The sequence below is a fragment of the Lutjanus erythropterus genome, chromosome 8, assembly GCF_056507025.1.
Source record: "Lutjanus erythropterus isolate fLutEry1 chromosome 8, fLutEry1.hap2, whole genome shotgun sequence".
Taxonomy (NCBI): Eukaryota; Metazoa; Chordata; class Actinopteri; order Lutjaniformes; family Lutjanidae; genus Lutjanus; species Lutjanus erythropterus.
In genome coordinates, this window is record NC_139324.1 from 23,384,548 (window position 1) to 23,528,726 (window position 144,179).

General features: G+C 38.9%; 4 protein-coding genes across 4 annotated transcripts; 1 reads left to right on the top strand and 3 right to left on the bottom strand.

The window, feature by feature from the left end:
• Positions 1–312: 312 nt before the first annotated feature.
• Positions 313–3,106, top strand: LOC146322846 (C-type lectin domain family 4 member E-like). The gene is made up of 3 exons (XM_084725534.1): positions 313–493; positions 1,876–2,018; positions 2,841–3,106. The coding sequence occupies exons 1-3, from the start codon at positions 451–453 to the stop codon at positions 2,946–2,948; spliced, it is 294 nt and encodes a 97-aa protein (XP_084581660.1). The 5' UTR covers positions 313–450; the 3' UTR covers positions 2,949–3,106.
• Positions 3,107–7,286: 4,180 nt separating this feature from the next.
• LOC146322847 (C-type lectin domain family 4 member E-like) lies at positions 7,287–12,554 on the bottom strand. Its single transcript, XM_084724957.1, has 6 exons — positions 12,392–12,554; positions 12,201–12,302; positions 10,965–11,132; positions 9,398–9,540; positions 8,569–8,669; positions 7,287–8,452 (listed from the first exon to the last, which is right to left on the bottom strand). The coding sequence occupies exons 1-6, from the start codon at positions 12,465–12,467 to the stop codon at positions 8,296–8,298; spliced, it is 747 nt and encodes a 248-aa protein (XP_084581083.1). The 5' UTR covers positions 12,468–12,554; the 3' UTR covers positions 7,287–8,295.
• A 4,098-nt stretch (positions 12,555–16,652) lies between these two features.
• On the bottom strand, positions 16,653–21,309 carry LOC146322848 (C-type lectin domain family 4 member E-like). Its single transcript, XM_084724958.1, has 6 exons — positions 21,191–21,309; positions 21,000–21,101; positions 20,526–20,693; positions 18,674–18,816; positions 17,134–17,237; positions 16,653–16,837 (listed from the first exon to the last, which is right to left on the bottom strand). The coding sequence occupies exons 1-6, from the start codon at positions 21,264–21,266 to the stop codon at positions 16,681–16,683; spliced, it is 750 nt and encodes a 249-aa protein (XP_084581084.1). The 5' UTR covers positions 21,267–21,309; the 3' UTR covers positions 16,653–16,680.
• Positions 21,310–26,068: 4,759 nt separating this feature from the next.
• On the bottom strand, positions 26,069–53,518 carry parp4 (poly (ADP-ribose) polymerase family, member 4). Its single transcript, XM_084725535.1, has 36 exons — positions 53,408–53,518; positions 51,901–52,028; positions 50,772–51,000; positions 49,217–49,340; positions 48,194–48,272; positions 47,994–48,098; positions 47,287–47,445; positions 46,159–46,296; positions 45,790–45,954; positions 44,826–44,977; positions 44,427–44,558; positions 44,117–44,215; positions 43,328–43,511; positions 42,705–42,846; positions 41,578–41,720; positions 41,303–41,434; positions 40,809–40,895; positions 39,851–40,015; positions 39,235–39,281; positions 38,696–38,777; positions 37,877–38,014; positions 37,577–37,766; positions 37,308–37,378; positions 36,599–36,786; positions 35,764–35,863; positions 35,086–35,256; positions 34,889–34,969; positions 34,663–34,743; positions 34,487–34,582; positions 34,192–34,314; positions 33,388–33,504; positions 31,222–31,793; positions 30,258–30,318; positions 29,816–29,918; positions 27,147–27,279; positions 26,069–26,884 (listed from the first exon to the last, which is right to left on the bottom strand). Exons 2-36 carry the CDS (start codon positions 52,024–52,026, stop codon positions 26,677–26,679), a joined length of 4,923 nt encoding a protein of 1,640 aa, XP_084581661.1. The 5' UTR covers positions 52,027–52,028; positions 53,408–53,518; the 3' UTR covers positions 26,069–26,676.
• Positions 53,519–144,179: the final 90,661 nt, after the last annotated feature.

The window sequence follows — 144,179 nt, forward strand, 5'->3', positions numbered from 1 at the left end:
TATACAGTATGTGACACTGTTTTTTCACTTTTCATACAGGTTCTGATTTGTTTGTTTGATTTACTATCTTGTCTCAATTTTCTAATTGACATAAATACAGCATTTGCGTTTTCAGTATTTTATGAGAAAATCAAACCCAAACAGCCAAATCAACAAAATTTAAAAATTAAAATTGGTGCAGATCAACATTTGCTTAAAAAAAATAGCAATATCATTTTGAAAACACAACAGAGACATCTGTATATCTGAAAGCTACACTTACTTCAGTCATTTTCCGTACAACTACATTAGGTACCTTGCGTTTCAGAGAAGTATCTCTTGATTATTCCAGACCATGTTTCCATTCAACGTTCAGCTGCAGAGCTCTCCACACTCAAAGCCAACCTGACTGAGCATCTCCAGGTCAGTGACAAGCTGTCTTCCCTGACTGAAAAGAGCAACCTTACTGAAATGATTGAAGAACTGGAAAGGATTCGCAATTTGTCCAAACAGGGTAAGTCATTCCATATGCTATTTTGATTTACTTGCTGTGCATCATTAAAAATAAGTCAACATAAACATTACTCAGATATTCAATGATTAAGTCACCCTTTACAATCAGTAAATTTGCAGTTAGAGTGACCTGGCGTCCCATTTTAAGTGGGACTACACAGGATTTTTATCCTTTGTCCTACATCCCAGACATATTGAGACCGTGTTCCACATTCTGATTGACTTTTCAAAAGTCAAACCACTGCGGGACAGACGCTTTTCTAAAATCTGGAATTTATCAGATGGTTGTGAAGGCAGCAGGGGACGGCTGTTGTCACAGGGCTCTGTTTAATGTCAAACTAACTGCTCGGGTCAAGTGTGGATTTGTCGCCATCATAGCTAACAAAGAATATCACAACCTATGCAGATTTAGGTGGACTGAGATAGAAACAACCTCAAAGAAAAGGGAAGTCAGCTACAGCAAAAACGGGGAAACTATAGTCTACTGCAGGTCTATACAATAACTTTTTCCTTGACCATGTCTGAAAAACTGTAAAGTGCCAAGGGCCCAGACATCCATCACAGCCAGCCGTCCTATTATTTGGGAATTTAAATGTGTAAAATGCACCTTTGTATTGTATAACATTTTTTAGTTCAGTACAAAAAAACATCTTTGTAATCCTTCAAAAGCCTCTTAGCATTAGTAGGGACGATGCTGCATTTAACATCTTTTTTGATTTAGGCTGACTCTCCTAAGTTTCCTTTGCTTAAGAGTTAAACATGACAACAAATATGCATCCCCCTCTTCTCTCTCTACCTTCTTTCCTGTCTACTCTTCAGCTGTCCTTAAAGTCCTATCAAATAAAGGCAAAAGCCAAACAAAAAAAATCTTTAAAAACAAACATGACAACAAATATATGTATAAACATAACCAATGAATAAATTAGCGTATAACATGATCATCTTAAACACCTTTATAATTAGATGTGGCTTATTTTTTCATGTTTTTAAACGATCAAAGGGCTGGATTGAGGTTGTTAAAGGACTGGATTCAACCCATGATTCACCAGTTGAATAGGCCTGGTTTATTATAAACTACTGAATCAACCACAGGGCAAAACACAGAGATGTTATGAGCTAATGGGAAGAATAGAAATTTTTATTTTTTAATATCAAAATTTTAAACTACCTGTGCCCCACATTGTTCCATGCAAACAAACTCTTTGTCCTACATTTGGTTTGTCTGGATCTGGTCGCCCTCTTTAGAGTCAAGATTCAAACTATCCAGCAGGGTTACATGGGGGTATTAAAGGGACATTCACTGAAAAAGTTTACAGAGCTAACTTCAATACACTGATATAAGTGTTCATCTGTAACGTCTCCTGTATGTTTCTTATCTTACAGTGAAAACCTGTCCTGCAGGATGGCAGATGTTTGGTTGTTCCTGTTATCTCCTCTCTGATGAGTCTGGTACCTGGGATAAAGGCAGGGAGGACTGCAAAAACAGAGGAGCAGATCTGGTGGTGATAGACAGCCATAAAGAGGAGGTACAGTGTGTCTGTGTGTGTTTATGTGGGTACTATTTTACAACGAGGCTTGGTTTTTGGTGCCATTCGTTTGTCAGCAGGATAACTGAATAAAGTACTGGCCAAATTTTCATGAAAATTAGTGGAAGGCTGTCGTATGGACCGAAGAAGAGCCCATTCCATTTTCACTATCGTTAACAACGGCCTTGAAAGGATAAATACTACACATTTTAAAGTCTAGTACGGCCATTCCTGAGCTTAAGAATGCCACGGCCCAAATATAAATCTAAAAACCTTCTAACTTTCTTTTTTCTCAAACTAATGTGTTATTATGCAACTAATATTTCCCTCACTCCAATCCAAATGTGAACTGGCCACAATAAAGTCCACTAGAGACATTAAGGGTTTTTTTTGTTTTGTTTTTTAAATTTAAGCAATACTTTGACCATGAAGTTTGTGCTTGCAGAGTGGAATGCCATAGAAGAGTGCACGGGTGCCCTTCTAGATATAGATATATTTATATTTTGTTAATATTGAAATTCATGACCCTCTATATATTTTACATACATTGCTTTACCCAATTTTCTAAACAAAACATTATCTCAATAGATAGATCATTAAAGAAGAAAAACTTCAAGACTTCAACAGACAATAAAAAGGTTTTTTTGTTTGTTTGTTTTTTTTTCTTCATCTAGGTAAAATCTTATTATAATGAATAGGTTACAATAGTCATTTAGAATTATTTAATGATTAAGCTTTAATTTTATTTTCTACTCCACAAATAAATGCTCATGTCATGTGGTTAAAACCAAAATGTAATTTTGGTTTCTTTATGTTGAACAGATCTTCCTCTCTGAGTTCACCAGGAAAAGGGCCTGGATTGGTCTGACTGACAGAGAAAAGGAGGGGACCTGGAAATGGGTCGATGAAACTCCACTGACTCTGACGTAAGACTTCACTTTGGTTACATATAGACATTAACTTATACAAATATCATTTTACATGAGCAGAATTTGTTTTTTGTTTTTTCAGCTGGCTTTATTTGCATGACTGCATAAAATATGAGGTTTCAAAAGCATATCAATACAAACTTTCAGACTGAAATGGACATAAACAAAATAAACAATAAGAAAACCAACACAAATTAATTCAACAATAAATAACAATAATTATTGTGTGTGTGTGTGTGTGTGTGTGAGTGTGTGTGTGTGTGTGTGTGTGTGTGATCAATGGACCTGCACTGGTCCGCAGCTAATCTCAAATACTGCTGGACCAAACAGCCTAATTTTTTTGTGCACATTCATGAATGTCTGCTGACAGACCTCTGTGATTCAGAATTCTTCAAAAACCAAACTTGGCTCAAATGTTCACTTGGACTCAAAGGTCAAAATTCTTCACTTATTTTTGGCCATAACTCAAGATTTAATACGCTAAACATCAGAAAAATTACACACAAATATATAATAGGATAAAATTATGCAGTGATGACATTTTATACCCAAAAGGTCAAAGGTTAAATTCACTGTGACATCATGACGGTAAAGAGACCTAGGCTCTGTTGCACATTTTAGATGACAACATGAGAACATTTTGTTAAATTTGGTGTATAGGCCACACATTTTTACAATTTGAGAATGTATGAATGACTTTATGTCTATAACAATACTGAATGAAAATAAAACATTACAAGAGAATTATATATTAAAAATTAACCGTTAATCATTGTAAAGAGTCAAAAGAGCCACAGGTTGCTAACCCTTTTCCCACACGCTTGAAAGGGGAGCGTGAAACAAGGTGTTTTGCGATCTGAAAGCTCACCGATGGATGTCCCTAAATTGTACACACTGGTCTTTTAAGCATGTGGCTCTCGAAAGGTGTGCACTCAAACTGCAAATCACACATGTTGTCCAGTCTTTGCCACCTTTGTCTCCAAAGAAATCAAGGCAAAACCCTGTATCAGAGCACAGACTTTGCAGAAAACCATTTCCTGAAGCCATGTGTATAACACATTGCATTAATTCCTAACATAGACTCGAAGAATACTGGCCCTCTATTATTATTCTTCCCATAAACCTCTATTTAGATTGAGTGTCATTTGTCACTGAGGAGGTGCATGTTCATGAGATGTGATCATCTTGCTAATATCGCTGTATAAAGCAACCTATTCCACTCCATTTGTGGGCAAGTTTCACTAAACTTATTTCACAGTGATTTGTAACACAAGCATTACTATGTTAGACACTTCGATGTGTCTTTTTATAGTGCATGGACAAACAACATATTTTGTATTTTAATTTGGGGGACTAATCAACCAGTGTGATGTTTCGTTGACCCATCTTCCACCCTGATATCCTCCATTTGCAGGCTTTGTAGCTTTACCATTAATGAGCCATTTTAAATATGTATAAAAAAAATCCTAATCTTTATGATGATACTGAACAAATGTTTCTGTGTTCCTGTCAGGGATAAACTGTGTCACCATTCTCTCATTTACCTGCTAGGTATTGGAGAACACTTCAGCCGGATAATGGTGGTGGAGACCCACACTGGGGTGAAGAGGACTGTGTAGAATTCAGAGGTTTCTCTTCAGACCATACTGACTGGAATGATCTGTCATGTGGAGCCTCTCTGCAATGGATCTGCGAGAAAATAGCTTAACATTGCTGTATAATTTGTAAAAGCTTTAACAAGTTATGATTTTACAAAACTTTGTATGTGCTTGCTTGTATTGAAGACTAATGTCTGTTTAAACACCTTCTCCAAATCTGTAGTTAAATGTCTAACTGTAGCCTTGAAGTGCATCTAAAAATGAAAAAAGAAGAAGCTTTTTTCCCCTTGCCAAACTTTGCACTTTTCTGAGTAAAATAAAACATTCATTCAACATAAAAACAGCTCTGCCTGATCATTATCAAAACACACCCACAGATGGTGGTATTCAGAGCTGGAAGGATTACTTTAACAACATATTCCAATACAATGTCTAATCACTTGTTAAAAAAAAATGTATTCAATAGTTAGCATTTGGTCCGTATAGCTAACATTAGCAGTTGTAATGTTAGTGGTTGGTCTTTGTAGCTAAAGGTGGCAGTTGGTCTGTGAAGATGTTGTTCGGTTTGTGTGGCTAACATTAGCAGTTGGTATATCATTGCAAAAAAAAGCTCAGTTGTGTGTTCCTTGATCAACAATTCCCTGCTGATATAACAGGCGTCTGATGAGCAGGGCTGTGCGCTGTGCACGGGCACCAAGTGTAAGGAGGAGGGGGAGTCAAGACAGCCTCTCACAGTTCTGCATGAATAATAAACTCTGCAGGGACACAGCTGTCCGAGATTACTGACTTTCAGGGACTATAGCAAGATCCGTTTTGAAGGTAGAGAGACTAATCAACTAGAAAACCTAATGAATCAATTGGTACCGACCAAGGCATATCAAAAAAAAACCTCATTCTGAAAGAAATCTCCAAATGCCAGAAGTTCTTTAAACCAAATCACAGCATGAATTTTTCTGTGGTGTTCCTCAAGTTCTCAATGTCTTGATGTGGTATTTTGGGCCATTTTGGTATTAACTTACAACTCATGAGACATGATAAAACATGGGAATGGCCATCATAGATTTCTGTCATTGTGTTCTAAGCCCCATAATTTAAATAGGTGCATAAAGAAAAAATAATTTTTATTCCAGATGTTATGAGTTTGGAGGGGGTGACCTACAAAGCAATTACACACCCAAAGCCAGTGGCAGCTCAGTGCCTGATGCTGTGAGACAAAAAAAAGTATTTTCATAAGTATGGCAATATTAGCAATTTTGTTATAATATAATATATAATTTAGTGCTGGATTTAAATATTAGTTGCACGGTCACCCCTCCACTCCACCCAGAAAACTCACTATCTCCCGCAGCGACCTGCAGGCGCAGTGTGTGTACCAAGCTATGTCTCTCTATCTCAATCATGACTCCTGCGGATGTGGTGGCGGATGACAAGTACAAACCCACAGACAGCTCAGTCCATCAGTTACAGCCCACTCACCAAATACAATACAAAAGTTTCACACACACAAACACACACACACACACACACACACACACACACATGCACACACCCTGTGACACAATGTTTCTCAGATGTCGAACTTTCAATGTGAAGATGTCAACTGTATTATCATCACCATCATCATCTTGTTGCTTCTGTTGACATTCAACTTAATGCAAATTCAAAAAAATGCATTACAGGATTGTATTTATTTAGCTTTATATTTGTATCCTATTCCATTCTGAATTTAATTTTCAGTATATTAGTTGTATTTCGTGTGTAGTATGAAAGAACTACAACTCTAATTTTGTAGTACAACCTGATGTTGTATAATGATTGACGAATAAATGTCCTCGATTCCTTGAATACAGTTTTGAGGTTCTTGCACTTTACAGGAGTACTTCCAATTTCTGCTACCAATACTTTATTCCTCTACATTTGTTTGATAACTGTACTTACTATATTCCTTTGCAGCCTTTACACATTATTAATATAAAATGACACAGCAGTATATAAAGTAATTAAAATGTGACCCACCTTTAGCAGCTGCAACATTAAAATGACGTACACATCAACACATGTAATCATCAATAATTAAAATCCAATAACATAATATATATGTTAATTTGAAACTAATGTAAACTTTAACTTGTAACAGAGCGTTTCTACACTACTTCTACTGAGAACCTCTTCCATCACTGGTCACACCTTACATACCACACGACTAGAATGATTGGACATCTACATGAAAAGTGCAGAATTTTCACTTTAACCTTATGAATAGCCACATCTTCCAGGAGGAAATGCAGACTCTATTCTATGGAGTATATATATTTTATATTATATATATATATATATTTCACCTTTTGAGTTTCTCAAAATGTAGATTTCTATATCTATTATATTGTTATAAAGCTGCGTTGTTGCTTGTAATGTTCTATATAAAAAACAAAATGTTTTGGTGGCTAGGTAGCTCAGTCAGAAGAGTGTGCGCCCCATGTACTGAGGTTGTGAGTCCTCTGCAGGGGCCACGAGTTCGACTGCCGCCTATGGGCCTTCACCCCCAAGTCTTTCTCTCCCAAAATCTTAAAAATCAAAAACAATGTGTGAGATGTTGGAACTTATTATCACATTTATTGCTTCCTTATCAAGTTCATACAGTTGAACCCAGGATGCTTGGTTACAATGCCATTACACTATTGTATGCATCTTAAAGAAAAGTGTAAAAAAAACTGTACAAAAATATTTTATTCAAACCTTTGCAAATCTTCATTGGATGTATCTGGCAGTTGCGGTGGAATTGCAGTAGATCAGTGTTTCTCAACTCTGGTCCTCAAGGCACACTGCCCTGCATGTTTTAGATGTTTCCCTGCTCCAACACACGTGATTCAAATGATCAGGGCCCCGTTTCCCAGAGCCTTCGTAGCGCTACGTGCGTCGTAAGTTGTATTTTAAGGTCTCCCTTAAGGTTGTCCCAACTCTGGGAAACAGCCCGTAACCTTAAGGGAGACCTTAAAATACAACTTACGACGCACGTAGCGCTACGAAGGCTCTGGGAAACGGGGCCAAGGTTGTGATCAGGCTTCTGCAGAGGCTTGATGACGAGCTGATCATTTGAATCTCTTAAAAGTCTTCATAACATACATTATATTAATCAGGACAGACATGGATGTAAACTACAACTTAAGTGTTTGGAGGAGGCATAAAATTGCTAGACAGTAATTCTATTTTTTGACTGCTGTGTTTTATACAACCATTGACAGCTGACTTCTCTCTCTTCTTAACTGGCCAAAGTTGTTGCAGGTGGTCAACGACTGCTTCAGCTAGAAACCTTGTTTCAGTTAGGGACAACATATGTAGGGGTCATGTTAACGTTGGCAGAAATATCTGCTGATTGCATCTGGCTGTTGTGGTGGTATTGCAGTACATGCTTTATGATCTGTTGCTTGGCGGGGATCTGAACTCTTTTTGTAGTATATATTCAGTATAAAACAGGACAAAAAAACAACTGCAGTAACATTAAAACATTAATTTTCCCAGTTAAATGTGGATAATTATTAAAAAAAAAAAAAAAAACACACACACACACACACACTCTCAGATCTTGATTCCTGACTTCCACCCCTTTACATTTGGATGTACATACTCTCTCTTGCTCTTTGTATTTGTAACACATAAAATAATACTATTTAAAGCCTTTTATATAAGCATAACATCGACTGTGCTGTAACAGTACTTAGAAATGTATTATTTCAAAACTCATTAAACTGCTTAGCCATTTTTTTCACAGATCCAGTGCAGAGCATCATCACACCTGCGATCATTCCAGTTTTCTTCAGTTTTGATGCCAGTTATGATTTCCACACAGTCCTCTTCACCCCACTGTGGATTTCCACCACCATTATTAGGGTTCCCACCCTCCCAGTACCTAAGAAGTTATAAGGCAAATTAATTTTCACAGCATTTTACACCTCCCCCAAGGTAATGCAGCTTTTAAAAAAAAATCGTATATGTGTTTATATTGAAATGAGATGTAGGCCTTACGCCACAGTCAGTGGAGTTTCATCAGTCCATTTCCAGGTGCCCTCATTTTCTCTGTCGTTCAAACCAATCCAAGCTTGTTGATTGATGTTAGTGACAAATTCCTGTTCAAGGTAAAGGAAAGAAAGCCCTTATTTCTATTTTACTTTTTACCATATTATATATACAATTTACAGGACTCTTTTACTTGCACAGAAAAATAGATAAAATAGATAACCTAATCATTATAGCTGATAAACAGTAAATATTATTTCTATCACTTCAACTTTATCTCCTCATCGTATTACCTAAATATACACGAAACATATACAGTAAAAAATTCATTATAAAAGGTGAGGTTCTGCTAGGTTGGCACAGAAACATCTGGTAGAAACATCCTGAGGAGGTCGCCGTTTGTACTTTGAGAACATTTTAGGTTTAGAGTCTGTACATTTTCCCTTTTACTTGATTCAAGAACTTGAATTGGTACTTCTCAGTGTGTACTTTTGTCACCTCTGATGATAATTCAGTCACTGTTGTTGGTTCACACAGAAACATCCTCTGGAAATTATAGGATATGTTCTATAAAGCCAGGCAGGTGCTGTGTGCTGCATCCCACCATTGTATTTTCAGTAAATAACACTTTTACTTAATAGCTTTTATTCGTTTTTATTAAATATATTGAATGTCAGCAGCATGAGTTGACTTCACTGATCCATGAAATAATCCCTGTTCACTAAGATGTTTATTTGACCTTTTTTGGTTTATTGCTTTTTGTGGAAAGTTGAGCAAAAACCCTCAGTATGTCTACATAAAGTGTTTGGGAAGGTAAGAAGGCAAAACTCTGCACTACCTGTTCTTCATAACTTTCTATGATCACCAGATCTGCTCCTCTTTCTCTGCAGTCTTGTCTGCCTTTTTCCCAAGAACCAGACTCAGTGGAGACAAAATAATAGCTACATCCGAACATCCTCCATCCTGCAGGACAGGTTTTCTCTGTGAAATGCATCAAACAAGACACATTAAAGATCAGACAGTGATGAAATATGTATTCAAATTGTATTCAAAGTTATGATGGATAATAAATCAAACAGCCCTAACCCTGACTATAACAACATAACTATCATAAAAAAAAACAACTGTATTTCTAAAACTGATTCATTTTGTTCATCCCCCGCCACCCCGTCCCACTTCTTCAAATGACTCCTCATACTTTACTATCAGTCCAATTACTTATTAGATCAAATGACTAATTACTTACGGCATTGTTTCAAACAACTCACATGACGTACATCAGAACAAAAGCAATATTAAAAAAAAAAAGAATACAAACAGTGAAAATAGTGTAGCTTGAAAATTAGGAGGGGTGGAAGTAACTAATTACAAAATTTTCAAATTACTGTAATTATGTATTTTTTGGGGTACTTGTACGTTTATAAGTAGATTTTTATGTTTGTACTTTTACTCGTACTTAAGTATGCATTACAAGATGTGATCTGCAGGCTGCAGTAACGCACATTTGGAGCAAGAATATTGATGATTAATCATTCCTCGATCAACCGCCATTAAGAATTTAACCAACTAAAAATGTATTCTCGAATATTTATATTATATTTTGACATTTTGTCTGGCATAGCCATTTGTTGAATAAGGAAAATTAAACTTGGATTTAAAATTAGAAAAAATTACAAAAGAAAAAAGAAAAAAATAGAAAAATGGGACTAAACATGTTTTGTATCTTTTAATGAAATACTAATGATGATGATTACTCAGATGTTGGCATTTTCAACTACTAGTTCAGGAAAACAAACAAAATTCGCAACCCTACTTTGGAGAGGTGACAGTGACATCAACCGTTAAAAATAACTAATACTCTGAGTGTTTTTTGAGATGAATACTTTTATTTAAGTATGTTTCTAACACCAGTACTTTTACTTCTGATGGAGTATTATTTTAGCAGTGTAACAGTCCTTGTACTTGAGTACAGATTTTCAGTACTCTTTCCACCACTGAAAATCACCATGTGAAGAAGTGGCATTATCATTAAATAGATCACCATAATATGGAAGTCCAATTCTGCCAATGTGGTGAAAAAAAGATCCTGTAAGTCCCTATAATGAGAGACTATCGAAAAAAATGACTTAAAATATTCTCAAAATATCTACTTATTATTGCAAAATAATGAGAAGCTTTATTGCAATAATGACTTAGTGTTTCAGGTGGCCTCTACATAACAAAATGATCCTTGAATACACTGAGAGACTGAAATAAAGTTATTGGAACAAAGAAATTAACTGTGAATACAGTTTGCAGAACTGAGAGGTGGATATAAGTGTCATTCTTGTGGTGTGAGCGTGTGGTTGGTGTCGATCTTTGTGTTAAGAGACAGCTGTGCACAGCTCACAGAGGAAGGCACTCACTCTGTTTAGACAAACACTGAAGCCTGTCCAGCTCTTTAGTCTTTTCAGTGAGGCTGGCATTCAGCAGGTCTCTCTCTTCAGAAATGGAAGACAGCTTGTCATAACTGGCCTGGAGGTTGGCTTTGATAGTGGACAGTTCTGCAGCCGAATGACGCGTGACATCATGATCTGAAATCAATCAAGATGCATTTATCTAAACAGAAAATACCCCATGCATTCATACTGATACTGATGTTTGTAAGTTTATGTTTTAGTCAAAAGCCAAAATATTTTCTCATTTTTCTGTAAGGCTATGAAAGATGTTGATACTGCTTAAATATCTCAACACAAAGGATGACGTGAAACTGTTCTGACTTTAGTTTTATAGAACATCAGTGGAACAAGTCATTGCAGCAGTCATCATTATAAAGCCATGATGAATCCAAACAGTACTGTAGTGTCTGTATAATAATATTCCCTCATTTCCCCCTTTTATGATAATGTTAGGATAACGTTCACTTATCACTGACTATGAGGTGTAGTAGCCATCCTGGTTTTTGATCCTGGCATTTTGGATGGGAATATTTTCTGGTCTCTGTCTTGGGAGACACTGACCCACATCTTTCACCATGTTCTGATATTTTATAGACCAAACCACTACTCAGTTGTTCAAGAGCATGATCAACAGATTAGTCAATAATTGAAATAATCTTTAGTTGCAGCTTAAAAATGCAATGAAGTATACAATCCAGAATTGTTTTTTTTTTTTATTGTAGTTTGATTTTGTTCTGTTTTTTTTTTTTGTTTTTTTTTCTCTTTTTTCCTGCTCTTAGTTTTGTTGTCTCCTCCTGTATACCCAGTGAAAATTGTGTGAATTGGGTGTATTCATTTTTCTCTACCAATTCTTTTGTACACTTAACTTAGGATGCACGAAATTACTCTAACCTTATATATGCAGCATGGGTTATGGACATGAATTCTATTACAATCATGGGAAAAAAAGGGGGAAAGAACAGGGAGAGGTGAAACATTTCTAATAATCATTATCATTGTTCACTGTTATGCCAATCTCTAATAAAAATAATTAGCAAAAAAAAAAAAAAAGACAACAAAAGAAATTGTAGACAGACGTTAAGTATGAAGACATCACAGAAAAGCCAGGAAGGCAAGTAGACATTTCGGTAAAACACGTGCACCTTTCAGAGCAGAATAATGCTCAAGTTCAAACTGACGTTAACTCATGAAAACCAGACTCACAAGTGACACCGAGGCCGATGAGTCCAGCCAGCAGGAAAACACTCAACACTCCCAGAGAGACAACAACAGCTCCATGAAACCTCCTCTCTGAGCTCCTGGGACCTGAGCACAGAGAGAAAAGGGTGAAGTAAACGCTATTATTAATGACAGATGATAACAAACATCCTCTCTGACTGGATGAACGTTCTTACCTGTCTGATTCTGATTCGTTGAAGGCCTCGGGCCGACAGGCTTGTCGTAATCAACGTTGGCATAGATCTCCTCCATTGCTCAGAAAGTTACCAACTATTTCCAAGAGAGCCACCTCTGCAGCACGAACTATAACACATGTTGGTTTCAGTTTCTTTTCTATTTTGAGAAGGTACAAAAATCATTCACCACTAAAACCACAGATGAAAAAAACAATCGACATCTGTGTAAAGGTTGCCACATGAACAACTATACAGCCTTTAAGTAAAGTTTCCATTTCAAAGTTTTCAATTTACAGTTTCTATAAACTTTGCTGAAATAGATACAGGGTGTAGTATGGTGCAAGTTCCTCGGGTAAATTACAAACTATACATGCCAGACATCTGTCCGTTCAGCATTACTTTCTCCATATCTAGATTATTCAGAGCAGTGTTGCTCAAACTTTTTTTTCTAGTGGTCAACATTTTAAAAATGACAAATCATTGCGATCCAGTTTGCAATCAGCCATTTAAAAGGTGAGTAAAGTCATATTTCCCTCATGTGAAAATTGCAAGCTAATTCCACCTAATTGGTTCTAACAACTAATGAGAAAAGCTTGAACACATCCAACAAAGGCCGTGCCTAAAGAGTCAGCCAGAGATCTTGCTCTCACCTTAGCTCTCTCAAAAATCTTTCTCGAAATGTGTCTGATCTTCTTCTGAGTTGCAACACATTTTGGCCGAAACTGAAAATACATCATATCAGATCATGTTAAATTAAAGCACAGCAACCCTGTAAGACGATGACCTTATAAGGAAGCTACGTCCTGTTTTATGAGATCTTGCCAAGCAGCACATTTTTTTTCTGAGCGTTTGTTTAATGTCCTGTTCTGCTTTTTGTTAACAGATAAGAACAGTTAGTATGATTTGTGAACTCTGGGGATCACACATTCAGCACCGTGTCAAAATACAAAGATGATTCATGTGCATCATTTAAGGAACAGCTGTCAGGTCCTTTAAGTCTGAATTAATTCTTTCTATGTCGTCCTCTCCTTGTTAGCCTTCTCATATCAGTAACTTGGACAAAATTCAACAACTGACCTTTGCTCTTTGAATTTTGTCGTGTTCTTGTTTCACTTTAGACGCTGAGATTAGCTTCAAGTGTTTTTTTTCACTTTCCAACCCATTTAATCTGTCCCTATCCACTTATCAACTTCCTTCTATTTGGAAATGTGTCAGAATTATTCCCTTCATTGATACCTGATAAGGAGACTCATCGGGTATCTATAATTATAGACCAATTTCAATAATTTGCATTAGCGTTAAGATATTTTAGAAGTTAATTTTTAATCAGTTATCACAATGCGTTATGTAAATGTCTTATTCCTATTCTGGTTTTTGTTCCAGTGGTCAGAAGGTCAGTTCAGTGGTGCAAATTTTATTGATAAGGCTTTTGACTTGGTTGATTTTGTTAGTTGACTTGCAACAGGACTTACAGTACAGGAGCACTCTAAACCATGAGCACAGTGAATTAATTTATTAACAACACAAGATTTACAGTGCAGGTACACTGAACCAGCAATAATCACCTAAAAATAACAGTCCTTGTGTTTCACTTGAAAGGGGAGGGTGAGGCCAGTCCTAATCCTAGCCAAGTGTCTTTTGTCCCTAAACCTACTCAGGTCTTAACCCCAGTGTTGTAAAATTATAAAAACATAATTTGTTATGAGGAGAACAAAGAGGAAATGACCCACAAGACTTTTGCATTGCACAACATCATCAAAAAGTGACTAATGGCCCTAACAGTATAGGGAACCTATTGACAAATCAGATGGGCTATTATAAGGCCCCCACTGCAGTATATGCAGTGGGTCTAAGTGGGGACATGATCCAACTTGACCTTCAAAGGGGGGGGGGGGGCGAATGGTCTGTTGCTTAGTTATCAAAAGGAAGGGGAAGAGTCAGCGTCCTACTCGCTGAAGAGAGGGGGAGAAAAGGCCAAAGTCAACTGTGCTGCAGGTCGGTTGCTTTCACAGTTGTAACTTTGTTGTCAAACTTTTAAACACCATTTGTTGACACACTTCTCTGAGCTGTTGCCATAGACTAGGTCAGCATCACACTTCAGCCTTCTGGAAGCCCAACTTTACCTTAGAGCTGTGGCCTGCTGAGTGGACACTTGGCCTGCAAACAGAAACAAAACTTTAATTTTAAAGGTGTTTTTTGGGGGGGGCGGTGGGGGGAGGTGTTTTGGGTAGGGTAGGGTTTAACAATGATATGTAATTTTGACACTTACAGGTTTAATAAGAGTCCTAACAGGATGACAGTGTTGTGAAAAAGAGATCATCTTCAAACCAGTATGTCTTTAACCAAAAAACTAAACCCTCCACCTGCAGCAGCCCTGCTGTGTTGGAAGAAGGCAAAAGACAACAGAATCAATTTAATATAACGATAAACAGTTAAGTTAAGGCACTGAAAACATTTAAAAAATGTAATTCTCTTCATGATTACATACACACACAGGAAATCAACAGACCAAATCTGCAGTGTGTAATTCACTTTTTGTAATTTCCTTCAAAACATGTATTTTCTAAAGAGACTACTGATCATCAAAGTAATGTATCAAATGTTCTGTCAGTTGCTTATTATAAATGCACAACATAACATTATGTAAACATAATATTTTCAAAACTAAAATGAAAAAAGAGAAGTAGTAAGGCAGTCTTAGTAACTCAATTTATTCAGGTTCCTTCAGATAAATCTTGTCAAAGCACATCCACAGCACACACAATATTTTCCAGGTGTTTATCTTGCTTTTCTTTCGGATGTTTGAAACAATTTGTTTGCAGCCCATGCCAAAATGCCAAGGCCAATAAAAACCCAAGAAACTTTGTGATAAATGACCTGCCATTGTGTGTCCAAGTTACATCTTACTTGATTGGGATCAATATGTACATAATTAATGGAAGCACTTGTCATTGGTGTCACTGTTGCCTCAGTTTAACACAAGCTAGATGCTAAAATATGCAGTGACAGACAGAGAGAGATTGTGTAGATTCAAAATGATGTATGTCCTCTAAGTGATCACCTATAAGGTCTTTTATATTTATTGCCTAAACATGGCCCAAAATCAGCACTAGCCACCAGAAAGAAGAAAAATGACCAGCAACCCTGAACAACAACGACTACACATGAAAGATAGTGACGTGCAGCAACAGCGCTGCTTCAACTTATCGAAAACAAAAAGTGATGCACTGTCGGGTTGTGGGTCAACCTGGTTCCAGGTTCAGGCTGACTTTGGAGAAAATACCACAAGTCCTCCTTTCACCTTCCTCTCTCGCTCTCTCTCTCTCTCTCTCTCTCTCTCTCTCTCTCTCTCTCTCTCACACACACACACACACACACACACACACGTTGGCTGCAGCAGTGCACACAGCAGTGAAACTGCTGACAGCTCTCTGTTCTGAACTGAAGGATCGTGCTGCGCACAGCGTGACCCAGTCAATTGTACTATAATGTCTGAAGTTAGTTTGATTTGCAGGTCAGGTTGGGTGCGGGTCGTTGATAAATGCATATTTTTCAGGTAGGAGAAATCACTTTGACCCTTTTGCCTTACTTTCCAGGCTTAGGCAACCTGCTACCCTGGCAGTGATTTCTTGGTCAATAGATTTTGCAGCAGAAGAAAAATATGGCATGTACTAATGAATTTATTGATTAAATGGACTATATTTACTATTAGCAATGATTGGACACCGACGTGAAAAGTGCAGAGTTTCCTTTTAACCTTATGAATAGCCACATCTTCCACTAGGACATGCAGGCTATTTAAAATTTCAGCTTTTGTGAGTTTGTCCAAAAATGTAGATTTCTAATACATGTTATAAAGCTTCCTGGCTGCTTGTAATATTCTAAATAAATAAAATGCTTTAAATAAATAAAATGTTTTAAATCAAAAACAACATGTGAGATGTTTGGACTTATTGTCACATTTATTGTTTCCTTATCAAGTTTATACAGTTATGTGAACCCAGGATGCTTGGTTACACTATACTGTTACACTGGTTGCATCTGGCAGTTGTGGTGGCATTACAATGGGAACTTTACCATCTGTAGCCTGCCTCCTCTAATGATAGTATATATTCAGTATAACATTAGTTACAACAATTTTGACAGTGTTAAAATAGCTTTGTTTCATTGCATATGGTAGTCATCAGCAGAGGCTGTACACCTACATACTTAAAAAAAAACCTACTTTCCTGCATTAATTTTCCCAGTCAAAAATTGCTGTAAAATTATGTATAAATGTATTATTATTGTTAAGCCACTTTTTCACAGATCCAGTTCATGGTGTCATCACACCTGCGATCATTCCAGTTTTCTTTAGTTTGTTCACCAGTCAGGATTTGCACACAGTCCTCTTCACCCCACTGTGGATCTCCACCACCATTATCAGGCTTCCCTCTCCACCAGTACCTAAGAGATTCATAAGCAAGTGAATTTTTCACAGCATTCCACTTCCCCTAAGTGTCCAGCAAACAAATTAATGCAGCTTTAAGTTTTTCGGATGAATTAATTTGTGGAGAGAAAAGAAAAATATTTTTGGCTCCACCAATGAGTTCATATCTCCATGTGAAGCAGCTATGCTTGGACGAAATATTGAAATTAAGTTTGGTCTCAGTCTGACAACCTGCAGTCATAGAAAATTAAATCTACAAACATAGAGAAATAGTAGAAAATGTGTTTATACTGAAATGAGATGTAGGCCTTACGCCTGAGTCAGTGGAGTTCCATCAGTCCATTTCCAGGTGCCCTCATTTTCTCTGTCGTTCAAACCAATCCAAGCTGTTTGCTTGATGATTTTAGTGACAAATTCCTGTTCAAGGTAAAGGAAAGAAAGCATTTATTTCTATTTTATTATTATTATTATTTCTATTTTCTATTTTTACAGCTGATACACTGTAAATGTTATTTCAGATCCTGCTCTCATCTGTATTTCTTAAATGTACAGTAACGTATTTTGATCAGAGTTGGGAAGCAACAAAGTAGAAATACTTTGTTCATGTACATAAGTAGAATTTTCAGGCATCTTTACTATCTATGATTCTACGATCTGTGACAGTGTTATGAGTGTCAAGTAAACAGGAAAAACAAAGGATGGACCCAAAAAAGCAGACTGAAACTAAGCAGGCAGCATTCAAAGCAATTTAGTAACAAACAAAAAGTAACTGAGGCAGAGGATTACATGGATGATGGGGTAGTCCAAAACACAAAACTAAAGCTGGCAAAATATAAAATAAGGTAAAAGTCCAAGCAACTAATCAGACACAAGTGGAACTAATCAGACAGGTGAAACAAATGGCAATCGAAAAGGGCGGGAAAAGGACAAAGACAGGAAGTAAAATCAAGAAATGTGAGGGAAAACCAGGACTACAAAATAAAACAGGAAGTGAACAGTGAAAAACCCCAAACAGTCCACTTTGCTATTTAAACAGTGCATAATCTGGGCACAATGTAAAGTGCAAAGAGGCTGTATTTGATCTCTTAATTAATCATAGGTGTGTTTTGGGTGTTAAATAAATCAAACCACTTAGAATAGCTGTCTGCAACCTTTATGATCAAAAGAGCCATTTTTGGCCAAAAAAGAACTACAACAATTAAATTCTCTCTTTTCTTTTAAGATTTTTGATTTGGCATAAATTTTTAGCTCATGGAGAATCAAAAAGACTGATCACCATCAAAATTTAGAGGAAAAGGCTATGATGCACATGTTAGTTGACAAAATATTTTTTGATGTATAGGCTACATTTTTTTTTACAGTTGGAAAATGTAAGAATAAAAGTACACTGTAAAAAATGTTTGAGACAATTCAACATTTCTAGTCCATGTACTGCAATAGTCTTTAACTTTGAAAACAAACTTCAAACTTAGATTTAGATCTGAAGGAAATCACACCAGAGCTCATTTTAAGACCAACAAATCCATGGGTGCTCAGATGGACGCAAGTACATTTGCAGCAAACACACTGTGGGCGCTGGGTGAGAAAATGACAGCGGAGGTCAGAAAATAGCAATGACAGCTGCACTGTGCTGTGTGCTGCTTTGTGCCAGGTGGAAGATAGAGCCCTATGAGTTGACTTGATCCATCAAATAATGTCCTTTTTCCTTGTGTTCTGTTCATGTTTCAATAATTTCTTCATTTGTGCTTGTTAGAAGGTCTTATTATACTTCTCATGGTGAAAAGCTGGGCAGAAGCCCACAGTATATGTACAGAAAGCTTTTAGGAAGGTAAGAAAACAAAACTCCACGCTACCTGTTCTTCTAAAGTGTCTATGATCACCAGATCTGCTCCTCTTTCTCTGCAGTATTGTCTGCCTTTTTCCCAAGAAGCAGACTCAGTGGAGACAAAATAACAGCTACATCCGATCATCCCCCATCCTGCAGGACAGGTTTTCTCTGTGAAATGCATCAAACAAGACACATTAAAGATCGGACAGTGATGAAGCTTGTATTCAAAGATATGATGGATAATAAATCAAAGAGCCCTAACCCAGAGTATAACAACATAACTATCATCAAAACCAGAACTGTATTTTTAAAACTGATTCATTTTGTTCACCTCTCCCCTTCTTCCTATAACTCCTCATATATTTCTGTCAGTTGCTTATCAGATCAAACGATTGATTACTGACAGCAACATTTCTAACTAACGTGACGCACATCAGAACAACAAAGAAAGGTGATATTTAAAAAAAGAATATGGAGAGTGAAAATAGCGTGGCTTGAAAATCGCCATATGAAGAAGTGGCATTATTATTAAAAAGATCACCATAATATGGAAGCCCAAAAAAAAGATCCTGTAAGTCCCTATAATGAGAGACTCTTGAAAAAACGACTACTTTTTTCATCACAGCGGCAGAAATCAGCTTCCACGTCATAAAGAAGTGTTTCAGATGTAGAACTGAGTATCAGGTTCACACGGAGGCAGTGTCCACGTTTAAGACATAACATCAGAAAACTGTGAATGTAGTTTGCAGAACTGAGAGGTGGATATATTAAGTGCAGTGGTGGACAGTAGTGAAGTACATTTACTTGAGTACTGTACTTAAGTACATTTTTTGAGTATCTGTACTTTACTTGAGTATTTGTTTTTTTGGAAACTTCTGACTTTCACTCCACTACATTTCAAAGACAAATATTGTACTTTTGACTCCACTACATTTGTAGGAAGGTTGTTGTTACTTTTTGACTGAGCTTTGAAGTCAGCTGTTGCTGTTTTTTTTCTTTTCTAAAATGCAGTTGGTCACATGCTGTGTTCCTCACAAAAGAAAACCAATCACAGTAGCTCCTCTCAAATGGGATTGATGTAAAAGTGGAAATACATCATCCAGGCGCTCTCTGTAACAAGAACAAGCAAGCTCTCCCTCTTTCATTCAAACAAAAAGCAGTAATGTTGACGGCAGGAGAAAGACTAAATTAAATCTCAAGATGTTATTATAATTATTAATTATTCCAGGCAGCTTTTAAAGTTGGATCGTTTTTATTGGGGTGAAAAATACCACATAATTCATGTATATACTGCCTCTGAAGCCAGAAAGAAATCTGTTATTTAACAGACTTGTTGAACTCCTTACAGTCGGCTTCAATCAAATGTTATGCAGTGATTTTAATACAGTTACATCAGAAAATGACAATAACTGTCCTTTTTGGTTTTGATTGTATTTCTATGTTAAAGTTTTTATAGGTGTTTCTATAGACTTTGTGTAGCAGAGTGGTTCTACAAGCAGGTCAGTGCATCATTAGATGGTTTCAGAGAGTTACAACGTCTGTAAATGCATCATGAAAACAATACAGCGTGTATTGATATTAGAAAATGTACTTTGTAATTTGTACTTTTGAATACTTAAGTATTTTTAAAAACATGTACTTTTGAATAGTTAAGTATTTTTAGAACCAAGTACTCTAGTACTTTAACTCAAGTAAAATTTTTGACTGAGCAACTTTCACTTGTAGTTGAGTAATATTTGACCAGGAGTATCTATACTTTGACTCAAGTACTGGGGTTGAGTACTTTGTCCACCACTGATTAAGTGTCATTCGTGTGGTTGGTGTCGATCTTTGTGTTAAGAGACAGCTGTGCACAGCTCACACAGGAAGGCACTCACTCTGTTTGGACAAACTCTGAAGCCTGTCCAGCTCTTTAGTCTTTTCAGCGAGGCTGGCATTCAGCAGGTCTCTCTCTTCAGAAATGGAGGACAGCTTGTCATAACTGGCCTGGAGGTTGTCTTTGATAGTGGACAGTTCTGCAGCCGAATGACGCGTGACATCATGATCTGAAATCAATCAAGATGCATTTATCTAAACAGAAAATACCTCATGCATTCATACTGATACTGATGTTTGTAAGTTTATGTTTTAGTCAAAAACCAAAATATTTTCTCATTTTTCTGTAAGGCTATTAAAGACGCTAATACTGCTTGAATATCTCAACACAAAGGTGTGATGTGTGATGTGAAACTGTTCTGACATCCCAGAAAAGCCAGGAAGGCAAGTAGACATTTCTGTAAAACACGTGCACCTTTCAGAGCAGAATAATGCTCAAGTTCAAACTGACGTTAACTCATGAAAACCAGACTCACAAATGACACCGAGGCCGATGAGTCCAGCCAGCAGGAAAACACTCAACACTCCCAGAGAGACAACAACAGCTCCATGAAACCTCTTCTCTGAGCTGCTGGGACCTGAGCACAGAGAGAAAAGGGTGAAATAAACACTCTTATTAATGACAGATGATAACAAGCATCCTCTCTGACTGGATGAACGTTCTTACCTGTCTGATTCTGATTCGTTGAAGGCCTCGGGCCGACAGGCTTGTCGTAATCAACGTTGACATAGATCTCCTCCATCGCTCAGAAGGTTACTAACTATTTCCAAGAGAGCCAGCTCTGCAGCACGAACTATAACAAATGTTGGTTTCAATTCCTTTTCTATTTTTGAAAAAGTATGTACAAAGATCATTCACCACTGAAACCACAGATTAAAAAAAAAAAAATAGACATCTGTGTAAAGGTTGCCACATGAACAACTATACAGCCTTCAAGTAAAGTTTCTATTTCAAAGTTTTCAATTTACAGTTTCTATAAACTTTGCTGAAATAGATACAGGGTGCAGTATGGTGAAAGTTCCTCGGGTAAATTACAAACTATACATGCCAGACATCTGTCCGTTCAGCATTACTTTCTTCATATCTAGATTATTCAGAGCAGTGTTGCTCAAACTTTTTTTCTAGTGGTCAACATTTTAAAAATGACAAATCATTGCGATCCAGTTTGCAATCAGCCATTTCCACATCACCTTATATTATCTTGATGCACGTTTATTGTAAACACAGGTATGTAAAATATTTATAAATGAGACATAAATTAATTTAGGCTGAGTTAACAGTCTGTCTCTTTGCTTTTATTTTCTCTCCTTAGGAAAACAACATAGGACTACTTTATAAATAAAACAACATACATACATTTAGGAGAATTAATAAGCTATTTTTTCCCCTCTCATCAAGAAAACATAAATTTTGAGGTATTCTGAGACACATTTTGACTTTAACAAACATTGTGCATTCTGCAATATTCCATTTTTGCAAAACATTCAGTAAATTGTTCAGCCTTAGATTAAACCACCACCAACTGACCACTGAGGACATGGGTCACTAATAATAAAAAAACTGTGCTATTTTTCCCTGTTTACTTCTCCTGAAGAAAAGAAAAGATTTTATTTAGCAAAATTAAATGTAAGCCACAATGATGATAAAAGTTGAGTAAAGTCATATTTCTCTCATGTGAAAATTGCAAGCTAATTCCCCCTAATTGGTTCTAACAACTAATGAGAAAAGCTTGAACACATCCAACAAAGGCCGTGCCTAAAGAATCAGCCAGAAATCTTGCTCTCACCTTCGGTCTCTCAAAAATCTTTCTCGAAATGTGTCTGATCCTCTTCTGAGTTGCAACACATTTTAGCTGAAACTCAAAATACATCATATCAGATCATGTCAAATTAAAGCACACCAACCCTGTAAGACGATGACCTTATAAGGAAGCTACGTCCTGTTTTATGAGATCGTGCCAAGCAGCACATTTTTTTTCTGAGCGTTTGTTTAATGTCCTGTTCTGCTTTTTGTTAACAGATAAGAATGGCTAGTATGAGGTGTGAACTGTGGGCATCACACATTCAGCATCGTGTCAAAATACAAAGATGGTTCATGTGCATCATTTAAGGAACAGCTGTCAGGTCCTTTAAGTCTGAATTAATTCTTTCTATGTCGTCCTCTCGTTAGCCTTCTCATATCGGTAACTTGGACAAAATTCAACAACTGACCTTTGCTCTTTGTCAGCACCTTCTTCTTGCCAGCATCACACTTCAGCCTTCTGGAGGCCCAACTTTATCTCAGAGGCCTGCGGTGTAGACACTTGGCCTTCAAACGGAAACAGAAGGTAGGGTGCAGACCTGCCGTATTTATATGAAGTTAAATCTTACATGCACACAGAAGTACTGAGAGTCCTTTCACTAGTCAGACATTCCCTTGATAACATACCTGCAGACAGAAACACAAGAGAGGATGATAGAACTGACCTTTTTATTGAGCCATTGCACAAACCACTGTTGTGCAATGATGTGCTTTAACTTTGTAATGCTCAAAGTTTGTAAAATCAAGTTAAAACTGAGGGTTATCTTCCAATTTACACACAGTATAAAAACTTCAGTGAGGGTTTGAGCTGTCACTTGAGAAAGCATCATGCCGAAAACAAAAGAAATCAGTTCAGACTTGAGAAAAAGAATTGTTGCTTACAAAGCAGGAGAAGGATATACAAAGTTATCACAGCGTTTCCAAGTGTCAAGAACTGGAGTGAGAAGTATCATCAAGAAATTCAAAGAGAGCCACACAGTACAGAACAAGACTGGCAGAGGCAGGAAGCAAAAGATTTCAAAGACTCTGGAAAGAAAACTACTGAGAGACGTATCTAAAGACCCCAGAACAACTGCCAAGACACTAGTGAAAGACTTAGCCGAGTCAGGAATTGTAGTCTCAAAGAAGACAATCACTAGAGCCCTGCACAGGAATGGACTGTGAGGTTGCAGACCAAGAACATCTTCAAGCCAGACTGAAGTATACTAAGGACAACCTGGAGAAAGATTATGCATTATGCAAGTGTGTCCTTTGGTCAGATGAGACGAAACTAGAGCTCCATGGCCATAGAGATGTTGCTTATGTTTGGAGAAAGAAGGGAGAGGAGTATAACCCAAAGAACACCGTCCCGACAGTGAAACACGGTGGAGGGAATATTATGGTGTGGAGATGCTTCAGTGCGTCTGGAACTGGGAATCTTGTCAAGGTGGAAGGAATCATGAAGAAAGAAGATATGTGAAGATTTTGAATGAAAACCTCAAGCAGTCAGCAGCAAAACTGGGTCTGGGTCATCGCTTGGTCTTCCAACACGACAACAACCTAAAACATACGTCACTCCTGGTGAAGAACTACCTCCAGAAGACCAAAGTAAACATTATTGACCTGCCCGCACAAAGCCCTGACTTGAATCCCATTGAAAATCTGTAGGGTGAACTGAAGACTAGGGTCCATGCCAGAAGACCATCAAATCTTCAGGAGCTTGAGAGATTCACCAAAGAAGAATAGGCTGGGATTCTTCACGAGACGTGACTGAGACTTGTTCAAAACTACAACAAACAACTACAGGCTGTTATCCAGCAAAAAGGATACACAACTGAGGGTTAGCATCAGGGGGGCTAATAATTTTGATCCTGGTAGTTTTTGGTTTTTGTGAAACAATTTTGTTTCTGTGTGCAAAGTAAAATAATGTAAGCATCTAAAATAAAACTAGAATGTTTGGAAAAGCTGTATTAAAAAAAATTCCTTGCTCTATTTAATAACACTTAGGAAATACTTAAAAAAAAATTCATAGGTGGGCTAATAATATCCTCATCTGTATAATACTGACAGCTATGACCATGTACAGATGTCTTTTTGATAGGTTTAATGAGTCCTAACAGCATGACAGTGTTGTGAACAAGAGATCATCTTCAAACCAGTATGTCTTTAACCAAAAAACTAAACCCTCCACTTGCAGCAGCCCTGCTGTGTTGGAAGAAGGCAAAAGACAACAGAGGGTTTTTTTTCAGAATGAATTTAATATGATGATAATCACAAGGAGAGAAGTTAAGGCACTAAAAACATTTAAAAAATGTAATTCTCTTCATGATCACACACACACAGGAAATCAATAACTACCACCATAACAAAGAAGAAATGACAGACACCAAATCACCTAACAGACCAAAATCTGCAGTGTGTAATTCACTTTTTTGTAATTTCCTTCAAAACATGTATTTCCTAAGGAGACTACTGATCATCAAAGTAATGTATCAAATGTTCTGTCAGTTGCTTATTCTAAACGCACATTTCCAAACCTAAAATGAAAAAAGAGAAGTAGTAAGGCAGTCTTAGCAACTCAATTTGTTCTAGTTCCTCAACACAATATTTTCCAGGTGTTTATCTTGCTTTTCTTTCAGATGTTTGAAACAATTTGTTTGCAGCCTGTGCCAAACTGAGCCAAAAGAACCCCAAGAAACTTTGTGATAAATGACCTGCCATTGTGTGTCCAAGTTACATCTTACTTGATTGGGATCAATACGTACATAATTAATGTAAGCACTTGTCATTGGTGTCATTGTTGCCTCAGTTTAACACAAGCTAGATGCTAAAATATGCAGTGACAGACAGAGAGAGATTGTGTAGATTCAAAATGATGCATGTCGTCTAAATGATCACCTATAAGATTTGTTCTCTTTTATATGTACTGTCTGTAAGCAGAACCCAAAATCAGCACTAGCCACCAATGCTGGTGAAATATCCAAGTGCTGCTTTACTCACCAGCCAAATAAACACTGAGAATTTGTATTTTCTTCTGTTTGAACTTAAAGCCTATAATTAAGTAACAAAAGGTGCTAAAAGGAAGTGGTGTATATAAGGCAAGGCAAGCTGTATTAGTCATTGGTGTAGCACTTTTAAAAACACAGTGTATTTACATTCACTCAGCAAACCATGTTAACTCAGAGAAACAAGGTTACATAGATAATCAGGCAGCGCAGACACATGCAGCAGGTCAGTTATCAGATTTCCCTGCTACTACTACCACTATAGGGGCTGGCTAGAGATGCCACGAGAACCAATACTGTGGAATGAAGTCAATGCAAACATTTTGAAAAAGAAGCAGGACTTGTTTTCTACAGTATCAGAGGTACTGGAGGTATTCCTCTAGACATGAAAGTGACAGCTTACATGCTTACAAGTGCTGTAGTCTGCTGTTAAATGCCAAAGAAGGAAGAAAAACACCCACCAGCCCCAAACAACAACTACTACACATGTGTAGTATAGATAGTGACATGCAACTGCAGCAACTGTGCCGCTTCAACTTATCAAAAAAAGTAGCGATGCACTGGCAGTGATTTGCGTCAGGCTTAGTAAATATCCCTCTCAGTCTTTTGTCCTAGAAGCTCAGGACAGTTTTTATTTCAGGTGACAAAGAAAAACAATGGCTGAATTTTATTACTGTTTTTGTTTTTTACTGTGGTATGAAATTGGGTATTGAGAATCATGGAAATCCACTGGTATTGTTATTGACTACTAAATTTCTGGTTATATTTCTAGGCTTGACTCCTGCCAATGGGGACAAAGCTTTTCACCACAGTGTGAATTTGTCTAAATCTAACAGTAAAATGTTCTGGGAAGACGTATTTGTTCAGACTTCTGGAGGTAATGAGTTTCAGTTGCAGTCAAATTTTGGATGGGATTATTCTGAATGCGCGGTTGCAGTACTACCTGTCATGATCTTTCTTCTTCTCCTGCTGCTCTGCTAACACTTTATCTGCTTGAAGGCTTTGTCATAAACATGTGTACATGTAAAAAGACTATTAGAAACTCGATTACTTGTATAATTAGCAAAGAAATTAGCTTTCTCTAGGAGAAATTTAGCTGGGGAAATCTTGAATCCTTAACCCCGATTAAGGAAACATTGCTTCTCATATTCATGAAGTTACAGAAACCAGGTTACTGCAGAAAGCCAACTGTATCCTCTTATTTAAGTGTACGTAAACACACTAACATTTGAAAAGACTTTACATGAGGCAAAGAAATGCATGCATATCTGTGTAAAATTAAATTGAGAAGACAATCTCATCCCCTCCTAAAGGCAAACGGGTATGCATTTTTCCTCTCTTCACGCTTCCTCCGTCAGGTTGGCCTCCTCAGCGGACCAGTAACGGGACAGCGGTCCTCTGCAAATTCAGACCACTGAGAGGTGAGAAGGGAGGGAGGCCTTCGTAGCCCAGCAGCTGACGGGTGGAGGATTCCCAGCTCAAACCAAACTCAAGCCGGCTGTAGACACATGGGTACTGCCGATCAGCCCAGCAAACCCAGTCCACTGCTCTCTTTACCTCCTCCCACCGCTCAGGCCTGGAAGAAAGTCAGTTGTTACCAAAACAGTGCTTGATTTTGAATTCATCCTATCTAATATTTTTGACTGACTGTTTACGTGCAGGCTACTGCAGGCTGTAACCCACATGTGATTCTAATTTAACCTCATGTGAATCAGGCTGAGAAAGATTTGCTTCATCGTCCCTCCACGTGCATCTCAAATTTAGACCTTGTTTTAATTTGTTTTCACAAATACCAAAGAAGTTATAAAAGTTCATGTTTTGTCTGGTTTTGGACATACCTGGGCTGAGAGGAGTCATCCAGGCAGAAGAGGGTGCGGAGCGATTTGCCTTCCTCCAACTTCTCCACCCTCATCAGCTGCAGAACCAGGAGAGTTGCCACCAGCCTCAGGATGTCTGCATGGGCCTTCACACCTACACCACACACACACACACACACACACACACACACACACACACACACGCAAGTTTTTAACACTGGTAGGTCCTGATGAGAACAACAGCTCAAATCCTGGCTATGACATTTTCTGGCAGACCACAGGCCTAATTGTGAAAAGTTTTACACCACTACAGAAGAAAAGAAAACTGCCCATAATGACAGGAAGTTATCTGGCCTCACCAGTGCAGGATGGCAGTGCTTGTATGTTTTATGGAAAACAATGTTTTATGGAAAAAATTAAAGAAATCTGGTGGACAAATTTGACATACAGCTACCTGACTGAATCTTCAGGTAAGGTATTTCAGACATCTGACACTCTTTATATTGATCATTAAGACACTTCATGTTGCTGTTTTGGTAATATTGACCCAAACCCCATTCTAAAAGTAGGTTATTTATGGTAGGGCCATATTTTTTCACAGAAAAAAACTGCAGTTACTCCATCACCAAGACTCTTCTCAGATTCACTTTGATCTACAGACACTCTCGACACATGCCATTTACTCAGTGACATCATCAACTAATCTGCGATGAAGCGTTTGCCACTGATATACACACATCATGAGGTGTGACACATGGCTGCTCTCATTCGTGCTAGCAAGCTGATGTTTAGCAGATGATGATGATGATGATGACAGTGTGATTCATCTTTTGGGGACCATGAATGTCTGTAAAAGATTTCAGGACAATTCAACTAAAATATTTCTTTTGATACTCATGGCAGCACAAACAATACATTTCTCTCAGGTGTGTTGGAGTGGAAGCAGAAGTCTCAGTAGTGGATATCTCAAAATCTTGGACAAATGAAATTAATAAAAACATCTACATAGCTTGATACATCTGGGGGAAAGTTGTTTGTGATTTGGGAGAAACGATCAATACCTCGCTTCCTTACACCAGACAGTGCTTATAATGCTTATAGTAGTAGTTCTCCAATTTTAGTGTGTGAAAGGTGCAAGTTTAGCAGTAAAAGTTCTTCAGCATTTAAACTGATGACGGCTCTAACAGCTTCTTACTTGACTTGCTGTAATTTGACCATTTTTTGTAAACAGTTTATACAGGTCATGGTCTTCATTTTCTCAACCTGTATTGCATCAGTCATCTTTTAACTCTTCTTAATGATGTATAACATCTGTTAGAGGTAGCAAATTTTCTCCTGAAGGTTCAAGCTGAAACTCTAAAACAGTATAACAGTAACTACAGGCAGACAGACCAGCTCTTACTCAATTTATCTAATTTAAAAAAACATTTATATTTAGCAAATGATGTGAATGTTTGTCTTCACTGCATAATCCCAACAGTGTTTCCCACACACAGACTTTCAATTAACAGGCATCCAAGTAGATTTGGCACTTTTATTTTTAGTATCCGTGGAGACGACATCCACGATTGATTAACAAGGTCTAGTAGATGATCTCCACTTGCTCTATTGTGTTTTACCCCTCCCTCATGTGTTTGTTCTGCTGCTGCAGTCTGCATGACAGTCACTCTCTTGTCTGCACAGAAGCACACATAACACAGTGTCCTATTTAATGTATATCCCTGCTTATGCAGTAGTTCTGTCTAAGCTTTTAACTGCAACTGTTTGGAATTGATGTCATTCAGTACCACATCAGTTTTGATCAGTGTGATCGACTCCATCATTAACAACAAGCCACTGCCACGCAGCTTACCTGCTGCTCGGAAAAACGGAATCGCAGGTGGAAATATCCAATTTTTGGGCAACTATATAAAACTTTCTGATGAAGAAAGTCAACAGAGAGAGGCAGGGAGGGAGAAACGGAGGGAGGCGGGTGGAGCAAGCCCTGGTGTCTGCACAGTAAGAGACCAGAGGTTTGTGTATGTCGAAAAGAGAAGAATAAAAGCGGAAAGCAAGATGAGTAGACTAAAGTAGTTTTCAAGTACCCCCCCACTAATGAGCTAGCATTTTGCTAACATTAGCTGTCAGATGTAACTAGCTAGCTAACGACTAATGTGGATTAGCTGAATAGTTCCAAGTTTTTTCAATGATCAATTATCAGGTGTAACTCGCTAGCCAAGGAATGATGTCAATTAGTAAGCTACCCTTATGCTAACATTGGCTATCAGATATAATTCTGCCCTCAAATAGAACTTGTCATTACGACATAAAAAGTCATGTGGAAGACTAGTGAACTTGGGGAGAGGGGGAGCGTTCATATGACTTTTCTCGTGAACACGGTAAACCCAACCCATTTTAAGGCAGCATATCTAGCTTGCAAACAATTGATGTAGCTCCGCTAGCTCATTAACTAGCATTTTGTTAACAGCTGTGTTTAGCTAACGAGTTATGCTAATTAGTTAACTAGTTTTTGGGTTTTTTTCACACTGGCTATCAGATGTAATACTGTCTTCAAATGGAACTCATGGACCTGTGGTTATGACATGGGAAGTTGCGTATGAGACTTGTGAACTCAGAGCTTAAAAAAATGATCTGAAATGAAAAAGCTATTTCCACGATGAAGGCCTGAAACAGGTTCTGAGAGTTCTCACCTAGGGAATGGATGCCCTTGCTTTTCAGGAACACGTTGGCAAAGAGATCCACGTCGACATTTATTAATTCTCCCAGTTCTGTGGTTAGCTCCCAGTAGCCCTCCTGCAACACACAGACACACTTGTCAATTCTTCATCTCCTATGCAAAGTGGCACCAAAAAAATTTCATTTCCATCTTCCCCAAGGACTGCTAGTATGAGCAAGAACGGCTATAGTTAAGGAGAGCTAAACAGTAACAGAATTGATAAACCTTTGTCGTTGCCGAGACTATAACTTGTCAACAGGAAAAGCAAAGGTTTAATTCAGGCACATGAGAGCCCCGGAAATCCTACACCTGAAGAGATGAAGCTACAATTTATGTTTTTAGTTTCAGTTAAGTTTAATTTCATCTTTTCAATGGCCACATTCAGGCAGACCCAATGAAATTTTAGCATATCTTACTGAATGCTGCATCTGGAAGATCTTTGTCCATATGAGCTCCAGGACTTCAGGGTCTGTTGACCTGAAACAACATGATCACAGCAGGACACTTATAATGACTATTGGCAACTTTATGACAGTTGTTAAAACACACATATCCAGAAATGTAAACATGCTGCTCTTCTTTCCACATTCATAAATACACTTTTAGTCTACTAGTCAGTTAACATGATTTAGTCTCTTTTCACTTTGTCAACCACAATAAAATAAGCAGAGCATTTTTTGCAACAGCTGTCATACAAGAATTGTTATCAAGGTTTTCCAAGTTGAAGTGTAACTAAAAAAAGTTGAGACTCACTCGAGGGGTTCAGGAACCGATGCAAATGCACACTTCCTCCTCCTCCCAAGAATGTGCTCTTTAAGGTTAGAGGCACCAAACCCCCTTGTAAACCCTGAAGCCTTTTGGGGGAAGCCAAAAAGAGAAGTTTGTGGTTCCAGCCCAAAAGTGGAGGTTGTGCTTTCAGCAGCTTTGATCACAGAGACTGATGGTGCTTTGCTTTTATTGAGTGAGGAAGACCATCCAGACTGTGCCAAACCTTTAGTCAGATCAACTGCAGAAGGTACAGAAAAAGCTGCGGCATAAGGAACACCTAGTGCTTTACTCCTTAAAAGAGGTTGACCTCCATCAGTTTCAGATTCACTCTTCTCCTGTGCTTCCCCAAAATAACATTGCTGTCTAACCTGATTGAAGCTAAAACCAGAATTTAACTGTGGTTGATATCCTGCAAAACTCTGATCTCTTGGCTCATCAGCTGCAGAATGTGCAGATGCTGCGTCGAACAAGGTAATACCTTGTTCCCTGTTATCTACACTCCATGCCTCACGCTGACCTAAAATAGGTTGGTGTCCATCAGTTGCAAGGTCACTCTCAGCATTTGCTTCATCGGAATCATAACTTCGTCCCCTCCTTTTTGCTTTATATGACACATTACCAAGAGGCATCCGTGAACGAAACATGGCCCTGGCCTTGGGCATGAAACTCATGCTTTTGGCCACGAAACGTTCAGGTGAGGCCGACTGAAGAGTTTCAGGCTCTTGTTCCAAGTTCGTGTACATGCTCTCTCTTTCCTCCACTAACTCACTGGCTATTTTCTTTTTGAGAGGCTTGCATTTAAGTCCAGAAAATGCAACAGGAGCTGTGATAGCGCCTTTGAATGTGACAGAAGGGGAGAGAGGGGAGGAGAAGGGGATGGGAGTGTCGAAGACTTGGGTTTGTGGAAGCTGAGCACTGCGCTCAACAGCAGGAGCAGGAGGAGGAGGAGGAGGAGGAGGAAGCTTGCTTCTAAGTACAGTAGCTGTGACAGGAGCTGTGATAATGCCTTTGAATGTCTGGTCCGTCATAGAAGGGGAGAGAGGGGAGGAGAAGGGGATGGGAGCGTTGAAGACTTGGGTTTGTGGAAGTTGAGCGCTGCACTGAGCAGCAGGAGCAGGAGGAGGAGGAGGAGGAGGAAGGTGACGAAGGGGAGGAGGGTGCATGTCGAAATCGCAAGAAATCATCTACAAAATGAGAAAAAAAAACACAAAAAAGAGTCAGAACATATGTTTTGCTCCCAAAATTAGAAGTGAACAACTAAACTTCAAACCAGTACAACCACTACTAAGTTTATGTTTCAGATGAGTGCTGTCAAGCGCACAACTTGCAACCCCACAAAGATTGCAACAGAAACTCTTCTAGTCTCATGAACATGCCATTTATATTAAAAAGTCTTAATAAATCTTAGTGGGGGAATGTATTGAGAAATACTGAAATCAGTGATGCCGTAACTTCCTCTTGCCATTGAAAACTGATTAATGCATTCTTTTCTGATGTTTACACAAAACGGTTCAGTGCTGTCCACAATCAACCAGAAACTGTGTTTTAAATGACACATGGAGTTAGATGCAGTACAATGAAAGTGCAAAAGGAAATTCTAAACCCTTAGAGGGTTGTTTTCCTTTTAAACTAGTCAACGTTTATGTTGACTGGGGGCGTGTTGTTTGTTTATTTCACATTGTTAATGTATTAGAAATGACAGCTTTATTTAAAAATGCTTTTGTTGTCCCTCTAAAACAGCAAATGTGCAGCTGTAGTTTGGGCATGATGGGACTAACCGCGGGTAAATATTGTGAAGAGATCGCACAGCTCGTCTCCTCCAACTCCGCCGCACAAAGGTCTTCATACACAGAAATATCATCCTCCGATCCCATGGAATAATCACTTGACTACAACAGAGAGACAAATGGAGCTCATAAAAGGGTTAATTAGTTCATCACTACATACTTCTGTGTAGGTAGCAAATATAGAGTACTTGTGCCGATGGGTGTGTTGGTCTTAAAGTGAGGAGTGGTCATGTCCAATGCTGGTGCAATACTATCATGAGGCAGCAGAAAGTGACTGAAACACTGATCAATAAAAACCTGCTCTAAAGTCTATGTTAGGAACAGAAAAGTGACACCAGGCTGTGGTTAAAATACTTTTGAACCACTACTTGGATCTTTTAGAACTTTTCTTATGTTATAGAGCAGTGTTTCTGAAACTTTTTGCACTTGTACAATTTCAGAAAATATTACGTCTCCAAGTACCACAATTTTGATCAACGTTAAAATACAGTAGCATCTCGGGCGCAGACAGTTCCCACAAGAGCCGATTTATTCCTAATAAAAGGGTCGTACTAAAAAAGCTTTCATACACCTCAACGGCAGCCTCTCACAGACATATTTTTGCATTTAGTTTTTTTCCTTTTACTGAATTGAATTACATTTTTTTTAAAATTTTGCAATATTCCTTTAAGTACCACTAGAGGTAGCTCAGGTAACACCAGCGGCAGTAGTACCACGGTTTAAGAATCTAGGTTACAGAGAAGACATTTAGGAGTAATAATTTGTGTGAGGTTCACCCCTTTCTTCCCATGTAATGCCTGTACTAAAAAAGTATTTTTGATGAGATCATACTTATGGGATTTTCAAAACTTTGCATAATTTAGGATTTGTGTGTTATTTGTTTATTTCACATTGTTCTTGTATTAGAAATGACAGCTTTATCTAAAAATGCTTTTGTTATCCCTCTAAAACAGCAAATGTGCAGCTGTAGTTTGGGCATGATGGGACTAACCGCAGGTAAATATTGTGGAGAGATCGCACAGCTCGTCTCCTCGAACTCCACCTCACAAACTTCTCCATACACAGAAATATCATCCTCCGATCCCATGGAAAGATCAACCGACTCTATCTACAACAGAGAGACAAATGGAGACAAATTAGTTAATCACTACATACTTCTGTGTAGGTAGCAAATATAGAGTACTTGTGCCCATGGGTGTGTTGGTCTTAAAGTGAGGAGTGGTCATGTCCAGTGCTGGTGCAATACTATCATGAGGCAGCAGAAAGTGACTGAAACACTGATCAGTAAAAACCTGATCTAAAGTCTATGCCGCAGCATTTTCCTGCTATTTAAAGGCTGCGTTATTCAGACACATGAAAACAAAACTAAAAGCTGCCTCTCTGATCATTAACTTATCTTTTAAATTATGTTAAACAGTGCAAACTGTGCTGGTGATTCTGTTGTGTCAATCCATGAGTGTTTTTTGCTTTAATGATAAAAGAGGCTGCTTTCAGTAATTAACATACAGTAGTAACGTTTCTATGTGCACTGTAATGACCCAGTAGTCATCACACAGCCCATCCACTGTTAAATGCTATGGATAATGACACTCTGATTGATTTAATTCAGGTCATGCCCAAAACACACCTTTCATTAACTAAGAGATTAAATACAATCTCTTTGTGCCTCACTTTGTGCCCAGATTATGCGCCATTTAAATAGTAAAGTGGAGATGAACATGCCCCAAATGCACGAGCACCATATACTTCAGACAACATGCTATAGATTGTCTAAAATAGATGCCATAGTGTTTACCTTCCCATATAATAATTCTTCACTGTGCTGAGGAGAAGTCCAACTGACGTAGGGGAGGAAGTCCACGTCTTCCTCTGCAATTAATTTAGGGATGTCTGTGATGCCCTCTGTTTGTTCTGAATCCTGCAACAAGGTAGATGAGTTTGGTTTAGTTGGGAGCAACAAAGTATGATGTCATAACACCTTCAAACCCAGGGTGTAAAGTAAGTAGGTGAGTGGACTGGTTGCCCTGTGCAGCTACGAGAAGGAAATACAGATTATGTAAATGTGAAAAAGGCAAAAAAATTGCACAAACCCTTTCCTCTATGGCCACAAAGCTGGTGAACTGAGACAGGATGGAAAACTCTTTGCTTAGCTCGATGATGAAGTGCTTCAACTCTGCTTTCTTTCCCTGGAAAAGCAAAAAAATTAGTTAAACGTGGAGCTCAGACTGGACGCTTTTGGTTCTAACTCAGTGTCACAAAAACACACCTCATGTTCGGCTTCACTGGCGTCCAGACTTCCGTCTTCGTAATCTCTGATGAGGGCCCTTGCAGTGAGCTTGTGAAGAAACTGAACACACACATTAATACACATCATAATCATCGCCTCATGTTTATTCAGTGGCTGAGCTGATCAGTTAACAAACATGTTAATTGACGGACAGTACGGATATACAGAAGGTACTGTTTAGACTGTTGAGTGTGAATGTTCTTACTGTGCCCCTGGTCTTCTGCAGCTCACTGGTTGACACCATGGTTTTGAGCTCCTGACCACTCAGGTTTCCAAGGAGGGTGGCCTGTATGAAGTGACAGTCAGTTGGAGTCAGGTGTCAAGGAAAATGCCAAATATTTGCTGGTTTATAGCTTCTTGTAAATTGCAAGTCTAAATCTAATCTGTATATAAACTGCATACTTGAGTGCAGTGCGGCACAAAGCCGTAAACCAGGGTGTGACAGTCACTGAACAGAGCGTGGAGCTGCTTGGGGGCTTGCACAGGTGGGGGTGCTGTCGGGTTGAACTGCTGCCACTTTACTGACACTGAATTGCAGCCAGGAGACGCCATACGCTTCACCTGACACGCCACCTGCAGCCAAAACAAAGGGTAAGCAAATGAATCAACAAAGGTTATTTGTCACATCTTCTGACATTTAAAATGCATCAGGACTGGATAGATCGTCTTGGTAAATTTGTTAAGTCTTGACTGGATGAACTTGTGAAATATGGCTATATATGGAGACCTGCATTTTTTCTTAATATTTAAAGAAAGTCAAACATTATGACAAATAAAAAGACAAACAGATGGAACATAATTGATCTTGAATGAAAGTACAATAGTTCAGCAATACCTAATACAAGGCTTGTAATGGAAATGTAGCTAAATCTTAATTTTAGATGCGTTTCTTTTTCATCATAATTTATTGACAAATGAGTGCATGATAAAAAAAATTAAAACCACAAATGTGACCAATCCTAAAGACAGTTTCATTCCTGCCACCTCACACAATAATCAAAGCAGAAACATAAAATCCAGATATACAGCACAAGTATTTAATTAAAGACGAGGCGATTAATTAAAGACAGTCAGTCTCACCTTCTCTACCCAGTTGTGTTTGGTTTTTGTGTCGAAGAACTCGAAGGCTCCACCCCCTGCCTGCGCCAGGGCTCTCAGCATGTGCCGATTAGCTGTTGAGCTGAAATGACAAAGAAAGAAACACACACTGTTAAAAACTCTATACACAAAAAGAAGATAACTGTGTAGTGCATGTAGCTACTTCTGTACTGTAGGCATAAGTATTATTTAACATATAGAAAAACTGAAAACAGCTTTCCAATCTAAGTATCATAGCATTTATAGCAGATGCTAATTTGTAACACTTGTCCCTGGAAAGGATTTCATGAAATATATGTAACCTGTCTGCATCTTTTCAGTAAAATTTAGCGATTGTTTCTATTTCTATTTCTGTATCTACTTATATTTTCTATATACATGCTGCCTCTACATGGGATTAAAACCCACAGATCTTAGAAGCCTAGCAAATCACACTTGCCTCTCTGATATTAAATTTTCTTACCCTTCCTTACTGGTCTGTAAGGAAGGGTATCTAGCAGTAATATTTAATGCAATTCTCTGTATTGATGATCAAGTCAAAATGTTCAGGCATGTTTCTTCCAGCTTAAGATAACTTTTTATCTATTGGTGATCTACAAAAAGCTGTACATGCTTTTATATATTCTTAATGCTGCTCATTACTTCCTTTGTGCTCATATTCCTGGGCCTGATTTTTAAATTTATTTGCCTTTTCTGGTTTTATTTTCTTTTGTAACACTTACACATTGACAATTTCATGATTTGGGGCTCCGCTGGGTATTTAAACAAATGTTACCCCCCCCCCCCCGTGACCAAAGACCACTTGACCCATTCAGACCTGAGGCCGCAGGTGAAGAGGCGGCTGTGCTGGCTGTTGTCTCTGAGCAGCTTCAAGGTGAGCTCTGCGTTCTGGATATGGCCGTCCGACAGCAGCAGCAGGTTCCTGACGCCGCGGGACGGAGGCAGCAGGCTGAGAGCTCGCAGGGGACGCCACAGTTCAGTGCTGCCCCCTACTGGAGAGAAGCGCTGGTAGGAGGGAGAGTACCGGCTTTCAGAACACACAGGCACAAGTTGCATTCATCACATATCATTTGAAGCATAATTACGAGCAACCAAGAGGGAAAAATTGTTCATGTCAGCTTGTAACTTTTCTTGTTTGTTATTTTATGAACATGAAATGTGTTGACAAAATCAAATAAAGAAATAGTAATGTTTAGTATTCTTGCATTTCACAGAATTAAGTTCCTTTCATTGTTGCAAACTCAGGTTGGAGCATTTTATTTAAAAAAAAAACAGTTTATAGTATAAGACATTAAATCGCTTATTATACAGTTAGACTTTAGTACTAGGTTTACCTTATCAATCAATAGAAATAATGCCAGAATAACAATAAATAAGATATAATCAACGAGTAGGTGTGTGTTAAGCAGTTTGAAGGCATGACGTGGAGGTGAAGAACTACCCAACGCAGAGCAGCCGGGGTTGCCTCTGCTCAGTGCAGGTCAAACCACAGTATGAAAGAATCAGCCGGTAACAAGTTAACTCACCTTGATGAAACTCTCGGCCACCTGACGAGATTCAACAAGTGGCTGTGGTGCCAGGAAAGATTCTTTGTGATCTGACAGACAAAAACACAGTAAAAGTCAGGAAAATGACTACTGGCTACTGTAGTCATTAGTAACAAGTGAACTTAAGAGTAAAAAGCAGAGTTGATCACATGTTGGACATGATACTGGTAGTTATAATCCCTAATACATTGAGGATTTTCTCCGGGTTTTTTTCACTGTATACACAAAACTTAAAAGACCTCACTCACCTGTGCCAAACAAAATGACATTGAGTCTGACATTGTGGTCGAGGGTTTTCAGGACCTGCAGGGCAATTTTCTGGGCCGTGTGGAGAGACTCTCTCTTCATGGATTCAGATGTGTCCAACAACAGGACAACTTCGTCGGATGCTGAACTGGAGTCGATGTCAAAGTCTGGATAGAAAACCAACATGCAGGCCTAGAGGAGAGAGAGAGAGAGAGAGAGAGAGAGAGAGAGAGAGAGATGGTTTACGTTGAAAGTAACAGAGTGAGAGACAGAGAGGATGACAGACAGACAGACAGACAGACCTGGCTGTCCTTGTCAGGGTGTTTCTCAACCCACATCCTTGGCAGGTGGACCTCAGACAGAGTGACTGACAGCTGGAAACCCTCTGGGCCCATGACCTCTCCTGGCAGCACGCTCACCACTGCCTTACAGTCTGTTCTCTGTGGGATCACACAAAGAAAAGAATGAATGGTAAAAAGAAGGAAATGGACTAGGTTTCAAGAAATTATTTTTTTTGGACTAAACTATCAAGCATAGATCTGATGTCTCAACTTTTCAGTATAACATATAATACTATAGTATCAAACATATCAACAAAAGAGCACCAAAAGATGCCATAACCCAAACTAAACACTTATTATTACAATTATTTAAGTATTTAGTTTAAGCAGCTGCCAAAAACTGGGGGGAAAAAAATCGCCTTCTGAAATGATAAAATAAAGAAATGCAAGCATGTTAAATAAGAAGAAGTAATAACAAGCATACCTTTAGTATTTTGATATGAACAATTAATCATTATGTTAAATGCAAAAAATTTTCTGCTGATAGACTTCTCAATTCATCCAGTCATCATTTTGGCCCTTTAATGTGAGCGAGACAGTTGAACCCCATTAGTGGAAATACATAAAACATTTTTAGTCATGTGCAAAGTGACTCCAACATTTTCTTGAACTTAATTCTTTTCATCCTTTGACTTTTATCTAAATGTTTGCTTGACTTCCAAAAACAAATGCATTTGTCACCTTTCTTGACTTTTATAAGAACTCACTGAGACAGAGGAAAAACCTGACAACTGTGTATCTGCACAATCAAATATATATTACTAATGAAATGTTATTTACCTTAATCTTGACTTTGTGCGTGATGCACTTTAGTTTGCTGATCTCATAGGGCATCTCAACTGACATGTCCAGGGTGAACTCTCTGAGGGACAGAAACAACACACTTTTCTAAACAAATGTTTAGACCATAAAAGATTTAAGGATTGTTGAATGTCTATATGGTTGAAAGGCTCCTAACGATGCAAACAAGTGTTTGGTTAATGCTGCGGTGGATCCCAGTTTAAACAATCTTTTCAAATCAAAAACTGCTTGAAAAGTTTGGAAGGCAATCTATTATAAGGCTAAAAGTCAAAACCCAGCCAGCCACATTCTGAGATGATATTTTGGGCCTAGTAAACGCACATCTTATTGGATCATTTACTCATTTATTTAGCGTCCATGTAAACACTTCAGCTGAAATTTCTCATAATAATCCTTTCAATCATGTTGTAAATATGTCGTAATCAGCTGATTAACATGGATCAACTAATTCTCCTTCCCCTGCTACGCCACAGATGTAATCAGATTTCATTAAACTGTCAAAACATGATATATCTCACCTTGTACTTGCTGCCTCATCAGTCACACACACCTTCTCCACAGTGACCTGTTGAGCAGAAAACACACAAAAACACAGATGAGAAGACTGAAAGTGATTTTTCTTTACATGCAGAGATTCCCACATATTATCAGGTCCACTATACTGTCTCTCCACTCCATATAAAATTCAAGCAGGCCGGGACAATCTAACATTAGCCAAAAGAGAAAGACACAAGGCTCATGCCAAATGTATAAATGAACAAAACAGCAACACTTGGCCACAGTTTATAGTGTCTCCTTCATGCAAAAGTAAGACTGCTTGATGAAGGCAAACTAAAAATTCAAAGTGAAGATCAAAAACTGCAGGACAGTCCCTTTGTGTGTTGCTGTCTCACACATTTAATTACTTTTTGATTAAAAACACAAGAAAACCAAAAGTAAAATCAAATTAAATAAGTCATTTTGATGCAAATGCATGCACACTGTAGAATAGTAGACTCTGCCCTTTGAATGTTTTCTTCCTACTTTTGCTCCTTCAGGGACAAATTTTCACTCCATTGACTGCCTGCAGAGTAAGAACTAATTGAGGTGAGATTTTTCAGTTTTTGTTTGCCCTCCCATCCATGCTGTCCTTACTTGCGTGGTCTGGTTGAGCGCTGCACTCTCCTGCCACGGAGCCACGCTCCCAGGCAGGGAGAAGAGAATACTCCCGTCCCTGACGATCAGCTCAGACACAAAGGTAACCTTAATGAGGACAGTCGCACCGGGAGGCAGATTGCCCACGCTGATGGTGAACACATCCTGCAATGAGCACAAAAGTGACGTCATAAGTGGTGTACAAATAAAGTTTGCAGGTCAGAGGAGTTATTAAAGGTGTCTCTGGTTCCGGTAGAAAAAATCCCATTAATTTTCCAAAAGATAATGTTACATGACTCACAGTTGTAGCTTTTGGAACAGCATTAAACTCCAAATTAACAGTCCTAAATATTAATGTCTGTGTTTGAAAATATGTGGTTCTGTGATAAAAAGTTTGAGGTACAAGCCTGTCCACATATAAATGGAAGCTAAAGGTGACATGCTGCTGTCACAACTGTTTTTATGATCCACAGTTTAAGTCAGTTCAGTAATTCATCTTTGGTTTAATTCAGCAACTGTGGCCACGGATTTTGTTTATATGTACAACAATGAATTGCTACCTCTCTGATTCATGTCTCGGACTGGAGTCTCCACTGACAAACCTATATGATTGTTAGATTATCCAGGAGAAATTATCCTGTGTTTAGATGTTAAATAATATTAATATTATCTCAACTCTACTGATATGTTTAAATTTAATGATCTGGCATTAAAAGGATAATTCAGATTGCTGTTAATTACTGTTTTGCTAAGCAAGACAGAGCAAAATTTGGCATTATGTATGCTATTCTATATATGCTACTCCTCTGTGCTTCTCCAAACTGGGGACATATTGAGCGCCATCTACTGTAACTAATACACTGACTATTGATAAGTACTTCATACAACCACACTTCAAACTTAGAGCTTGAATCAGCATGATGATATCTGCTGAGTTCAGTGCAGAGGGTGGACATACGGGAGCGTCCTGGTCCATCAGGTAGGCTCCATGGCCTTTCTCGATAGCCTGCTTGTACTCCTTGCGAGCCGTCTCCTTTTCCTTCACCTGAGATCCAAACAGACACATGAAAAAAACAAGGTTGCACCGGTTTTGCACACACACAATTTTACTTTTATCTTTTGCGTTGTACTATTGGTTGACGTTTGCTGCCCGACATAATACAATCACCACCTAAAAATTAAAGTCTCTAAAACTCTGAACACTGAACCGTTCAACAATTGTTCAGAATTTGCACAAGCAACAAAGATGAAAAAGAAATTCAGCACATCTGGTGTGATAAAATGTGTACAAACTAAAAATGGCTACTTTTTTAACTCTGGACATTTTCAATAGAATCTCAGCAAACTGCAAATGACATCATAAAGAAATAAGATATTAGGTAGTACAGAAACACAGTAACTTGAGGTGGAGTAACAGTAAAAAAAAATAATAAATCTGTTGAGTTAGGTTACCTGTCCCACCACATGTTTTCCATTGATGAAAGCTTCAAATCCACACACCGCTGCAGAATCATCCAATGGGAAGACATACTTTGCCTCGATGGGCACAGAGCTCTGGTTGGTGTATTTTTGGAAAATGATGACCTAAAAGAGGACAGCAGTTCATAAATGATTTACATCCACCTGTCTCATGCATTTTAGGAAGTTGACATAAAATAACATCAACCATAAGATCACCAAAAGAATAAAGAAAAAACTGAATGAACAGGGCTTTTTTATTTTATTACCTGAGAGAGCAGATCCATCAGTTTGCACTTCACATGGACGGCCTGCAGAGGGAGCTGCTGACCAGAGCTGTCCAACAGTCCAGCCGTCACATCCTCCAGTGGGTTTTTAATGCTTTCAACCCCACTGTCCACCGAAGTCAGCTCTAAAACGTACACATGCAAAAAAGCACCATTTTTGCTGACAGTGAATTTTATTCCAGTCTTGACACACGTTCAGTTACTCTTTATTACTGTGTATTTAGTAAAGTATATACATTTTTTTTTTCATGCTTCATACTGTATATAGTAGAATCAACAACGTTTCTCTTATATTATTCCACATCCTGTAAGATCTCAGGCTTACATAATATACAACATTTTAAAACAGTTATCAGTTCAGATAGTAGTAGATAGTATAGTTATAGTTGACTCCAAAATATGTTTAGAAAGACAAACCTACACTTAAAACTTATAATTCCTTTCTGTAGCCAAATTCAGTGAAGAAACATGTTTGTAAATTTCAGTGAGGGGGTGGGCAACATATCGATATTACATCAATATCCTGATAGATATTGTCTTAGATATTGTATATGGTTCTATCATGATATAAGTGTGTCTTTTCCTGATTTTAAAGGCTACAATACAGTAAAGCGATGTAATTTTTTGAACTTACAAGGCTGCCTTTTATTTATGTGGTTATTTGTCTTCAAATTCACATTAATGATGACTGATTTTCACCTCATCACTACAAGATTTTCTCATACCTTGATTCTGACTATGTTGTAGTAGGTTTGACACATCAGGCTTTTAAAGGACAATGATGATACAGATCCTTTAAACAGAAGCCACTGATAATCAAACCTTGGGTCTTTTAATGCCAAAACACTGTGTAGATTCTGTGTCCCCTTGTCCAATCAGAACTGTCCTCTCATTGGGGTGTAAATGCTCCTGAAAGAGCATTTAGAGAATTACAGGACACTGAACTTATAGTTGTTTAAAAATGACTTAAGGAGCAGAAGTTATTCTTTTCAATCAATGGGCTCTCTTAACTGAAAAGGAAACATCTGTGTGACGAACGTGCGTCACAATATCAGCATTTCATGTTATTTACTGCTAAACCATAGTTGAAATATCCTGCAGGTGCTCACCTTGGTCAAAAGAGGGCAGACACGGTTCAGCTGAGGTGATGATGGCAGGACTGAACTCCTTCAGCTGGTCTCCCTCGATGCTGAACTGAACCACGTACTTCAGTTTCACCTGATCAGGACTGTACACCACGTACTCATCATCCTGGAGCACAAGAATGATTGTAAAAGTGTTTGAGTGCACACGGGAGCAGAAATGTAGATGTGTTAGGGATGTTAAGTTAAATATTATCATAATAAATTTGATAAATATGTCAATATAAAAGGTTTGACTACAGTCTGTGTATTGGGGGGGACAAAACTTGCTGCCTTCAGAAGACACTTACAGATAAGACAGTTTTCAAAACATCTGAGAGGACAACTAAGATTAAGTCATTCATCTTTTATTTCACTAAGCTTATAAAATGTGTTTTGATGAACTACAACAGTCTTTCAGAACATAGAAAAACATTTTAGCTTCACACGTTTTTGTCCACATTGCAGCATAGCACAAGGAAAGTGGTCCAAATCAGAACTGACAATCTTAGATCAGATGTTTGTCCATATTAAGAATGAGAATCAGATTAGGGTGACTTAATTTAGATGTATGTACATCTGTGTAGTCTTCTTTCTATCTACATTTATACCTCAAACTCAGAGGGAGTGTTAGCGGTGCGGCGGACACCGTGCACACTGTGGTGTCCCTCAGGAGCTTGGGTCAGCGTGGGGTCTCTCTTCTGGACGTCCTTGCACTGTCCCAACGCCACGTCACACACCAACAGCAGCCGAGAGCCGTCCGTCGCACCAGGCTTGGAGTATTTCAAACTGGTGCTGTGGACAAGAATAGAAGACATGCTCGATGATGAAATGTCTCACATTAGTGGGCACATTTTTGTACAGAAGATGGTGCTGTGACGATGGAAAATCACCTGTTTAAATGTTTTATGTTTTTTAGAAGTCGTAAAACAAAAAAATAAAAAATATCACAAATCAGTGATCCAAGGTGTTGGAGAATGTGTGGTATTAGGTCTGTTGGTCATTTTCATGTTTTTTTTGGGAGTGTCCAAAAATTTCCTCTTTTTGGGTCGATGTGGTAACAGAGATCAGAGCTGTAATCAGACCCAAGATTGATTATAGTGGCAGTGCCAACATGCCAACATGCCAACTGAGCTGAAAAAACACAGGATGGATATTTGTTACAAATACTACTAGGAGGTTGTAAAAAGTAATGGAAAAAATAGTAGTCCTGTTTTAGTCTGAAGTGATTTTGTTATACATTTAATTTGTTTGGAGATTTTGGCTTATTTTCTTCTGTACTTAAGCATTTCACTTTACCGATGATGAACCTGTCTGTTGTGTTGTGTGCACAAAAATAAAGTATAAAAATAATCAAGTTTTATGGACTAGACCTTGTCCATTTCAGATTTTGTACTAACCTAATAGCGTCACTAAAGTAGATTCCACTGCCCAGATTACCAATGTCTGTTCTCTCTATCCCATGCTGCTCCACTCCAACGCGGGGCAGCAGTAGACCACTGTGGAGAGAATGAAAATATAGAGTCAGAAAATCAAAGTCCAAGCACTAGAAGTTTACTGCTTAAAAAAAAATCAACTTTATTTATCCAAAAACCCTGTAGGGTGATGTCAGGAAAACTGCACTTACTCACAAACTGTAACCAATAAACAAGTTAGTCTATAACTTTATTCATTCCCTTACTGCAGACAGGATATTGCGTCTGATCTCACCGAGACAGGACTCCTACAAAATTGCTGGGGTGAGATGAATGGAGGAGGGGCTTAATGTTCCCAAGATCACTCTTGAATGTCTGAAGATCCACACCTCTGCTGACACGCAGGACCTGTTGGATCTGCACCTTGCTGCAAAACAGGGAAACACAAAATGCTCTTTGACATCGTGATGCAAGGTTCTGGGATGTTTTACGGCACTTACAGTACTTCTAAGAATGTTTCAGAAATAAAGCGGCACCGTGACAATAAATGCCCATAAATAAGAACACATTTACATATGCAGCAGGTTTTATGAACAGCAGTACATGTGTGTGTATTTGGTTTTATGAGCACTGCAGCTAGACTCTCCTTTCCTTGAATATCAGACAAACTGACATTTCGTGAGCGGTACGCTACCTGTCTCGCAGCAGAGCAGCCACAGCTTGAAACTCTGAGCTGCTGCGGGAAACGGCCTCAATGCTGCACCTCAGAGCACGGTACTTCCCCAGACAGGTAGGCACGGGGCTCCTCAGAGTCATCTCGCTCACATTCAGCACATCTCTGATTAACTAACAGCAAGAAAAGATTGTGTTCATGTTGTGTCAAGTCATCAAGTTTTTGCAATTATCACCATGAATTGATATTTTGTGGTCTAACAGTAAACAAAATTGTCTGACACTGTGGCCCTCCCTTCAGATAAAGCTTGGAAAAAGGCAACATCCATCATCCTGGACGTTTATGGTATCATGATTATGTTGTTTATTCCCACAGACACTCAACAGCTGAGCCAGGAGAGCCTTGTATTGCTTTTTTTAGATAACTTTAGATTACACTAAATACATAAAAAACATCTGTCCAAAGCCATTTATTAGTTTCTGACTCGGTGAGTGTAATTTCAACTGCAAAAAATAGATAAAATGCGTGATTTTTGCAGGGATCTGTACCAAACAAAGAAGTTTCCTTAAGTCTGTAGAATATGATGTGTAGGCCAGGATATACAATATTTAATATAAAAAGGTATTTTGACCACATTTCACCTTTAACAAATATTCTGCCTCCTGCGATTTCAAACTTACAGCAGGCTAAATTAGGATTTTGATTAAATTTGTATTAATTTTTCAGCTCTAATATCAGTGTCCATCAAGAGCACACTCATCAGCAGGGTTAATTACTCTGCATACTGACTGTTTTGAGCATGCTTAATTTAGTCACTTCTCCATCATAAACACAGTGCAAAACTTGCTTGGATTTAGCGTTTGGTATGAGTTCAGGACACACCTAGTATGTGAGAGTTCAGTTATTCATGTCTGTATACGTGTATCTGCCTGTGTGTGCGCTTGGATCCACATGTTTGTACGTGTGTGTGTGTGTTCTTTGTTACCTGACAGAGGTCCAGTGTCTGAGAGATGAGCTTGGCAGTGGGGCGTAAGGGTACTCTGAGGGGCAGCAGGGTGTTAACCTCATCCAAAAGAGATGCCACCTCTGCGTGATTTGCCTCCTTCAACTTCCTCTGAGCCTGAAGTAACAAGCCCTCCACCCTGCTCACCTACATACACACACACACACACACACACACACACACACACACACACACACACACACACACACACAAGGCATGATGCAAAAGTGTAATTCTAATGACATTCATGATGAGACTGTCTGTCCTGGAAGGTGAAACAAACAACACGGTAATGGGACAGCTCATGTTGCGTTCAGTCATTCGTCAGAGGTTTTACAGAACAATCCTTACATCATTGAGGCTGAGCTTGTCGACTGAAACTCTGAGGATGTTGCTGAGGCAGCCCAGGGCCTCAGTCCACAGCAGCTCCACAAATACGCCCACTTCTTGTGATAAGCTTCCTGTGTTCAGCTTCTCTTCCAGCAGCAACTGCCAGTCAAACGAGACACGCATTAATCAACCGATTCAGCTACACAGATGTCCAGCAGCAGTGACTCTTTCAGATATCATAATAATAAAAACATCTGGCTCAAAATCCTATGAACAGAAAATATCTGCAGGACATATTGTTCACTTTACAACCACAATATTGTCACAATATCTACAAATATGAATACTGCGGTATTCGTGATGTTTGCAGGTAGTTTAATCCAAAGTTATTCATCTTATTCTATAAAATCATCATATGTTTGCACTACATGAGAATTTATGGTACAGAATGTTATTTTAGAGAAACTGTGTACAGCCTAAAATTATCAAGATATTATTTATAAGCCGTATCATCCATCCTTAAGTCACAGATATGTGAAGATGGATAGAGACAATGTTGTAATGAGATGTATTATTATAATTTGTACTTTTTACTATGGTGAGAGGCAGAAAGCTATATCAGTTGGCCAATATTTTCGGCCTGATACTGGCCTATCACAAATATATCTGTGTCAGCGTATATATTGTCCCATATGTGCTGATATGAAAACTTTTCTTTGTTTACACAATATAATTCAGATTGTTATGAGTTAGAGCATCAGCCCCAAAAACCCAGTATCGCTCAAGCTCTGATTATATTATATAATATATTTTTTACCTTAAATATACTTTATTAATATGACATATTGACATGAAATTTAGTGTATTAATTGACTGGGCATGTATCATTGTAAAATAATTTAATTTAAAAACTACACTCTACATGCTGGGACTGTTTGTTCAAAAAGTGCAGCTACTTGTATGTAACACCATGATAAAACTATGCAATTATGCTAAAAACTACAAAGCCCACAATGCATTGCAGAAAACCAGCAATCTCCAATCTTGGTTATAGTATGGTACCCCTCTCCTAATTACCCAAAGCACAATTCTTCTTGTGTGTAGACTGTGAAATTGTGTAGACTGTGATGTGTTGTGAGTGTGTCGGACCTGCTGGAGGGGGGCGGAGCCTAGGTGCCGAGCCTGCGGAGGGATGTTGCTCCTCAGCTGCAGACCAGTAGCCGTCAGGGTCTCTCTTAGGTCCTTGTACACCTCCAGAGCTTCTTCTGAGGTGGACGGATACACCAGCATATCCTTCACCCCTGCCTTCTGTTGGCACAAACACATATGTTTTTTTTCCAACATGTTCTACATTTTTAAGGTTTTTGTTATACTACGTTTCTTCCTAAGTTCTTCTACTCAAGCCTGACTCGAGTCCCAAATTTTGATTAGGTTGATTTGGTTACTCTGATAGGGATAAAAGGTAATGACTCTCAGTTGTGTTTTAAGGCATAAAGGAGAAAATATTATTAACAGGCCACAAACGGAGATCAATAAAAAGTCTAGAAATGAACTAGCCCATTAATATGCAAGTTTTTGAATCAATAAGACATATGATAGAATGACAAAAAGGCAAAATCATGGGTGAAATTACAGGTAAATCAAAGAAAAATGTACAAAAAATGTAAAACTATCCAATAGTGATATGACAGATATGTCTGTACACTGTAAAAAAAACTATTTACAGTGATAAATGAAATTACTTTTTTCATATTAAGCTAACCAAAATTGTTATATTGCCAAATTGCTAACAAGCAAATGAGGTAATCAGTGAGCTGACATGCAGCACAAACAGTAATATACAAAAGTCTTCATACCTTGGCTAATATATCGTCCTTCCAGTACCTGACCACACGGTACTGCCAACCTGTCTCCCCTCTGAAACTCTGCAGCTCCAGGACACACCAAGCGTTGCTGTTTTTCTTGAGAGAAATTCATATCATTAATATTAATAATTGTAATAACAATACTACTGCAATAGCAGTAGTAGTAAGTTAAAAATACATTTCATATTTACCTTTTCAAAAATTGAATACTTGGCCACTTGAAAATTATCTGGATATGTTGGAAGGTCAGAATCATTTTCAGTATAAATTCTGTATTAAAAAAAAAATCAGGAACAAAAAAAACAATTATCATATTATATATGTTATTTGGTAATACATATTCCTGGAGAGAAGTTTATTAAAACAAATGTTGACTTGGTTTTCAAACATGTGTGGTGTGTTTTCTCCCGTTGTTTCTACCACCATTTACAGCAGTTATTCTACAAGAGGTGTGTGAGGATTGATGAACACAGAGATGTGGAGGAATAAGGTTATTAGATTTTGTAATTAATGTTGTGGTGGGATGAAGCTGCAAGTGGTAGCATGCCCTGCCTCTGAATGTGTGAAAGGGATGGGAGGAATGTTGCTTTATTTGCTTTAATAATGCTTTATTTATATGGAGTAACAGACCACGCATTTTACTCTGGACTGAGGCCCGGGTGGTAAAGGTTAGAGCTCAATGATAGATCAATGCTGGCTGTCCGTGACTCAATTTCAAACTTAAAAGCTGTAAGTTTTGCCACTTCTGTAAGCTGTTTTATCAGTTATTTTGTAGGTTAGCCTGATGAACTTGGCATTAGCACTTTGCCAGGGACAGTCATTAGAAACTTTATGCATGTTAAACCTCATTTGAGGCCAATTAAATAGCAAGAAGTAGGTTGAATACTGGTAACTGTTTTTCCTGTTGCTTTTTGAGGAACTGTAGCTCAGCTAGGGTTAGTTTCTTTGTTTTAAGGAAGTGTGTTCAGCTCAGTGATCCTCACCTGTACTGTATATGTGTGTGTTGGTGCTGAATGTACATTTACTTGGTAGACATGTCCTGAAGGTAGCAATATCGTTTCGTGTGAAAAGGAAATGGCCAAACTGCAGGAATTAATTGAAAATGTTTTTTTAAAAGCGTCAGCCCTTTTAAAATTCGCCAAGAAATCCCCCAGTGTTAAAATAAGACACTACTACTACATCCCAGCTAACATGGGGATGCTCATTGTTCACACCTGAACTTTCCCATTACGTTACTGCTCCTCTCCGGACTCTCTGCCCTCTGAGTCAGGCTGACCACAGGCTTGGCCGGACTTTTGGACGGCTCAGCAACTGCTTTGCTCTGTGGTTCTTTGGACACTGCAATGCACAAGACAGAGCGCACACACATGAATGACTCACTCAGTGTCTCCTCGCGTGTTGTGCAATACCTACACTAGAAGAAGTATGCATTTAAACCTGAGTACACACAGGACATGTAAGCATGGTGACATGTGGAGTCCTACAAATACACTTCACAAAGTGCTCTTTCAACAGCACGGCTTGAGGTTTTCATTAGAATTAACAAAGACGGTAATGATATGTAGTTAAACCTGCTGACTGAGTTAATCAATGTGGGAGAGTAAAACAACTGACAAGAAATGCCCCAGTGATTACAAGACAGGAACACATGACTTGTGTCTGTCTTAAGTGCAAATAAAGGTGACTGCTGGGAGGACACATGAATCATTGTGCTGGAACTAGGTGGAGTCCTGATGCTCACTTTGTTTGTCTTCCTTCTTTTACTGGCTACGACAGTAAAACACATAACGTGAATAATTATCATTGTATGTTAAAGACGTGAATAACATTTACCATACTGGGGTTGAGGGTGCTGTGGCCTCACCATTATTATCCTTCAGATTAAATATGATGTTATAATGCATAATTGTTCAACAGGGATTAATAAAGGTGTCTTATTTCAAACTGGAAATTGCAAACTCTGCTGATGATTTATTGCTGTGGGTTTTTTTTTAATATATCCATTATATGCTGTGGAAGATACTCTCCAGGAGGTCACATGCAGGGGCTAATTAAATTCTGATTTTCATAGCCCTGGTCCTCCTACACATTTGTTTTAGAGCTGGTACTGGCAGATTTCCTCGCACCATTCTGTGTATTTTGACAAGTTTACTTTGAGTTTGACACTCTTGTCTTTCTTCTTTTTACTCCAAATAAACAAGAAATGTGAAATCTTCTGTTAGAGAAAACCTATAAGCATTATTTGTTAATTAAATAAGTATGTCTCTTCATGTTCTACCACTGGCAGAGGCAAAATAGTCATGCATTGATTTATTAGAGAGTTGAACGGAGCCTTTCTGTGCAATGTTTGCACGTTCTCTCCGTATTCTTTTCCTTCCTCCCACAGTACAAAGACATTCAGTAGGTGTGAAAGGAGGTGTGAGTGGTTGTTTGTCTCTGGTGTACCCTGCCCAGTGTCAGCTGGGACCGGCTCCCCCTGCAACCCTCCCAGGGTAAGCAGTTCCGGACAATGAATGAACGATTTATTTGTATAACTTATAACTGCAGGTATTAATCAGTAAGGGCTAAAAAAACATACATATCTTGCATCCCTAGAATTTCCATCCTAACTTTATTCCCAGAAAGGAAAACTCCTGTAAAACATTTCCAAATTGCACAGCTTTCAAATACATATGGTGCATACATATGGTATGTAGTCATGTCCACATGAAATAAAAAAAAGAACAGTGTGCAGTATTTTTTACTACTTACTGCCTATAAGGACAGTACCTTGATGGGGGAGTGGACTGCGGCTCCTCAGTGAAGAGAGAAGCAGAGGAGGAGAAACAGAGGAGGGAGAGGAAATATCCAGCTTGTGTTCATCCAGGGGCAGAAGAGCTCCTCTCTTCAGGCAGCTGTACACATATTCTACCCCGACCACGGGCGTTTGGTATTTTTGAATGTTGCGCAGCCTGTTGGTGCTCAGGTTGGACACATCACTGGTCACTATCAGGGAGCACTGTGAGAAATAAAGGCGGAAATCAGAAAGCAAGTGTTGATTTTTGTTACGGCATATGAACATGTCCTGGAAGTAGAAAATGTGAATATTTCTTTTGTCTTCTGTGGCAGTAAACTGAATATCTTTGGGTTGTGGGGAAAAGGATGTCAAGTTAGGCTTTGGGAAACACTGATCAACATTTTTCACCATTTTCTGACATTTTATAGGCCAAACATCTATCAGTCGATTAATCAAGAAAATAAGCGACCATTAAATTGACCATGAAATTAACTTTAAGTTGCAGCTGTACCTGGAAGCAAACAAAATCTAGATGAAAACAACTTGCACTGCTGCCACAGACTCATGGGGTATAACAGGCAAATAAAATGGCATTCACTTTTGGCAGTGGCTAATGTTAATCTGTTGCTTCGCATCAATTTTGAGCACACTAAATGTTAATTATTTATGGACGGACACAGAAAACAGTAGCTACCATAAAAAAAAGTAAAAAAAGTATTTTTATCTGTCAGGGCAAGATTTAAGAAGTTAAGAATAGGTATTACAATATAAACACAACATTTTGTAAAGACAACTGACTCACACTCAATCCAAGACAACCCAATCTCAGTCAACAGACACACCAATGCATCCTCATGCATGTTGTGTTGACCCATTTGAGCGAACTGATAAAGACTAAAACTGAAGACATTTCCTGTATATTTTTATTATGTTAATTTGGGGAGTACCCTATAACTTTACAGGTAGCTAGTTTTTATTTTTATTTCATTCTCCTAAAATGTTTTTTCCCCACACCTTTAGTTTTCAGTTTAGTTTTAGTTAACTATAATAACCTTGGTATGGTATCAGTCCAGCCTGGTACTAAGACACCACCTACAGTGGAGAATAATCACATCCTCTGACCTGTTTATTGACCACAAAGCAAATGTTGCCTCCGTTGTCTGTGACCGCCGACTTTAGCTTCTTCTTCTCCTTGAAAGGCAAATTTTTCACCTCCAAAAGCACAGAGCAGTCCTCGAACACAGCCATGCCTGGAAGGAGAGGACACACCCAGAGAAGTTATTATACTATATGATACCAACGCTAATAAGACGAATAATAGCTTTTTATGTACTTTAGTTGTCATGATTTTTACATATGACAACTCTACAGAGCAGAGATACAGTATGTAGAAGAGGGGTAGGCGGATTGATCCCCAAAGTACTGATACTACAAGATTGATTGATTTGAGTATCTATCAAAGTAGCAGTAATTAAAAGGCGCCTTCAGTGAAAATCAGGTTCTTAACCTTGTTAACATGTCCACGTGGTGTTTTTCTTGTTACAAGGCATATCAGGAGCAAGATGAGCAGTAAACACCATGTCTGAGCATTTCTTTGAAACTGCATTGAAAAAGGGAAGTTACAACACCAAAATAAACAAATAAACAAATAAATGAAGGATTCAATCAGGCTGGGTATATGACATCATTAACCTAAGTAACCAATCATGTTAATCCAGAGGGTGGCACTACATTTATCATTAGCAGTAATACTGAGCTCACAGGAGATGCAGGATATAGATAGTTACCATGATTAGATAAACAGAGGAAAAGTCTGGTGCAGCTACTTACAGGGAGGCTGGAGGGTTTAGGGGTGTAAAAGGTATTTGAACTTGTTTAGCAAAATAAACAAACATATCAGACGGAATTTATTACTTCCTGCAGAGCATTTTATATTATAAGGTCTGGAGGTGGACTTTAACATTTCTTTCTTTCTTTCTTTTTTTTTTTTTTTTTAAACCAGTAAAAAAAATATCATCAAAAAATTTATAGAGAACAGTAAAAATTGTTTGGCAAACTTTGCCCACTTAACTGACAGCACACTGACTGCTTTTAACAATAAAAACGATCAATATTATATATATAAACACCCTGGTTTTGACCTACTTGGTCTAAATTAGTCGAAAACACATATGATGGTAATCCTTAACCCGAAGACGCACACACCCACCCAGGCACACAAACTTAAAAGCGCATTGCAGGGAAACAAACGCGGAAGCAAATCCTCAAAGCTCGGCTGTAAGAAAAGGGCAAAACAGGCCACAGCGTGAAAACATTAAAGCTGAACTTATAACGCTGCAACAAACAAACAGAGGTGTGCAGGAAACAGCACTAATTTAAATAACGCCAACTTACAATCTATATTTTTCATATAACGACTACGAAAAAAAAAAAAATACAGAAAAAAAACCCAACATGAATTAAACAATTAACAGAGCATGCATGGTGATGATGTTCCGACACGTCTAATGACTTTTCCCGTAACCTCGGTTTATTTTTTGCAACATTTAAACAAACGTAACAGCTGTTAATATCAGATGAGGCACCGCGTAAACGTCCAGTTAAGTAAATAAATAGAGTTTTTCTTTACTGTAAACATCCAGGCGATGCTTCTGTGGTTGTTGTCAGAATACGTAGTTTGACGTTAGCTCTTCTGAAGGATTAAAATTAAAGACGGTTCAATACAGTGACGGACTGCTGAGTTTGTCAGGTTAGATAGAGGACGCAGCAGAACAGTTTCTGTCTTCCGGTGTGTTTTCAAAATAAAGGCTGCAACCGTAACGCGAAATGAATAACAGACTTAACACAACTTAAACATTGTTTGTATATAAAATTGAATTAAATTCATTTAAGTTCACGTTGTTCATGTCAAATGTCAAAATTCTCTACCATCAACAGTTACTGATAACATTGATATGATTTGCAGGCTCACTTCTGAGTGATCCATTCACTGCTAGTCACAGAGCAACAGCAAATAAACAAATGTGCACATCTGGAAAAATCTGTCTGTATGTTATATTCTGAAGAGTGTTCTTTCTTCTGTTTTCGTTTTTTTCAGGTGTTTCTTCCTTGAAGGTCATACAATATGTTGGGTTTCAGTGTGATCCTCCCATTAGCTTCAAAAGAGCTGCGACCAAAGTTTGGCACCAAGCAGATCACAGACAGTCCTTTAGTGAGGTAATTTTCCCAGCACCAACATCTGAGCCTCTAGCAGCCCAGATATTATGACCCAAAATTATCATTTTGAGGTGTTGGTGGAGACCAAAGCCTGAATAGCTGAAAGAAGCACGAATACTGGACAACTTTATGAGTAGATGATATAATGGTATGATGGTGGCTGTGAATGTGTCACTCTTTTACAGATCGTCACTATTTGCCATTTGTTCCAACAGAGAACGTGTTTCTGTCATGCTTTTAAATTGAAAGACAATGCACACGAGAGGAAGTGGTCTCATTGTTAGTTACTGTTCCTTGACAGAGTTAGTCAGAAGCTTTCTTCCTGGTTCAGGGGGAGAATTTCCAGTTATCCAGATGGGCAGGTCTATTTACAACACAGCCAGTGTGCCATGCTGCCCTCCTCTGGAATAACAGGATTTTAACAGTTACAAACAAATACAGTATGGAAACGAGTAATCTGGGCAAAATTACTCCATAGTGCTCGTCGGGCATAGTCCAAGTCTCCTAAAGCCTGACATGCCATTTGCACACTGTCACACCAGACACCCAGTTCAGTGTGCATGTGCACTTGAACATGACTCCAAGCAAAGGATGTACAAAGAAGATTCAGGCTAAAACATGGTGTAAATAACTTTTTTTTAGTCAACTTGGCAAGCCAGGGCTTTAGGAAACTTGGATCATGCCAGATGAGCAGTTATGGAGGCATTTTGTGTTTTTATTCTGTCGTGTTTCATCATATTATGTTAAGGGTTCCCCTAGACTAGTTGAAGTCTTGCTCACGATTTTTTTATTTTAAATCTTGGGATTATGGACATGGCCACACCTTCCCTCCATAATTATTTACCACTGACTCATTTCAACTGCTGAGGGACAAAATGTGGTAAAATGCCCTCGTGGCATTCAGTGGACAAAATGTAGTAAAGTGCCTTCTAGAGTGCCCATCAGTGAATGAAAAGTGTGGTTAAGTGCTCTCTAGAGTGCCCTTCAGTGGATAAAATGCAATGCAGTAACATATCAGCTGCCCTACATGTTAGAAAAGCAGTTGGCCTCTATATGCTTGTAAATGACTACGTAAATAATTTAGTTCCCTGTCCCTTTTTATCACAGATGTAGCATAATTATTGTACTTTAAGTCATAAAATAAACAAATTTTAATCTAAACCAGGGGTTGGAACTGTTTCACTATAAAATTTTCAGCTTTCAGGGTGCTGGTGCCTCACCCGGTGCCCTTTTTCTGTTTTTCGCCCCGGCCCCTTCGACAGCCTGAGTCTGCCTCTGGTTAAGCCACAGAATTGGATGTAGAATTAAAAACGATGTAAGAAATTTAAAGCAGATAATTTTCACAGTGCTACATTGTTTTGTGGAGGACGGTGCAATGTTTGCTCTTGTTCCTGCATGAAGTCACACCGCTGCCTAGAAGGAGCCAGATTGCCCATTTCTAACATAATTACTGCTCTATCCCAAGTGAATTTGTCTGGTTGGGTCAGCTAATTGTACTGACTGAGCTGGAAAGCCCAACATGGCAGCACAGAAAGCAGCCACTGTGATTAGTGTTAATGTATTTTGATGTGTGCACCATTTACCTCCTCATACAGTAGGACTGTAGGACATGATTTGGCAGAGAAATTTCACACCACCATCTTGGCATATACCGGTGGTTTGATCTACCGAAGACGTGGGCGTGCCTGTGTCCAAAAAAATTTCTGGATGACAAATTGGATGATAAAGATGCTGGAAAGGAAACACAACAGCAGGAGGCAAGTTCATCACAAATAGAGCTTCCTTTCGTCCTGTGATTGCTAAAAGTTGAAGAACAGAAAAAAAATCAACACAGATGAATCACACATACACCCCATACTCAGCATCCCAGTGGGGATTTTCACAGCTGCCATTCCTGCCTGCCAGGACTTGCATCATCGGGTACCAGAACCCCCCAAAGCTTCTGAAAAGCCGCAGAGAGATGAGAATAACTGATAAAACCGAGAATATACTGAATCACCCACAAACCCAAAGACAAAGACAAGGAGTGAAGGATAGAGCACTAGCTGTGAAATTATTGTATTCCAATCTTCCCAAATCAAAGGAAAAGATTATTTTCTTCTGACAGCATGTGAGCATTTTCCTACATCTAGATCCAAGATGTTCATGTACCAATCCTGCCTTAGCATCTCTTAATAGCTGCTACCCTTCATGGCTCAGCACCTTGCCAAGGCATATCTGAGACTGCATTCGAGTGATTGTCGTCCTGTCTTTTAGTTAGGAGTTTGTCAGTCTACTTAGGTGAACCAGCCTGGTCTCATGCCCAACTCATCACATATCAATGACACATACAGACGCAGATGGTACCTCTTATACCCAAAAGTGACGAACCAGGCTTTTTAAATAACTTTAATGTAAATCCATCCACAGCTGTGAAAGATGCCCCAGGTAGTACGAAGAGGGAGAATATCTGTACATGGAGGAGGAGGGTGGATGGATGGCTCAAACAAACTCAGGGTTTGTGTCCCATTTGAAACCAAAACATTATTAAAAGTAAGGTGGTGTACAGTATTTTATGTGCATCACGGGACTTTTATGTTGTCGCGTCAGTGACTTCCGTCATGTGACCTTCGATTGTGATTCCATTCAGGGACATTACATGACCTACATAATGTAGTTGTAACCCTAAACATGATCTTATTCTAAACCTAACCAAGTAGTTTTTGTGCCTAAATCTAACCAGACTGTGACCGTTTCACAGTGTTAATCATGTAATAAAAGTATGAGAATGTGGCGGGTGAACTTAAGTTGGACACTGCTGCTTTGCCATGAGGTGTATCAGTTTTGGGGCAGATTTTATTCTGCTTATACATGCTGCTTCTAGTTTCACCAACATCTGTTTGTACACTGATGAGTCTCATAATCTTTCTCCTTACATGCAATCAGGAATGAATGGTAAATAATTTTCTGCAGTTCGGCGCAGATAAAACAGAGGTTTTGTTTATTATTTCGCATAAATTTCAACCAACAATCAGGCAGAACTTTGGTTCCTCATCCTCATCTTGGTCTAGTCTGGATAATCTTGGTGTGATTTTTGACCAATTCATGAGTTTCAATACGTACACTAAGATGCTGACATAATTATGTTTCTTTCAGAAACACAGCCAAACTTAGGTACCTTGTGTCAAGAAATAAAATGAAGATGCTAAATGCACGTGTTTATCTCAAACAGTAATTCTCTTTCTACCTGCCTTTATAAATCTTGCTGCTGCTTGGCTCTTAACACAATCCAACAAATGGTCACATATTAGAACTCATTTAACCTCTTTACACTGGCTTAATTTTCAGATTCATTTGAAATTGTGGTGCTCACTTATAAAGCCCTACACAGCCAGGCTCTACAGTATCACATGGAATAGTCTGCAAATAAGCTTGAGATCTTTGGTCTCTGTGGACTTAAAAAAAAAAAAAACAGCTAAAAACCCATCTGTCTAGACAGGCACTTAGCTAACAGGTGGTATTTTATGTTTTAATCTTGTACCTTATGTCTGTACCCTTTGCATATTTTATCTGTTTTTATTCTATTTAATTTAATTTTTTTTTTTTTTTACTCGGAAGCACTTTGTGACTGGTGTCTGTGACAGGTGGTATAAAAATAGACTTTGCTTGCTTGCTTGTGACAACTTTCTGCTGAATCAAGCAGACGCAGAAAGCACCTTATCTGAGTTACAGTGTGTTTATGTGTTTAATTGGAGTATTATATCAGAGAAAGCTGATTACAGATTAACTCTGATACCGCTCTCTCCTCTGTCCAGTCCGCTGTCCACACTGCCTCTGAGTAGCCTTGCTTCATAGTGCCACAGTGAGTGAGTCAGCTTCATTCAGAGTTGAACAGAGAAATGACTCAGCTTTGTCATTACTGTATGTTTCCCTTTGAGTTAGTACATCAGTTACCTGAACGTATGGACTGATTGGACTCGTGGATTTTGTTACGACATTCATTATCTTGTAGTGGACGCCACATGGATTGCACATCATTTACCAAATCCTGATAGGTGGGGGTTAAGCATGTTAGACACAGGGTGATGTGGACTGTCCCTTCAAAGCGTCTGTGGGCAGCCTTAGTAACAGAGGGCATAAAAACAGATGTTCCCAACCTGGGGCTAAAATCTACATATCATCTCATAATTAGATACTTATGTGCATTAATCTGTATTTGTTATACAGTCTATACACTCTCTTATTTGTCAGTCACTTTTAAAGCCTGAGAAATACTGCACACAAAAAAGTTTGATTGATTGGTTGATTAATTGATGGATGGATTGAGCTAATTCTGCTATTTACCTCACTAGCCTCTTGAGTTGTATCTGTGCTGCAGTGTCTGTCCTCCAACGTGAAGTCCTGGATTCAACTTGATGTATGCTGTATAGCAGCATGCCTACACTGACACGTGTGTTTTCTGACAGTATTGATGGCCCGAACTTCACTTGTGCTGTCTGCACGTCACAGAGTACTGCAGTGCCCAAAACTGCCAGGAGGAGGAGCTCTGGCTCCTATGGTCGTCACCAAAGTGACTCTGACCACAGACACAGTGAATGGCACTTTTAGTGTGAGGATTTTAGCCCACTCACATTCCTTCTTTTGGGAGCCACACATGATTTCCCTGAATGCTAGTCATCACCCCACACACCAGACAGTTGTCCTCCTGACTGATTCCATTCATGCAAAAAAAGAAAGTAAAGCATATTAAAGCTCCTCCTCCTCCTCCCTCATCCATCCTTTCTTCCTCCTTCTGCATCCTTTTCTGCCTCCTCTTTTTATACATCCTGTGTTCACTGCCACCTGTCTGCCCTCTTTCTCTCTTCCACTGATGTTTTTCAGTCCTATAACTCTTCTTACTATACAGTATATGTCACATCGGCCGGATTAGATGGATGGATTTCTTCATTCTCTCTCCGCTCTCTTTCTCAGCCTCTCGTCCTCCTCTCTTTCCTCTCCTTGAATGTGAGATTGGGGGTGGGGGTAATAGTGTAGCAGCAGTCTGAGGTTAATGTCACTCGACTGAAAATCTATGACGCCTGTGGTGGCCTACAGCATGGTGGATGACAGTGGCTGCCCAAATATCAATATAAGACACATACATAACATATACTAGTGAGAGAGCAATATAGGAAAGCATGCATGAGTGTGTGTGCATCAGGATACCTGTTCATTTTGTGAGTATACATTTAGAGCTTTTCATCTATTTATTATCATCCAAAGGGAAAAAACTATTACAGTTTCCCTGAAAAAATCAGGCACATTAATAACCCACTTATTTGCTTTTTAGGCACTGACCAAATTATGTTGCTCAACAATTGGCAACAAATTGTTTTCCACCGATTTTTTTTGTAAATATTTCATGATTAAAGTTATAATTCTCTTAAATTTACCTTACATTTCATTTCTTGTATAGCTGCTTACATTTTGAGCATTGAAGTGTTTCTGCAAATATTTTTTCAGCATTACCAAAACTGAGATATAATATTAGCTTGCTAAACAGACTATGAATAGAGTGCTGTTTGGATGACATTGCTCTTGTAGCATCAACAATATGTCAATGGAATTTCCCATTGTACTTTGGATTAGTACAGAAAATAAGGTCTACTGCATATGTTCTTCATTCAGCAAGATAATTCCATTTATGATTTTTCAAGCATAAATGCAATTGCCAAAAGTAAAAATCTAAAATTAGGCTATAAACAAACTGCACTATGGCTGCATGACTTCAGTGTCACCAGTTTAATTGCCAACCTTGAGATCTTAAAAATATGTAGGATTTTAAAACTAAATAATTAGAGATTATATTTCTTCACAATTATATTCATTTTGATGACTTAAAATGATGAAATAAGTACATAAGTACACTGTAACAGCATTTTTATGTTAAATACTTTTACTTGTTTTTAATTCTCATGAAAGATGATTAGCCCCTCTGGCATGAACTTGTGTAAATCTCTGGCATAAATTAAGTTTTCTTTATTGTGTTTAGTTTTGCCTTGGCGTTAAAAGAAAATTCACGCCGCAGTCTTTACAAATTGCTTGCCACTTTCCTTGAAAACTTTCCTTGAGAAACGTAATTCTTCTTCACAGGAAGTCTGGTTTGGTGTAGCTGCTAAGGTGGTAGATTACATTTGGAGTTGTAGGGGATAGACACGCTGTACAGTGCCAGAAACAGGTTGTGATAATGAAAAGGGAAGAAAAGTGTGAAGATTTGTCAGAAATCGTGAAAAAAATACAGGAGAAGTGTGGAGGAAATAGTTAGAGGGCATTGAAAAATGTGAGTCTCCTGGGAATATCAGGAGGGTTGGCGAGTTTGGTCACTAACGCTGAGAGACTCTTGTTCAGTGTGAAAACATCACGTACCGTCCCAGACATCCTCTGTAATCTCATTCGGCCACTTCTCAGCAACTACCTTTTTTAAGACATGCAAAAGCTTCAAAATTCACACGTGGGTTATTTACTGATGTGTTTTATGTCATAGAACAAAACACAGACATCTTTTAGGCCTGTGTTAACCACAGACCTTATTACATGCATCTCACCAAAAATCTATTCAAAAAACCCATTAACTTCGAGATGAGGGAACTGGAGGTGCAAATATGCTAACTCATTTCATCATCAGCCATGCTAGTGCATCTCTGTGGGACATGCCCAGGCACAGGTGCTCTGAGCTAAATGCATCAGCATGCTAATACACCTTAGCTACACAGGCTGTGTAGTGAAATCAGCAAATTAGCACATAAGCAGCAGCAGTGTCAGTCATCTGTTGTGTCTAAAGAGGATGCATTCAGATCAGTGTGGTTACGCACTGAAAAACATACTCAGTGTATGCTTTAGTAAAGGAGGTGTGAGTGAAAAGTGAGCCATTGCATGTGCATGTGTAGACAGCTGTATATAGGTTTACCTGAAAGTGTCCTTGAGTTAAAAACCTTATAGATTTGAGCAGTAATCACTAATGTAAACTACCCTGGCTGATTGGAAGAAGAATCAATATAATTGAGAGTGAGAGAGCTGCCAGGGAGGCTGAGTGAGAGCCAGACAACATCTAGGACTCGGACAACAGGCTCTGCATTTTCTACACTTAGCCTTCTGCTCCCACAAATCCACTCTGCAAGCATGGATTAAAAACTGGGTAAAGGTGGAAACTACTGTGACACTCCAGACTCCCATATGTTCCAAGAGTCTATGTGTGGAGTCATTGTATGTCAGTTGGTTTGGGTAATGTGATTAACTGCTAATTTGGTAACTAAGGTAGCTTTTGCATTTGTGGGGATGGTCCCAGCATTTAAATGTCAAGATTTCACTGAAGTTTCCAATGTTGAACAAGCTGTCCTGATGGTGTTGACAAAAAATATAAAATATACAACTATCACCTTTATAAATGATGTACTACGATTAATAAGTGACAAAAGAGAACTTTATTGTACAGTGTAAAATGGTGCATGCTGAAAATTTCAAGGTAAACAGTAACCAAGCATCAGTGTATGAATCTGGTCATTTGATATGTTGATTTGATATGCCGAATGGAATTTCCTGGCTATTAAGATATGCTGATGGTGGTTAAATATTAATAACTTATGAACAAATACATGATGAAGCTGACAGGAATGAATGCTGCTGATGGAGAAGCTCAGTAATCAATGACATTTGAAGCTTAACAGTACAGATAATGTGGGCTCACTTATCAGCTTATTAATGATTTATAAAGTGTTTACAATCTAATTAAACCGGTTTAATAACCTAATTATAAACCATTTATAAATTATTTATAAGGGCGGTCTTATTGTAAAGTGGTACCCACAATGGTTTAATCATACAGCCACAAACTGTTGTTCCAGCATAGGGACACTGTTTGATCTCTGGGTCTCTGGAATATAATGGAGCTGCCATACTGTATTCTGCTGTGTGAGTCATTTTTAAGGAGGAGACAGGTTACACATGCAGTGCACAGAGTGCAGGGGGTAGGCCCTCCCACCCCCTGCAGCAAATGTTTGCCCCAGGGCCCTCTCAACAGATTTATCCTGCCGTGATCCATACAGACATACTGTAGGCCTATATAGAAAGACAAATAGTCCCTCTGTTTATTTCTGCTTTCTGCAGGCCTGCAGCAGATTGCTTTGCACAGTACGATGATCAGAACAGTCAGCATTAATATTTTTGTGCTTGCTCCGCTCCCAGAGAGAAAGAGACAGAAGAGGTGGTGAAACTAAAAGAGAAAGCTTTTATGTTTTGAAGCAGGGGGTCGTTGTGGAAGCTGGAAACAAGTGCTGCAGCTTCAGTTTTAAATCCCTGTTGACATCCATTTCCATTTTCCAGCACAAGTGCTGAATGTCAACAGACACTGTGTCCAGTCAAGATAGATGATATAAAACCTATACCTCCAAATTCTCCTATATTAAAACTTTGGCTGAAAAGGTACATATGGCGTTGCTAGTGTATGATTTTATGTACATTTGCATTAAAAGTATGATTTTCATCTGTCAAAATGGAGTCTACAAACTGAATTTCACATGTATTACCATATTGTGAGTCCAGTTTGAGGTCTGCTGATATCAATTCTCCTTGTTCTTGACTTCAAGCGAGTCATATCCCACTGAGAACTTGAAATATTTCACGAGTCCAAACTTTGCAGAAGCTCTGACCTCTTTTAATGAATTTTCATGAACTGGAGATCACTGGGAGTTATAAATGGAAACTGCCTAACTGTCAATATACAGTATGATTCATTCACGGATTCACCACTAAATTACTTTAAAAATTAGTTCTTTTTTGGGCTCAGTTACATAGTTTTTCAATAATATGTGGAGAAATGAGATCTTTTCAGTAAAACACACAGCGACCATTGGTTGTCTTACACTGCCAGTTATGTTCTTGGTGTTTTGCCTGATATTGTAAATATTTTTTTCCTTTAAAAGTATGGCAAGAAACATTTGATTCCTGACTGTGATGTTATAGTGTTGCTTAAATCCACCACTTATTATGTGGATGTCCAGTTGGTGTAGCCAACTGAAGCATTAAATTCCTCAGTACGTGCTTTTTTGACCAAGAAAGCTGAGCTACTACTACCACTACTCCTACTCATGGAACAGTGCTGGCAGTGTCTTCATGTGCTTCTGATGGCTGTGCCCATGTTGCCGTGTATAGGTACGTCCAGACTACCATCAACAAAGCATCAGGCTACAATCCATTCATTAACAAATCAAAGCTGAGCTGGCCTCAACTTTTGTCAGCGCTCCAATAACACGGTGACACACCAACTGATCATTTGTCTTTGTTTCACCACTTCCGCTTCCCATCTCCCAGTGATACTTGCTTTCATGTAAACAATGGAAGAAAAACTAATTTTTGCCATTAACCAGTTTTGAGTTTTATTCAACTTGACTATTTTTTATTGCCAGGGCATCAGCAAAGATTGCAGCTTGATAATCCATGATTGCTGACTCTACACACAGTCACTCATTGACAAATGTTTAAGCTGTACTTCACTGGCGATCCAGCAACAATGTAGTTGGCCAGGTTCGGCTGTTTTGTAGCTATGTTGCAGGTGGTATGAATGTACGGTAACGCTACCTTGTATAGCTATTACATTGTTGAGCAAAAAATAACGTTTGGCAGAGATGGGACCAAAGCCTTTTTTTGCAAGTCACACGTAAGTTTCAAGTCTTTGCACTCAAGTCCGCAGTCAAATGTAATGACATTTTAAAGACAAAGCCTTGAATTAGTCTTTTTTTGTGAAACTTCAACAAAGTTTGAAATTGTTCATCTGTAATTTTTAATCTGCATGTTTTGCATTTTTTGATTCATAGCGCACTACTTTTTAATCTTTGGGCTTGGGGAAGGTATCAAGTATTCAAGTCAAAACGCTCAAGTCCAAGAGAAGTCACGAGTCATCGGTGTTAACGTCCTAGTCAAGTTGCAAGTCTTTTTTTGATTTTGTCAAGTTGAGTCTTAAGTCTTCAAATTTGTGACTCAAGTTTGACTCGAGTCCAAGTCATGTCCACACCTCTGGCATTAGGTAACAAAAATGCCCCCTAGTTACCCAGAGGTGAAGATTAGGAATCCCAGCTGACATTGCCTGTAGTTCTTTCTTAACACCAACGACATCACTGTGACATCACTGAATGCAAAAGGAATTGATTTTACAGGAGGAGAGCTTAGCTTTCTCAATATTATACACATTGAGGGATGTATAGCTTCAATTGACTACATTTACCATCAAGCCTGATTGGACAGCCACATAAAAAATGATGAATCTTCCCTTTAAGATTCATATTCTTCTGGGGCCTCATTACAGAAGAACTGTTCTCCCTCTCTCAGGGGATACTGACCTCAATGGGGAATGGAGAAATGGCAGAACAGCAGGACTTCATACCCCTGGAAACCAATAGCAACCATATGAAACCCCATCTTCCTATTACAAAAGCAATTCCTTAACTTGTAGCTGTGTCCTATCCTATCTCAGACCTATCTTATCTTAACTTAACTTAAGAAATCCCAACTAGAATTGTAAACTCAATTCTTCAGTTGGCACTCGTCTTATCATGCCTTTATCTGTCTAGAAGGTAAACAAGACTGCCTGTATCCATGACAACTGCTGTCTCACTTCACTTCAAGGAAACTAGTAGTTTCCTTGCTCCACTTATCACTGGCAGAGTCCCATGCCTCCTTATAGGCCTCTGCAGAGCATAGCACGTTGATCAAATTCACAATTAATCATTTTGACAGTTGGTATAATACCCAGTAATACATGGACCAGGAAATTTAAAGAGTCATCATAGAGTTTGAGTAGCCTTTCATTTATAATATTTTGGTGATATTGTTCCCCATCTTCATTTTCATTCCCATATAGGCCTAACAGCGGTGGTGCTGCTGCCATTTTTTTTTTTGCAGATAGCAGACACATTCTTATTATGATTAAACAAATTAGTTAACACCACAGTACCTGGTGAGAAAGTGAAAGTTAGGACAGCTTAACTGTTATCTTCTGGTGGAACCCAAGAGTGACTAATGTTTCAGGTTCTCATCTTTGAACAAGGGTTTAACATGGGATATATATAAGATTATGTATATCAATCAGATAACGAGAGCACTGTGGTCAAAATCTGGGTAGGTATAGTGAAGCAAATACTCGGTTAGAGTTGGGAAAAGGTCCTGATTTGGTCACTCTTATGAGATCTTTTACAGGTCTGGCATTCTCTTCTTGACATGACCCCGTTTGACAGCTAAGTTTCTGGAACATGTTCAAAAATAAAAGCAATTCCCTGCACAAATTTGAAAAAAAAAAAATAGCATGTTGCAGATTACTTTTGCAACTATTTCTCGAAATGCTGGTGTTTAACAAAACTTCCTCCACCTCCAGCTCAGAGTAAAATGTGGATGTGACTGCAGAGCTGAAATTAAGGCTGTTGTTTATAACTGAAACGTGTTTGACTTGGCAGAGCATGCATGTCAACAGACAATGAGCCTTCTTGTCGGAAAACAGAAAATTATCCAGCGCCCATTACCGTTCTGCATCATGAAGCACTAATGGAGGCACTGGAGATAAAATGCAGGTACAGGTGCTAACACCTCGGGAGAATGAGGTCGAACAAATGTATTTTAGAGATTCCTAAGTCAGACAAAAATCCAGCGGGCAGTGAAATCTGACTCCTCCTGCCAAACATGATTAAATTGGCTCATTTTGTCTTTGCTCTCGCTCGCTTGCCAGGTTTCTGATAACATATTCAATATAAAGCTGGCAGCAAATTAATGGCTCCTGACATAATAAACAGAACTCGATACTGTTTGCTTAGCCTGTGGGTGTGAAAGCAATTCACTTCATAAATGTTGGCAATGGCATCCAATTAATTTATGGACTGTCAATATCTGTAGTTAACATGGAACAACAGGAAGCAGGGAGATTACAACAACAACAACAACAACAACAGCAACAACGACAACAGCAAGTATTTTCCTACATGTGACCAAAAATAAGATAATTTAAATTAAAACAAGTGAACATAAGTTTTTCATATACCAGTATTTTACTTTCAGAGAGAAATATTATATTATTTTCTTTCCAGCTAATGAGCACGTTCACACAAATGATCCTTTCTAAAAAAAAGAAAAGTCAGTGAGTGACCAGCAATTATAAGGTATTATGATACTTGACTTTTTAAAAAATCTGTTTTGGGTTTTTATGCCTTTAATTGATAGGACAGCTGAAGGTATGACAGGAAAAGGGGAGAGAGAGTGGGGGAATGACACGCAGTAAAGGGCCGCATGCAGGAGTTAAAACCATGGCTGCTACCCAAGTGCCCTAATACGTGACTGTTAGTCATTATAAAATGCTAAATGCTTTATATTGTGTTATGATTATTGTTATAAAGCACTGTGAATATTTAGGCTATGAGTGCTATAAGCAGATTGTAATGCATTATAAGTATACAGGGTGTCACAGGACATGGGTGTCATAGAAAGTGTTGTCACACATAATTACTTACTTTGTATCAAATTAGACAAAAACTAGAAATGATGTTCTTTATTAGACAGTTTTAGACCATTTTACTAGCCACTTATTAGACTTTATTAGAGGGCGATTAGGGACACATTACAAGAGAACAGTACCGTAAATTAAAGTGATCTGCTACTCTGCTATCTCCTATTTCCCCATTTAAAAATGATACTTGCACCAGATTTACTAAGTAAAGGCCACAATTATAAAGGTTGAGGAATATTTTGTTTTGTATGTGGGTGACACCACAGTATTATTGTATTATTGTACACAATAATGTGATTTGATCAAAGAAGTATGACGGTATATCTCATGGAGCAGATATGTGATTTCACTTAAGATTACAGTACAGTTCAGTTATAATGAGTCCCAAAATTACCTTCTAATTAACTTTAATAAGAGTCTAATCAAGGATATAATACTGTCTAATAAAGAATATATTATTTCTAGTTGTTGTGTAATTTGATACAAAGCACAGCTTGTTACTTCTTGTAGTTGTACTGTAAAATTAAGTAAGATCAAGTGTCATTCTTGCTTAATTTTAACTGTATGTATATATATTTGTACTTTTTATTCCTGTTCTTCATAGTTTCTATTATGCGAAGCACTTTGAGCTGCATGCTTTGTATGAAAAGTGCTATATAAATAAAGTTTATCATTATTATTATTATTATTATTATTATTATTATTATGCTTCATAATTGCTGGTCACTCACTAACATGCTTTTAAGTGTCATAGTGTATTATAGTTCTCGTAGTTTTAATACACTATAGTAATTTCATATTGCATTATAATCACTGTTACAATGCATTTTAATATGATTATGAGTAAGTGGTCACTGGGTGGTTTATAGTAAAATAATAAAAGTCCTTCTTTAAAAAAAACCCTGCCTCTGGTGTGTCTCACTGAAGGAAAAGGACATTGTCAAATCAAATGGTCTATACATTTGTAAGTGACATACAGTGGTAACCGCGTCTACTGAGCACAGTTACAGTGATTGGCTACTTATATGGATCAAAAACCTACATTTTGAACACGTCATAAAGTACTATTACACTGTCAAATGCTTTTTAAATGTACCATAAATAATTATTTTGACCTCAACTAAAGTGGTACCATCTGCAGGGCAGATTCTGGCCATTTGGGAGCCTAGATAGGGCCTTTCAGATTTTGCGCAGGTTTGAAGGCCACCACAGGTTCTCCTTTACACTTGGAAGGGGAGAGAGAAACGAGGTGTTTGCGGTCTGTAAGTTCATTGCTAGATGCCACTAAATCCCTCACACAGGTCCTTTAAGTCAATCTTTAGGAGAAGATCAATGATGAGGAGACACTGTATACTCAAAGACGGCTTTGGGTATTTATTCAAATCTTTATCATAAGGTGAAGTTGTGGTAGTTTGGATATGGGCTCATCTGCTTAAGGTGACCTAAAAATAACAACAGTAACTAATAATAGTTAAGTAGTGCATGCTGCCTGCCACTCAGCCTGTGGACTCCACTTGTTCAACAATGCAAACGGTAAATGATTTTTATTTTCTATTTGTCCTATGTCCATCTTTTCAAGTGAGCCTCACCAAGGCAGCGCCATGCTAAGCGAATCACGAACACTCCAACACGAACATGACTGAAAAATCTATCCCAGTCAACTCTGTTTGTTTGATGATCACCTCAACGCGCTATCAGCTAATACTATTTATACAGGTATCAGGTTGGAGCAGACACTGTGAGGGCCCTCTATAGACAGAACGTGGAGCTGGACAACATTAAAACAGAGTTAGAGATTAAAAAGCTCAAACTAGAGACTGAACAACTGGAGAAGAAGGTATTGCAGGGTGTTATATTTACATTTACTTGTTTAAGTACATACAATTGAGATTTTATCTTTTTTTTTTCCCACAAAAGACAGACATTTTCAGTCGCACTTGTGTGATTGGTTTATTCTTGCCTTCAAATGATAGGACAGCTAAAGTTCAGACAGGAAGAGAGAGTGGGGGGATGAAAAGGTTGCAGGCTGGAATCGAGGAGGCGCATGTTCTACCAACTGAGCTACCAGTGACGTATTGTCTGGGGATTTCTAAATTCAAGGTAGATGCTTGGACAGTGGCAAGAACACCTAAGAGAAACCTAAAGGCCCCTGCATTTTTTCATGGACATGCCTTACTGGACACAATGCTCTTTCCTCCCATTCTCCTCAGCACATGATGTTACTGTCCCAGTATGATGGGCCACCCTGAAGACTTTTGTCTGGTTTGGACATGCAGTTTTTTTTAAAACTCTCTGTTTCCACCAGTTTTGGCAGCGAAAGCTGTGAGGTTGTCCTCATACAGACTTGTGAGTCTAGGTAGTCTAAGTATAAGAAAGGCCAAATTGGAGGAGGTTTGGTGGATGGATGGTTCAGACAAGCACAGGATTTCACCCAGGAAACCAGGGTTTGAGTCCTGTATGAAATGAAAAGTAAATGCAGAGTTATTTAAAGTTTTGACTAAAGTAAAATGTTGTTATGGACGTGATGTCTGTCATGTTACTTCCGATGTACAAAGTGATGTCACTTCCATCACGTGACATAAGTAACGTAGTTATCTTAACCCAAACCAAGACCTTTTCTTAAACCTAACCAAGTTGTTTTTGTGCCTAAACCTAACCAAAATGTGACCATTAACAATGTAAACCACGTGTGTGATGTCATGGGAGTTATATCATGTTATGATTTACTTACCGTCGTGAAGGTCCAGTAAGCCTGTCACTGCCAGTATTATCCACAGGTAATATTTTTCATTTTTGGAGTAACTGACAATCGTCCTTTTCTGTCAAATAGGTATGAAAATGGGTTGCCAATGGCACATGAGGGCCTCTATAGTGACAAAATTGTGGAATATTACACTTGCCAATGGTATTTGAGACCCTCAGGCCACAGAGGCAGTTGAAACAGGACTTGATAACTCCAGTGGTCATCTACACTGACCCTGCATTCACCAAGTATCGCATTAAAATGCTTTTGTCAGGATTGGTGGTACCTCACAGCAGAAGTCCATCAATATGCCATGTCAATAAAGGGAAAGGGAAATTATTTTATTGGTGTCACAATTAAATGAGCAATATAATTAAGTATTTATATTTCATATTTGTCTTTTAAACTGGTGTTTCAGTGATGACTCTTGGAAAACATGGGAGTCATGAACTGAGCCAAGCCATCTAACATCCATGCTTGTGACCATTAACTGGTGATGTAAAGGCATTCTAGGTTTAATTTCACAATGACAGCACTGAAACAGTGCTACCAGTGCACTATTACAACAAGCTTTCGTGTACTTGCTTGATGATGTGCCACCAATGCCCAAACAGAGATGAGTGCAAAATAGTGTGCATCCTGAACACTGATGCTGTGAAAGGATTTTCTCTGAACAAAACCACCCCCATGTTCCCCCAAGGCTCCAGTGATGGGTATGTGGCTGCAATCTACTGCATCTATATTCAAAGAGGTTTGTTTTCTTTCTTTCTGTCTTTCTTCTTTTACAATAACTAGTTGTACTTGTATACAATACACTACACTATACACTGGATATACTTCCTTTCACCCACAGTACTTAAGGTTAATTCCGAATGCAGCTCTTTTAGACTTCAGGTGTTTAGTCGATTTCTGTTTCCTTTCAAGACTAACAGCCCATGACGCAAAAGCCTCAAAGAGACGTCCTATAAGGTGAATGTTCCTTGTATTTTTCTGCCACATATTTGACTGAAGTCAGTCACTTTCACTGGTGCTGCCTCCCTGAAATCTAATTTCATGCTGCTCTCACCATGCACCATCCTCTGGTTACGCTACTGATCTAATATCTCAGCCGTTAGATTGATTTACATTGCTACAGCTTCTATTTGAAATGCTTTTTTGTTAATGTAGCAGTCTCTTAATGCAATAACTGAGCTTACACGCTTTTTATATTAAAGGAGAAATATGTAATATATTTACTATATTGAATCATAAAATGACCGTGATATGTCATCAGAGATCAAGGAAACATGCCAAGATGAAATACTGGCTTCTCAGGCAACAGGCCAACAGCCAGCATGTTTTCCTTTGAAATTTCCATCCAGCGTGAGATGACTGTTTTTCTTTTGGCCTGAGTGATTCTGTTGACTGCCCATTTCATGTTTATTTACTTTACATGGAGCTAAAATTAAAATGTTTGCTGAATGAGTTAGCGTCTGTTTATGAGTTATTAAAAAAAAGTATTTATTTCTGGAGCAGTGGGCTTTTATTTTCAGGTTAACAGGCTTAACTTTACATTGACAGACAATTGACAGACAACTTACCAACTAACAGTGTATAACTTGTTCATTGTCACTGTCAAAGTATACTGTTGTGCTCGTCTTGTGTAGAGCTCAGACTCTGGGGAGGAAGAGGTTGCTCCAACATTTTGAATCTGGACTGCAGTGCCCTTTTTTGAATGCCGGGGTGTATATTTCACCTTTAATGTTGTTGGCCATTTGGGCTTAAATTGATCATGTCCTTGTTCTTTTGTTTCCAGAGATCTATTTAATAAACAGTAAAGCTGAGGAGCAGACAGGAAAGGGGGTAGAGAGACAGGAGATGACACTTAGCAAATGGCCGCAGGCAGGAGTCAATCTGTTGGCCGCTGCAGAGGACTGATAGTCCCAATAATTGACTTTCTAAGCTTGTAATGTTGTATTTGAGATTAGAGAGGATGAACCACCGCAAATAAAATTGTCTTTCATCTATAATATGGTAAATTTCTGGTCGACTTTTAAGGGGCAGCCCTACAGAAAGCCCTGTGTGGCAGAAAACTTTCTGGCCTTTTCAGCAGAACGTCCTGAAGGTTACCTTCTCCCATGTCCTAAGTGCAAACATTTCTAACTAGATTAAAGCTGATTCAGGTCACTGTCTCTCTGAGATGAGGAAGTGTTGTTAACTTACAAATCTACCAAACTCCAAAATGTTGAATAAATCAGTATAATGACTATGAATGTCTTCAATTCAAATTCTTCAAAAGAAGATAAACTCCTTGAGATGTCAGCATGTTGAGTCTGAATGTTTGGCATTTGTTGTAGAAAATAACATTTTATGGATAAACAAACACAACACTTAAGTGAAGTAGAGATTGTGATTTTGATTATAAGAATATATAATTTAGGCAACAATTATATTTTCCTCCCTTCCTTTGCCAAAACAAATTAGTGGCATATAAATCTAGTTTCTGACAGTGTTGTCAGGGCAACTGCTTCCATTTTTAGATCCAGACCAAATCTGGCTGTTGGTCTCTCCACCAACAAAACAAGTTACAGCAGGATTCATTCATTATTTGATATGAGAATTCAATACTGAATTAATTTTTTTTTTTTTTAAAGTGACATTGAATCACAGCTGTAAGCCTTGAAAGCATGTCTCTTCCATTTCCTGTTTCATTAACCAAAACAGCATTATGAGTTCAGAGAGGTCAGGGGAACGGTGAGCAGCTTCATACGGCGGCACGGTATCCACTTTTCCCCCTTTCTCTCCATTAACGACACAGCACTTTACAATTTAGCCCACACTGCCTGAAATAAAAGTGTTTCAGGGGGATTGATCAATATCCATTGATTGCTGCAAGATATTTAGTTCATCTATCCTCTCAACTCGGGCTGAAATAGAAGCAGCACTGTGGCCTAAGTTGCTTTTTGTTCTTGCATTGCTCCAGCTGTATAAACATACCCTAAAAAATAGTCACAAAGTGTTTTGGTGTGAAAACCACCCAGCGTTTCAGTTCAGTCAAATTGATTTAACCTGGGTTTCTTTGTAAAACACATTAGAGCACTTTGATATTTTTCTCTCTTTCAAATCAAAGTCTCAGACACTGACAGATCCGTCCCCCCTCTTACATAAAGAGCATTCGCACTCCAGGTTAATACAGGAGACGGGTTTAGCTCAGCCTTATGGTGCCCCAAAATATGAAATTAAAGTCTACTTTGGCTGAGTGGAATTTTGAAAGGTAACAGTACTTTCTGAACATTTTCCAGACATTTTTTCAACAACTGTGATCTGGGCTCATATGATGGAGTGACCTCCATTGTATGCCATGCCACGCTATACCACGCCACGCCATGCCACGCCACGCCACACCACGCCACAACACGACTACATCATCTGACTTCCTCCTTTGCTCCTGTCATAATAACTACTGCCACTAAAGGTTGCAAACAAACAATAAATGTATGTAATATATGAATAGTAGTCAGTGGAGAGAGACAAACAATAATGTTTTGATCCTGTTTGATCTGTGCCACGAATTATACATATGTTGTATGCCAATTTAAAATCTACTTTTACAAGACAAAAAAGTTGTTGTCATTGGTTTAGTTTTACGTGAAACCACTCAGTGAACTACATCTCCTGTCCTGCACTTCATATGTCACAAACACCAATATCGCTGTCTCTTGTAATGCTACCTTCAAGTGTTTTATCTTGCAACTCTTGGTCCTTTTATCAGCTGTGTAGAGAGAACGACTAAGACCCATTGTTGTTATGTGACAACATCCCAGCACAAAAAAAAGTGGAGAAAGTCATGACATCACTCACTCACTTTTGTAGTTCACTTAAATGTCCCTTTCCCACATGTAGTTTGGTTCAGTTGTTCTGGACCAAGGAAAATGTGTGCATTTGTTGCATCGATGCGTTGTTGCCTTTTAGTTTGTCTGACTTACTACAAATGAACCATGAGGAGTAAACATGAAGTCTTTATGGACTGAGAAGTAACTCAGTGAACAGTTTAGATGACTGTCACCCTGCATTATCATCTCTATTCTTTTTCTGCACATTACTGTGCTGTTTGGGTTTATTTGTTGCCCTCATCATCACAAAGCTAACTAAAAGAAATAATCAAAATATATAACCTCACATTCACACAATCTGCATTTTAGCTCCTCTGCTCTCCTAGTGTTTCTCCACTCACCCCACCTGTGACTCACTCCACCTGCCAGCCACTCCTCACCTCATCTCATCATCCCACTCCTCTCACCTGGGCTAACAACTGCAGCAGCTCATTAACAATCAATCCAGTAAGTTCACACACTCTTTGTCAGATCGTTCTTCGCTATCTCCAAGACTCACCAACATTAATTAAGCCTTTCCGGTTCGTGACATTACGGAGTGAGTTACCTTGTTTGCCTGTCTGTGATTTTCTGTGGAGAGAAACTACATACCTGACATGCCTCCTGGCCCGTCTGTCCCAGACCTCAGATGAGGACGAACCACCCTCAGACAAGGAAGGGTCGCTCCTCCAGACCCCCCCCACCCACCTGGCTGATGAAGTTTCTGATTGGGCTTCTATGTAAGACGTGCAACAGAATTCAGTTGAAGCTTGCTAAACAGTATGAAAGCAACCTGAAGCTACAGCAAATAAACTGAAAAGGTAGCTTCAATAACTCATATACATACATCTATACATTCCACATTCTCTGCATGTCTCAGTTGGCTTCTGTAACGGGTGCGTTTGGCCTACAACTGTCTCATTTCTGGCTGGATGCACACCCTTCAGTATGATCTGCGCTGTGTTCACCGGTGGTGGTGTCAGAAGAAAGGATCTGGACAACAACGTCTACTGGTTGCTCCTTTAATGGCATGCAATGGTCATGGTGTCTCCTCTCAATGAGCAGAGCGCAGACTGAGAGTGGCGCTGCATTGACGTCAAAAAAACCCCCCTCCGATCTCTTAAAGTGACAGTACAGGTATTAACACTTCAGTTTAAACAGGTTACAAAACACATTCTAAACGCTTTTAAAACACAGATACCTCAATATTTATCAGGATTTGGTGAAGTTTCAACACAAAAATAAAAAAAAAAGTCCAGAGCTGTTTCACGCAGTCTACCGCGTTTCTCGTGAAGGCCTCTTAGTGTCCTGTTGGTGTTGCACATTGCACATGATGTTGCGCACCGCCAGGCATGTTCTACGGTTACGTCCACGTAAACTCGTACAGCAGCATGCCACAGACTCTGGTAGGCTTATAGCATTAAGGGCCTTGCCCACGGGCCCTCACTGTGCACTGCATAGATGGCATTGCCCTGACTGGGATTCGTACTCGGGTCAGCCGAGTGTCAGTCAGTAACATTAACCATTAACCTACACAGCTGCTCCGCCTATACGCGTACATGAACATGTACATATATGTGCATGTGTGTATCGCAGGTAAGCGGCAGATCTGACCAACTTAAGTTTAGTGGTTAATGCTACTGACTATGACACGGACGACCCGGGTACGACCGCGGTCCGACCCACACGCCGTCCTATACGGACCGGGACCTATAACCAATTAAATTATTAATAGATTTTAAATTTTGACGGGACGCTTCTATTTTTAATTGGCGCAACTTTTCTAGTCTTTCCGGCGCTTCTTTAGCTGATCAGGAAACGCACTGACCAACTGCAGAGAAGCTGCGTGTGGAGGAGACTGTTGTTAATGACAGAGTTTATTACAACAGAAACTAACGTCATGGTTAACGACATCGACACCGACCAGATGCACTTATAAAATGAAACAACTGTATAAGGAGGCCTATACGTAAAACAGGAGAGTCTGCGTTTCTCTGTGAGAAACTTTCAGACCTTCTCACAGCAGAGTGAACGGGTGAGGGAGGAGAGGAGGGCAGACTGATCGCTAATCAATCACTGATACCGTCGTCCTCTCGGACTGCTTAAAAAATAAAAATGCCAAAATTGGTGACAAACCAAGCCTGGGTGTCCACACAAATAAAGTCTTTGTGTGAAACACTGCAGAGTGTAACATCGTGCTGTTTACAGCCAGTCTGCTGACATTAGTTTGACAGAGAGGGTCATGTCTAGAAGGGAAACCTAGACCCGCGAAAGATCGCGCGAGTTTGATTATTTTAGTGGAAATAACGAACACAAATCTCGCGAGAGTGCAAATAAAGAGTTGCCTTCTAGACACGAGCGAAAAAGATGCGCAGCTCCAAAAATAGAAAATCATGTGGTGGTGCAGATGTTTTCAATGTGGCGGGTCGCCATAAATAAAACACTATTCACTCATCCACAGAGAGTCGCCGAAACACTGATCACTGACCTGCTGTGATGGAAAAAATACTCACATTCTTTATTTAGGTATTTTTACATTGTGGTATTAGTGTTTTTACTTAATTACAATTTAAAAATTGTGCATGTTATTATTTCCTTTTTTGAAAAATCAACATTTTTATTGCTGTTGTTGTACTTCAATGGTATTCTTATCGCTATTTTTTATTTATTTATTTATTTATTTTTTAATTGCTAAATACAGACCTGCAAACTCATAAGAGGAGAAAAAAGTGGCATGTTAGTAAACCAGTTCCCTGTCCTCTGGGGGTCTGGGAGCGTCTTGTCCTGCTCCAGAAGAAAAATGTTGTGATTTTAACATGTTAACAAAATATTCTGGTGACTGTTTCAGTTAAAAGAGTGAGTTCACTCTTCTGTTTGTGGTTTCTGCAGACATTACTACCTTTACTTTTACCTTTGTACTTGGAGAAAAAAGAAAAGTCAAAAGTAAAGTGAAAACAGTAAAAGTAAATCTACATTAAAAGTAAAGTTACTTTGCTGAGTATTTTTACTTTAGCAATTTATAGTTGTTCATTTAATAGACCTGTCTTATCTTCTCTTTTGTATATTTCCATTGTTCTTAAATAAAGCAAAAGTAACGTAGTAGGGAAAAAAAAAATGCACAACACGCAATATTTCTTATCTGATTACTCGATTAATCGGCAGAATAATCAATAGCTTATACTTAAATTTTACTGGTTCGGCCCACTCGAGAAAGTTAGACATTATGATATTCCGGACCTTTGCTTTAGGAAATTTTCTCTAACTGGACCTCTTTGCATTTTAATTGAATACCCCTGATCTATACATTCCACATTCTCTGCATGTCTCAGTTGGCTTCTGTAACGGGTGCGTTTGGCCTACAACTGTCTCATTTCTGGCTGGATGCACACCCTTCAGTATGATCTGCGCTGTGTTCACCGGTGGTGGTGTCAGAAGAAAGGATCTGGACAACAACGTCTACTGGTTGCTCCTTTAATGGCATGCAATGGTCATGGTGTCTCCTCTCAATGAGCAGAGCGCAGACTGAGAGTGGCGCTGCATTGACGTCAAAAAAACCCCCCTCCGATCTCTTAAAGTGACAGTACAGGTATTAACACTTCAGTTTAAACAGGTTACAAAACACATTCTAAACGCTTTTAAAACACAGATACCTCAATATTTATCAGGATTTGGTGAAGTTTCAACACAAAAATAAAAAAAAAAGTCCAGAGCTGTTTCACGCAGTCTACCGCGTTTCTCGTGAAGGCCTCTTAGTGTCCTGTTGGTGTTGCACATTGCACATGATGTTGCGCACCGCCAGGCATGTTCTACGGTTACGTCCACGTAAACTCGTACAGCAGCATGCCACAGACTCTGGTAGGCTTATAGCATTAAGGGCCTTGCCCACGGGCCCTCACTGTGCACTGCATAGATGGCATTGCCCTGACTGGGATTCGTACTCGGGTCAGCCGAGTGTCAGTCAGTAACATTAACCATTAACCTACACAGCTGCTCCGCCTATACGCGTACATGAACATGTACATATATGTGCATGTGTGTATCGCAGGTAAGCGGCAGATCTGACCAACTTAAGTTTAGTGGTTAATGCTACTGACTATGACACGGACGACCCGGGTACGACCGCACGCCGTCCTATACGGACCGGGACCTATAACCAATTAAATTATTAATAGATTTTAAATTTTGACGGGACGCTTCTATTTTTAATTGGCGCAACTTTTCTAGTCTTTCCGGCGCTTCTTTAGCTGATCAGGAAACGCACTGACCAACTGCAGAGAAGCTGCGTGTGGAGGAGACTGTTGTTAATGACAGAGTTTATTACAACAGAAACTAACGTGATGGTTAACGACATCGACACCGACCAGATGCACTTATAAAATGAAACAACTGTATAAGGAGGCCTATATGTAAAACAGGAGAGTCTGTGTTTCTCTGTGAGAAACTTTCAGACCTTCTCACAGCAGAGCCAACGGGTGAGGGAGGAGAGGAGGGCAGACTGATCGCTAATCAATCACTGATACCGTCGTCCTCTCGGACTGCTTAAAAAATAAAAATGCCAAAATTGGTGACAAACCAAGCCTGGGTGTCCACACAAATAAAGTCTTTGTGTGAAACACTGCAGAGTGTAACATCGTGCTGTTTACAGCCAGTCTGCTGTCATTAGTTTGACAGAGAGAGACAGAGAGGGTCATGTCTAGAAGGGAAACCTAGACCCGCGAAAGATCGCGCGAGTTTGATTATTTTAGTGGAAATAACGAACACAAATCTCGCGAGAGTGCAAATAAAGAGTTGCCTTCTAGACACGAGCGAAAAAGATGCGCAGCTCCAAAAATAGAAAATCATGTGGTGGTGCAGATGTTTTCAATGTGGCGGGCCGCCATAAATAAAACACTATTCACTCATCCACAGAGAGTCACCGAAACACTGATCACTGACCTGCTGTGATGGAAAAAATACTCACATTCTTTATTTAGGTATTTTTACATTGTGGTATTAGTGTTTTTACTTAATTACAATTTAAAAATTGTGCATGTTATTGTTTCCTTTTTTGAAAAATCAACATTTTTATTGCTGTTGTTGTAATTCAATGGTATTCTTATCGCTATTTTTTATTTATTTATTTATTTATTTATTTTTTATTGCTAAATACAGACCTGCAAACTCATAAGAGGAGAAAAAAGTGGCATGTTAGTAAACCAGTTCCCTGTCCTCTGGGGGTCTGGGAGCGTCTGTCCTGCTCCAGAAGAAACATGTTGTGATTTTAACATGTGAACAAAATATTCTGGTGACTGTTTCAGTTAAAAGAGTGAGTTCACTCTTCTGTTTGTGGTTTCTGCAGACATTACTACCTTTACTTTTACCTTTGTACTTGGAGAAAAAAGAAAAGTCAAAAGTAAAGTGAAAACAGTAAAAGTAAATCTACATTAGAAGTAAAGTTACTTTGCTGAGTATTTTTACTTTAGCACTTTATAGTTGTTCATTTAATAGACCTGTCTTATCTTCTCTTTTGTATATTTCCATTGTTCTTAAATAAAGCAAAAGTAACGTAGTAGGGAAAAAAAAAAAAGCACAACACGCAATATTTCTTATCTGATTACTCGATTAATCGGCAGAATAATCAATAGCTTATACTTAAATTTTACTGGTTCGGCCCACTCGAGAAAGTTAGACATTATGATATTCCGGACCTTTGCTTTAGGAAATTTTCTCTAACTGGACCTCTTTGCATTTTAATTGAATACCCCTGATCTATACATTCCACATTCTCTGCATGTCTCAGTTGGCTTCTGTAACGGGTGCGTTTGGCCTACAACTGTCTCATTTCTGGCTGGATGCACACCCTTCAGTATGATCTGCGCTGTGTTCACCGGTGGTGGTGTCAGAAGAAAGGATCTGGACAACAACGTCTACTGGTTGCTCCTTTAATGGCATGCAATGGTCATGGTGTCTCCTCTCAATGAGCAGAGCGCAGACTGAGAGTGGCGCTGCATTGACGTCAAAAAAACCCCCCTCGATCTCTTAAAGTGACAGTACAGGTATTAACACTTCAGTTTAAACAGGTTACAAAACACATTCTAAACGCTTTTAAAACACAGATACCTCAATATTTATCAGGATTTGGTGAAGTTTCAACACAAAAATAAAAAAAAAAGTCCAGAGCTGTTTCACGCAGTCTACCGCGTTTCTCGTGAAGGCCTCTTAGTGTCCTGTTGGTGTTGCACATTGCACATGATGTTGCGCACCGCCAGGCATGTTCTACGGTTACGTCCACGTAAACTCGTACAGCAGCATGCCACAGACTCTGGTAGGCTTATAGCATTAAGGGCCTTGCCCACGGGCCCTCACTGTGCACTGCATAGATGGCATTGCCCTGACTGGGATTCGTACTCGGGTCAGCCGAGTGTCAGTCAGTAACATTAACCATTAACCTACACAGCTGCTCCGCCTATACGCGTACATGAACATGTACATATATGTGCATGTGTGTATCGCAGGTAAGCGGCAGATCTGACCAACTTAAGTTTAGTGGTTAATGCTACTGACTATGACACGGACGACCCGGGTACGACCGCACGCCGTCCTATACGGACCGGGACCTATAACCAATTAAATTATTAATAGATTTTAAATTTTGACGGGACGCTTCTATTTTTAATTGGCGCAACTTTTCTAGTCTTTCCGGCGCTTCTTTAGCTGATCAGGAAACGCACTGACCAACTGCAGAGAAGCTGCGTGTGGAGGAGACTGTTGTTAATGACAGAGTTTATTACAACAGAAACTAACGTGATGGTTAACGACATCGACACCGACCAGATGCACTTATAAAATGAAACAACTGTATAAGGAGGCCTATATGTAAAACAGGAGAGTCTGTGTTTCTCTGTGAGAAACTTTCAGACCTTCTCACAGCAGAGCCAACGGGTGAGGGAGGAGAGGAGGGCAGACTGATCGCTAATCAATCACTGATACCGTCGTCCTCTCGGACTGCTTAAAAAATAAAAATGCCAAAATTGGTGACAAACCAAGCCTGGGTGTCCACACAAATAAAGTCTTTGTGTGAAACACTGCAGAGTGTAACATCGTGCTGTTTACAGCCAGTCTGCTGTCATTAGTTTGACAGAGAGAGACAGAGAGGGTCATGTCTAGAAGGGAAACCTAGACCCGCGAAAGATCGCGCGAGTTTGATTATTTTAGTGGAAATAACGAACACAAATCTCGCGAGAGTGCAAATAAAGAGTTGCCTTCTAGACACGAGCGAAAAAGATGCGCAGCTCCAAAAATAGAAAATCATGTGGTGGTGCAGATGTTTTCAATGTGGCGGGCCGCCATAAATAAAACACTATTCACTCATCCACAGAGAGTCACCGAAACACTGATCACTGACCTGCTGTGATGGAAAAAATACTCACATTCTTTATTTAGGTATTTTTACATTGTGGTATTAGTGTTTTTACTTAATTACAATTTAAAAATTGTGCATGTTATTGTTTCCTTTTTTGAAAAATCAACATTTTTATTGCTGTTGTTGTACTTTAATGGTATTCTTATCGCTATTTTTTATTTTGTTATTTTTTTTATTATTGCTAAATACAGACCTGCAAACTCATACTTACTCGATTAATCGGCAGAATAATCAATAGCTTATACTTAAATTTTACTGGTTCGGCCCACTCGAGAAAGTTAGACAGTATGATATTCCGGACCTTTGCTTTAGGAAATTTTCTCTAACTGGACCTCTTTGCATTTTAATTGAATACCCCTGGTATATATGGATGTATAGATGTATGGATGTTTAGATATATGGATGTATAGATGTATGTATATATGTATTTATATATGTATGTGTATGTATGGATGTATGGATGTGGATGTATGGACTGTGTAAAACAACTAGAGCTGTCGTTTGTTTTTGCAGAAGGGGAGTGACTGTGCAAAACCACTCTGGAGGCCAACTGAGTAACCCTGGTGAGAAGAGTTACATGTAGAGAATGTGTGACGTATGGAAAGTTAGAAAATGCCTGGAAATGTGCAACATCATGAAAAACTCAAGAAAACTCAACAAAATTGATGCCTTTTTAAATTTTAATATTGTGACATTAACATGATCCTGAAGTAGATAAACAACACTTTTGTTTCTGTAAATGCTGATATAAAATTGAACCCAAACAATTTCGTTCACATCATGTTGGCACAACAGATTAAAATCTGCAGTGGATACGATGAAGGCAGGCAGTCATGTTAGGATATTTAACAAGAGGAAAATAACCATCTTTATTCTTAAAATTTGCCATATTTTTCATACTTGACAACAGAATAAGGCATCCACAAGCACTGGAATAGAAACTGTTCAAATCATTGAAAATCATTTTTCCACTCCATTTCAATTCTGGTCTGTAGGGGGTGCTGCAGCACCCTCATAACCCCCCTTCCTGCGTCCCATGACTAAACCACGTTAAAAAATATGTTATTTTCAGTAGCTTCACCTCAAAAAGGAGTCCTGTCCTTTTTATATATCAGCCTTTTCAGCAAGCAGACACTCTCAGGCTGATGAGATGCACAAGAGATAAATCCAGTGTGTTGGAGAGTGGTGTTCAGCACTCACTGATCTTTCACTCTTCATAAGCTTTAAAAAGAAAGAGCTAAAAGAAGACACACTGCACCCATTCATGACCCCCTCACCTGCAGCATACCTCCTTTAAACAGCCCTCCTACATACTTCCACAAAAAAACCCTTTTCATCCTGAAGCGATGGATGTGTATCTACTATGCAACTGCTCACAGCAGGGTTACGTGGACAGCTGCAGGCATGGCTTGGTTTCTGTAGAGAACTGTTTTTTATATTTGCTGCCTGCTTTCTGTCCTAATGTATGTGTACTGTATCTGAAATGAAAAATCATCGATTAAATTTAGTGCCATTCACTAATGATAGTGATTAAAAGATTTGCCCAAAGTATTAGCTGTGATTTTCACTGTAGCATATGTGAAGACCCAAATTAGGGACTGAATACATAAACAAATAATAAAGTAAGTTATGGAATTTAATTTAATTTTACTGAAAATAACAAGTAAAAAACAGAGACACTGACGTAGTCTAATACTGTACCCTGTTATGATGTATCAAAAGTAAATTGTTGAACCAATGCGAGGATGATGCTTTGTTTAAATTTTCGATTAGTGACTATACAGTCGGTGACTCAGTAGGTAAAAAGACAACAAACCCCTCGCAATTCTACCTGGATATCGTACATCATGTTTATGTTGGTGTTGATCTGGAGTACATATCAGACTATAGATAACTGTGCGTGTGATCGACTTGTAAACATTCCTCATTTTGTCCAGAGTCCTGGCGCCTGTACTACGAAGCATGATTTGTGGTTAGCGAGATTACTTTCGGGTTTAACCCTAGGTTTTCGTCCACCGTCATGGTTCACTTCTTACCAAAGTAGATTGCCCATGGCAACTTGCAATCCGAATGCCTAATCTGCTCCAGAGCAGGTTATGTTCAAGATAAGAAATCAGTGTGGATAAAGCACCACCTGCTGACCAGTCAAATCACTTCATTAAACAGCACTAGGCATCACGTTTCTGTTGAGCTCGGGGCGCAGCGTGCGGAGGAAGGAAAAGTGTTATTTCATTGTTCTTTTACATTCTACAACAGTGACTGATTGAAGCGCTCAAACCTCGCACTGGATGTACGTGAATACATATGAACATCAGCCTGCTGACTGCTTTGAATTCAGTTTTTATATTCTAAATATATTTTTATACATATTTTTATTTGCACCAAGTCTATTTTATCCTGCGCTATGACCGGCTGGTGCGTGGAGAATATTGGATGACACTGTCCACAGAGTTTTTCCCAGCTGAAAACATCAGGCACCCTTGTAAAATCATCCAACTGAAAGAGCATGAGAGGCTTTGGAGACGCAGTGAGAAGACTTACGCATCGAATGAATGATGAACATGAACACAGAGTGTGGCTGAAGATGATGGGAATGACATGAGTTTGTGCAGATGTTTTATAAACCAAAGCACTGGACATTTTGACTTGGTGCTAGATGAATGGTCAGAGGTCACCAAAGTGATAACACTTCACCCTGCGTGGGTCAATAATGTGTGTACCAAAATGTTATGGCAATCAATCTAATAGTTGTTGCGACACTGAAGTATAAATCACAAACGTGAATCTTATAGTTGCATTGACCAGACATCCCAGTTTGCCTGGGATTGTCCTGATTTCAGTCTGGGTGTCCCGACACATACCTGTAAGCATTGCTGGTTTTCAACATTCACAACTATTACGTAATCAACATACAAAAAAAAAACAGAAATGCACCACACATCTGAATTCAACAATAATTTGTATTGTGTCAATTAATCAAAGTGTTGTTGTCAAGGCTGTTGCTAGCCTATGACTCATAGGAAAGTATCATGGGCTTGGACTATTTTAAACAGAATCAGAATGGTAATGATTAGCTGTCATACCATAAAAAAGTCTGTCTTTTCAAAAGAGCTCTGGGAGGCTTATTCCTTTCTTTGTTAAATACCTGTCAATGAAAATGCTGTGTTCATGGTGTTGAAAGGCACGCTTCATAGGTGTGCTAATCGCTGAAATACTTGTCGCACATTCTGATGAAAGCACCCATTGTCCATGCATAAGTGCATGACATGCACACATATGTGAACACACATATGCACTTAAGAGCCCCAGTTTTGAGGTTTGAAAATATGGTCACTGGACACACAGTGAGATACACAGTTTCAGGCAAGGCTCAGTGAATGGAAATGAAAAAGTATTATATTAGTTATTAAATTAGTTATTAAAAGGTTGATCACAGAGAATAACCTAAATGTATGATTTGGTTATAGAGATAGTTCAGAGATACAGTGTTAGGGACTTCTTACTGTCTCTCCCAACTTCCCAGAGTCATAAACTAAAAAGGCTTCAGGACAGACCTTTTTAATCATGTGGGATAGTCTGAAGTTATCTAAAACACCAATATTAAGCAATCTTGGCTCAATTGTTGAATTTCTCTGAGATCATCCAGGAATTAAGATGAGTAAAGCAAGTAATCTAAGGGGGGTGCATTTTTCCAAGCTTTGTTGGAAAAAGACTGAGGAAAAGGTCCTCAGTCTCTTCAGACTTTGAAAACCCCTGATCTAGAGAAAAAGTCAGGTGATCACCAAAGTCTGGGAATGACGAATGTCTGGATTGAATTTTGTGCCAACATGTCTGTTGGACAGTATTTCACTGGATAATTGAAGGAGTCTGTTGCTGGTGGTGCCAGAGGAAAAGCCAGGGGATCACCAGAGTCCTTAGGAATAATCCCATGGTGATCTGTGCCAAATGTTAAAGGTTCAGTTTATGAGGAAGAATATGGCAAGAAATGGAAAAATATGCATAAATATGTTTTCATTGGTTCATTATAATTATATAATTATTATAATCATTATAATCACCTGAAAATAAGAATCGTTGTGTTTTCGTTACCTTAGAATAAGCCGTTTATATCTACAGAAAGTGCAGGTCCTCTTCCATGGAGGCCACATTGCACTGCCATGTTTCTACAGTGGCCCAGAACGGACAAACCAAACAATGGCTCTAGACAGGGACTGTCATGTTTTTTGGGGATTTTCACAACTACCACAGGTTCTTTAACTTGCTTGAGATGATGTGTTTGTGATCTGCAATCTGCAAGCTCACTGCCAGATGCCACTAAGTCCTACACACGGGTCCTTTAAGGCAATTCATCCAGAGAGCCCTGTTGTCAATGTGATTTACATTGCCATTAGCTAAAAGTTTATACCCACCGATATTTTCACAAACCATTTAGATAACACAATAATTAACTGTATTATTTACGTATGTATTTGATTATAATGTGGATTAATCACTGTCATATTTTAGTCTTATGCACTGTAAGAGAATTTAATCCAATATTTTGTCTGCATTAAATGTTTTACAAGATGTGTTGGAGGGATGTAAGTTGTATGACTTTCTTTATCAAATACACAAAGTATATAAATGAAACCTTTCCAAATTCTGTGTTTAATGTCTCTTCAAAGTGAAGCCTTTGAGGCTTAATTCCCTTTCTAAGCACAATCATTTTGTCTTCTTTCAGTGTTATTTTAGTGATATCAAAGTGTTACAAACTGATTTGGGAGCAATAGATCCCCAGGGTCTCTGTGAGCAGGTCCTATTATGTCTGTAACTTTGATTTGCCTTTACAGCAAATATTACCTACATATCTCAGGTAAATCTCTCTACAGAGGAATTCCTCAAGTTGATTCCTTTTAATTCTTTTACAAAGGTTTGAGGCAAATTTAATAAAGTATGACTAAACCCTGCTGTTTCCAGTGGGATTTTACCTCCAAAGCTTCTTTTCAGCAGAAACGCAGCAGAAACAATGGGAAATAGACTAAAGACATTGAAAAGCACTTTGATAGTGTTCTTCTGGGCTCATGAAAGGTACACTGTAAAACATGTCAGGCTGGTTCAACTTTGAGATACAAGTTCCCCCTGCTGCAAGAACAAAGACTAAACTTAACTTAAAGGTAGCCTAACCTTTTTTTCAACTCAAACAAGTAAAGTAGAAAAAGTTCTGACTCGTGCAGTTCCAGTCATATTTGGTTTATATTTTCTTGACTTAGATGTTCTTGGTTTAAAATGTTCGGCCCACTACTGCCTGATCTTATGTCTTTTATTCAGTTTTTCAGATCACACAATTTTCAGTGATTCTCTAAATAGGCACACTATCCTACCCTTAATAGCATCTCCATATTATGACTTAAAGGCTCATAAACATACCAAAGTCAGAAAAGTGACTTAATTCAACATGACTATGAACTGTCACATGTCTTTGCTGCGATTTTGCCGGTCAAAATTCAACATTTTCAGCAAAACTAATGACATTCCTATAGCTATAACTTGTGTTTAGTGCTAATTAGCAAAATGTTAGCATGCATAAATGCTAAACTAAGATGACGTACATGGTAACCAATAAGTTTATGAAAAAATTGCATATATATAGGAGCTTTCAATACAATGTGTGTTTTTTTCAGATTTTTGCCTTCAGTTTTTTTTTTTTTTTTGATCCAGCACATGTAGAAGCCACTTGTTGTATTTGCCATTGCCAGTGTGACCATTGTTAACGTTCTGACACTAGCATTTAGCTCGAAGCATCGCTGTGCTTAAGTACAGCCTCACAGAGCCATTAGCATGGAAGTGGACTTGTTTGAGCCATGATCATGATAATATCCTCTCCTAGCGCTGCATTTTGGTCCCCACTAAGTCCAGACAGAATTATCTGCTGTCTGGCTGCTAAATGCTCCACTATTTTCACCAATTAGTCAGGAGATAATTGTTTGTGGTTTTATCATTGTGAATGACACAAGCAGTAACACCATAAAAGAAAGTATTGATTTTAAAATTATTAAATTAATGTAAAATTACAACATTATAATAATAAAATGTTTAAAAAAACATTTCCAAAGTCAAACATTGTAAAAAGCAATGCTTAAAGCTGGAAAAAACAAGGTTATAACATTACTCCCAATTAAAAATTAAAAGCCAGATTAAAAAGGTTTTTAATTTGAATGAGTTCCACAGTTTAGGGAAATAAAAACAGAAGGCACTCTCACTGGTATCTTTATGGGATACATAAGGAACATTTAAAAGAAAAGTGGTGGAGGACCTTGCTGATCTAGCTTGAACATAAGATAAAGAAGAACATGGACAACTGCGAAGGGAAATATATCTTATATCTTATAAGTAAATCTGTGTAACTTTTAAATGAAGATGCCAGTATCATCTTTAACAGTCATTAAATACTGGTTAGACAAATGTGTTTTCTTTATTCTCAAGTGTTACATGTCAAATTAAAGTCTTAGATAACTTCATCATTGCATAACACATATTGAAAAGTTCACGGACAGATTAAATGTGCCCTGCTGTCCTGATGAACACACTAAATTTAGTAGAGCTGCATTCTGTGAAAATGACTGAAATTTTATGAGCAGAGTGAGACAGGCCAAGAGCTTAAATACTACTTGCTTTTGATATTTACTTTGGAATCACTATAGTGGTCGTTCAAGTGGATTTCCAAGAGATCTCACTTTATAGATGTACACAATAATTTAATAATAGTTTTGCAGACCTGCTTGAATTTAGAATCCACAAAAGACATAATTTCTTTCACTTTACATTAGTAAAACAGTGAAACAGTGTTTGCTCAGCAGGGCTTTGGCAGTGGGGGATTACAAATGGAAATTTTATCGTCCAAATGTACAGTGTCTCTGCAGATTCAAGACAAGACCATTAGTGAATCGTGCAGTCACTGTTTCTCTCTGTATTAAACTGGGAGGGTTATGGAAATGTGTGGGCCCCTCCGATCAGTAACACTTGCGCTCATCAAAAGAGATGCATAATAACTGGAAGGGGAAACCATAGCAAGCCTACTGAGCAAGAATTAGCGATCAAACATGTAAGGAATCATGACCAACAAGGCACCACTGCCCTGTGTAGATGAAAGCACAAGATTTTCAAAGTCAGAACAACAGCTGAACGGATTAGCGTTTTTGCTCATATTTTAGTCTTTCTGTAATGTTTCTGGGCCCAGATATGAGACGGACTCAAAAGCGCTACTCAAAGACAGATCATTTGAAGTTTAAAAGGACATTAACTGAAATGCTCAAGCTTCAAAGCACAATAGTTAATCTGCCGGAGAAGTGGGGAAAAAGGGATTGTATATGTACTGACTGACTAATGATGGGTAGGTGTGGGGATCTGGGGCCTCATTACCAAAGCAATTCCTTAACATCTGACCGTGTCCTGTCCCATCTCAGACTTTGTATCTTAACTTAATAAATCTGAACTAGAACTAGAACTAGAACTCACGATTCTTAAGTTGTCCTCTCATGCCTGTATCTGTGCTTTGAATGTACATGAGAGTGTCTGTGTCCTTGATTAGAATGTGATGTCAGTGGATGTCTTACTTCAGTTGCCACTGGCTGTATAGCTTGATATAATGGATAAGAAACGACGAGTGTTCAAGTTTAGCTTTGAATCAGGGGCATTAATCATGTTGGTTTTCCTCGCCAATTATCGGCCCAGGATAAAGATTTGACAAGGCAAGAGGTGGCGGATGTTGTCAGGTTGAAGACAGATCTGCAACCTCAGTCTGGAAATTATTCACTGGAATCACACATGTATAGTGATATTTATTAAATTGCTTAAAAGTTAAAGGTCAATATAGTGATAGGTTCCCTGTTCAAGTCATTCAAAGTTTTCATAGTCTGGTAATGAGTAGTAATTCTATTTTTTGATTGCTCAGTTTTATACGACCATTCACAGCTGACTTCTCACTCTTCTTAAATGGCCACTAGGTGTCACAAATGATCAACAGCGGCTTCAGTTTGAAATCTAGTTTCAGTTATAGACAACATATTTGGGGGTCATGTTAATGTTGGTGGGATGTTTCAGATCACCGCTGGCTGCATCTGGCAGTTGTGGTGGCATTGCAGTTGGTGCTTCACCATCTATTGCCTGGCGGGGATCTGCTCTCTACTGAGTGCATTCCTCTAGTTATGGCTTCAGACTGTTAAAAACGTTTCTATGTTCAGGATTTTTTTGGGTGAGCGTGAAATCATGGCTTGATGACGCACTGGAGCTAAACATATCCTGACACTATATAAACTACAGCATATTAGCATTAAACATTAGGAGTGTAAGTGATGAAAAGACCAACCACCAATAATGACAGCAGAGAATAGTGACAGCCAAGCATGAGAAAGCTCCTTGTTATCCTGGTCGTCCCTCCACAGAGCAAGAGATCAGCATCCAACTCAAATCCACCCAGCTCACACCTGTACAACATCAGGAGACCATACCTATCTGAATATGCAGCACAGCTCCTGATTCAGGCTCTCATAATATCACGCACTGACTACTACATCTATACTGGCAGACCTCCCTGCATGGTCATGCAAGACTGAAGACCCAGCTCTTTTGTGAACACCTTTGCACTTGATTGGCTGCACAAGATACATATATATTTAAAAAATGCACTCATGCACTCTATACACACTGCCACTGGTACTACCTGTAGGCACCTACATCCCATCAGACTTAAACTTTGCTTCATGGCATTTACTCGTGTTGTTCTCTCCTGATTAGATCTTTGTTTGGGTTGTATCAGCTCACAGATGTACGTTACTTTGGATAAACGCATCTGTAAAACTGTAAAAAAAAGAAAAAAAACCAAGAGTGCAAAATTTTGACTTGCATTTGGGGACCTTAGAACTCCACATGGAGTTTGATGGCATTTAAAAATGTTCCTAGATAATTTTGATGCATTTTTCCTCTGAGTGCCCAGTTCTCTGCTGCGTTTTGTTAAGGTTAAGGAAGATTCATGTTAGTCAGTCATGGCAATTTGGTCGAGGGACTTTCAGCAGGGAAAATATCTGATAGTTGCTCTGAGCTGAAGTGTATAACAAGTACAGCAGGCATATAAAAGAAACATATTGGTATTGAATTCTGAATAATAAGTTTAAGTGTATTAACATTTGGAAGGTCACAGCCTTCATATTTTACATATGACATACCAAGTCTCAACAAGTAATCAATGCAGTGACTTATATGATCATAAAGGCTCAAGACTGCCAAAGAAATACAAAGAATGTCAATGCCATTTTGTGACGGTCATGTTATGATATAATCAATATGTATATTTTTCTACCTAAATAAATATCAATAATATTTCTCAGTCTTTCTTACTTCCAAACCTTTCGTACTTCCCCAAACCTTTGGACTGATTTTCACTGAGAAATAATAATAAGGTGTAGTTAACTGGGGAGTTATTGAAATTATATCACTGTGAGGTGTGCACACATCCACCGGAGTAGCTAATTGTGTGGAGGCTTAGGTAATAGGGAACATGTGGCAGTTGAATATGTGTTACTGGGACACCAGCTTTTGGAAAACTCAGCTTTAGCATCACCGCTGTACAGCTCAAAGACTTTTTGTTTGAAAACCAGCTCTTTTATTTTGGGAGCCATCCAACACCAACCAAAACTGAACTGACCAAACAAGATGGAGTTTGCTGCACATGCTCAGGCTGTTGAGTGCTGGCAAGGCCTACGCTAAGCCAACTGCTAGCCTGCTAGTCATTAAGCTAACTCACCTCCCGGCTGTTTCTCTGTTCTTGAAAACCAGTCCAGTAATCCCTCTCCTACACACTCAGGTCTGGGCTAGTAAGTCTGTAACAGTCAGCCTTGTAGGGACGTGGCATTTTGTTTCACTTCATTTGGTCTCATCCACATAACATATGTAATGTGGTTATCCCCACCCATAATCTTTTCCTAAATCTAACAAAGTACTTGTGCCTAAACCTAACGAAACTGTACATTTTGAGTTTTGGGTCCTCCATCTCTGCCCCCTCCATGACAAACAACAACACCAAAGGAGTGGTCCTAATGTGTATCTTTGTGTTTCATCCCTCCAGGTAATGGAAAAGGACAAACCATGGGCTCTGATATCAGAGGAGGGGCTCAAGCAAGGTTTCCTTGATCCAATAACTGGCATTATGAAGCAGCACTTTCAAATCATCTCAGCAGAGAGTTCCTACAAAATCGTCAACTCCACGGCCCTAAAAACCAGGCCATGTTTGTGTGGGGCCACCACCCTGCTGCTGAGCATTCCCAGCTCAGTTTGCTTCTCTCATTGAAGGTGGCAGCCAAAGGAGGGGCGGGCATCGACCACCTGGGGGTGAAGGTGACCCACACACCTGGTGCAGTCAGCTGTGCCACTGCAGATATTGCCATGGGTCTGCTTTTGGCATCGGCACTGAAGACTGTTGATTTTTGCATGGAACAATGTCCAAGCTAAATGCTAAGATCACCATGCTAATATGCTCACAGTTGGTATGCCTTCACCAACCAGTCAAGCTGCAGTTTATATTCATGCCTGTATAGACTCATGTAATTGACGAAGTGAAGATGTAGTGAAATAATTTAATTTGGAATTTAACATTATATTGACCTGAAACTTTGGAATTTCATTAAAGGTATAAAGATTTTGTTGGGCAAAATCGAAGTTCTCACTATACACGTACGATTCCAGTGAATAATTTCCCATGAGAAACATGCTTAGCTGTTTTTTCAAGGTTTTTCAAGAATTCTGCATCACTGGTCCTTCAGCATACTGACATGAATGTGCACATAAAAACTAAATAATATTTGAGATTAGCTGTGGAGAAGCTAAAAGTCCGTTAGCGGTCACGTGTTAATCTGTGGAGCTGCCTGTACTGTGCAAATGCAACCTGAAGCATTTATTCAGATTTCAGATTTCTTTTTTTTTCATATGCACATAAACACAAGGTTGATGCCCAACATATATTTTGTAGTCTAGGTGGAGCAGAGGGAACTGCTCTCTTGCTCTGAAGCACACACTGCTTTTCCTAGATTATTTGTAACCACGCAGACTCCCTTCACTTCACCCAGCAGATGGGAAGCAAGACACAAAAACTTCTTGAACTTCTGCAGTGTTTATTAGCGGTTAAACTGGGCATTTACTGCCACTGGACAACTTCACCACTAAACTTTAACCTCTCTGCTCTAATTGCCAACACCTGTCTGCTCTGAGCACAGCCCTCTCTTTTTTCTTTTCTCTCTTTTGCTCACTCACACCCACTCCACACACTAATGTGCTTATGCCACAATCATATGCATTGTGTTGATGGAAAAATAGATCAGAAATATTCACAAACACTGAAGGAAAACTGCAGATTGCACAGAAAGTTTGGCTGCTCATTTGCTGCTGAACACTTGAAAATACGCTTCAGTGTCGCGTGAATGCCATTGTCACACAAACACAGTACTGACGTGATGTTCGTGGTCCAGACAAGGGCTATTGTAGATTTTTCCTATCAAAGCTGAACTGAGGCTGCTGTATTAATTGTAGTAACGTGGACATATGCCAAATTGAGGAATTTACTGCTCCTAAATGACAAAACCTGATGAGAGTAGAAGTCATAGGATTCTCTCACTGAACATAATAAATAATTAGCAAAATAACAATAAAAATGTTTGTTTTACTTTGCTGATGAGTTAATTTAATTAGCATTTGCAAATAACTATATTTCAGATTTCTGTTGTTTGTATATTTACAGAAATAACAAATGACTATGATTAAAAATGTATTTGATTCTTAACATTGTTGAACAGCCAGTGTCAATATGCTACACACAGGAACATGCAGGAAATCAAATATGCTTGCACAGAAAATGGTCTATAGCCAGTGACAGTTGCCAGGGGACGGCTGACAAGGTAACATATTTCTCACAGGGTAAATCAAACCAACCATAGCCACATTTTTCTCCTTTCAAAAGCTAATCGCTACACAGAAAACAGGATAACCATGTTGCTTACACTCCCGTAAGCTGTAACAATTAGTGTAGTTTAAATATTTTCTTCCATCCATTCATTAATCTAGACAAGAGTGTGGACATTGAGCAGACAGTTGGAGTGAGTTACTGTGAGAGCCTGGATGACCTGTTGAAGAGTTTGTATTGTGTCAGTTTGACCTTAGACACAAAAAAGCCTCATCACTCACATCTAACTGTCCTTCGTGAAACCCTCAGTAACACTGGTCAACATAATCAGAGGTCAGAGGTGAGAACAACGTTTCTTAAACTCAAGTGATCTTGATTGATGATAACCGATTCAAGTTAATAACAATGCACGTCTCAGGATGCCTCCAGTCAATTCCATACAATTCACGCAGCAGCACTAGACGTGACTCATGCTGAAGCTCTACCAAGGTCTCATCTGTTTGAAAATGCACTTTCAGATCAGACTGTTTCAAATGTATTACTCTCAGCTTATTCCTTACAGCTCTGCCCCTTTATCTTGTCCAAGGCTCATCCATGTCATAAAATGAATAGCAGTTTATGCAGATATACATATACAAAATTAAAAAAAATATTGAAGCACTCACATGAGATCTTCTGTAATAGAAAAAAAACATCAACCAGTATATCCTTATATATTTGCACCACTTTTTCATGGAGTAGAGACCACTGTAATTAAATCACTTGATTCAGCAGCTGAGGTGTGTGGAAATGCATAATCATAATTAATTAAATTGTTTTCACTGTATTTCGTATATTTGCAAAACACTTCCAGCCTCTAGCAACATAATGAAAACAGCAGTTCACACAAACTGGAAATGTGCAGAAAATCAAAAGAAATTGTTATTTAAGTGTACAAGTTACAAGTTTGGATTGTGAAATGTCTAGAAATTTAGATTTGTTGTAATAAATAAAGTTGTGATCTGAGATCATACAAACTGATTTTCATACAAATTCATGCAGCCAATTATTAGATGCCAACTTTTCACATTTTTGGTGCCCCCCAGAGATGTTAACACATTAGCTTAAGGAAGACTCTTGAACTTGTGTCTTGATTTTCACAAGGATATCTAATTGCGTTCATGAGTTATTACAGAATTTTGAAAATTAGCTATTTTGATAAAAAATTAATTAGTTTGTGAAATTCACAAAAATTGAAAAAGTGACCTGCTAATATTTTGCAGAACAATTTTTCTGTTAGGCTTTTTCAAAACAATGTCCTAAAATCTAAAGGATAATAGGATAAAGGATAATAAAGAATGGCAGACTAAACTACCTAACTTCAGTGATGCTGGATGCACATACTGGTCAGCACACAAAGCAGTCAACAATACAAGCAGCAACAAACAACGCTATTTTGAGACGGGCCAGATAGCCAGCATCCATAAGTAAGGCAGTGCTGAGGGAGAAGACTTGATGTTCAGTCATTTTTAGGGAGTTGTGATGCTCAAAAAAATGCATCCATCGTCTTACGGCCACTTCTTTCACTATGTAAGCTTATGGGAAGAAGTGCTTTTGCGCCGCTTCAAAGCACGGCAGGAGATTGGGCAGGCCCCTTTATAACTGGAGAGAACCATGGGCCTGAGGCAAAAAAATTGCAGCTGCTGCGATTTGGATATTGCACTTGGCCATACGGGGATTTTGATAATATTTCGATTAATTGTTGAGCCCTACGCGGGACCTGGGGTGAGTGTGCCCAAATGAGGCCCTCGAGGCCACTTTTCTGAGTGAATGTAGCAATGCGGACGGTGAAAAGTAAAGCTGCCACTCGCTTTCTATCTATGATTGTATTTTAAAAAGGGCACACTGTCTAGAAATGAAGGGCACCCTTTCAGCAGGCGGCCCACACAGGCCTCCCTGAAGCCTGCAGAGCGGCTGACTCCGGCTGGCCTTTTCCCTCAAGGCTGCTCCTATAAACTGTGAAGGTGATCCTTATGGTGAGAGCTACATTAGTCCATCACAGATGACCTCTTTGAAAACGAGCGTGTCCTTGAGATCTTTTGATTCTCCCGTACCTCCTTACTTTCATTCAGTTGTCAGGCTTTTCATTTTATGCATTAAATCACTAAAAGGTTTTGCTCACAAGGGAATATTTGCATCTGAACATGGTGGATGGTGTTTTTAAATAAAAATTCTATTTGTATTCTATGTATGTGGACAGAATTAACACTGAAGAGGGAGCTGGGAAAAAAATGCTGTTTGACATATACTATATGTATGTTCATAAACTTTGGGGGGAATATTTTAAAATTTCACAAAATGAGTTTATGTTGCTCAGTAATGTCTCTCTTCATTGGTGAATATCAATGTCACATCACCTCATATAAGCTCAAAAGTGAGCAGCCTGTCGGATGATCAAATAAGGTCGCCTGAATTTGAAACAGTAACTGCTAACACATGCTACCATACTTCAGCAGTGCATGTGCCCTGGCCTTCACTCTCTGTCAGCAGTAGATATGTTATGTGTATCTAAATAATGAGTTGCGTCTGTCCTAGTTTATAATGGCTACTTCATCACTTGAGTCAATGTATTGATTTTGGCACTAGCTTTCGCATTTGGGTCATTTGAATCTGTGTTAATTTCTAAAATGTTGATTAATGCAAGATATTTTTCTCACTCTTTTTTTTTTTTTAATCAAACACATTTGGTGCAAATGAGTAGACGTCAGGCTGGCATGTCTGTGTCAGTACTGTATGTATGTGAGGGTGGGTGGATGAGTGGGAATACAGTGTGTGAAGAAAAGCTTAATGAACTGTGTGACTCAGTGTGCAGTGTCCTTCCCACGTGAAATTAACATAATTTTAACTTTTGTCTTGAAAAAAAAAAACGTCTGAAAATAATAAGAATCCACACATCAGAAATGTTGGAGTCTGGAGGGAGTTGAAGCGCTCACAGTGCTCTTGGTGAGTCACAGATAAGATCTGCCTGAACCAAAAACAGACATCAATCCCTCTCTTCCTGTTTTCTCTCAGGCTCCACCGGTTGCCTTTATTTGTTCATGGCTTTGTCAGTGGCCCATCCTCATGTTCCACTTCTATTTTTGCATGTTCACGTACAGTAGATGAAAGCACATCAAGATTCTTCGCTTCTTCGCCTCAAAGCTCAAGTTCTTCTGTGAGGGAACTTTTTTTTTTTGCTTTTTTTGCGAGAACAGCCAACTCTGTATAATGATCCAAATGAGGAGGAGGAACACTCCATCCTTTATTAAAGCATGACAGCATAAGAAAATACAGATAGTGGATTATTATTATTAATATTATTATTATTAAAAAAAAGCTAGAAGCCTTGTCTCATTTTCACCAGGATAGAGAAAATACTACCCATTGAATCTTGGGCCCACCTGCTATGATTAATATTTTGTTTTCCCACATAAAAAGTAGAAATGAAACTCTAAAAACTTATCTCTTTCCCCCTGATTGAGAAATTCTGGATATGGTCTCGTGCCCGGCCCTGCTTATGCTTGGTTGACTGGCAAAAGATGAAGATGGCTAGCTTCAGATGAAACATCAGCAAGACTGAGCCATACATGTTTGAGCCTCAGTAACACCCAGACTCAGATGTGTCTGTTGTGAGCCCAGAGTGGTGACTTATTACTGATGTATTTGAATGCTAAGTGTAGTTAACATCTTATATTTATTTATGTTGTCTGGTAGCTTATAACTGGCAGTAGCTGACACAGCAAATGCTAACTCCATGTGGAAGTGCCTTAAACCTGCATTGTTCAAAAAGAAGTCCGATTGTATGTACTCTTATGGCTAAATGAGCCTAATTCTCATTTGATTTACGACCTCAGTAAACAGTTTGTTTACTGAGTTTAATGAGCTTATGGCCTAATTCGTTAGTTTCAAGTCTTGTCCTATACTCATTTTGCAAATTTTAGTTTTATTTAGAGTAAAATACACAATAAAGCAATATATATTTTAGGGCGCGGCTACCTTGTGACTGTGACAGTGAGTCACTCCAGCACAACACACAGGGATCCCAAAACTCAAATCAAACTGTCATACTACAAAGTATAGCTCAGATGTGGATCAAGGTTTTCTCTCTACATTGCAAATGTTTTCAGAAACGTACTGTTTAGATGTAATATGAAAAAACATTGATTCCTGGGCAAAATGTATGTTGCTATTGTCCAGTGTCTCAATTCGATCATTTAATGCGATGATACAAATCATAGGTAGTTTAGCTGCAGCATCTGTCAAGACTGTCAAGTAGAGCACACAGACTCTCGTCCTATCAGTAATACAGCAGCAGCCTGGCATCAGAATTGATGCTTCTTTTATAGTGGTGCATCAACAACCGTGCGGCAGGTAATGTTATATATATAGGATAGTAACACACCTGTGTGTGTATGTGTGAGTCTTCTAATCAGTCGTCCACAACCCAATGGGTGATGTTGTGGTGGATTCACACTGATACTGATAAGTCTGAACTCTGCACCGGAAGTTTCAGGTACTCTGCCTGCGTTGCAGTGATTGGCTTTTGAGCTTGTTACGTATCAAATCTAGCTTGCTCGGGGCATATTTGTATCTCACATTTTAGGGAAGTGCACCCTTCAGTGAAGAAACGTGAAAACTCTTCTCTAGTGACAAAATTTGTAGAGCTACATGCAGTGTTGGGAGTAATTCATTTCCTGTTGCTGGAACTCGCAAAGATGACTACAGACACGGATTCTACATTTGCAAGATGGACATACATTATTTTTAGTTCTTCAGAGAAAAGGGCAAGAGCATAATAGTCAAGTGCAATCTGTGTGCGACACCAAGAGAACTCTCTACTTCAAAAAAACAGCACTAGTAACCTGGACCGGTGCCACGCTGACATTAAGCTAAACGAGAGAGATGCACCTGCGGATAAGAGAAAGACAACCGAGGACGAGCATATGGGAAAGACAAAGCAACAAAAGTTAAGTTTCTCTCGGCCTGCCATGCTTCTTGAAGCCAGAGAGGTGAGGAGACTGGTGGCAGTGTATATTGTGGAAGACATGCTCCCCCCTATCAATGGTAGAATCACAGGCGTTCATAAAGCTTGTCAACAAAATCCCTGTGAACACCAGCAATGACAAGGTAAGCTAGCGTTGTCAACAGCAACCTAAACCGCGAGTCCACATGCTGTTGAGGAGAAGTGAATCTGTTCATCTCAGGTTCAGGGTTGAATCCGAATATACAGTGGAGAAAATAAGTATTTGATCAAATGTAAATTCATTTCTAACCTTTATATGATGATATTATTTCTGGATTTTTTTGTTGATATTCTGTCTCTCTGTGTTAAAATAAACTTACCATAAAGTAAAAGTAACTCAAAAGTAATGCAAAAGTAGTGTAATGCATTACAATTCAGAGAAAGTAATATTGCAATGTAACTAATCACTTTCAAATGACAGTAACTAATAATATATAATGTATTACATTTAGGATGTAACTTGTCCAACACTGGCTACATGTCAGTACAGTCAAGATCAGACATATTAGTAGACATACAGATGAGAAAAACACATTTTTGAAATAAATACGACCTCATGTTTAGTCCATTATGTTCACACAGAACAGACTTGAATTTTCTTTGTGTTTTTTGATCAGACAGAAGGCCAGAAAGATGTAACTGTTTATGAATTAAGTTTTGCTGCAAGAAAGCTGTTAAACATGTTTTTTTGAAGTGAGGTGCAATGTCCCTCTGTCATGCTCTTGACAGTTTCTCTCCTCAGAAGTGAGAGAATAATCACATGCCAATTTTGGCAGGTAGGAGGTTTCTTTGTTAAGATCTCTTTAAGAAGCAGACTAAAAAAGGACTTGGTGTGCAAACTCCCTTTTAAAGCTGTAGTATAAAATCAGGTTGTCCTGATGAAATTTCTTCAGGCCTCCTGGTAATTTTAATTAACACACTTCTGAAATTGTTAACAATGTTGATGAATGTAAGAGAGCTGTTACTTATTTATGTCACTCCCAAGAGGATTACTGAGCTTCAAGGGAATTAATCTTGAAGTTGACAGAGCTTGGTGAGGCAAAAAGAAACTGCAAAGATGAGATGTTCTCTATTTTAAACTGCAAGCATCACATGATTTCAACATGAAAATAACAAAGCAGAGTCCAGGGTGTGTTGACAGCGATTAATAATAAATGATACTGTTCAGCACTGGCCCCTTGAACATCTTCATGTTTGATGTCAGGTGTGAAAGTCTTTTTTGTGCGTATTTAAAGCATCCTGTTCTTCATTTGGAAGTAGCAAACAAATCTGCAGTCTGTTCCCGTCTTTTGCCCTGCTTTGTTTTCCGTTTTAAGCAGTATCTAGTGGCACACTCCATTGTCTTGATTTGCCTCAGTGTCCTCAGTGGTGGGTGTTATTTTTTGTTGTGGAGGTGTGTCCTTACTTTGTAGAGTTGAACCAAGATGTGGTTTGATGTAGTGTGCAAGACCTTTGGTGTCCTCACAGTCTGTCAGCTGCAGCATGTGGTGACAATAGAATCATACAAGGTTCTTTGTAGATCTCCCCACTGCAGACTCCACACACCTAAGCATAAATTATATTTAAAAAAAAAAAAAAAGAGAGAGATGTTACACCAACACAATATTCCAATGCATTGTAAAGTTTTTTTTTTTTTTTAAGAGGCCATATTACACTTTCTGGCTTTTACCGTTCCTTTTATATTTTATAGCTTTTGTGCATGTTTAAAGGTCTGCAAAGTCACAAAGTCCACACCGAGGTTACTTCTCATTCCTACAGAAAACACTGCTTCTGAACTGCCTGAAATGCCTTGTTTATAGTCCAGCCTTTGTTCTGTTACTTGGTGACATCACATTGTAACTTGTTTGCATAATGTGCACCTAGTTTGAAACCTTTCCCTGCAATGTTATGAAACAGTTTCATCTCGGTGTGAAGCTTTGGTCTGAACTGGACTTGAAAGAGACAGGAGCTAAAACAGAGGACACAAATAGAGGTGCTGCAGCTATGGCCAGTATGAGAAAAGTCTTTTTTGAACATCAAAGCATGTAAACCTACAACTGTTTTTTGTAGAAACTGAAAAAAATAAAAGTATGAGCTTGAAAATAAGCTTAATATGCCCCGTAGAAAGGACTAGCGTGTGGGATTTAGTGGCATTTAGCAGTGAGGTTGTAGTTTGCAACTAGGATTGCAACTTCTAAGTGTGTAGGAGAAACTATGGTTTTGAAAAAAAAGCGAAATTCCCCCTCCAGAGCCAGTGTTCAGCTTGTCTGTTCTGAGCTACAGTAGAAACATGGTGGACTCCATTCAAATGTACCACAGTGATTTTTATTTTCAGGTGTTTCTAGAGGGATGGAAATTAGGGCTGCTCCTGACTATTTTCCCAGTCGACTAGTAGTCATTACTTAAAGCCACTAGTCAACTAGTCATCACACATTTATGATATGAATTTGATTACTTAAATATATATATATTTGCAGCACAATGAAAGGTGCCTATTAAATGCTAAGAACAAATGTTGTAATGTTTCTGAATGTGTCAGAACATCCAGCAAGGAATCTCATTCAAAACACAAGAATAAATCACAGAAAACTTTACACAGAAAATAAATAAATCACAGACTTATTAAAATAATGGATGGTCACCTTGGCACTGTATTCCCTGTCATCAAACTGGCCTGAGCAGATTGTTGAATCCCATTCCCGGGTCATCAAATTATCAACTTTTTGGACTGGTGACTTGAAGATAGTTGATTGTTGAGTCTTGCACGATTTGGGAATAAGGCTTGACAATCAACTATCTTACCCACCTGTGACTGGCCAAAGTTTCCTGTCACAGGATAGATTTTCTAAAGCGTGAAAAAGAAGCCAAGAAGAAGAGCAGAAGTCTATTTTTGTCTCAGACAACTTGAATTATTCTTCTATGTTAATATGGAAGTTTTGCCCAATGATGCTAACTGCCTACCGCAGTTTTAAGGCTGTTTTTTAGCTTTAGTATCCTCATATTCTCATGTGTTTGCTATACCTTTAAAAGCTGCTGTGTGATAGAGAAGAAACTAGATGCCACAGATCACCACGATTACACTGAGGCGTATTCTACCAGGAGGCAGCAAGTCTCCAGGCACATGACATTACAGTCACCCTCCTCTCCTCTCACCACCCTGCTTCATGTTTCTGTCAGCTCAGATTGTGTAGGAGCCCATCAGTGTTGTGGCTGAGAGTCCAGGGAGTCAGACACCTCTTGTTATCTTGGGGACTGAACTTGTGGGCAGAGTGGCTGTTAGAATTCGGCGACGGAGACCGTAAGGCCACCAAGGCCAGTCTGAGCGGCTAACAGCTTATGGCTTTCTCTTGTCCAATTTACTTTATGAAAAGTGAAGTGCCCCTGATTTGGCCACAGTGAGTTTACAGTCTATTTATCAACTATCCTGCCATTATTATTGCTATACAGTGCCTATCAGAAACATTCTAGTATAGCACAGTTTATTGTCGATGGTCAGCCTCCACCCACCAACCCAGACTTCTCTGGCCCCAACATGTCTGTCAGAAACAGACATTTTCACACTGTACAGGATTCTTGTGGGAATAAGTACATGAAGTAGGGCTGGGCGGTATGACAAAGTTTTCATATCAGGTTTTTTTTAAAAATCATATCGGTTTCACGGTATTTGACGGTATTATTTTTTTTTCATGCAACAGTGTTCTTACCCACATTTTCTTCTACTGAGAACAGAATTACTGCAGTTGATTGTCTTCAAATAGCCCATTTTACTGTCACAAGGACTGTATCATGTTTTTTTTTTATGTCCAGACAGGTAAAAGCATGACCCCTTCAAAGTATGGTTACCATCACATGGACGACTATACAATTAAACGTCCCCACCCACGCTAGTCGGCACCAGAAATACTAGTCATTTAAAATATTTATGCATGATGCCAGTTATCTGTTGCCGCACGGCACTAGTCGGGGCTGCGTCTCTGTCAGACAGCAGCTCCTCTCGCCCAGCGCCTATGAACCGATCGCCGTGGCAACACCGGATGTTTACATCAGCGAGGTCGGACAGATGATTGTAGACTGTGACAGAATAAGCTGATATATATTCACTCGACTGGAGAAACGTGACCACATTAAGCACAGACACAGACATAAACCTGCAGGCGTAGCTGCTGCTGCTACTACTAGCTGCTAACGTTAGCCACACTGTGTGTCAGGCTGGAAGCTAACGTTAGCCACACTGTTGTCAGGCTGGAAGCTAACGTTAGCCACACTGTGTGTCAGGCTGGAAGCTAACGTTAGCAACACTGTGTGTCAGGCTGGAAGCTAACATTAGCCACACTGTGTCAGGCTGGCAGCTAACGTTAGCTCTGGGTCCTTTACCCGCAGACACTGTGACCCTCTTCGGTCTAAAAAGGTGAAGCATAAGCATGTAAGGTTTGTCTTGCACAGCGCGAAGTAGCGCGCATTTCAGCGGCATTTAAAGTACGATTTGGCGATTGTAGACTGTGATTAACGTCTTCAAATGGCTCTTAATACACACAGTATTTTTTTCGGACAGTGTTTAACATTATAAATTAATAAATTTTGCCTTGTGATTTCTTAGTGACTATTCTAAATTAAATTTGGCATCTAATCAACAGAGAAATTAGTTGTCAGGAACATCCCCAGTACACACGCTCAAACATACCTGTGGTGTTGGTGTGCAGCAGTGAAATGGGTCCCCGCTGAAACACTTTGCCGCCGCGCACGTTCTGGACGTTGTCTGGGCTATTCACCGGTATGGCGGTATATGAAAACTTCATATCATAACGAAAATAAAGACCGGTTTTCGGTATGAACCGGTATACCGCCCATCCCTAACATGAAGACTTTGTGTTCTGTATAGATTCTGTTTGTTTGCATTCATACCTAAACAGCAGAAGAGGCTGATTGCTAATGACTCTCAAAAGGACATATATGCCCATCAGAGAGTACCTGCAACAAGTGTACTAGATCTTTGTCATACCAGACATTTGTCATGGTGGTTAACGTTGTGAAATGGCCCAATTTGGCGATGTTTAGGAAAACATCATAGTTTGGGTTAAAATATGGATTAGTTACATTAGTCATGTTTAGGGCTATCCCGAAGTTTTTTTTTTTTTTTGTCTAATCAGATTTGGTGATCCTTTTTTTCAGTTCAGTGCACCACAATAAATTTCCAGTATCAGCTTGCATGAGTGAGTTTTATCAGTAAGACTTGTGTTTAAACACCTTTCTTCATCATATGTGATGTGAAAACATCAGATTTTCACACAGTCAAGTAAAAATATGGGTCCTCCCATAGTTAAGTTATAAAATCCACAGCCACTATCCTCCATCACCTGTGCTACCTGCTCCACTCTCCTTCACACCGTGAAGAAAGGATTTATTTCCACTCCATTCAGTTGGTGATTGCTGGAACTGTGGAAAGATGAACCAGAATGTTTTTGATGAATTTTATTTTGTTTCTGTCAAGTTTGAATGAATCTGACAATGATGATGTTTTGCAAAAGGAGTCTGGTTTGACAACAGCAATTAAACAGCTGTTCCTGGTTAAACAAAACACATCTTACTCTTTAAAAAAGGTCCTTTCCATAATATTGTCAGACATTTATAATAATCTGTGTCTGTCAGTGGCTAAAATAAGCACAAGCAAACAATCAAGGGTCATTGTGCGTTCTGGTGAAGTGGCGTTTCAGTTAGTTTTGTGGTTTGTGATGAATTAGAGACTCAGTTTGTTAAGTTTACAGCCTGTCATACTGTTGCATTGCTCTGCATACAATGATGCAGTGTCAGTGCAGCAGTTAATATAAAAATATATTTTTAATTCCCCTTAATTCCTCATTGAAATGTTCTCTCTGTGCATTATTCTAATCTTCTATCTGTTGTATCCTGTCATTGTAATGTGTACTGACTGATGGTCATTAGAGGTCTGTGCCGACAATGAATGTAAACATGCGCTGCTTGCAAAAATGACCATACGTTCATTGAGGGCAGGCTTATTTATTTTGCTGTAAATAAATTACTTTATTATTCAGTATAACTGTGTTATACTGTTATACTGAATGTGCTTCTCCCACACAAGAAACACATTTGACTATAGTGTATATAAAGGTCCTTTCTCAGAGACAAGGCTGGGTCGGGTTGTATAAGAAATAGGATGACCTTGATGAGGTGTGCTAGTCACAAACCACAGTGAGAGCCTGTCGCCTGCAGCTCTTTACAGCTCACTCTTACTGCTTGTGCTATGTCTCCCTGCAATATTTTAAGTCCAACTGAAATTAAATTGCCTTTTTTTTCGTCTGCTAGAGCTTACATATCTGCTCTGCCTGCCGGTTCTCCAGTGGAAAGCTTTTAATGTGAAGCAGCAACAGCAGGGAAGGTTGAGTTTGCATTAGAGGAAACTTTCTTTCAGCTCCAATACAGCTGAAAGCAATCAGTAAACAATAAAATAAGGCTGATAGGCAAAAACACAAACAGCGACACAGTGGTGAAACAAAACTCCAAACCACAGAGATGCATTTAAAACCTACAATAATACTGCAAGCTGAACTCATGCAGATTTTGAACAATAAAGCTTTCAGGGCAGATGCACATGAGTTTAGCCACCGAAAACACAGCTATGAGTACTGTTTTCATGTTTTTTGTTTCTGTTAAGTTTAGTTTCTAATTTTTGATGTCAGATTTTGAGCCAAAAACTGACTCCAGAAGAACATTTTGTCTCATTTCCCACCATACCCGATATGTTACGATCCACAAAAGTTAGGCCAATACAGAATCAATAAATCCCTGTTTTTGTTATTTTCACCACCATCTTGACTGCACCTCAGTGGCCGCTATATGTCTCCACGTCTGTGCATTCACCATGTTGGAGCAAATTTCCATATCTAGTATGTTGTTGTAAAGCTGTGTGGTTGCTGGTAATACTCTAAATAAATAAATAAATAAATAACAGAATGTTCTAAATAACAATGTTTACACTCAGACATTTGGACTATTGTACCATTTATTGTTTCTGTATTTAGTTTATACAGTTATGTGAACCCAGGACACTCAGTTACAATAAATTACGTTGTTGTATGCATCTCAATAAAAACTGAGGTTATAATATACAAAACACTTCATTAAAGACTTTGTACACACATGAATTAATGTTCTCCATCACCTTTATTTATTTAATGTTACCTTTATTTAACCAGGAAGTCCCATTGAGATTCAGAATCTCTTTTACAAGACAGACCTGGCCAAGGTAGCAGCCAATCACAACATAGTAAAATGTTACAAATACAACATATTAAACAAAAAAGAATCCAAAATAAAACAACAAGGACAACTATTAAAACATAGCGGGCCTCTCAAGAAAAACAAGCACGTCTCCATCACCACATTCTTTATGATGCCCTTAAATTTATCACTGGATATGAATGTTTCTAATCTAAGATCTTTCTGCACATTATTCTAAGCCCATGGTGCAGAGTAGGAAAGTGCAGTTGAGAGGTAGGTTGGAAGTTTGCCCAACATTGCTTTATAGATGAAAATATACCACTGCTGTTGTCTGCAAATGGTCAGCGATTTCCAGTCTACCAAATCATGAAGAATGCAGTGGTGAGTGTGGGATTTGGATTTGTAATGAATCGTAAAGATGCATGGTACACTTGAATGGATTTCCATCATTTGGATTCCAGAGAGGACATGAGTGTTGATCCAAAGGAAGAAAGAGAAGGGAGGGACCTGTTCACCCTGGCAGATAGATTGTATCGACATAATATCAACTTGAATGTGAAGGCTACCACTTGACTAAACTTACAAGCAGAGACACAATAGCACATTATATTGACAGATTTTGGCTAATAAAGAGGTTTCAACCAGTCTGAAAGTAAATATTTTAATTCAGACTTGAACCTTACTTTATTTCTAAGACTGAAACAGCTTTGAAATGACATAAAAGCAAATAAGTAATAGAAAACTTCCTCTTTTCTTCTTTTCTCTTCTTTTTTCTTCTTCCCTTCATCACATATTTGATGGCTGCATTAGAAAACATCAGCAATGGTTATGCGTAGGGTGATGCTGAAATCTCATAAGTTTACATATTGTGCTATTTGTTAAACAGGTGACAAGCCTTCTCTGTAGCTTGTTTACAAATTGTCAGTGGGGAATATAACTCATTCCCCCGAAAAACTGCAGTCATAATATTTTTTGCACACATCTAGATAAAAAAAAAAAAAAAAAAAAAAAAGGGTGTCCCTGTTGCTCACCTTACTGCAGTGGCCGGGGTTCGATCCCAGCCTTTTGCTGCATGCCATCCTCTCTGACTCCCTGGCCTTTCCTGCCTCTCTCCAACTCTCATATTAAAGCAAATATACCAGATTTAAAACGTTATTCAAAACTTTGCAGCTGGTTGCACCTGGCAGTTACGGTGCCCTAAGTGTTTCACCATCTGTTGTCTGGTAGAGATCTGCCTTCAACAGGGTGCTCCTTTCTAGTTTGTATCATGTTTTCTGGGCTCAGTTAAGTCTTGTGAGTCCTGACATAGACCCAACATGCGGTGATCTGCAATATTATCCATAAATGGAAGAATACTGGAGGTGATACTAAGTTCTGCTGCAATTCTGTTGAACAAGATGGAAATATGAACCCGAATGTTTGTAGAACTCAGCAGGGTAAAGGTGCCTTATTATTGAGAAGGTGTTGAAAAATTCCTCATGGAGTAAGTGTTTCTTGTTCCTCTAGCGGATGTGTTACATTTATTAGTGATGTAAAGTCCTTTGGATTCTGGATACGCAAGGTTTGTGTTCCTGTGATGCAATCTGTACTGGGTATCGAGAGAGGGGCGGGTGATGAAAATAGGCACCTGGGTGCGCGTGAATATCCATAGGTGTGTTAGGTTGTGTGGGAGTGAGAGAGAAAACAGGAATACATGGGCGCCTGAAGTAAAAATGACAAGAAGACGTGTAATATACAGGCTCACTATACAGACAAATGGTCAAACCGAGGCTTAATGCACTACGCCAACAAGTTGCTTGAGGGCCATTTGTTCAAGTACGTATCTGTCTTCTCTCTTGTAACAGATTTGATGAGATAAACAGCGTGTGAGCTAACTGTCACAAAATAATTGCCCATCAGTGTATGTTTACACCTTCTTCTCTCTCTCTCTCTTTTTTTAATTGAGAAACTGTTTATTTGTCAGGAAAATAAATAGCTTTTCAGTGTTTCCTGAGGGAACAGGCCATTAATGCTGAAATTGGTTCAACTCAGTTTTTTTCACGTGGGTGTAACCAGCTCATTGTGTTTAAACTATTCAAACTTCACAATACTTGTTGTCTGATGTTGATGTGTTTCCACAAAACGTCATGCTGTTTTGTTGTGGTTGGAGGGAGAATCATGAGGGAGCTCTGAGACAAAGGAAAATATATGTTTCTTAGCATTAAACATGTATAAAATGGAAAAAAAAAATGCTATGCCGTTGTCAGCAGTAGTTAGATGGTAGTAGTCATTTTTTTTAATCTCTTCCTGATAAAACTCCTGAAAGTAGTTGAACAAGTGAAACCCTTGTGTTGAGAGCTATGGCGGGGCAGAAGCCTCTGTTTGGGTGGGTCGTGAGTGAATCAGAGGATCGGAGGCGTTCAGAAGATGGTGATCAGTTCATAGACTTCCAACTGCTTTCCTTTTTTGGTCAGTTGGCTGAAACACCAGTTGTGATACTGTTCAGTTGTCCAGTTAGTCAATGGTAGTAAACAGAAGCAGACTGGGATAATAATTCAGGCCAGGAATAAAAAGTCCATTTTGCTGAAATATTCTTTTTTACTGTTTATACTAGAAGCATTTTTTTTTTATTACTCAGAAAACTCCCTATAGCACAAAAATTACCAACATGAGCCACCATGTTTGAAGCAGACACGTTACAAACCAGTAAGTAACATTTACAACATGGAGCATAAAACCTACTTCTCCAACTACACAATCCAGACAACACATTCTCATCAGTCAAGTCATTACCACCCATCAGTGTCATCATATTGAAGCACAATGTACCCTTTGGTGGCCGAATCTGATGTGGTCAGAAAGCCTTTTTAGCATGTGATTTATGTTTGAAGTGGATGCAGTTTGGTTAAGTTTAGGCACAAAAAACTACTTAGGTTTAGGATAAAACCATGCGTGAGCTTACAATGACTATAATATGTTACATGCACCACTGAAGTGACTAACAAGACTAAAGTCACATGAAAAAAAGTCTTAACGCACATAAAGTTATGTGCTTTACAACTTTTAATAACATTTTAGTTTCACATTGGGCATGAACCCTCTGTCTCTGAGATGAATGTCCTGAGTTTGTTTGTTTGTCACCCGTCCACCCCACCTCCTCCGTGTGTGGACTGTCTCTGTATCTCTGCATGCTGAATATTGTGATGATGCAACCACTGACGTCTGGCAAAGATCATACCGGTTAAAGCAGAGTGAAAAGGGGTGCTGCTTAGAAAGGGTCAGTTGCTCAAAATGGAGACAGAACACAGATAAGGAGCACCATATGTAAAAGTAGGCATCCTGGGCAATTTGGGGCAAGTTTTGAGGGGATTGGAGGAGTGGTGGGACACACAAATGCATAAATATTGTTTTCAAAAGAGGAGACAATAATTGTTAATAGAATCAGTGTTGTTTTTGGTCATTTCATGAGATAGGTTGACTGTAAATAAAATATCGGTACTGTTATACTACGCTAATAATTGAAGAACTGACTTTCGAGTACTAGACGTAAAAATTTCCACCATAGTAAAAGCGTTAAATCATCCCAATGTTTTTTCTTGCTAATCATATGAGCAAAGTATTTAATCATGGATGAACATTTATTATTCTTGGGATTCAAGTGCAAGTGTAACAGTGACCAGACACCACTGTTGAAGGGGAGCCTTTTATTTCTGATTTTGATCAGTGCACAATGTCAAAACTCCAGAAAGTTATATAGACCTGGAGGCCTTTGGGAACATTTTGCTCATCGTTTTGATCATGAAATGTGGTTCTCTGTGGGAGAATAGAGTGTTTTTTTCCACATGAAGGTTGTGCATTACAAGTAAAAATATTCCAACAGTGAGAGTAATGGCTTATAGACTATGTGTATTTAAGTGAACAGGCAAATTGACACTGTAAGGGTTGAGAGGGGGGACTACCAGTCCCTCTGAATTATGCCATCAAGGCTATGATTTATTTCAGCAGAATAGAGACATCCAGCTGTCTTGTAATATTTACATTATTTTACTACATATTACATATCAGAATTCACAGAATTTCTCTTTCCAATTTGAGTTGCGAGGTAGTGAAGAAACATTATGCTCTGTTTTGAGAAAAAAAAAACATTCAACCTTTATTTAACCTCAAGGAATCAATGAGGGATTGCCCTCATTTACAAAAATGAAAACACTAATGAAAGTATTTATACAACAGTTAGTTACAACCAAATAATTGGACTGACAAGAGGCTTTCGATGAGTGCTGATTCAGAGTACAACAGCACAGCAAGTGTCCATTAAGCTACCAATGTACAGGAAATGACTCAATTTGGTTTTGATTTCTGATTTGATTGAGTTCATTTTTATTTGGCCTATTATTTAAACAGTTGCTTAACTTTATCCCCTAGATGACTCCAGTATGTAGACACTGATGACATTAAGACAAAATTTTCTCAGTTTGCTGGATCCAAAAACTGAAGACAAAATCGGACACAATCCCAAAACAAAAGCTCTCCATCTTGCTTTTTGAAGTTCTTTGAGACTGGGCTTGTCTTGAAAATATAAACATGGACGTTCAGTCCACTAAGAAGTCTGAACTAAATACAGTCTTGAGGCAGTTTTATGGATCCGTCCAGACAACTAAAGGAGAGCTCTACTTACACAAAGTAGCCAGCAGGCTAATGTTTGTGTGAAAATGTTGTGTTTCTCTGGAAGAGTTCAGTCCCAGTCCAATGGCAGAATTTGTGTTGGTGGAGCCAAATAAATAAGTAAACTAGAAGAGTGTGTTCAGCAGAGAGCAGATCCCTGCCAGGCAACAGATGGTGAAGCACCTACTGCAGTGTCACCACAACTGCCAGATGTAACCAGCAGAAATTAGATTTTAAGTTGCACCAACATTATGACCCCCATGAAGCAGTTGTTGGTCTCTTGCAGCCCCAAGCGGATGATTAAGAAGAGTGACAAGTTAGTTGATAATGTTTGTATAAAACAGAGCAGTCAAAAAATAAAACTACTGCCTCACAGTTGGTTTTATCGTCTAACCAGTCAAGGTGCAGTTCATATACTTGTCTGTCCATCCTCATATAATGTATGTAGCAAAGAGGACTGAACATTATGACGTCACAGTGAAGTTTACTTTTAACATTTTAGATAGAAAATGTCATCAGCTCATCATTTGATCATATTAGATATTTGTGTGTAATTTTATCATAATTAGTATATGAATTCTTGAGTTCTGGCAAAAAATGTGTTTGATGAGGTCACAGTGACTTTGACCTTTGATGACCAAAATCTAATAATTTCATCATTGAGTCCAAGGATGCAGTCATTTTGTAACAAGTTTGAAAAAAAAACAATCCCTCAAGGCACTCTTGAGATGTCATGTTCATGAGAACAGGACGGACATGAGGTCACACTGACGTTGACTTGACTTGATAATATATGAACATATTTTTCATTTAATGTTTGTATGCAGGCACGGTGGTGCAGTGGTTAGCACTGTCGCCTCACAGCAAGAAGGTCCTGAGTTTGAATCCCGCAGCTGGCTGGGGCGGGGCCTTTCATGTTCTCCCTGTGTCCGCGTGGGTTCTCTCCGTGTTCTCTGGCTTTCTCCCACAGTCCAAAGACATGCATGCTAGATTAGTTGGTGACTCTAAATTGCCTGTAGGTATGAATGTGAGTGTGAGTGGTTGTCTGTCTCTATGTGTCAGCCCTGCGATGAACTGGCGACCCTGGCGTTGAGGGTGAACCCCGCCTCTCGCCCAGTGTCAGCCGGGAGAGGCTCCAGCCCCCCGCGACCCTTCAGGAATAAGCGGTTACAGAAAATGGATGGATGGATGGTTTGTATGCAGGGAAAGCATTGAATATGAAGTCTAATGGAGCGTTGCTAATATGTTGTAGTGAATGGAACCCCTGCCGTAAACATAGTTTGTTGTTGTATCCATGACCTGCTGAAGTACTGCATGTTGCACTCAGATATATCAAGTATAATACACTATTGTCAATCAGGAATAAAGGATAAAAGCACAGGAATCCTTGAAAAACCACATTAATAGATCCTGACTGAAAGGGGACTAATTTCAGATGACCCTGCTGAAAGATGAAAAAGAATGTACTCGTGAATTTGTACTGAAAGATGAGCTCACTATGTCATGGTGACACCAGTCTCGTCTCGCCGTGTTGCCCTCAGCTCTGCATTTTCATTTTAATCTCCAGATCCCGGGGATGTCCTGCTTTCTTAAAAAACACATAACTGAACTCCAACCTCCCAGGTTTGGGTCTGGTTAGGTTACTTATTTTATAACATCATGTTTTTTTTTGTTTATGTAAAATCATCATCTGCAAAGTACCTAGTAAGATATATGTGGTGGCGTAAACAGTACAATATTTCCCTCTGAAATGTAGTATAGAAACATGATATGGAAACACTGTAGCGGAAAACCAGACAAATCTGCCAAGTTCATTTTGGCATTGTCTCTAGCAGATACAGCTTGCTCTTCTTTCATTTAGACACAGTTCCCCCAGTCTCAGATCCAGTCCTCACAGGGCTATCAGCAGTCCAGATTTGAAAAGACATGTCACATGTTTTGCTGGTCTGACTGGTTGTAGGTCTGTCCAACTGTGTCCAGTCAGCAGGTCCATCCAGTGCAACACCTCAGGCTCACAAAACTTCAGTAGAACTGTCAAATTAGGAATTATTGATCAAATATGGATCAAGATTCTATTACTGTATTGCTTATTTCTCACCTAAAATGTTTTCATAAACCCATTTTAGTCTACTGTTTGGATGTATATATGTAAATGGGGCCTTGATTAGTTGTAAGTCTATCCAGTTGTATCTAGAGGCATTTTGGTCTGCACATAGTGACTGCCGTAGGAAATCAAAAATGAATTCAGAGGTTCTAGACTATTTCTTGTTTGTGAATTCACATTTGTGAATTAGTCTGATGGTACCTAGAAACACTTAAGTGAAGTACAAGTTACCTCAAATTTGTACCTCTACAAAGCTTTTACAAGGAGTTTTTAAGTTGGTTTTAAAACAGTCTCAATTTAATACTGATGCCTCTTTATGACCTACATAAGGAAACAAGACTCTCTGCGAGAAGACTGGCTATTTTTTATTCTTAAGGCCTGCCACCGGGTTGGATTGTTCTTCTACCTACTATCTGTAAACCCCTCACATCACCGGATAATCTGAGCCGAACATCTGTACCGACCGAGGTCTGGCCCAGGTTTCTTCTCAGATTCTCAGGAGAGGCGAATCTGAGGAAAATCAGCCTGAAACTCAGCGGGGGGAAGCATTCATTTCAGTTGAACTTCTGTTGCTAGTAGCAACCACTCAGCCTATTGGTACATCTCTGACAATTTGGCATACACAGTTTTGTCAAATATATGAATAAAATATTGACAAGCGTCCTTTAAGGTTCTCTCCAAATGCCGGTGTTAGACCACAAGCTGTATGTATTATTTGAAGTGTGTTCTTGCATTAAAAATATAGGGGCATTTCTTCATCAAAGGTCTTACAATGTAGATATTTTGGGTGCGTGCTTCTCCCATTGGCTGGGACCAAAGTCTGGCACAAAACAGAGCATAAAATTCACTCTTCTCTATTCATTCTACACTGCATTCTACTCCTGTAACGTTTCCTTGCTATTAACTGGTGCACATTCTGGAAAGTATTGGCAGTTAACCAGTTAATAAAACCAACTGACGTGCTCGGGCTTTCTGGGGCACCTGAGCAGTTTCCTGCTTGGGTCAGTTGGTAATTCAGCCTTCCCCGTACCGCTACTTCTACCACCACTACCACTACTGCACCGACTCCTTGTACTACTGCTGCTGCTTGTATGTTAGTAATGTTAGTTACTTAAGTGCTATTCGTATGGCTAATAGAGAGCAGGTCTTCAAATAATCAGAGGTGGCAGTTCGATCCCCGGATCCTCCTTTGCACATGTCGAAGTGTCCTTGGGTAAGAACCCGTCCCAAATTGCTCACCGAGAGGGCTGGGTATCGTTCAAAAGTTTTAAGCACAGACACCAGTTCAATCAGGAGAGACTAAGAGTGAAAGAAAATGGTTTATTGGCACATGCATGAGATATGACACATGAAAAGTCTTTGGCGGTTAGACCCCATTGAGGTGAAACAATATGCACATATATAAATGGGGGTGATGAAGCTGTAGTGAAGAGAAACCCCCGGGGTCTAGACACTGGTGGTGGTGGTGAAGAGGTGCAAAGCAGAGACAGATGAGGGGAGTGGCTCTGGACTCCTGCTGCCTGGACCTGAAGGCTGGAGGAGAGGGCATCGGGGAGGATCGAGGTGAACATCTTCTGGTTACCTGGGTCCAATGAGGAGAGAGGGGTGGAGGAGGGTCGCGCGACTGACTGAATGACAACTGATGGAGCAAAGACAGAGGCGATTTAAAGTTTGGCAGCAGCAAATTGACTGGCTATTGCGACCGTGGCAAAATCTGATTGGATAGTAAAGACGAAGGTGAACGCCCACAAACAGCTGATTAGAGGAAATAAGAAGAGAGAGACAAATAAAGGAAAGTTATGAATGAAGGCAGCGTAATAGAAGATCTTCCTGATTGAACTTAAGCTGAGCTTCATTACTGATACTATTCAATACTATATTATACTGTTTCCAGATGTCGATTCCATTTTAACAAAAAGAAAATTACATTACACTCCTGGTGGAAAAAAACAGTAAAACAGTGTGTCTCTGGAGGTAACGTAGGTAGTGTTTAGTCTTCGTGCCTCCACGACGTGCAACTGCACCTGCATGCTTAATGACTCACTGATGGTGGTGAGATTTACTCCTTAGCTATCAAAATTTAGTATCAAATGACATGAAAGTATTGAACTTCGATACCCAGCTCTACTTACCAATAGTTAGACCACTGTTACTGTAAAAGGTTTGTGGTAAAAGCAACTTTATTCTACATCTGCATTTATGACAATATCACATTTATGACAGCTATTTACCATTTTTGTTTATGGCTGATATAGCAGAGTGCACATGACTCATAAAATAATCTCAGTATAAACCAGCGGCTCTCAGCAGAAAAGTTGTTCGGTGTTGTTTCTCATGCTGCATTTTTATCTTGTTTGCTCTAAAGTGTGAGAGCTTAGAGACCTGGGTGTCTTAGGAGGATGACACTAAGTCAACAGGACTTGTTGTAGCTTGTGAGGGAGGTTTGGGAACAAAGATAAGGACCCTCGTAACAGGGTGCATTCTCAAGCAAAGCGCAGGTGTCGATGAGATTTCAAGCCTCCACTTTGGACTCAGTTGCGGTATAAAAGACATTTTAGTCACTGAGCTATTCTTAGTGTACTAAGTAGTTAAAGTAAGGGGAGGAACATACTGCTGTTAATGCCAGATAAAGCTGTTACTTAGTTCAGAACATTCACATCTTTGCAACAAAAAAAACCTCTTCATTAAATAATTCCTATATTATCAAAGTGTACATTACCAACCTTTATGGAGTACATACAAGATATTAGTGCCAGAGAAGTAGGAATGACTACAGAAGAAATACAAAGTACAATAATTCTGCCTTATAATCATATTTTATAAATGATTTTCTTTGACTTTATTTCAGTTCCCAAGCCTCCGCAGCTATTCATTTGACAGCTTTTGTCTCTCTGTAACATGTTCTCATCTTCAGTCCTAGACTGCACTTTGAATTGCCTTCAGCTCTGTAGATGAAAGAACATTGATTGAACTACTATAAATACCATATGAATATGGATGTTCATAGCTCTTATGCGTCTCTTTGGCCTTGGAACATAAAGTATTCCCACAGTTATTTAAATTATGATCAAACACTCTAAGTTTGTCTGTACAGTCAACAAATGTAAGGCGAACTAAGACAGTCCCCTATGACTAAAATCACAACATTGTAAATTCAGTGGCAAAAATATGATTGCACATGTAATGAACAAATGACTGCACAAGTGTGAGAGCTATTTCTGATTTTTTTTTTTTTTTTTTTACATATAAAGAAATAGCTTTCCTATGCAAAAGGTGCCCAGATGTAGCAATTAAACTGTGACATTCTGTTTTTTTGCAAGACCTCCTGGATAATTTTGCTGTTTTAATCATTTATTTGCAATGAATGTATGTTTTTGGTTTTTAGGAAAATAAGAAAACAGTCAATGTTATTTTCTTTCTCTGTACACATCATCAAACCCACTTGAAAACAATTTTCAACCTTGAAAAGGAAAAAAAAAACAGATTTATTTATGTTGTCATTATTAAAAAAGCAGCGGGTAATGTAAGATTTTCTTCCTTCTACTTGTTTTTCGATCATGGAATGTGTGAGTGGTTTGTGTTAGAGTGTACTATCTGTTTTTGTGAAACTGGTTCAGAAAATACAAGGAAATGAGCTGAATAAACTAAATTAAATTAAACTTGAAATTTCTGACAGGTTGGACAGGTTGTCCACCTGCTGTCCTCTCAGCAGCTAAATTTGTGACACAAACTTGTCCTCAGGACAGAAACCCCCCGAAGGAAGGTTGGAGTCGATGTGGGTTAAAGGGACAGTTCAGCGTTAAATCAAAAAAAAATTTTCTCTCTCTCTTTTGTTGTTGTATTTATCTATCAAGAGTGTTTTGGTGTGAGTTGTCAAGAATCTTTTTTCCCCCTTTAGTTATTATTGCAGTAACAATTATTCTTCCTGGGGTCCACACAAAAGACATTCAGACATGACATAACACATCACATAATAGGCAGCACACAAAGCAAACAACAAAGCAAAAGGAAATAAAAAATAAGTGAAAATAGTAGTTTTCTCACATTCATAGCATCAACTCAGCAATAATTCAACGAATCAAGGAAGGTCATTTAATATCATTGCACAACACAGGGTTATGCAAACAGAACTAGATTTGTAGTTCCTGCATTCTTCACACAAAATACAACATACTCATAATTAAGTAAAATAAAAAAACATAGATGTATACACCCAGGAAACAATTGTGTTGTGCATTTTTTGAATTTGCGTCAGTTGAAAACACTCCACACACTGTTCATCAGCCGTGACTGCGTTTGTGTGAAACTGGTCCACTTGTCAAGTCCAACAGCTTGATCTGTGGTTTTGTGAGCATAAAAGTCTCTGTTTTTCCCAGTGTTCAGCCAGCCCAAGTCCCGTTTCATTTTCCAGACCGGACATTAGCCAGGAGCTGCCTTAATATCCAACTGTAGCACGGCTACATGGCAAATAAAAATGGAAGTAAGAAAGCAAAATATATTATAAATAACTGCATAATGCTACAAGCGTGCATTAAGGCATTGTCTTTGTTAGCACCATAAGTGTAATCAACCTTTGCATACAAAATCTCCTGTGTAGCATAAACAGATTTTTTTTTTGTGAATAAATGCTGCTCTTAATTTCTTTTAAAAACAGATTTTACTGGTAATTTGAGTTAAATGCAGTGGTTTTGGTTTGACATTGCCTTATTCATTACAGTTTTCTTTAAGGGATTGGTGTCAGGTAAAGATAATGTGTGTCATCCCATAAATGCATATCTGGTGTCATAGTAACGTCTCTCATTGGTGTGTGCGAGCTGTGAATATTAAGTACGTTGGTTTTCTTAAGGCACAAATGTTTCTTATGAACTGGACCAGGCTGCATGCCAGTCTCTCTTCTGCCCTTATTCATGACAGCCTGGCACGCATCCCTTCCACACTGTTCCTCACTGAGCAGTGAAGAGTGAGGTATGCAGCTCTGCGTTCAGTGAGCTGGATCTTATAAAGCTTGTGTTCTGAACCTAACTGCAGGACAATAACTAAAGACTCTATTACTTGTTTACGGTAAGCGTTACCTTTGTTAAAAAGTAATTGATGTAATTTTGATCATCCAAAGCCTCTACTCATTTTAGTAACCTTTTTATTAAAGTGGGTTGACTGACAGAGATGTTGCCTCTCCCCAATATGATGGAACTAGATGATACTCGGCTTTTGGCGCTCAAAGTGACAAAAAAAAATACTATTACTCAGGATAATCTGCAAACGTTGCTGTTAGCTTCATGTAAGAACTATCTTCTTTCTACCAAACGCCATCTGTACCACCATGCAGCAGGAAGCATGTATCTACTTATGGATCAGACACTTGTGCTCATGACAGCGTGGGATGTAAACATGGTGTCCTCCTCGCCTGAGCTGTAGCCTTTTGTCCATGAGTAGATACAATCTTTCTTCTGCATGGTGATACAGATGGTGTTTGGTAGAAAGAAGACAGTTCCTACATGAAGCTCACAACATAGGTGACATGTCTGTTTACAGCCCTTTACTGTATATTGTAATCAGATGGTGTGCATATGAATGTGGCTCCTAGCTAAGGATCTACAGTGAAGATTTAGGCCAAAGTCATGCTGTAAATGACATCTTTCAAGTTAAACTGGCATGTCAGGGCTTTAGGTGAGTTGGTTTATACCCGATGAGCAGTATGGAGGGATTTAATGTTTTTTTGTCTGTTGTTTCTTTACGTTTGAAAACTGTTCACCATTCACTTACATTGTTTGGGAGATTCTGCAACGCTGTTTTCTTGCGACACTCCAGAAGTGTCTTGTGTCTTGAGGGTGAGTAGATAATGACTGAATTATCATTTTTGGGTGAACTATCCCTCTAACACTGATGCTGATGCTGATGTTTCACACTTCATTGTAATTAATATTATTTTCAATTATTATTTATTATTGTATTTAATATTATTTTGGGTTTTTAGCCGTATTTACGATAGGATAGCTGTAGATAAACAGGAAATGGGGCAAGAGTGGGGTAAGACATGCAGCATAGGGCCGTAGGCTGGACTCCAACCCATGGCTGCTGCTGAGTACTCAGCCTCTGCACATGGGCTGCACGGTCTACTGACTAAGCTACCGGGCTGCTCATTGCAATTAATATTCTAACTTACTTTAATAAATTTCAGTTAGATATAGCATGCATTTTCTGTATTTGTTGTGGCCAGTGTGCTGGTCGTAACAAGTGTAAAATTAGATTTACCCATAATACAGGAAGAGTATAATATACATCTACCTGAAACACTTTCTCTAAAGCACAGAGGAAAAAAAAAATAACCTTGGAAAATCCCATTAATCAGCCTTCCTCTCATAAATGATTAATTTTCATTGAAGCCAGCCTACAGGATGAAAAGGTTAAATGATTTACTCACAATTTCAGCAATGAGAGCCATACCTAATGTTTTGTACCTGTTAAAGAGTTCTTGTAGTAAATGTTGCAGGGACAAATTCGAAATGTGTGGAGACATCACAAAATGTGAGGAACAGACCAAGGCTGTTATTAACTGTATTGGTGATTTGTCACTTGAAATCTTATGCAACATGTTGTACTGTGTCTGACTGGGATGTAAGGTATGTATATAACAGCTAATTTGTGTTTTTTCCATCAATGGTTTAGTTGAGAGACTGCAGTATAAAAGACCATGCTAGAATTTATTGGAATCAACTAATCTTGCCTCATTAACTTAATTTTGATAATTTCAAGTTAATTCAAATTCAAGGTGTAGGAAGCGATTCTGGAAAAAGATAGCTGATTGTTGTCCCAGTTGTCAAATTACCAACACTTTGGATTAGTAGCTTGAAGCCTAATTTCTGGGTCTTCAAATACTTACTTTGGTAATGAGACTCCAAACTATCAACTATATTACCTGCCTGTGATTGGCCAAAGTCTCCTGTCAAAGGCTTGATTATCTAAAGCCTGAAAACAACCAAGAGGAGAAGCAGAAGTCGTCTTCTTTCATTGCACATGATTGACATTATACTAAATGGCTGTTATGGAACGTTTGCCCACAACGCCAAAAATAAACTGCCTACCCCAACTTTAAAATTTTATTTTTTATTTTCACACCACTGCAAAACTTAGAAGTATCAGTTTCTTTTAAGTCTTTTCTTTTAAAAGTTGAATGGTTATACTGAATGTTCACTCAACTCATTAACTTGAATTTCTATTAACAGACTTCCCAGCATGCATTGTTTGAGAGGTAACACTCTCCAGACTCTTTTTTGTTTGGAGAAAACATCCATGATGGAAACTAGAGGTGCACAGATTTTTTTTTTGTTTCTGTTCAGTGAATAAAAATATTTGTCACTACATCTGTATTTGGATAGAAGACAAGAAGTGGGCGTGGTTTATATTCATAGGCAATGTTGTGCCTACAAAGCATCAATATTTCTATATCCTGTACTTTTCATCGATCATGTTTTCTTTTTATTTTTAGTCAAAAACTAAGTTTAATTAACTGTCCGACATGCACCTCCACCTCCCCTTTAACTGGAAGATATTTTAAAATCAGAAACTGAAGGAAAATGTTTTATAGATTAAACATTCTGTTTTTCATTGGAAAGAGAAATAAGATAATAGTATAATAAGAATTATCTTGGTGCATTAAATAGTCATTTTCCAAACAATAATGATCAACTTTGAATAATAATAATAATAATACTAATGACAACAATGCTAACCACAATGCATCACATTCAGTCCTTAGATGCACTTACAGTGTAAGGTTACTGGGACCAGCCCTTCATGTTGACTTTGTACTATCTCTGATACAAAGTGGCTCCAACAGGCAGCAGCTATAAAGTCCTCATGTCAAATGACAAACTGTCCCTTTAACTGAGAAAATGTAAATATAAAACATTTGACTACGTGTCACTGTGACTGAACAGTTGTTGATTCAATTTAATATCTTCAGTTATTGAACATGTTTTCTCAAGCTCAGTTGGTTTCATATTTTCAATAATCATAAGAGAATTTTGAACTACAGATTAAACCTGAGTTCAGTTAACTCACACATTTAAGGCAGCAAGAGAATTCACAGTTTTTTTTTTTTTTGTTTGTTTGTTTTCTTTTCAGTTGAACCAGCTTAAAACGACTTGCAGTGCACAACAGTGAGGAGTTAAGGGAAAAGTTAACCTTTACTGACCCATAGCAGCAGTTGGCAGCAGTGTGCTGTCACAGGGGATTTGAGCTTTATTCTCTTACTGGCATGGAAAAACACTGTTGACCAGAAGAAAAATACTGTGCACTCTTCTGCGCGTTGTATCTAAACAATTTTTTCCCCCACCAGGTGTACACAGGAGGGGATCGTGCAATTGTGTGTGTGTGTGTGTGTGTGTGTGACTGGACCTGCATCTTGTCTGGAGCTAATCCCAAATACTAATGGACAGATTAGCCTTTGAGCCTTTTAGTCTTTTTTTTAGCACGTGCAAGACTGTACACTGAAGGACATCTGTGATTCAGAAACCTTGAGAAACATTTTAATCACTTTTATGCCATCATGTTTGTAAGACCAGAGGCATTATGTTTTCAGGTCATCTTGTTCTGTTGAATGCGATATCTCAAGAACGCCCAAAGTTTGCACAAATGTTAACTTGGACTCAAAGATAACCTGATTAGATTTTCATGGTCACGGTGATCTCACTGAACATATTTTTGGCTATAATTCAAGATTTCTTACGACAAAATTAGACACAAATATCTAACAGGATAAAATGATGCAGTGAGGACATTATCCAAAAGGTCAAAGGTCAACTTCACTGTGACATCATAATGTTCAGCTCTTTATCATTCCTCTGTACTATGGTGTAAAAATAGTCTCTCAATCAAGACAGCATGTTTCTCAATGGAGATTTTTCAGGATTTTACAGGTCAGTGTAGTGGGAAGATCCACATTAAATTTCTTCCAAGTCTTCACTACAGACATTAAATGAATCTGGACAGACATTGACTGATTGATGGACTCATATAGATGCATCACATTTCTTAACCAGCTGCTAGGAGCCACAAGTGATCAACAACCGCTTCAGTTTGAAATCTTGTTTTAGTAAGGGACAGTGTCTGTGGGGATCATAATAATGTTGGCTTGGCAGTTGTGATGGCATTGCAGTAGGTGCTTCACCATCTGTTGCCTGGTGGGTATCTGCACTCTACTGTGTGCTCTTCTAGTTTACAATAGGTTGCTCTTTTTGGAAACGAATATCACACTGATAGAAAAGGTGGGAGCCTCATGTATCAATATTACATGTTTATATTCATGCAACCTTTCATTGCACAACCAGCCCATGACAGTTCGTAGTGTTACTGTCCAGTAGGCACAACAGGGTGGAAAAGGGTGTCTGTGTTCCTTCGCCTCCTGGTTTTTTCGTATTGTGCTTCAATTGTTGAGCACTGGAGCGGCACAGGAGGAGGATGATCAGCTGCGTCCTGCCCAGGAGGAGCTGATGACCCCTGAGTCAACCTCATCTGTTTTCCCCCCGTGGACAAACACTGCAGGAGCTCAGAGCAGGCTGCTGCTGAGCCGCTGATCATGTATCACCAACAGAATCTGCTTACAGCAGCCCGCAGCACTCCACACATCACACTGCAAAGAAGGCTGGGGAAACAGCTACTGTGTCATGTACACCTGTGAGATATGGTAAGTCAGGTGAAAAAAACTCGACTTGAACTGATAAAACACTAATGGGAAAAAATCTCAAATCTTGTAGTTAAAGTGTGGCTGGAATTGTATTAAACTCCTGACACCATGAATAGTAAGTACGCAGTGCACTGATTTCAGTCATAGATTACACCTGCTTCTTCACTGTGTGTGTGTGTGTGTGTGTGTGTGTTTATACAGGTTTTCATTTCTCAAAGAAAATAACCAGTCAACATATGAAAAACGATACTCCCTGGATAATATTTTCATAAGAAAAAGGCTCATATTTTGTATGAATTTGAGAGGGCACATTATTCATAACAAATACGGTTTCAAATGATGATCACTCAGAAAAACACTGCTCACAACGCTCTCATCCTCAGTAGATCAACCTGGCAGGAGAAAATTAAATGCACAATGCAACCGTAGTGGTTGTAATGTTCTGTGGCTGTTCACTTAAATATTATTTGACCTTTAAAGGTTCATGGACGAGTCCGTTTGGCTCTTTTCCATTCTCAGTTCTCTTCTCCAGCAAAGACGCAGAAGAGCAAGCTCAGCATCCAGCAGAGAGGAGTGAAGAAAGAAGAGGAGAAGAGAGGGGTGGAGAAGTCATTAACTGAAAATTGATCAGGTCTGGTTCTACCCAGCTCTAATGCCAATATTCTTCCAAGGCTGATGTCTTTGTTAACACCAAAACAAGTAATCAGTGACCCTATTACACAGACTACAGAAGCACACTAATGATTTTGTTTACAGACAGAGAAGAAAGATAATTATCGTGCAAGTGTCAATACAGCGGGTAGGCAGCACTCTTTTAATTTATTCACAAAGGGAAAAAAAATACATTGATATCATGTTTTTCCTACAACATAAATTAGTGAGCCACTTAATATGTTTTGAATTAATCTAATAGACAAACATCTGCCAGCTGCACTAACTGGTGTGAGACATATTTCATTCATAGAAAGGCTTTGAAATTGTAATATGATTAGTTTTGCCCTGTTTTGTGCATTTTGTCTTCTTCTTTTTAATATTGTATGATATGTGTCTGTTTGATTCCTCTTTGGATGTTTGAAAGAAAGGTACATATAAAGGACGGAAGACATTCAAATAGTTTGGATGACTGGAATGGGGTTGTGTGAGGTATTTATCAATAGTCAGTGTATTACCCACAGTAAATGCTGGCCAACACGCCTAACCACCAAGACTCCACTGGCAAGATCAGTAATTGGACCTCATAGCCGGCCTGACACATAAGTAAACTAACGCCCCCCCCCCCCCCCCCCCCCCCCAACATTTTCAAATCATCTTCATTGTAGGAAAACACAAAATATAAAGTCCTGGCCTTTGTATTGGAGATTCTAAAGTAGTCATCAACACCTGGAACCAAAAATATGCACAACATTGAGATTTTTAGTTTTTTTCCCACAGGTTTCCACTTGTAAATCTAAAAATGGTTCCACTGTGTTTATAGTTTTATGGATGCCGTAAGACTGAGCTCTGAGAGAGGGGAAATCAACAGAGACATTGTGAGTTCAGGTTTTTCGCTTGAAATTACATCACATAATTACTGTAAGTAAACGATGGGACCTACATGGTCCTCACTGGAGATGGACATGGTTTAGGAGGGCAGTTTGCCAAAGTGTCGGGTGGAAGGGCTGGCAGGGTTGGGGTGACTTTTCCAAATATAAATTAGGTGTTTTTTTTTCTCATTTAGATTAAGTTGTCAAAGACACTGTGCCTATTACCACATTACTGTTGTCTGTTCTGAAAACATAGCTGTGTAGGTTGAAATGTGGGACTTTTCTCTTTCATTTTGAAACGCTAAAACATGCTTTGTTGATACTGGGATGATGTACACAACACAGCTACAACTAATACAACTGATAATGGATTTGTTAGTTGTACAGCAGGTGTGCAAATTACCAAGCATTAGTATTGGAGGCATTAAAGTGGTTGGGGGGGCTAATTAAACTCTGCTCAGGGCCCCGTAAATGCTTGGGCCAGCCCTGCTCACAGAACACACATGTTCTGGACTACCGCTGCATCAGTTTGTTAGTTTGTGTATTGTGCGACTTAGGTGTTTTAAAAGGTTCGATTGGATTCACCAGAGTCAGCAACAGCAACCCAGCATATATCGACCGAGGACATAACATAAAAGGAGGACAGAAAGAAACAAGAAAAGAGAGGAAAAAAGTAGTAAAAAAACAAAAGTGGTGAAAAACAGGCAACTAAATATTGGTCTACTTTATCTAAAAGTATATAGGTTTGAACTTGACTAATGTTCATCATGAATATTGTTCACTATTGCCTTTGAAAATACTTTTAAATCTTTGGAGCGCTATACAACACTGCAGGCTGCATCATATGGCTCCCTGTAACTCCCATGACAAACAGATAAGAAACACAGTAGCTGACTGACGACTCAGAGACTCCGTATCTCAGCTGTGAAAAAAAAATGCCAGTGCAGGGGTTGTGTTTGTGTGGGAGTGTTTCTGCAAGTACTGGTGAGGAAGTACACTTTGAGTAATACATCCATAAGTGTGAAGGTTTAATATGCCAAATCACTGGACTCTGGAAAGCAGCAGAAATCTGATCTGTCTTGATGATTACAATGTACGCACTAGTATTACACTGTTTTTCAAATAGTTTGTTTCCTGCAGTCTGGTGACTTTTAAAGAATGAAAACAGGAAAATAAGTGCACATAAGTACACAATGAGACCACAACAATTAGCCTTACCTAGTCCAATTTATAATTCAATTACAATAACACATAAAATGGACATTATACAGATGTTTTTTTTTCTAAGGGTATGTTAGTATGGCTTTAGAAAAATGCCCATTTCCTTTACAAGCTTTCTGTAAGCAATAGGAATTCTTCCAGGACATCTGAAATTTGCTTTAGTATTTCTTTCTTAGCACTCTCCATTTCTTTCTCCATCTCTCACTCACCGAGAAGGAGGCACAAGCATGGGTGTATGGAACCTCCGCATCACTTGCATACCAGAAAATGACTGTGTAGCTGTACTGTTGTCCGGGTGTGGAGTCGTATGGTTTGCACACACTTTATACTGCTAGAAAAAGGAGAAAAAGGTGTGAATTTTTTTTCATAAATCAGGAGAAATGCAGAATTATGACCCTGGGAGGAAACTGGGAGAGAGCAATGAAAAACGTGAATTTCACAGGAAAATCAGTTGGGTTGAAGTGTGAAGCCAAGTTCAAGTTTTTTTCAAGGCTGACTAGTGTGCAAAACACCCAGTGCCAATCAGGTATTCCCCCTTACCTAGTGCTACTAGTCCTTAACAAACTTAATGAGCAACATACAAGATTTCATTGGTGCAAGCGAAGGCAATCAGCTATATACACCCATTGCACTCACATCACCTAGGCCAATATCATTAACAGTAAGGCCACTCACACAACTACAAAACCATGTAACAACTATGCCCTTCAACAAACACATGCACACTTGTGTGTCCCTGTTTCTTTTCACCTTACGTACAACAAGTCAAAGTAAGCAAGTCAAGAGACTGAAAAAGATTATCTTACCCTAAAAAAGAATGGGCCACAGAGGCCTTGGCTTGGCTTCTACTTGTTGCCATTCTGATATTCTTTCAACCTGTTGCAGCTCTGACAGGTGGTGTCATCTCATCCTCTGTCACACTCAGGAGATGCGGGCAGGTAAGTGCGACTTGCTGTAATCTTTCCAGAGTTTTGCCCTGTGGTGTGCCCTGCAGTTTCCAGGCTCCAAAGTGCTCCACAACCTCCCTGGCTCTTTCTTCTAATGATTTGACTCTGGGAACTGCTTGGTTAGAATGACAACCACCAATTCATAAAAGTGAGGCTTGTTGATTTCCCCCTGCCTTCTGTCAGCTCTACGTTTGTACAACGCCCCAATGAGACCCACTACTCAGCCTTCTTCATTGATTTCCCACCAGATGTCTTCATGGCTGTCAAAACATCAATGGTTTGTTGGATGTGGAGACTTGAATCCACAAGTGCTATTTCTCTTCTCTGTAGCTTGAGAGACAGACTCTGAAATTCGTGGAGGATGTCTTTCATGACATCTGAATCTTCCAAAAATCCTGAGGTTGGTTAGGTGCTTGTGATGCCTTTTGTATTTCTGACTGTCAACATCAGCGCTCAGTGTGTCCTCACGCGATTAAAATGAGCGCCAGTGTGGCGAAACCTCTCCATTACTGTATGTTTGCTTTTACTAATATTTGTATGCCTCCTGAAGTCATCTGGCATTCATGGTTGAGTGGTGATAAAGAGTATACCTTGGAAATAAAGAGCTCAAAGTGATTACAGGCAGCCACTTCTTTAAGAGCATCTTTGTCTGTCAGTTCTGTGCGCAGGGCAGCGCATACACCACACATTCAGAAACTAATTTTTCAGTCTTAAAGTTAAGTCCACTGTCTTTCCCTGTTAACACTGCAACCCAACTGGTAGCTATGCTATACTTATACGTCTTGCTTGATCTAGCCTATCCATCAAAGAGTTATAAATGGATTCAGTATCAACCAAATCTATAAGTTCCACTACATCCAGGAAAGCTTTTTCTATTTTAGTTTAGAGAGGAATGCCAGTGAACCATACTTGCATCGATTGTGATGCCTATCTGTGGTTGCATTTCTTTTACATTGGAGACAAACAAGCAGCTTATCTCCTTTGCAATGTGGCAAATTATTTCTGTGCAGGTATGGTCAGATTTGTAGATACTGCAGAGTTTGGAGCCATTAAGCTCCTGCAGTGTCATGACAGGGTTTTAGCCTCTCATACAATACTGTGGCCTTTCCTTCGACATGGTGTACACCGTTCTGAATGAGTCAGCCTGTAAATCGATGAAGATGTTTGGGAGTTTTTATTTTTCTTTCATCTGGCCTATTTCCATTGACCTTGTGTGGCCTTGGCTGTCTCTGTGTTTGTAAATATTTTTTCATAGCCTCCAGAACCAGTAATCAGGACCAGTATTTTCCACATTGTCCCATTCTTCCCTAAGATGTACGCCCAGTCCCTTTTCTTAGAACAACAAGCTCCTTGCTTTCCTACTCAGTGAACATCCTAACAAACTAAGTGTTGTGGTCTTTCAATTCAACCACCTGCTTTGTTGTCCAACCAGTTGACGGGTCACTTATGGTAGCAGCATTTTCTGCATTACCTCCATCCCACTAAGAGGCACTCTCAGCCCCAACTTGACCAGGTTTCTGGGGCGTGACTGAGCAGGAGAGAAGCCTCTAACTCACCTGTGGATGTGCTAGTAGCTGATGAAGCACCGGTGTTAGCTCCAGGGGTCAGTTCAATTCAGTTCAGTTCATTGGCTTTATTGGCGTAACTGCATAAAATACAATGTTGCCAAAGCTAAAAAAAACAAGCTCTGCTAACTTTTCATTGTTATTCTGATTCAGAAGTGAATCTAAAGTAAGTGATGAACTGTCCATGTGCTTGATAGGCCTAAAAGTGTTTTCTGATCCAGTGCTCTCATCAGCAGATTTTTTTTGCGACAGTGCTATGGTTGAGGTTTGGCTTGGTTTAGGAACAAAAGGTATTTGGTTAGATTTGTGTTAAACGCTGTGGTTTCTGTTAAAGTTACTACGTAGCTAAGGTTAAGAGACCTTCATTGTCATGGTATCAGTAATAAACATGTGGGTAAGATGAGGAAATGACCATTGTCAGAGTTAAAAGAGTGTTTGGAGTACACAGGAAATTAACAGTGATTTCCAGACTTCCATGTCTGATGTTTTGTTAAACCTTCTATCCAGCCACACCTCTTGTCCATGTGGTCACTCCATAATAACATCGCCTGACTTCCTGTTTTGCTCCTGTCATAAATTCCTGCTGCTGTTAGATGGCCTTGTCACTTAAATGTCATTTTTGGGCACTTGCAAGTGATACTGTTGTTAATCTTGGGAGGACAATCTCACAAGTTGCCCAACATGGTCATGGATGGTGGGTAGATTACATACATTGCTGCAGCAGCCATGAGAGCCAGGCTGGACCAACCTGTGGTCCAGCCTGGCGTGTGGTAGCTAACAGGGATCAATGTGTAGGATTTAGTGGCTTCTAGTGGTGAGCTTTGCATCACCCTGCTGTTCTTTGCATGTAAAAGAGCCAGTGTTTGATATGTTGAGGACTTTTTGTAGAGTTGTAGATTTCAATGGCTCATTCTAAGGTAACAAAAACAAAGATTCTTATTTTCAGTTGCTTGTACACTAATGAAAACATGCTTATGAATATTATATTCCATTTTTGACATTTTCTGGCAATAAATCCCCCAAAATCATTAAATGGACCACTGCAGCACTCACTGATTTCAACAGATTATAAATGTATCAGCAATGAAACCTGCAAACCAGGCTCCAGAGGATCATTACAGGGATGAAACAAGCTCATGCAAATTTTTCCTACAAAAGAAAAACTCAGACTCTCTTCTTTTTTTCTTTTGTTATACATTTGTAAATAAAATTAAATACATAGATAAGAAATAAACTTTTAAACTTTAAACTTTATTTTCCTCAAGGGTATATTCCTTTCCACAGCACTGCACACACCAAACAACAACAACACACAGTAACAACATACAATGACATGGTACAACAGTTCAGCAAGGCCTGTTATTTAAGGTGGCTACAGGGATCAGGTTTTTCCCAAAGCGAGCCATTCTTACACCTCAGTGCTCTGTACCTACCAGAGGGCAATAGGGCAAGATCGTGATTGAGTAGGTGTGTGATATCCTGCACTACTGAGGTTGAAATGCCTGCAATCGTCTTATTGTTCAGCTCTGTGAGGAAGGGTGGGTGTGAGGAGAATAATTATCCTGGGAGCAGTGTTGGTTTTGCGTTTCAGTTTGGCCTGATTAGAGACAGACAACACGTTAAAGAAGGAGGTGGAAAAGGAGGACTTAGTTAGGAGGAAAAAAATACTTTTCCTAACTTGAATGATAGTGAGCATTGACACAGCAGAGTCTGGAGATCAGCTTCACCAATATGAGGAGAGATGAATCCAAAGCAGTGTGTGGAGAAGCGCAGATCCAGCCTGCAATGAGGGGGGGGACAACAGCAGCTTTCAGCAGCAGGCCATAGCAGCATTTTTGGGTAAAGGGTCCGAGCATCTGGTAAGAGACCTGTCATCTTCCTAACTGGAGGTGGAAGGAACAACTGGCAAATTAGATCGCCGTTATATTTAGGCTCAGCAGGTGTGTCAAGTCTCTGAAAGACAGGTAAACTCCAGGTCCACTGTGACACAGCAAACTGTTCAGTCATTTGCATTTCACTTTCATAGCACATCGCAAGCTATTAGAAATGACACACCATTAAATATTAGACAAAATTCACAATACAGGGTTTAACTTAAAACCAAGTGGCATTTATAAAGATTACCATAAATCACGCTGCTTAAACAACACAAGTAACATTCAGCATTAAATGACACACAAACACTAATGCACCAGTTAGTGTGAATTTTACTGTAGCTATAAATAGACATCAGGCAAGCTCACCTCTTCAGTGAGAAATTAGCAAACATGGAGACAGTGAGAGTGAGAGTAAGAGGGATGAGGACAAGAACAAAGATGGGAACCAGGGAATAGACAGAGACATAATTCCAGCAATATTAGGGCTTTTTTGGTGGACCTGGTGGACCATGTCATAAATCATGGCCTGATGACGAGGAAGGCTGGGCTGAGAGTCCAGCTCAACCTGAGTCGCTTTACGGTACCATCCATCCTCATCTACCTAAGTGTGTAACTGTTCACTGAACTGATCATTCTGCATCAGAGTAAAATACAGTATAGTCCTACAGTAGGTTTATGGCCCTCAGTGCTGTGAGGTAAATAAAAAACAGTTTTGATGTTCCTGTTGTGACAGTACTGGTAAAAGAACCTAACCAATGACATCACGTTCTCATATTTTCTACAAAACCACCAGACAACCTCCTGAGGGTGGAAGGCAATGTCTGTTTACTCATGAACAGGAGCTTGACACTATCAGTTTATGCTGGCAAACAACACTTTTGTTTGGTTACCATGTCATTGCAATTTTACTATATTTATTTATGTTTCTGTGTTCTGTGTTTACAGTAACATGTTGTGTAGATTAATGTGCTGTGATTCTACTTTTCGTTGTTTCTTTTTTTGTATCCGTATATATTTTTTTTCCTGAAGCCTTCTGATGTTTGTCTTCATTGAAATGTGAGTAGATGGAGTGTAATATGAAAGTCTGTATGAGAAAATTAAAAACAAATACTAAAGACAGCTGTGTTTTGTGTAAAGCTTTGAGCAATTCAAATGCTGGATGTTTGAATCGTTTTGCTGCAAAAATGGAATTTTGAAAGAGGATTGGGTTTTATTTGGCTTGTGCGCAGATTTTTTACATAACAAGCCAAATTTCACAACAAGTGTGCAAGTGAAGGGCAAAAGCTGTATTATGGATGTGATGGGATATGGCACAGTATTGGCTGAGTTCTGAAGACCGGGGCTTTTTAGGAACAAGGATTGTGCTGGCAGTTTGTCAGACGGTAGATATTGTAGCTGTCTGGTAGGACTCACAGAAGAGTAAATGAAAAATTGATGAGAGTTCAAGGGTGTAGGTCTTAAGCACCTTTACTGGGAAGCTTTCAAGACCAGGGGTCTTGCCTAGCATAAACTAGGCTGGTGCTGTACCCCCTACTCTTTAAAGAGGGATGGTTCTTCAGAGTCTGATGCAGGGAGAACTCTAAACCTGAGTATCGAAGTGCAGAGCACTTGCACGGATCCAGTTATGCACCCAAAAAACTCCAAAATTATCTCCAGGTCAAAGCCAAACCTGCCCGGAAATGTTAATGTAAGTCTCGAAACCCAATCCTCATAGACACACACAGTCACTCACTTGTGTTCCTGTGATTGTACCAACAATGTTCTTCACTTACAGCTATTAAAACTAAACATTAATACTTTTTTGGCACTGTTTACAAGCAGCAAAGCCTCTGAAGGCGTTCTCTTTTAACACCAAATTTCTTCCAATTGTCCAACTTGGTCTTAAGTGTGTATTGTCTACAGTTTGGTATTCTCACCAGGCATTTTTTGTCTGAATGTCATCCTTGTTAATGTACTAACTATCAGCTAGCCTACATTGGTGTTGGACCAGTGACGTCACATTATTTGGCTGGATGTGAGTTTAGGGGTCAATGGTTGTGTTCACATAAAAAAAAAATCCTGGTGAGTGATTAGACTTTATAATATATTATTTCAATATATTTAGATGTTTAAAAGACAGCACAGCCTTTTAAATTTCAGATTTTTCCAAATATATATTTGTTCTCTGCTGTCCGCTTGCATTTAGCTTATTTTTACGAGTGCCTGTACCTGTGAAATTATGTAAACATACTTTTGCCCATTACGCATTTTTTACCCACCTGGTTTAGGTTCAAGTGTTCCACTTTGTCTTTGAATTTCAGTTTCTCCTTAAACACATTATCATGTGAATCACTTAAAGCTGAATTTACATATTAATATGTAATAATTGTGTGTGCAACAATGAGTACAGCAGTACAAATGGAGTTGGAGCCATAGACTGTATAATAAATAGGTTGAAACCCATCTATGGTTGAAGCAAGTTGACCTAATCTATTTCAGCTTAACATTTTCTCATTTTAACATTTATTTCTGATGATATATTGTGGCAATTTTATTATTTATTACGGTAAAATATACATCAGATTTCTCTTTTAAAGCAAATGGGACTCCTAATGTTTTTTTTTTCTTCTTTTTTTAAATCAGTGGCGAGGCTGTAGGAAAGTTGCCAGACACATTTAAAATGAGTTTTGTAAGCCTTAAAGGAAAAGTATCTTGTTTGCATGCATGTGTTGATTTGTGTAACTGTTTGCTAATCTACTTGTCTCGAGTTGCTTCACAACCAAGATGGGTGCTTCTTGCATCTCAAGAAGTCTGGTATCTTAACAGGCAGTATTATGTTGTGGTTTGCCAGCCTGACTGCTCAGGGATGCTTCAATGGACTGTGAAAACAGCAGAAAAAAATCATGTGCGTGTCCTTGTGTTAAGGCATAGAGAGGCAGAGCACAAGAATGTCATTGCATTCTAATACATATGACAATAAAGTTGAACTTGCATTGTGAAATTCAGAGGATCCTGCTGGGTTTCTATTATAATGTTCAATGCTAAATTATTCAAGTGACCCCAGTCTCACAGAGATTCAGCTTTCATTGTTGTTGAGTGATCTATACATCAACAAATGCGTAAATCTGGATCCCACTGATGTTGGAATCAAAGGAACAGCATGCCCATGTGACAAACAAGGATAGCTCACATAGGCAAAAAAACAATTAGTTGCTGTTCAAAAGGATGGACGAACAAGAGAAATGATCAAAGTGTGAAGGCGAAACACATGCATTGGGACAGGAAGGGCTGCAGGGACTTGTTGGTTGTAGGGTAACAGATGAAAAACCTCTACTGTTCCAGGCATCTTCTAGCAGCGAGAAGAGGGATGTCACATTACTTCTTCTGTGCTCTGCCAGCTGCTGCAGGGAGAGTGTAGCTGGGTCTGTCAATAGCAGCAGCAGCAGTCAATCTGTTTCCAAAGCCCTAAAGCTCAGACAAAGAAAGAGAGTACAAGTCTGTGTGTAGAGAAGCACCATCAGTCTGGTTTGTTGTATAAAGGCTGTTCATTCCCAACACCTCTGCCAGAAAGCTTGATATGTTCAGGTCAAGGTTATCATACAAGAACCAACTGAAGGGCAGATTTACTAAGGTTGTAGCTGTGGTTTTTCAGATACAGATTTCATACATTTTGATAGAAGGGATGATTTGAACAGAGGGGTTATTTTATGTAAAAATGGCTACCAAAATATAGAGTCAAGGTCATTTATTATCATTGCACAACAAAAGGTTGCACAATGAAATTAGAATTGTTTCCTTCATGTTCAACATCAGGAAAACACTGTCATCCAACTTTGACTACAAAGCATCATTGATGTAAAAACCACAGAGTCCGCCTTCCGTTGTCCTGCTGTAGGTTTGCATGTTATGTCCTGTCAGCTAGAAGAACAAACTGCCTGTCAAGTGCAACGGTTTCTATTGCTGTTTTGGTTCCTGTAGGATGTGGCACAACAATCTCTGCTTTTCTGTTTCTAGGCCCATTTTGTTGGTTTTATTTGCCAGTAGCAGCCTGGAAACCCAGCTGTAACGTTGCTCTTGTCCCCACTTACCTCCATTCTTCCTGGAGTGGTCCGCAGCAGTGCATCCAGCTGGTCAGACAGCATGTTTGAAAGATCCTCTCAGGGTCCACTGCATTTTAATCAAAACCCAAAGCTTAATTTTCCAATGTCAAGAACATAATATGCTGCCTTTTCCTAAAGAAAACTGCATTCTGACCACATCTGTGCTGCTACTGACTTTGAGGAAAAGAAAAACAGGATTCAAAAAATCAGTAAAGTTTAAATTTGGCAAAATAAAATAAACTTAGAGAAAGGTAAACATATTCATCTGTGGTGTGTAGGAGTAAATAATAACAACAGGTAAAAAGGTGAAGTTAACTGTCAGACTAATTTTAAGCTTTATTATTCCATTTACAATAACATAATCTCATTATTACCCAGTACACATAGCACACTGTCTCCTCAGTTTAATTACCCTACATTTAATATAAAACAGCCTGCGGTATTAAGCTCTATGAGCTCTAAGTTATCAGTAATGAAATCACTTTCTATGTTATAGATATGAATACTTAACAAGATATTACATTAAAACCTAACTAGTACACAGTGACTATATGCTAACAAAATGCTAACAATTGATTAATTAATTCATCATTAATAAATAATAAGACACAAAATGCATGTTTTTTTTCTCTTTTCTTTTTCATTTTGAATTTCCATATTTAATAAACACCTCTGTCAAACAAACAATGTCAAATGAGGCACAATTACTTTTTAGACTACTAATTAATTATCAATTTATACATTATTAATTGTTCAAACTCTAAAATTAATGAATAATCAAGTAATAATAAATGATAAACATCAGTACAGTCTGCACTTATGAATTTGAACACAAGGAGAGAGGAAACATCAAACAGCCAGAGGTCAACCTCAACACGGCATCTGGTAGCTGCACAATACATTATTGAACCTTCTTTTTTTTATTGGTGTATGTATGTAATGTGTGTATACATACATACAGCAGCAATATATACATAGCCACCCATCTAATTCCATAGTGCTTTTTTTTACTCCTATGACAAGTCAGATTTTCTGCTGTGAAAAAGGCCCATTAGTTTCCCACATTTCCACAGGAACAAATATCTGTCTGTAATCTGTCCTCCGCTGTAGTTAAGATCAGTCAGCGACCTCCTGTCCAACCGGTGTGCAATCTCTCAGAGGTGCTGTTAAATAACAACAAGATGGACAGAGATTGAGGAGCACAGTTCACAGGTTTCAGAGGACCCCGGTGCACAAACAGCCATACATCACCATCATTATTCTGAGGGGGCTGAAGATCAGTGACAGGAGGGCATAGAGCCAAATCACATCACAAGTGACATGATAACACAACAAGAGAGAGGTCATCACAGTGGGGAATACAGAATCGCTGCAATGTGATGACGGTTAGGCAGCTGAATATTACTTTGTGCGGAATAAAAAGCACGGGGAAGTGGATTAAAGCCATTTGATTTAAATGAAACACAATTAGATGGGGTGGCAGTGGTAACCTTGCTTGAAATGAAGGATGTCAAGGATCTGGCAAAATTGCTTTTTCTTCTAATTTGCATGGATACACATTCCGGTTATCTGCTTTGATTTAATTGGACAGTGCCCGCCAAACTTTGCAGTGAGTGTCCAGGTATTTCCTTATATTTCACTGAGTAACTAGACAGGGCCTGTAATGTGTGTCAGACAACTGGCTGAGGTCAGCTGGTGCCGGTGGTTAGAGGAACAAATTGATGTATGATTCTATCATGAGTGAAGTTTTTGCTCATTTCCTTGAGCTAAAAGGAAATTACATTTTATATACAGTTAATGTTCAACAGCAAATACAATGTGAGAGAAATGAAATGCTGCTGCAATTACAATTTCTTATCAACATAATTAGGAAATGGTTTAATACGGACTTATCTACCAAGCTGCTAATGTTTCCACTGAATGTATCTGGGAAATTTTCACTGGCACTATATTTTACTTGTTTTCCCTACAGCTTTTGCTTGTAGCAATTTTTTAAGCATAATGAATATTTTTATAGCTATAATGAGAAAGTCATGTCACTCTTTTAGGGAAAGATCATGGTCTTCTTGAGGCATTAAATATACCATAAATACTGTGTACAGTCTTTCTACTACTATAACTACAAATTATAACATAAAAATTGTAATATGTATATATAAAGAAGCATATATACTTACTAACTAGTGAGACTTTGCCTGGGAAAATATGAGCATCATTTGAAGCCAACTAAATGGTTGGATGCCGGTAACCGTTTTTTCATTTCCTTTTTGTTAAAGTGCAGGGAAAGCTGCATTAGCTCTGGTATTGCACAGAAGAATGCCGGTTCTGCTCTGTGAGCCTCGTCCCTGCTGTGTGCATGAGTCCATGTTGCTTCTGTATGTACATTTACTTGATGGACATGCCCTGTAGGTAGCCATAAAGTTGACTGTTAAAAATATGTGTTTGAACTGCAGGAATTCATTTGCAACATTATTTAACTACCATTAGCACCCAGCAGCTAGCAGCTAGACGGATTGGACCATAAAGTTGCCCATTGGGCATTGACGTCAGATTCACAAATAACTTTACAGTTAGTGTTACTGACACAAATTAAATCATTCATTTATAACTAAAAAACAAACAAACAAAAGAATGGCACTAATAAAGCATACCATGCTGTTGAACCAACCTACATAAACACAGGGGAAATTTTGTCACAGCCTCAGATAAATTTTTAAGCCTTGTACAATCTCAAATTACCATCTACATTTTGTGTGTTGTACAAAAATGTGGGACGCTCTACATTAGAAAAGTAATTGGCACAGAATAAAATCCAGGCACCAATTATGTTGCACTCAGTAACACAAATTAGCAGTAAATACACATAATTTCTATGAGACTGGTTACTTTCATGCACTATTTTCTCCTCAGACATTATTCTTCAGTACATAAGCCATTTAAAATTTATGCTTTGATAATATTATGATATAGGGTACATCCAGAAAGGATGCAAAGCTTTTCTTGTTTTTTATTATTAAATATATCCTTTTTATACTTTGCATCTTGCTTTGTTTTCCTTTGGCTTGTTCGGGGGATCTTCAAGTAAACAAATCAGCTGCCTGTACAAAAGTAAAAGAGACCATATACAAGAAGACTGGCTATTTCTGTGTAGTTATTCTTAATTCCTGCCACCAGGTCAGATTCTCCTTGGAATCAAATGAAATAAGCCTTTTTCAATGCAAAGTTACAGTGAGTAGTACATTAACCAGTTAAAAAGAGGCAGTAATTAGTTAGATGTATTTACTCTCCCCCACTGATAGTATCCAAATAGACATTTACGTGAATTTTGTCATAATCAGCATATGAATCCTTGAGTTATGGCCAAAAACATGTGTTGCGCCAAATTTTAAGAAATTCCCTTCCACTGTTCCTGAGATATCACATTCACAAGAGGTCAATGGCCTTGACCTTTGACCTCCGAATGTAATCAGTTCATTCTTGAGTCCAAGCAGTCATTTGTGCCAACTTGTGCGACCATGGCTGTGGCTGGTGTGGAGGCACGAAAAAAGTATTTTCAAGGTTTTCCAAAAGTTGTGAATCACATAGGTGCTCTGCCATACAGTCATGAATGTGCACAAAAAAAAAAAAAAAGGCTGATGGGTCTAGTAGTATGCGAGATCAACTGTGGACAAGCTCCAGGTCTGTTGGTCATGCACACACATGCACATGCACTCCCCATTGTTTCAGTGTAACAAATTCATCATGGCCTTTATGGTCACTTGAGACAGCGTCACAATATCGCTACCACTGGTCACACCTTAATGATCTGAGTGCTTCTGAAGGCCTCAGTACCTCACCGCTCATCCGTCAGCATTCACCATCAGGCTGTGACAGCTCAGCAGTAATGGTGTAGCGTTTCTATTTTGAAGGTCGCTTACCAGTTTAAAGTGACAGGGGAAAGCGAGGGACCTGTGTGTCATTCTGGGCCAATACCAGTTTGACATCTGCTTCCCTTGACGTTCAATCACTGTGATTTTCTGTTTCCCACTCAGGCTCTGTGATTCGTCGGCCCGGCTTTGCTCGGGCAGGTGGGAAGTGATGAATGTGGCTCAGGCTCAGGCAGGTGGAAAATGATGAATGGCAACAATCACACCTGACCATAAGTGGAGGCTGCACAAAGCAGCAACACAAAGAAAATGATTATCAAAGGAGTTCTGTTCAATCAGGTACTCCTTTATGATGTTTTATATCTTAAGCATCAAACCGTAATGGACTTTTCCCTTCACCCTGCCTACCTATACACTTCAATTAACAGGATCAACATGTCAGCATTTATTTCATTTTGAATGATCAAATATATAAATTGATATAAGATTTTAATGGTTTTGGCCTTAAGATTGGATATTCTACATTGAAAAGCTCTTCTTTCAGTCAGAATCACATCTCTCAATTACATGATTAAATCCCATCACCACTAAGTGAGACACCACAGACTCTTTGTACTCTAATGAAATTCAAGTGTTTTCATGCACACTGACGGGGATTAATGAAGTGAAAGTTTTCGACTAAATTCAAACTGTGCTGTACACATCAGAGAACAGCGATCTGTCGAGAGAGCAGTGAACCATGATCTCTAGCCTCTTTCATTCATCTGTATTCTTGGCTGTAATCATTAGCCTGATATCAGACTGAATTGTCAACTTGATACACTCCATTTCCATATTTAGTCTCGCTCCACTCTCGCAGATTTTCTTGAGGGAGAGGGGATTTGATTGTCTCTAACCAATCACTAGAGACTAACAATTTTAAGTCAACACTGGTGTGCTGCCACATACTTTGTTTTGGCCCATACAATCTTCGGTTTTGAGCATGTGAGAAGGATGGTTATGTTACTTTAGTCTTCCATCAAGGGTGGACCGCCGCTGAGTGTTGTGTTTGCTTCCACATGTGGTGAGGGGGGTAGGTAGGTTTGGTATGGAAATGTGGTGTCAATAAGAGGAAGGTAAACAGTAAACCAGACAACGCCACCTGGGGAGTTTCACCCAAGGAACTACTTTAAGGTATCTTGAATTCTGTTTATAAAGGTAGATGGTAAGGCACACAGGTTCAATACTGAATAAAAAGCTGAGACGTGTTATCACAGTTAAAACCAGAAATTTTATTTATAAGTAAAATAATCAAAGCAAAAAGCAGGGGCTGGAGCTGCTGAAAAGGAAGATGATTAATAACCAGAAATAGCCAAGAATGAAGGTGGATAAAATTACTTTATTATAATTTATACTAAAAAAAGGCCTTGATATAAATTCTAAAAGCAAACTGCAATCCTCAAACAAAAATGGTGCAGTCTATGGTGTCCGCGTGCAACTACTCGCATGCAAAAGTGAAGGGACCTCACCAATATGGCTCTCCACTCCTGAAATAAAGAAAGTCACAAAATCAAACAAGCAAGAATGTATCCCAGGTGGCAACACAAATACAAAGTAACTCAAGCCTGGACTCAGAACTCAATAAGGGGAACAATGACAAAATAATAGGCAAAACTGAGAGAAAACTAAGTCACAAATTAATAATTAAACAATTGGCAGAACAGTAATTAAAGCACTGGATAACTGAAGATCAAATCAATGATAAATAAAGGGCAAAACAACTTAACTAATAAACAAAAAAATGAAATGATATGGGCAAAGCTAAAACAAGGGAGAGCTAAAAGGGGCAAAGCAGCAGTGGTAAATAGGGCAGGAGGACCACCTCGTGCGTTGGGCTCTAATGGGTGCAGGTGGGCAGGAGGGAAGTCAGTTTGTACCTGGTGCAGACAGACAACAGCAGCCACAGCAGGGACACAGCATGAGGCAGGAAAGGGGAGAACAAAAGCCTACAGGGGCCACTTATTGCCTGTCCCCGATTAGGAGGTTGGCCATGGGAGGAGTCAGGCAAAGGCTGCATTCACTCCACTCACACTGTCTGCTGCACTACTGGAATATTCAGACCACACACAGAAGAGAAATAAGAGGTTCCTGTAATTTTACTTCATTATCTTCATGTCCTCCTCACAGGAGAGTTCATCAAGACTGAGAAAAACTGGCTAGTTAACAGCTACGAGTTGAGACAAATATGGTTTGGAGCTGCGGAGCCGGAACAACAAATGCAATCAGATGATTGATTGATTTGGTCGTGGACCATTAGGTTAGCTCATAGCTGCTAATTAGCTAATTAGCTAGCTCTGCTGCTGCATACACACATGTTACATAAACAGGAACTTTTCATTTTCTTTCTGTGACACACAGTTGTGCCACATGGGACCTGTTCCTGTTTGATCTGTTACACATATGATGTTTTTAAATGATAACTTTACAAGACAAGAAAGTTGCAGTTTGTGGTAGGTTTGTCACAGTTTAGTTTTGTGTGAAACCGCTCCGTGAACTACACCTCTTGTCTGGTACAGTATACGTCACCAACACCAATATCCCTGTCCCCTATAACGTTATCTCCACCTGAAGTGTTTTATCCAGCAACTCCTGGTCCTTTTATCAGCCAGGTAATTATGATTGTGATGTGTGTATTTTCTTGACAACGCCCTGGGAAACTGTAGTAAAGAAATTAAGAGAAATTTAAAATGCTATTTCAAAGTTCTTAAACACTAGAAAATCTGATAGACAGGTGTCCATCATTTACACATGTTTTATCAGGCAAACTTCTAGGTCTGCCATTGGTAAAGGTGAACTTTTGACCAGATGCTAGAGCTAGTCAAAAAAGTCGCATAAGGGTTCAGGCTCTGGGGTCCATGAGTTTTAATAAATTAAATGATGTTACTGAGCAGTGGTGGAGATATCTTAGTCTCAGCCAAAATGTTCCTTGAGCCCTGGGAAAAATCTGCATCACTTTTTCTGCTATTTCAAGCCAGCAACATGCAAATTTGTCCTCTAAAGCTTTAAGCGTTATTACAGATTGCAGAGCCTCTTGATCTCATAAAGTGAAGTGTGATTATCTCTTCCAGTTACTGTTTAAAATTCCACAGTGTGGTCTCAATCCTCACCAACCTGAGATTTGGGCTTGCAGCAGGAGAACTGGCAGGACTGAGCTAGCCATATTTGTCTGGCATGTAAAGCAATGATTTAATTCCAAGGCGAATATTTTTGAAGATTTCACAGTTTGGATCAGTTTACCAGTAGGACGCTTTCAGTGAATCTAAAGCATGTGGCTGCTTTAAACCTTCTTCTTGAATAGTAATTAAACTTTGAGATGTTAATGGTCATTGATGGACTGTACTGCACTGCACATTTTCTCACTCACTCTGTCTGAAGTCTCCTCACAGTGCTGCTGAATGAGACTATCCACCCTCAGCAGCCTAAGTTACAGCAAAATCTGCAAGTGATGGATTTAGCCCACAGTCACCGGGAATTACAGTATGGCTTCTCAGGAAAACCACAGATCTCCTGGAGTATATGTGATCGATAAGTGTGTGTATGTGTGAGTCAGAGAGTTGCTGCATAACAGCATAATTTCTATAAAAAATATACATAGTAAAACAATTTATGTGGTGAGGAAGAGCGGTGCAAATTGCCAATTACTGCGTAAGGTCCAATCGAAAACTCTCACAAAGAGTGCCTTTGAGGGAGCTTAGTGCGTCACCAAGGAATGAAAGAGAGGAAACATGAGCATATTTATCCTAACTATCATGTAACAGTCTGGCACAACATAATCAATACTGGACAGATGACAAATTAGGGTCCCCAAATCATCACATGCAATATCTGTGGATTCCAGATGGCACTGCATAGCTTTCATAGATAGCTAGATAATTGTTTGTATTTGTTTTTGCACTTGCTTAGAGTTAAGAAGATTAACCTGTGGTCTTGTTAAGTACTGAAAAAGATCAAAGTGAATTGAAGCACAAGACAGAATGGCGCTTACTTCATTAACACTTAACAAAAACCACAATTTTCAGTCTCCAGTGTCAGTCTTGCGGATTATTGTACATTACCTCCGACCTCGACCAACTGCCTACCATTAGCATGTAATACAAAACCATTGCCCTTGCCTTATTCAAAACACATTACCACTTAACATAACTCAGGCAGCAATTATGTTTTCAAAAAAGAAAAAAGAAAGAAAGAAACTGTAGTAATAGTTTAGTGCATGATCGGACAAAGAAAGAGCAGGATACTGTACTCCATATTCCAAAGGAAATACATGGGAGACACTGGCAGCAGTTTTGTAAGAGAATCAGACAAAATTATTAAATATGATAAAAACGTATTCTCATAAGAAATGTAAGTCACAGATTAGTTGGTGTACATATTTAACTGCTACAGTTATTACATCATTATTACAGCCCAAGATGAATCTTTAAAGGGTCACTATTTGATCACCATGTTCCTGTTTGAATAAACTTGATCCTGCTGTGCTGCATCCTTTATCTTCTGTGTTAACTTATGAAGCCAGCAAATTTTAAATGCCTCTACCTGCGTCTTCCGATACTTTTGTTCAGTAGCCTGTTTATGACAGCTTACTTGAAGTTTGAGTGTGAAGTGAATGAATAGCAAACTTAACAAAGTACATTTAAATGTGCATAATTAAAGCCGTTAATCAAAATGTGTGTTCATGCACAACAAAGGTAGGACAAGAGGGAAAAACAGTTAAAGATACTGCAAAGAGTTTGTCACACCACAGAAACATGCCAATAACCATCCAAATGTAAATGATTAAAGAAATCCCCAATTGTATAAAGTCTCAAAATCATGCCCCGCTGTCTCAATGTCAAACACCACTACGATGTAAAAATGACCTAAAACATGGACGCCCCGTCTAGCAACTTTATTGGACATGTCCAGTCATGTCTTCTCTTCTTTGTTGGAACTGACATGAACTGCTAGGCAGATTTGGATTGAAAGAGTCGCTGAGGTACATTTGTAACTGACTGTTGTGGGGTGGGGGTGGGGGTCGTTCATGTGTTGGTTCGTTGGAGGACTATGACTCTGGTGTGTCCCTAGGTCCACCCAAAAAATCCTGAACACAGAAATCATGAACAACAGTCTACCACTGGATTCCCAACATCACAAGATTACGCAAAAATCCATCTCACCAGGGTCCAAGTTATCCGTTTGTGTCCGCACATCTGGGGATTTGGAGATTGAGTCACAGACCTGACGACAGACCTTTCTCACAGCCTGCATTGACCCTACCATTTTATATCAATTTGGCTACTGTGAAAAAGGTCTTTAGCTCTTGATGAACAGGCCAGCGCCTTACATGGTGGCTTGCTGCTATCTGTGTTTGAATGGTTGAAATTTGGCTTTGGATAAAAACAATGGATAGTGCACTTCATTTGTCATATTTGGCTATATTCTAAATGGTAAATACTATAGGAAGGCTTTCTTATGGGTTTAACACTGTTGCTGGCAACAAACAACATGTTTTAACTGGGTGTATTTATGTTTCTTATGTACTTTTAAGCCTCTCGCATTTGCGTTGGGGATGACAGATGGTCTAAACAGACAGAAACACAAGCGTAATTTCATGCCAAAGTAAGTACAAAAGTATCACGGTGAACCTGATCTGCATAAACACAACCTCAGTTACTGCTTCCACCCACCCAAGCAGCTTTGTTTGCAGCCAGGAAATCACCAAATGAGCTCAAGCACATTGCAGCCGTGTTTGTGCTACAGCTGACAATACTCTGGCATCAACATCGGGCCCAAAAGGTTTCAGTTTTACTTACATCTATCCATCTGTTTCTTCTCTCTATGAAATATTCAAAACACTCGGCTTGTTAATGTGGAAACTTCAGTTATGTCATTTATTCAAGGATTTCAGCCGCACTGCGTGAGGAGGTAACACTTCTCCTGATTACTCTACTTTAGGTTGCAGTGTTTTGACAATTCGAACAGCATTTACTATTTGAATAAACATCCGTCTAACACCAGTCTAATCAAAACAAGTTAACAACTGCCTACAGCAGAAAAACCGCTGAATAACACACAAGTACACAACTGCTGAACTGCTGCTGGGATTGGCCTTCACGTTTTTTGTGTATTAGACATGAGGGAATTCTGATTTTTCTCCTTTATGAACCAATTATGGGAAAAGGGATAAAAACAGTCCTGAAGTAGGCCTGGGGTCCCACAGGCTCAGATAGTACATTTCAGAGTGAGAACACCTTCTCTCCGATGAGTGACTTGAAGCAAACATAACAATTACAGTAGTGTTTCAGCAGAATTTACCTCTCTGTATACCAGGGCTGTAGGATTGCTGTTTCTTGCTAAAATGCTATTACATTTTGTGCTCAGGTAATGCAACTTTGAGTGTTAAGCTCAGGTTCCGCGTGCTACATGATATGATACATGAGCTCAGTAGCCTGGCTGATTTTGGAGGTTATTGGAGTTTCAGCTCTGATGATACACCGTTCTCATTGTGCTCTCAGATATGCAGCGCTCAGAGATTGAAACCGAGAGCTCCTCCACAGTTAGCAAGTCTTACAATCTACCAGCTTTGCAACTTTTTTAATAACATTTCTCACCCTGCAAGATGTGCAGTATTGGATAATGTACCACTAGCTTATCCATAAGAGGATGATTAAAACCTGCTGCCAGGAGCTGATAGCATTAGCCAGTCTCTGCTGTGATAAATGACCGTCACATCTATCAACGTTATTGTCCAAAAAAGGAGAAAATGTTTAGTGATGGTGTGATTAGCAAGACCGTGGGAGGGGAATGAGACAATGCAGGAGGACATCAGAGGGCTTTATTAGCATCATTAGCAGAGATCACTCCTGAAGGTCACGTTTTGAACATTGTATCTACAATTCAGAACAGCCAGATTTGTTCATGTTGACCTTCCCTTCATCTTCTTCACACCGCTAAGTCACATTGATCTGAAACATTGCACAGTGAACAGTGTCAGAAAGTACTGACAGTTTAGCATGCTTTAATGATGATCCTCTTGTCACATATTGCAGGCACTTCACTTGAAGATGCCAGATTGTGTTTCTTATGATTAACAAGACGTGTCAAGACCTTTGGTGTTACATTTCACATCAAGTTTTCTTACAGCACAACAGGGATAAATGCCCATCTGCCATCTGTAGGGAGCATTCACATGCATCTTTTGAAACAAATGAAAATAGCATCAAAGCTGGCGTGTCTGCCGTTTTTTCTTTATAGTTACAATAGCTGATCACATCAGAAGCAGCGTGACAGAGAGTCAGCAGTATGGTTTGATCAAGAAATTTTCCAAAATTGACAATCCAACAGCCATCCCTGCTTCCTGTGGTGAGTGGACAGGTGTGCAAAGGTTTGAAAATAGGTGAGTCTCCAGGTGCTCTGCAAATGATCTATTCCAGCTTGTTTATCCCGCGCAGGATTGCAGGAGGCTTGAGTTTATCCCAGCTCATGCCCAGCTTGGTTGACAGGCTGGGTACATGCTGGACAAATTGCACAGTGCTGACATCTTCTCCACTACAGGAGCCTATAATGACCTTTAACTTGAGGAGGTGGTACTAAATCCAAGTTTATCCAGGCACACTCAGAGGAAACAACTGGATTGAAACACAGAAGCCTCCTCAAGTAATAATGTGCAACGTGTGTTTTGATAAGAACTACAAGGAAGTGGAAATTAAAAACATGTTTTACTGGAATTTTATGGATTTGCAAACTATACATTGTTTGCACAATTTGTGGAGTGTGGGGGAGTGTGTTAGAAATTTAATTTTCCCTGTAACTTACATGTAGAGTTGATATTTTCAAAATCATTTTGTCACCACTGTGACACACACATTAACGCACTAGAATGTGAATTTCGGAATTAGTTTGTAAAGCCCATGGCACACCAGATGGCGGAAAGACGCTGGCAGGGCGCTGTAGAGCCCTGGTATGAAGCATCTGTGTCC

Bases quoted from the DNA above. Each gene is read 5' to 3' on its own strand.
- parp4 (XM_084725535.1), bottom strand. From the start codon at position 52,026: ATGGCTGTGTTCGAGGACTGCTCTGTGCTTTTGGAGGTGAAAAATTTG. The intron at 35,864-36,598 runs GTCTGAATGGGT...TTGTCATTTCAG, and splicing joins CTCTTCACCTGCGGCCTCAG to CTCAACAGCTAATCGGCACA. The intron at 34,315-34,486 runs GTTTGTGCAATT...ACCTTGTTGCAG, and splicing joins TTGTGGCCATAGAGGAAAGG to GATTCAGAACAAACAGAGGG.
- LOC146322847 (XM_084724957.1), bottom strand. From the start codon at position 12,467: ATGGAGGAGATCTATGCCAACGTTGATTACGACAAGCCTGTCGGCCCG. The intron at 11,133-12,200 runs GTGAGTCTGGTT...GATTGATTTCAG, and splicing joins CATCGGCCTCGGTGTCACTT to ATCATGATGTCACGCGTCAT. The intron at 9,541-10,964 runs GTGAGTGCCTTC...TGCATTTCACAG, and splicing joins TCAGTGTTTGTCTAAACAGA to AGAAAACCTGTCCTGCAGGA.
- LOC146322846 (XM_084725534.1), top strand. From the start codon at position 451: ATGATTGAAGAACTGGAAAGGATTCGCAATTTGTCCAAACAGG. The intron at 494-1,875 runs GTAAGTCATTCC...CTTATCTTACAG, and splicing joins TCGCAATTTGTCCAAACAGG to TGAAAACCTGTCCTGCAGGA. The intron at 2,019-2,840 runs GTACAGTGTGTC...TATGTTGAACAG, and splicing joins TAGACAGCCATAAAGAGGAG to ATCTTCCTCTCTGAGTTCAC.
- LOC146322848 (XM_084724958.1), bottom strand. From the start codon at position 21,266: ATGGAGGAGATCTATGTCAACGTTGATTACGACAAGCCTGTCGGCCCG. The intron at 20,694-20,999 runs GTGAGTCTGGTT...GATTGATTTCAG, and splicing joins CATCGGCCTCGGTGTCATTT to ATCATGATGTCACGCGTCAT. The intron at 18,817-20,525 runs GTGAGTGCCTTC...TGCATTTCACAG, and splicing joins TCAGAGTTTGTCCAAACAGA to AGAAAACCTGTCCTGCAGGA.